At 39.4% G+C, this 144,179-nt stretch overlaps 4 protein-coding genes across 9 annotated transcripts; 2 read left to right on the forward strand and 2 right to left on the reverse strand.

The window, feature by feature from the left end:
* Nucleotides 1–4,622: 4,622 nt before the first annotated feature.
* On the reverse strand, nucleotides 4,623–14,518 carry kng1 (kininogen 1). 2 transcript variants are annotated; one of them, XM_074635075.1, is made up of 9 exons: nucleotides 14,379–14,518; nucleotides 14,192–14,291; nucleotides 12,688–12,831; nucleotides 11,064–11,180; nucleotides 10,749–10,824; nucleotides 8,008–8,177; nucleotides 7,815–7,925; nucleotides 7,618–7,716; nucleotides 4,623–5,378 (listed from the first exon to the last, which is right to left on the reverse strand). In XM_074635075.1, exons 2-9 carry the CDS (start codon nucleotides 14,255–14,257, stop codon nucleotides 5,058–5,060), a joined length of 1,104 nt encoding a protein of 367 aa, XP_074491176.1. In that variant the 5' UTR covers nucleotides 14,258–14,291; nucleotides 14,379–14,518; the 3' UTR covers nucleotides 4,623–5,057. The 2 variants fall into 2 exon arrangements, with proteins under 2 accessions (XP_074491176.1, XP_074491177.1); XM_074635076.1 differs by having other exon boundaries at nucleotides 14,192–14,288; nucleotides 14,379–14,516.
* A 2,226-nt stretch (nucleotides 14,519–16,744) lies between these two features.
* On the forward strand, nucleotides 16,745–23,629 carry lamp3 (lysosomal associated membrane protein 3). 2 transcript variants are annotated; one of them, XM_074636984.1, is made up of 7 exons: nucleotides 16,745–16,933; nucleotides 17,811–17,927; nucleotides 18,469–18,551; nucleotides 19,347–19,469; nucleotides 21,214–21,286; nucleotides 21,408–21,578; nucleotides 22,668–23,629. In XM_074636984.1, exons 1-7 carry the CDS (start codon nucleotides 16,873–16,875, stop codon nucleotides 22,805–22,807), a joined length of 768 nt encoding a protein of 255 aa, XP_074493085.1. In that variant the 5' UTR covers nucleotides 16,745–16,872; the 3' UTR covers nucleotides 22,808–23,629. The 2 variants fall into 2 exon arrangements, with proteins under 2 accessions (XP_074493085.1, XP_074493084.1); XM_074636983.1 differs by having other exon boundaries at nucleotides 16,747–16,933; nucleotides 19,344–19,469.
* Nucleotides 23,630–24,338: 709 nt separating this feature from the next.
* On the forward strand, nucleotides 24,339–36,948 carry mccc1 (methylcrotonyl-CoA carboxylase subunit). The gene is made up of 20 exons (XM_074635077.1): nucleotides 24,339–24,665; nucleotides 25,230–25,273; nucleotides 26,522–26,661; nucleotides 27,626–27,721; nucleotides 27,956–28,077; nucleotides 28,307–28,454; nucleotides 28,532–28,653; nucleotides 28,770–28,881; nucleotides 29,712–29,793; nucleotides 29,893–30,020; nucleotides 30,124–30,307; nucleotides 31,018–31,127; nucleotides 31,310–31,526; nucleotides 31,628–31,714; nucleotides 32,358–32,407; nucleotides 32,796–32,933; nucleotides 33,430–33,537; nucleotides 34,428–34,499; nucleotides 34,639–36,079; nucleotides 36,124–36,948. Exons 1-19 carry the CDS (start codon nucleotides 24,610–24,612, stop codon nucleotides 34,768–34,770), a joined length of 2,148 nt encoding a protein of 715 aa, XP_074491178.1. The 5' UTR covers nucleotides 24,339–24,609; the 3' UTR covers nucleotides 34,771–36,079; nucleotides 36,124–36,948.
* Nucleotides 36,949–40,472: 3,524 nt separating this feature from the next.
* Nucleotides 40,473–99,921, reverse strand: atp11b (ATPase phospholipid transporting 11B). Of its 4 annotated transcripts, none has more exons than XM_074635080.1 (30): nucleotides 99,603–99,921; nucleotides 89,309–89,425; nucleotides 87,318–87,407; nucleotides 85,711–85,791; nucleotides 85,226–85,333; nucleotides 83,799–83,927; nucleotides 81,924–82,027; nucleotides 80,595–80,642; nucleotides 80,173–80,237; nucleotides 79,700–79,781; nucleotides 79,459–79,609; nucleotides 77,423–77,620; nucleotides 77,059–77,217; nucleotides 75,557–75,744; nucleotides 72,672–72,740; nucleotides 72,418–72,491; nucleotides 71,453–71,556; nucleotides 70,418–70,599; nucleotides 67,622–67,825; nucleotides 66,747–66,900; nucleotides 66,552–66,654; nucleotides 66,283–66,428; nucleotides 66,001–66,060; nucleotides 65,366–65,493; nucleotides 64,840–64,978; nucleotides 62,606–62,671; nucleotides 61,863–61,966; nucleotides 60,353–60,518; nucleotides 50,835–50,992; nucleotides 40,473–45,057 (listed from the first exon to the last, which is right to left on the reverse strand). In XM_074635080.1, exons 1-30 carry the CDS (start codon nucleotides 99,627–99,629, stop codon nucleotides 44,976–44,978), a joined length of 3,486 nt encoding a protein of 1,161 aa, XP_074491181.1. In that variant the 5' UTR covers nucleotides 99,630–99,921; the 3' UTR covers nucleotides 40,473–44,975. The 4 variants fall into 4 exon arrangements, with proteins under 4 accessions (XP_074491181.1, XP_074491180.1, XP_074491183.1 ...); XM_074635079.1 differs by having other exon boundaries at nucleotides 44,927–45,057; nucleotides 50,716–50,992; XM_074635082.1 differs by lacking the exon at nucleotides 40,473–45,057 and adding an exon at nucleotides 45,127–45,217.
* Between the last annotated feature and the right edge of the window lie 44,258 nt (nucleotides 99,922–144,179).

Raw genomic sequence — 144,179 nt, forward strand, 5'->3', positions numbered from 1 at the left:
AGTCTTCCACCATCTTTGTGGTGAAGTTGCCCTCCTGAGCTGATCTGGAGTCAGTTTTCCCACCTTTAAACTCTTTGTGAAGAAATCAGCTCCACAGTCTCCCACGGCCTCCTCTATGAAAAAGCACTCCACCCAAGGGAACATTTGTTGGTGGTGCAGCTTTAAACTCTCGCATTAACTTCAGGGTGATGCTGCCTCTCCATCAAAAAATGAAAACAGCACTTAGAAATACCAGAATAATATATAGATTTATTATGACTTTTTGAATTTATTTATGTATCCAGTTTCTTTCAGTTTCAGAGGCAAAACTCAACTCTCCAGAAACACACCATTGTTTGTGTAAATATATATGGAGTATTTTTAGTTTTGCTCATATTCGTATATCAAGACTGCTGAAGTTTTTTGTTTTTTTTTCCTCTGTCACTTTAAAGTTAAACATCTCATTCGACCTCATCAGTAGCTGCCCAATTTGTGTTGTCTAGTTTGCAGCCCTACTTGGAATTTGTAAAAAAAAAAAAAATGTTTGGGGATGCAAATTAGTAAGAATGAAAGTGCCAGTCTCACATTTTATGAATAATGGGACCTATTTTTAGCCTCTGGCTGTCTGTTTAGTTGGCGAGCAGAAGCCCAGGGGAATGTCACGTCTTCCTGTTGATAAAATGCCTTGGCGTCACAGCACAACACTGCACACTGCTAAGCCCTACAAACTCTGCCTAAACAAGTTGTAGTGAGCAAACCATGACAAGACTATTAACATGGAAAGCTAGATTTGACCTTCATTGTGTATTATTTTTTATTTCTAACCATCTGAGGTTGATGGACTTTAGCATTTCTTCCATTAGAATATCTTTAAAATGTCGACTCATGGACAAAATGCATTCTAACTTGTGTTCATCACACAGCTGGGGTATATTTTTATCCAGAACACCTTTCACTGAGCCCGTAACCCTGGCAGTATTTGAGCCAGGCTCTCTGGTACCATGCACTGTAAAAGCCATGCTCTTTATGTTAGAAGCTAACATTTTACAGATTATTTTTTTCCCAGCAGAAACATCTGAGCATGTAGCTTTTTGCCGTGAAATGGCAGTTACAGCAACTTTAGTGAACCAAGTGAAACGGCGCATGTGGGTGAGATTTAGTCACCAGAGGGATTTGAACAAATCTTTGAAATTTGATAGGATCGCTCAAAGGTGGGCATGGCTTTGTGAACACAGGAGCTGGAGCTGTAGAGCACTGTTGATCTCCACCCTCACCTGTTGAGGTTGAGGGGAAAGTTAATTAATTAGACGTCAGCTACATTCTTTGTACACAAATTTTTTTTTTTTTACACATTTGTCACATAACAAGAGATAACGGAACAATTAACACGGGTGCAGGATTACAGCTTGTTAAATGAATTTGTGTTTAATTGTGTCTTTAAAGAAGACGATAGTCGCTTTGTCTTTTGAGATTGGAAATTTTCATAAAAATTATTGCTATAAAAGGTGTTTTTAACGATAAACAGAGAACCCAGAGTGACAGTAAACTTAACGGCTTTGTCAGTTGAATTAAGAAGTTCTCGTACGGTGTGCTTTGTTGAGGAGAGAATGTATTATTTTACAAGAAAAGGTGCCTCAGATCAGCCTCATGAGCCCCCGACGCCTCCGGTATGAACCTAGAAAGACATTTGGATGTTATCACTGATTATTATCTTACAATATGAAACTCAATCTGCCAGCGGGAGAGAAAGTCAGCACTTTGCCTGCTCAACCTTTGATTGTATTGAAAAGCCAAAGTGGTGGTCTGTCCTGATGTGGCGCACGTGTGTGATGTCATATCGTTGCAGCATTAATGGCTAGAATGTATTTAATTGCTAACATGGACCTTATGTGCACTCATCTTATTTATGTTTTTGCATCATTCATGTTTTTCTTTCTGAAGTCAGATGCAGTGCCACTAAACATAAACACAGTAGGTTATATCAGCAGAGAGCTCTTCTCTTCTTTTTCTTGATGTGCCAAATCAGGCATCACTGAGGCCTGTGAAAGCTAATGCTGGAATCGCATCGCGCAGTAAGGCATATCAGTTATGGACGTAAAATAAAAAGGTTGGGCTATGCACTAAAAAATTCTAGTTCTCAATGCCTTTTTGTCCAGAAGGACTCTGTTAGAAGAAAGTTAGCCTAGTATGCATGTTTCTCAAGCAGCATAATAACCAGTATGTATGATGTAGATTTTGAAGCAGCATTAAGCAGTATATATGTACAGTTACAGTCCAACCTCTTTTTCTATGGTGGTTTGTGTGCATTAATTGTCTTTCTGTACAGGTTGCAGAGCTTCATTGGCAGGCCCCAATGAAAACCCACACTGTATGTATGTACATGTCCATGTGTCTGTGTGTGATGACACTTAACTGTTGAAGTGGTGGTCGCTTTAAATGTTTTGTAAGCCTTTCCCCCCCCTCCCCCCCACTGGCTGGTCTGTGCCAGAGAAGGAAAAGCAAAAACAAAATGTGGAAGTGTTTTGCTTCGTTTGTAAAAGAGGGGGAACTTTTTTCATGCATAAGTTGTAAATGTTTTACTTGAAATGTCACAAATCAGAACCACAGATGTATTTTGTTGGTTTTAAAGTTGCAATGGGGCGTAGTGCATTGTCTATTTAGAACTGATTGTGTGTGTATTGTACTGTACGTAAGCACCGAAGGTTGAAGCATTGTGTACAGGCTATTTGCTTGATACTGGCAGTGAATGTTATTAATGTCACAGTCCTATACATCAGAGTGACGACACAAGTGCTTTTTGAACTAATGAAGGCTGTGCTTGAGTCCAAATTTCAGTTCAGGTGCAGTGAGAACTATGATGAAGTATCTTACAGGGTTTACTAGGATTTAATAATCTTAGATTTTCATCCTCAACCTCAAAATCATAAGAATTACGTCCAGCAGCTAAGTGATAGTTCTCACGTCTTCTCAGAGCATGTTTGATTGTTGGAAAATTCTCCTGGTCTCCAACTTTGGCACTGTATTGGTGCAGGAATAATAATTGTTGCACTAGTTTTTCCTCCTTTAAGTGAAGGCGTTTGATGGATGGCACCCATGATTTATCTCTTTTAACTGTCAAAAGGCTCAACAATGAAAACACAGGCTGGTATTTACACATCTGTCTGACTGGATGGATCAACAATCTGCAGGAGATTGAGTCTCACATAATGATACATAATCATACCTGCTATTTCACTAAGTAAGGAAATGATTGATCTCATCTAAGCAGATAAATACTGATGGATTTTCTGTGAAGTTTAGAAGAGAGGAGGGAAATCCTATGTGCATTCATCCGCTCTTCACTTATTGCCCCTGCTAATACAATCATGTGACCTGAGCTATGATTCCAACACGAACAGTGGACATAATAACATGAACACCCAGAAAATATAATGCAATACATCCAGTAAATACTTTTGTGAAGCCTATATTGTTCCGTTTCTTGATGGCTGAAGAGTTTTTATTCTAAGGTGTTTCTGATACAGTTCCTGTTTGTTCGCCTGAAGGACAGGTGTTCACGTTATTGTGTCCACCACCTGTATGAATGTGGGACCTAATATGTAGTGAATAAGACTGTTTTTTTTTCTTTCTATAAAGCATTTAAAACATTGTCAACCCCACAGTTACTGCTACACAGATTGTGTTGTTAGAATGTCAAAGGTTTTAAAGTGTTTGACTTCAAAGAGCAAATATGACTAATCATTAAGATTATTAAAGTGTCATCAATTCTGACTTTAAAGAGAAATATTCACTAAATGGTCTGTGGCTTCATGTTTTTTCTGTATGCATTGCTCTAAACTACATTATAGTGTGTCGCTAATATATTTCCATACCAACATATCATGCTGTGAGAACCTTAACCTATACTATGAATGAATGTACAGCGGGCCAATGTTTTGTTTTTCACAGCCTACCTGCATGACATTGGGTAAAGATTGTCGTTTTCTTTTCTTTTTTTTTGTCTGCTAAGCAGCCATACAGATGTTTATAAGTTAATGCCTTAAGTTTGCTCCGTGTATGAACAGTTACATCATCACAATAACCTGCGTTTTTTTTTTATTTATAAATGTGTTTTGTATTTAATTTTGGCTCCCTGGTCACAGAGTAAAGGTTTGTACCCTGACTGACTGGTCATTTGAGTGTTCTGTGAAGATGTACAAATAAATTTGTTAAACATTCACCCGGCTGTTTGCTCTCACACTTTCCCCTGTTGCAATTTGACTGTACAGCAGGCCTCTCAAAGTCTTACTTTATTGAATAATGTAATGAAAGATTTGTCTGCCATGTTCAATCATAACGACTTAAACTCTTGTTTCTGTCTAATCTCCAGGGTTCCCACTTTATCCAATCCTTTGGAATATCAAAGTTTAAAAGGTGGATTACTGAAAATGGGATTTCAGGAAATCTGAAGGACTGAATCTGATTGATTAAAGAACAATAACAACAATTTAAAGATCGTTTGGGTCAATGAAAGTGCTTGACTTTGTTAATGGAAGTCATGGGACACTGTGTCGGGGTAAACAGTGTGAACTCTGTATCTTGTGATGAAACAGAGCTAAATATTGATTGTCCATGTGGAAGTAGACGAGTGCAAAACCACCAAACAGAGCAAAGTTATATTTATTTTATTACAGATTTTTCCCCTTTGAGAATGACAGATTTCCAATGCACTTTTTTCCCATTTTCTCACATCTCTAATGAACTGATGCCGAGGGCACTTAATCACTCATTACTTTGATTTACTCAAAGGAAACTGACACCAGTTTTCCTCGCTTTACCAGCAATTAATATGATAACAGTCTCTGTCATCATTTCAGTGCTTTTCTCCAGTGCTTTCTGAGCTCCAAACATGGGTCGCTTTCTTCTTTTTCACCTAAACTGGATATTTTACTAACTTGACACTTTTATAGTTTTAATTCAGCATAACACCCCTGAATATGTCCCTTCAAAAAAAAAAAATCACGCAATGCAACCCAGTATAATAGAGGACTAGTCTACAAAATAAAAACAATCTGTTGGGAGAGCAAAACGTGGTAATTTCAACCCAGCAGGTCTAAATCGCTGAAGGTCCCGTCCGCTGTGGGCTGCGGGGTGCCTTCCTCTGTGGCAGCCTTTGCAGGAGCTGCAGGATGGAGCGGATTGAAAGGTTTCCAGGCCTTGGACGGGCAGTGGAAGGGGCTGTCGTTCACAGCATCTGGGGCGACGGATGGTTTGGAGGCTTTGGTGTCCTCCTCAGAAGATTCCTCTTTGGCTGAAGCCTTGCTGGGGGCCGCAGCGGGTGGAGATGAGGTGGCGGAGGGAATGTCATACAGGAGGTTCCTGAGTGGAGACCAGCCAGGAGGACGGCGCCTGGTGAACAACTGAAGGAAAGAACAGTGTATTTCAGAGTGAAAGTGTAGCGTAGCCAATCTCTTGGGATTGGGCAGTAAAATGGAAAAAAAATGTGCTAACAACCCATTTTACATTGTGGTGTTATCTTTGTCTATTTTTGGTAAATACTATTTTTGCTGTTAAAGGTTGCAAATTGCAACCAACTGAATACCCCTCAGTTTACCCCTCCCTTTCCAAGCGTGTCGGAGAACCTATACGGTGGCCTTCAGGTCACGTAAAAAAACGTGAAAGTTTCTCTCTGGAGTCAGTGTTTGGTTTGTCCGTTCTGGGCTACTGTAGAAACATGGCGGACTCCGTGAAGAGGACCCTATGTAGATATGAAGGGCTCATTCTAAGCTAACGAAAACACAACGATTCTTAGTTTCAGGTGATTATACACTAATGAAAACATAGTTATGAATATTATATTCCATTTCTGCTAATAGATCTCCCTAAATCCTACACACTGGCCCTTTAATACTGTCATACTTCTTGATACTTTACTCCACCATGTATTGTTACTAAGCATGTTGTCTTTTGTTTGGAACATCAACGGACTTTAAAGCTAAAGTAGGCGAGATTGGAGGAAATATGATTAAAAGAAATATTTTTATAAAACGGTCGCTATATCCTGACAGTAGTACATGAAACAGGTAACCTGGAAAAAAATCATGTGTCTCTGTGTCCTCCGGTGCTCAAAACATCATCTGCAAGATTTCACAGACCGGAGGAAAACAGACAGTAAGAGCTGACCTGAGATCTGCTGTCCAGCTGCCGTCTATTAGAGCCAGTTGTCAATCACTCGCGAACGCCGACCAAACGGTCAAACTAGGCAGCGCTGATCCAATATGAATCAATATTATGTTACGTTAATGCCTATTTTTCGACTCAAATGTTTTCAGAATCATCTTGTAGTGTACAGTTTAGCTCTAAAATGAGCTGTAAACGCCGCCACCATTGTGAAATCTGGTGAAGGAACGCCAACTTTCGGTCACATGACCGGAGCACAGCCAATAGGAACGCTCTCTGAAATTACCTGTGATTGGTAGATTTTTTAAAGCCTGAAAACAGAGCCATGAGGAGGTGCAGAAGTCTAGTTTTCTCTCAGAACACTTGAATTACAATATGCTGAAAGATTATTATGGAATTTTTGCCCAATGATGCCAAAAACATACTGCCTACTGCCACTTTAATGTCTACATTTCACTTTCAACATATAACTATCCAGCATTTTAGCAGATTAAAATCATTCCACTTCACTCTCTAATTGGTTGTGTCCCCCAAGCATGGAATATCACAGAGGAAGTAGTATAATTAACAATGCTTTTTTTTTTCTTAAGTCTGGTCATCATTTATATGGGTTGCAGTGGCATTAAAGTCAGACAAGGACTAACTCACAACAGTTAAGAACTAGCTGGTGACTCCACTTAATACAAAATATTTTTCTCAGGAGTTGGTGAAGACCAAAACAGGGACGAAATAAGAGTGAATATTGGAATTGGACAGACGTCCAGAAACACAACTCCAAATGATTATGCTAATGTTGCTCACAGTATGCTGCTATATATTTAAATTGGGAACTCTTTGCTTGTATGCTTTTTAGAAGTTTTTAGAAACTTAATTAAAACTAGGGTGGGTAATGACATTTTTTAATATTCTTTTTGCATCCCGACAGCAATTAATAAATCAAATGATCTGACAAAAAAAAGATTAAAGAAATCTGGTATTTGGTGGCTGTTGTATAGACTGTAATAATCCCGTCCATTCAGGCTATCTGTCTAACTACCTGCCTGTCTATCTGCACGCACTCTGCCCGTAAACTCATTGCATGTCACTGGAGACTTCCACAAAGTGCTATCTTGACAGTTGTGAGTACTAACAATAGCCATGTTCATCGTTTACGTTCATTATGATAGTTTTGGGGAAGTGGCTTTGGAGGGAGGCCTGAAGCGACGGGTTGCCAGTGTTGCTGACTTGGTGACTTTCTCTCTAGATTTTCATTAATTGGAAAAGAGTTGATGACACTAGGCTAGGTTTGTTGATTGGATCATTTCTAAATCTATCTTACTCCTGCTGTTTTCTCCAATGATGCAGACCCCAGTTTTAATTTCAAAACATTACAGTTGCACAGGCTATCCGAGTTTAGTGGCTGTCCTGCTCTTCGTTTGATTTCTTAAAGAGTCAAAATGCTATCTCATGTTTGATTATCTTGTGAAAGGTGTGTCTCACCATGGGAGGCAGTGCCCCTGCTTCACACTCTATGTTGGTCTGTGGGGACTCAAATCTCCATGGTGCTACATCCACTGTAGAGTTACAGTTAGCGTACTCCTGCACACATAAACACACACAGAGAGAGACACATTAGGTCAAATAAGCCTGGATCACATTATGTCAGCTGCAATGTGTGTTTTCGTTTTCATGTTTACCGAATCCTTATCATCAGGGACACACAGATCGTTGAGGTCTTTGTGTTCGGCCTTGGTACAGGTGGTCCTCTTCATATCAAACCTCAGCTTGAACCTGAAACCTGCGACCACCTGCAGGGATACAGACAGACAGTATAGGTAGAAAAGACACATTCTTCCCACTTCCTCTTTCTTCGTATCACCCAGTTTCTACCTGTCTGGTGGCGTGGCCGACATTGTGCAGGGTGAACAGGTGGGTAGAGTCGGACATGCTGTTGTACTTGGAGATGGAGACAGAAAGAGGAACCTTAAGGTCCTCTGAATTCTCATCAATCTCCTCAGGGCAGCCCAAACAAGAAGCTCTCTCTTTGATGATGTAATTATCTGGACGGGAGAAAGATTGTGGGAAAAGATAAAATGAGGAGACAGCAGATGGAGGACATTCACAGCATGGTCACCTCATGTAGGTGTTTAAAAAATATATATTACAGGCAATGTTAACTATGCATTTAAGAAAACATTAGCCCTCATTTCCCATCACTACTCATGATACTGTTAACTTTGCTGCTAGGATACTGATCAGCATAGATTTATAAAGTGCTCTCCAACAAGAAACAAGTAGGCCTAAAGCAAAATAAACATACATAAAGCACCCAAGATTAAAATAAACAATAATGGGAGGTTAAAACCAGCCCAATCAAATTAATTAATGCAAATTATATTTAATGGTGAGATGTGTGATGGAGAGATATGCAAGGTTACATACATATGTCTTTAAAAGTTGTTTAAAACTGATAAAAAAAACTGACTTTTCTAATATCTTGAAGTTAATTAGTTAAAGAATTTGGCTGTGCTCCGGTTTGTGGGCGGTGCTTTGTATTTCTTCAACTGATCTCAACATGACTGCTGGGTCACAAACTTTCTCATTTTACAGCTAAACAGAACACTACAATATGTTTCTGAAAACATTTGAGGTGAGAAATAGGCATTACAGTAACAGAATATTGATTAATATTTGATCAGCGCTGCCTAGTTTGACCGTTTGATCGAAGTTAGCGAGTGATTGACAGCTGCTCAGAGACGGCAGCTCGGCTCTGATTGGTTGTTTTCCTCCGGTCTGTGAAATCTTGCAGATGCCGTTATGAGCATCGGAGGACACAGAGGCACATGATTTTTTATTCAGATTACCTGTCTCATGCACTACTGTCAGGATATAGTGACTGTTTTATAAAGATAAATCATATTTGCTCCATTTCTACCAACTGCAGCTTTAAGGCCAGACAAAAACTACTTTAATACACAAATGATTTATTCAAGCGGAGCCTTGAAAAGTTACTCAACGTTTTGGAAGCTGGATAGAAAAAACATAGAATCTATTTACTGTAGGCTGACAGTGGGCTGGTTAGGCAAACAGATTAAAGTCTGAAGACTGTCACTGCCGTGTTGATATATTTCACAATCAGCTCCCCTCTGTATACCCTGCGCCCACCAGTGTACATTTTCCTTAATGACTCACTGTTTTCTTAATGAGAAATATGCTTCTCTGATAAACAGAGTCACAGTGGATGTTATCAGTATACACCAGAGATTCCTCCATTCATGATCATACAATGCTGGAAGATCTGTGGATAGTACTGGTTTCTCGTTATATAGGATGAGACTTAAAGGGCCAATTCCCCCCAGTGGAGGCATCACATGAGAGACGTAATAAGTATTAATGAGCCACTGGGCCTGCGGTTAATATCTTAAATGAGGTCCCAAGTTGAAGAAGTTTCTTAAAATAATCTCTCTTATTGAGAGCATTTTGAAAGACTCTTCACTTTAAACTCTGTTCAAGTTTCTGGCAAAAGAAAAATCACTTGTCCCTTAAGTGTCCCAGATTATTTCACACTGCAGGAAACATGAGACAAGTTAAGCAAAAAGTTTTATTTTGTTTTCAGACTTTCTGGACTTTTAGTAATATTTATAGGAATGGTTTGAGGTTTTTTGTTAATATCTTAGCAAGAGGTGGATGACAAGCTTCTCTCGCATCTCTGGGCAAATGTGAAGCTGCAGCCAGCAGCCGCTTAGCAGCCAGTAAACTTAGCTTATCATAAAGACTGGAAAAAAGAGTAGACAGCCAGCATGGCTCTGTCCAAAGGCAACAAAGGGTGCGAATTAACATGTTATATCTCTTTTGTTTAATACGTAAAAAAAGCCTAAGTGTAAAAACGGCAAATTGTGGTTTTGATGGAGATTATAAACCAGACTATGGGGTGGGAACAGTTGCCAGGCAACCAGTAGACACTTGGTGCCTTCAAATGAAACTTGTGAGCTTGTGTTTACAACACGGGAATATGTATAATGACAGATGAAAAAGATGATGCCAGTGGGAATATCAACATTTTCCTCAGACCTATTATAAAATAAAACAATATACGACTAAAATTGCAATATATTCACTTATTATGCATTGTAAAATTAACATCCTTGGCCTCCGCCATTTCTTCGACAAGATGGGGGTGTTCATGCTCTTCTCTTGAACGCGGTAAACACGACCCCATTTGAAGGCACCAAACTGCTCCAGCTCAAAACCACAACTTCATGTTTATACAATGTAGTTTTTCTTACAGATTCAACAAGATTTAATGCGTTAACTCGTGAGCTTTAGAGATGTTGGTTGGCAGCTTCTGTTACCTTTTTGACAGAGCCAGGCTAGCTGTTTACCTCTGTTTCCAGTCTTTATGCTAAGCTAAATTAATTGTCTGCTGGATGTAGCTTCATATTTAACATAAAGACATGAGTGGTATCAATCTTCTCATCTTAACTCTCTTCAAGAAAGCAATTTTCCAAAAATGCTGACCTATTTCTGTCAGTAACAAATGTATCACTGAACTTGAAGCTGATTCTGCTGGTTGAACTTGTGTCATACATGTTAATTAAAAAACAATAATCAGATGGTTTATTCTCACTCACCGAGCAGGCAAGCCACCTGTTTAGTGTCTGCTTCGGTCTCTGTCATGTAGACTGTGGCATTGCATGAAATGGGCTCCTGGAGGAATAGCAGGATAGATGATGTCAGGGTTATGATTTATGTCATTAAAGACTGTATAAGTACAGTTTTACATTAACTATTGTTAACAACGTTTAGCAATACAATCTCCTTCAATGTCTCCCAGTGTTTGAGTACACAGGACATTTGCAGCTTTGTTTAAACTTTAGATTATACGTTTTTTTCCACAGACATGAATGGAGGACAGTTGTTGCTGTATCTCATCTCATCATTATTACCTGGCGTCCATGAGGAAGATAGTTGCAGTCTGTCCAGGGTTTGCTGCTCCCAACTGGACAGTCACTCCTCCTGCTGGTGAACTGCAGTGAGTACACTGAGTCTGAGCCATTCTCTGACTGTGGACACACACACACACACACACACACACACACACACACACACACACACACACACACACACACACACACAAACACAATCAGTGTGTACCAGAGGTCAATGTGTCTAAACATGTTTTCCTAGAATTTCTTGGTAATCATCCCACAGCTTTAGTTCCTCTTACTTCATCACCGTCCAGTTTCAGCTCTGAAATGTGACGCAACAGTGAAGGAATTTAGTTTTGAGTTCAATAAACTAATTTTCATGGTAACACTTACAGTTCTGCAAATTTCATGGTGATTAGGTGATAATTAGCAAGTAACCTATTTGAAATTTCTTTGGAATTACTGCCAAATTACCCCAATATTTACCTCAAAAGTTATCGAAAATTACTTTATTTGTCTGTCTTGACTTGGGACTTTTATCATTATTATTTTATATCTGTTATAAACTTTATTTAATAATTATATTCTGCTATTTCCCAATAAGCAGTAATAAATAGCTGGTAATTTATTTATTCCCTTTCCAGGAAAAGAATACAAAGTTAATTGATATGCTTTATTTTCATATCTGCCGGTAAATAGATAATAATTAGCAAATAACTTCTTTGAAATTTCTTTAAAAATCTCCCTGAATCATTACATTAGCTACCAGGTTACATTTGTGCAGACAATAAGTCATACAATGGTGAGATTTGTGCCTGATCAGAAGTGTCTTCTATTAGTTTTCCACCTCCGATGAAGAGCAGCCGCTTCTCAAGCCTAAGGGCCCTATTTTAACCATTAGATGCTATTTTAGCATATAATTATTAAATAATGTTTATAATAAAGTAATTTTTTATACATTTTGAGGTAAATATTGGGGTAATTTGGCAGTAATTCGAAAGAAATTTCAAACAGGTAACTTGCTAATTATCACCTAGTTACCATGAAATTTACGGACCTGTAAAATTAAGTGTTAACATTTTCATTTACTAACAGAGCAACTCACTGTGCAACTCACTTTTACTTAATTTCAAATGGAAATATTGTACTTTTTACCCATATTATTATTATTATTATTATTATTATTATTAATAATAATAAGGCTTTACAGGCAAAACATAAAACAAGCCGATAAAATTGTATGAATTCTTGTAGTTAAAGGCATATTTTGTTCACACTATAAGCAGTTTTAAGCAGTCAAGCAGTTAATCAAAAAGTTTAATTTTGCACCTTAAACCGTTATTTGTGTTTGTAGTAACTATATGAGTCTCCCTTTGTTGAGAGTACTTCCATTACTATCTTCCTCATACAGTGAAAAGAAGAACCGTGTTCCTGTATATTATGTTCCCCTCTTACATGTATGACAAATGGGTGTATAGTGTAAAAGTGAATCAATGCAACACTGTAAAAAAAACTAAAACTCTCTGCACTTTTATATATAATCAGAATATCAGTTTGCAGTATTAAGGGGTCTTGACTATCCTGAGACAAAGCAGGTCAGGTGAAGATGCAGAAAGCCACATCCTTTTATCAATCACTGTACCTTGCTGGCTGATAGTATCTGATAGAGGGCCAGCTGGTGTCCGGTGCTCATCCTCTTGTTGAACGTGGTCACAGCGCTGCTGACGGCCTTCTCCACTGATGGGTCATCACAGAAGATCAGGACACCGGGCTGGACGTCCAAAGCCTTGCGGAAAAGGAGAAACAAATGTAAATGCACAAAATTAAGTCTGACTTTTCTAAGGTCTTTATATATATATATATATTTTTTTTATGAAACCATCTGAGAAGGGAAAATAAATCTTTTGGCAGCTCATCAGCATATCTACAACCTGTAACAAGCAGCGGTGGAAAGTAAACGTCAAGTAAACGTTTGTACTATTTGTACTTTACCTGAATATTTCCATCTGCTGCTATTTTTTTCTTCTACTCTGCTTCATTTGAGAGGGAAATATTGTTCTCTTTACTCCACTACATTGGTCTTTACAGCTAAAGTTATTAGTGACTTTACAGATAAAATGTTACAGATTAAACATTTGATCATCCTATGAAATATGATGCTTTATGAGGTATTTAAACTTAACTACAACATTAAAATGCTTCTTACATTTTAATGAATTAGTAATATAAATCCATTAACATATATATAATATAGCGTAGAAAGGGGTCATTTTGCAGCATAGTGACTACTTTTACTTTTGATGCTATAAGTAAATTTGTGCTGACAAACTATTTTTTACTGAAATAAGACTTTGCAGGAAAAATTTAGTATTTTCTTTGTGTGGTATCGCTACTTTTACTTGAGTAAAAGATCTGAACGCTTCTTCCACCACCGAGCAAGTTGACATTGCTTCATTTTAAAGGGTCACAGGACAAAAAGGTTGTGAATGACTGGAATAAAAGGCAAAGCAAGTGTGACACATAATGATTCAAATAGATAAATCATGCTTGTAATCCAATGGTGGAAATAAGTAACTAAGTACATTTACACAAGTACTGTTCTTAAGTACAACTTGAAATTTACTTCATTTTTTGCTACTTTATTCTCCACATTTCAGAGGAACATATTGGCCTTTTGACTCAGCTACATGTATCTGAAAGCTACAGTTACTTTTCAAATGAGCATTTTATATGCAATAAATATGATCAGTTTACAATATATGATGCATATTTGTAAAGCAGTTAGCCGGAAGCTACATCATTAAAAAGCTGCTTACATTATACATCAATAAAATCCAGTGCATATATAATATAATAACCTGACAATGGCCATATTGCATTATGAATACTTTTGATACTTAAACTACATGTTGCTGGTAATTCTGCTCTTTTGCTTGAGTAAAGTTTTGAATGCAGAACTTTTACTTGTAACGGAGTATTTTTAGAGTTGTACTACTATATTTTTACTTAAGTAAAGGGCCTGAATACTTCTTCCACTACTGCTTTAACCCTTAGCAGCCTATAGTTCATCTGTTCTCACTGTGTAATCTGGGTTTTAATGCCAGAAAACCAGTAAGAAGTTCTGATTTCTGATACTTTCTCCTTACCAGTACAAAGGCTGAGCTGTGGAGGCACAGCAGGCCGAGCAAACACAACCCCACGCCACTCCTCATCGTCTGATCCTGATGGATGTCTGGCTCTGCTCTGCTACAGTGGAAAGAAATGGTAAATATCACACCAGTTGATGAACACTTGCAGCCTAAAATGTATCAATGATGGTGATGCAGAACTTACAGTTTCTGAAGGTGGAGGCCTGCTGACGATCCTGTCGGGCTTGAAGAGGATAAAATTTGACTCCTCTCCACACAGGGATGGACGGCTTAGTGGACTTCTCCTGAAACTGTGGGTGGGAGTCCTGAGATAAAATGATGACACACTGATAGACACATACACAGGGGGCAGGAGGGCACAGAGGACACACACACACACACACACACACACACTAATTCTCAAAACGCTCAGTCGGTAAAAGGAGAGTAAATGTTTGCTCTTTTGTTTGCCCTCCTACCTGGCGAGTCAATACAACAGTCAGTATTAGAGAGTGAGACAGAGGAGAGCAAGCAAAGAGATGTACTAACTTCCTTCTTTAGTGACTATGGAAGAGCAAACACCCTCCTACATTAACACTCACAAATTAAACCACACAAGTAGAGTGTATTGTAGCAAAAAAATACCCAATTGTACGTGTTTAGGGGCCCTCGTGTGTGTTTGCTCGCTGTGTGTTTTGTGCGTTTAAACTGGTACTTTGTCCCTGTCGACCTTTAACCTTAACCGCTCTGATTTCCCCACTGCTCCTCTGTGAAATGAGGTGAAATGTGCTCAGATGTTACACTTTATATAGATCATAGAATCGATATTGTTTTTGCTTTGTCTGTGTGCAGTTACTGTAAAGGATTACTCCAAGTTCATCACGTACATCTTCCATGTGTCCCTGGCAAATCACTGGCTCTGTTGCACTTTAGGAACCGCTTAAAGCCCCATCATACAGCTCTGTAGAGATAGTTATGAAGCAAGCCTTATATTTTTGAGATTGTAAAGACAAGAAATAGTTGTGATTGGGTAAAAATCTAAAGGAGAGCAGATTTATAAGAGCATAATTCTGCCCTCTTGTGGTCACATATGTACCAAGAAATACTGAGCCATAGGAGTGACCATAGACTGTAAACAAGCCAGTCGACTTTCATGGTGTCAAAAAAACAGCCCTGTTTTCAGCTTTCTGACGATGCATTTTCCAGCTGAAACAAGAGGGTTTTTAAATAGTTTATTTATCTTATCCCCCTGAGCCGTGATCCCGACTGACTTTACTGTCTTTCATAGGCTGTAGTAGGTTCACAGACACAGATACCATATGAAACTAAAAAACCTAAGGAATCCATTGCGACCGAGGAAAAACTGGCATGGCCATTTCCTTGACCTCTGACCTCCAGATATGTGATTGGAAATGGGTTCTATGAGTACCCACGAGTCTCTCTTTTACAGACATGCCCACTTTATAATAATCACATGCAGTTTTGGAAAAAAACAATGCAGTTTTTTCATGCAGTATAAATGTGTTATTTTTGCCTCTTCTAAAATGGTGTATTTGAATATTTCCGCATACTGGGGTCCCTAATCCGTCTTGAATTACATAAATTGAGTATCACTGTAAATCTGAGACTCTTGTGGATCCAACGAGTCTAACTGTATTCATTATATTCCGCTATTTCCTAAAAGATGGTAATTTGTTTAACACATTTCCAGGAAAAGAATACAAAGGTAATTGATATGCTTTAAATTCATGTCTGCTGATAAATAGATAATAATTAGCAAATAACTTCTTTGAATTTTCTTTAAAAAGAATTCCTGAATCATTACATTAGCTACCAGGTTACATTTGTGTAGATAATAAGTCACACAATGGTGAGATTTGTGACTGATCAGAAGTGTCTTCTGTTAGTTTGGGTTTTCCACCTCCGATGAAGAGCAGCGCACAGCCGCTTCTCAAGCCTAAGGGCCCTATTTTAACCATTATATGCTATTTTAGCATATCATTATTAAATAATGTTTATAATAAAGTCTTTTTTTTCTTAATTGTTGAGGTAAATATTTAGGTAATTTGTCAGTAATTCCAAAGAAATAATAAAAAAAAAGGTTACTTGCTAATTATCACCTAAATAACATGAAATTTGCGGACCTGTAAAATGAGGTGTTACTGAAAACACTGCTGACTGTGATCCGAAAAGAAACCACTCAGCCTGTCACTTTTGGTTCCGGTGAAGTGGTTTTTAATGTTAATCTGTCTGCTGACTGCTAACTATAGGAAATATAACATGTAGCCTACATTTACTAGCATTCATCCTTTAACTTGACCCTTGCAGAGCATGGTATGAACTGTTTTTCTTCACTTTCTTTTTTTTGTGCAACTAGTGATCACTCATTAGGCACATAAAGCTAGAGTTATGTGTGGAGTAGTCTCTGATTCAGCGACAGGCTGAGAGGCTCCACAGTTTGTCTGTTTAACTGACATGAAGTCACCATCAGAGGTGTCGGTAGTTCCGTGCTGAGCGGGGCAGTGGTCTCCACCGCTTTCTGTGACACTTCATTTCCTCTGCACAGCTCATTTAGGTGTTAACTGAAGGTGTTCAGTTTCACATTTACAACCAAAACCACAGCTGCAGCACTCATACTGCAGTCATCATCTATCACTGGAGCATTATTCTACTCTATTCTATTCTTTTCTTTAGTAAATATGATGCTAAGGGGTCACACAGGTGGATGGTCTCTTTTCTTCCTGGCTGCTGTTATTCCAAGTAAGTTTGATAACATTCAAATCTCATTTCACCCACAGGTAATGGACTAAACTCTCTCAGCTGTTCTTTCAATTCAGTCTTTATGGGAGACTTTTTACAGATGAATAGTGAGGGTTTCCACACCTTTACCACCCAAACATCTTTGCGCCAAAAATGAAACTATTAAACTCAAATATAAAAGAATTTACATGATGCCATGCAGCACCGACTAATATTTTATCAAGTCTGTAATTATGTGCACACAAGGAGGTCAATAATGATGTGAGTGAACTTGTGATTGGGACATTTCTAATTATCTTTTATTAATTTTTCTTTAATAGTTTTAAATGAAATGGTGGTCATAGTATCTTCTCTTTAAAGAGTGGAATTTCCTTATACATGTATGCTATGAGTGCTGTTCTCTGTCATATATGAGACCGTTCTGGTTTCCTCTCCCACACAGCTATCATTGGTTTAGTGGTCTTCAGTGGTCCCATACTTTTTCATTCTCAGTCTGTGGTTTAAGTAAACAAATGGTATGACAATGGTGAGAGCCATTTCTCATGTAGTATCACATCACTACATCAACTAATTCATGTCCAAATATCTTGGAAATGGTGATTGTTAAAGAAGGGAATTGTTTAAAAAAGTGGAAAGCATGAGTTTTTGCATCTTTTTGCATTTTTGCATTTTGAATATTCCTGATTAAAGTTGTGTTTACTCAGATTTTAATGCAGTTATTGAGTTAGTGAGTGAGTGTGGGCAAATAACTAAATGTGTAGTCTGCTGTGTGCATTGGACCCAACTAATTTTGAAATGCTACCTTTTTATATAACAATAAAAAAAGAAGTCAGGTAATAAACAGACGTTGAGAATGACATGTCTCTTTCTCCACCAGGTGTCCACCTCCAGAGAAATGACAGCTCCATCCAGCCTGCCTCTGACTCTGAGCTGCCCTCTGAGGCTCAGATCTACCAGCCGGTGTTGCAGCCCTCTGAGGCTGTTCCTCCGATAGGTACACACCAACACAACACCACGTTTATCACAAACATATACAACAAAAGCACCAGTTCCCATAGCCCATCTATTGTAGAGGGAATCACAAAGATGTGAAAAGAATGGCATGAGTGGTGAAGGAATCAATATTATTACAACAATATACAGGTGTCTGTAGGAATTTTTAATAAACTTTTAATCAATAAGAAAAGTAAAAAAAAAAGAATTACATACAATTTAATATAGGAAACATCTCAGTAGCATAAAAACTGCAAGATACAATATAAAATATACATATTAAACTTACAAGCAGTGTGGAGCGACATCTACAACATCACATAAAGCTAGTTGTATTCCTGAGATAATACCGTAATTATCTTCACCGCAGTTAGTTCACTTGCATTTTAATGTAGACCTAACATTAACGGTTTTAAGGGAAAGTAAAAACAAATAAGTAAAGATGTTAGGTGTGGCAGATAAAATAACATATTTGGTTATTATAAATAAAGGTACTTAATTGTGTGTGTTAATGTTTCTGTGTGTGTGTGTTTTGTGCACAGGGACCTACATCCTGAAAAACGTTTCTGGGAAACCGTGCATCAAAGCCACCATGGGAGCAGAGTACATTGTCATCGACAAGAAGGTGAGTGGCTGCGTTGTGGCTCATCAGCTCTTTTAAAATAGATACAAACGTGTGTAGGCTACTCTGGCTCTGAGGTTGATGCATATTTGTATGTAAATTCATACTCTCATATGTCTCCAATATGAGTAATGAGTGTCATGGTTTGGAAACTCATCTTTAAAGAACAGAAATTAGTAGGCTGATTGGTGAGTCACAGCTTAACCCAGGGTCCCTGTACACCAGACAGTTACAGCGGATAACTGACCTCATTTTAAATGATGACTCCCACCCTTTGCACTATGACTTTCAGCTTCTTCCTTCTGCACAGATGTTTAGTGTCCAGAGGTCTAGAACAGAGCGGTATAAAAACAGCTTTGTTCCAGCAGCCATCACTCAGATGAATAAGTCGTGGAAACACTATATAGATGCTCATGCTATAGAAGCAACGCTTGCTTATTTATTTATGTATTTATTTTTGTTTATTTGTTTATTTATTTGTTTATTTATTTGCTTATTTATTTATTTATATTGAATTCATTGTATTTTAGTGGTTTTAGTGATCAGTGGAGCCTTTAGCATTTTTTATCATGTTTGTCTATTGTCTTTGTCTGTAAAATGTGTGTCACTATGGATACCATGTCTTTTTTTTTTACTGCAAACCAAATTGACCTATGTATACAAATAAAGTAATCTGAACCTCTATCAAATACAGTCACATTTTGGCAAAAAGTTAAACAACATAATGAGAAGAGACACTGACTTGTGACACTGTCTACTGATGTAAAGTAATATTTCTCTCCTGTGTGCATTCAGAAGACTTGGTATTTCAACCTGGACCCCTCCAGAGTCAGCATCAGTGGTTACTGTGGCAACGAAGCTGCTGCTCTCCATCTCTCGCTGCCAGACAACGCTGCCAGTCTGCAGTTCACCTTCAGAAAGGTACTACACATTTAACAACAAACTTCACATTTCCCTCTCTGTGCATGCACTGTACTGTACTTTACTTTACTGTACTGTATTTATCTGTACTCTTAAGTACAGATTCCAGGTAACTGTTCTTTACTTGAGTGTTTCCATTTTATGAAACTTTATTCTTCAAGGCAGTTGTTGATCTTTTTACTGACAGCTTTAGTTACTTTACAGATTACAATTGTTCATGACCTTCCTGTCCAGTGAAAATCACTTATCTCCAAATTAGGTGATTTCTTTTTTTTTTTTTTGGTAAACTGAAGCATGAAATGTTTCTTTATTGGTTAAGAAAATTGTCCTATGACTATAGATAAATGACAGTTCTGTTTTTCTGAGCTCATGAGGAGATAACTCTTTTTTCTTTTCTTTTTTTTTAAACATATATTTATTGTTTTTATACATTTAACACATTGTACATACAACACAGAACCTTCCCCCAAATTGAACAAATGGCAGCTGTATAAAATAATAATAATAATAATATAAAAATTATTATAAAAAATCTTACTTGAAAGTAAATAGCTAAACATGAAGTTAAAATGATATACAGTATATTTTCAATGAAAATATTATAAAGGAAATACATAAATAACATCAATTAGTTTGAGAATTTGGTCACAAACATAAAACAATTTACAGCACACATTCCTCACAGTAGATTAGTAATTTTTCTCTAACTTCACACTTCTGGTGCCTCTTCAGTGTCACCATTTTTTAACAAATTCCAAAAACATTTCCTAGATGTCATAAAACTCCAAACTTGATGTTATGTAGGAGGTGACTTAGATATACGTGGTTCTCAAAGGACAGCGAAGCTACAAACAGTCGATGATTTTATAGAATATGATGCATCGCTGTAGATTAAACGACTCATCAGTTAAAATGAGCACAACCATATGAACATCTACAGCAGTAAAATGTAACATACACATTAATGCACTAGTAATATTAAACATAATATATAGTAAAAACATAATATATACTGTACAGTAATACTAAAACACTGGCAGGGATCACTTTTCTGCATTTTTCTACTTTTGATACTTTAAGTAAACTTACATATTTTCACTGAAGTAAGGTTTTGAAAGCCTGACTTTTATTTGTAGTGGAGTATTTTCACAGTGTGGTATTAGTACTTTTACTTAAGTAATGTAATCTGAATACTTCTTCCACCACTGCATGCAGGTTAGGTTAACTGATAACTGTAAATACATTATAGGCGTCATTATGACTAGAATTCCTGTTCATGGTGTCCAGAGACATTTAACACTATACTGCACATATTCCTGTTATGCAAAAATAATCATTTCATGTTTTGTTTTTCCTAGTTAAAAAAACAATTTTTTTACTCATTCCAATTCTAATTTTGAGGGTACAACGAAAACACACAAATTGTTCATGAATAATAGCTCTGTCTCAGGCCAAAACTTCAGATTTACATGAATTAGTACATACGTCCAGTTTGATGCACTGGAAATGTTCAGAAATGCAGTCATTATGGAAATAATAGAGTTGACACAGAGGCTTTCTTCCACTGTGAAAAAAACCCTTTCATTAACTGTTCAGATCACAGAGCATCATGTATCTTCCAGCTTCACAGCTAGATCAAAACGTTCTCAACAAATGATGAATTGATGTTTGTTTACTTGGAAAAAGGTGTTAAGGATTCATGGATTTCTGAATCAGCTTCAATCTCTTGTATTTTTATTTCCAGGAAAATAATCTTGTCTACGTCGACCAGCTGACTGCTCATGTGTCTCCTCTGCCTGTCTGCCAAGGATGTGCCAGTAAGCCCACATAGAGAGAGACAAATTAGATATCATATAGTTGATTTCTTTCTGATTTGGAACAACAATCTGCAAACACAGAGAATGTAACTGTCCCTGTCTTACATCCTCTACGTCCCAGATAAGACTTACTCAGGTTTGGTGGCCCATGACAAGCTGTTCGTAGCACCTGATGATCAGAGCTTCATGTGCAAATCTGAGAAAGTGCTTGTGATGTCGTCGGAGCTGAGGATCAAGCTGGTTCCTCTGCAGGTGCAGGCCTTCACTCTGCCCAACGGACGGTACGGAAAAGGTGACTGAGCTGATCATTTGGGTTCAGTGATGCAGGTGTAAATGAAATCTGCTCCACAAATTTAAATGAGTGTATGTGGTTTATACTGTTCTAGTATATATTGCACCATAATCATATTCAGTCCTTTCCCTCTAATTAGGGACCGGGTACCTGCAGCTTTAATAAATATTATTGTTTTTGGAAGTTTTTGAAATTCACATCTCTGGATTAAAAGTAAATCAACACTTGACTTTTAATTATATTTATTGGACAGTTTACTCCCTACATAATAGTCTTGTCTACTTTGTTCCTGGTGTTAATACCAAATAAAAACACACGGCCAAATAGATGAATATGAGCACCAGTTTTACAAGGTTTTTTATTCATACAAATACATACATCTTCATATGTACTGTATATGGGCTTGTTTTCTACAGTTGGATCAGATCATGTTGCTTTTAAAACACTTTTTAAAACATCTACAAAAACTCACTGATAGCTTAGTTTGGAGGAATTTACCACTCTTCTCACTGGGCTTCAACACAGTCCAGTAGGGCAATCATTTTGCCATGATACATCTCAATTTCTAAAACAGGAAGCTATAAAACAACGGTTGCATTCCATGCTTTCTATCAGGTTTTATTGTCTTTATTTCTCTGAGACATCTGGGCCAGAAGCAGGGAGTTGTGCCAGATACAATAAATAAAATCTGATGGGAAAGCCCATTGTGAGGATGAGATTTAAGAGAATCAGACGGTGTGATCATGTTTGTCCCATTGGACTGTGTTTAAGACCAGTGAGAATCTGCTGCAGAACAGTAAGTGTCCTGAAACTAAACTAAAAGCTAATGGTTTAGTGCTGCTGAGCACAATCTATAAACGATGGAAGACAATAGCCTTGTTGTTCCTCAAAGCAGTGGACCTATCTCTGCACTAGTGGTTCATGTGGTTAATGAATCACATAAACAAGAATTAGATCAAAATGATTAGTGTATGTGCACAAATAGCCACAATCAGATCAGAGATTCCTCATGTTTCTGCTTAAATCAAGATCCTTATACCATTTCTTCCTCCTTCTTCCTGCATGTTGCTCTCCTGTCGTATGTTTCAGAGGTGGAGTGTTGTGCCGACTTTAACAAGCAAATTATTCCCATCATCCTTGGGGCCGTAGTGGTGGGTCTCATTCTGATTGCTGTGATGACCTCCCTGTTCATCAAAGACCGCCGCAGAGACAGATACGAACGGCTGTGAGCGCGTTGTGAAACTGGATGGAGATTTCCTCCATCTGAAAGAATATTTCATACTCACTTACTTTTACGAAAAGTTCTCAAAATTGCTTTCCTTAACATGAATGTAAGTTTTTCCTCCTGGAATTTTTCTAATAATAAAAAAAGAGGTCTCATGTCCAATATTATAACTATAACTGCAAACAATGTGTTACATTTATTTATTTGAATATTTGATTTTTTTATTATTGTTTTCTGTTTTCCATTGATAGCCTTTTGTTCACTGCTGTGTGTTGTAATACTCTGATTTGTTGCATATTCAACAGTTATTGGATAAAAAGGAAGTGGATGGAAAATGAGTTAAAGAGCCCTTAATTACACTAGTAATATTTATGAACTAGACTATTGTATAATGTGATTTATTATAACAATATAACACTTGCACCTATATGGCAGAGTACTGCAGAATGATTTGGAGCATCATTACCTATTATAAGTTCGTTTTGGCTGGCTATAGTGAGAAATAAGACGTTTTGTTTGAATGAACTATATTTTGTTTTTTACCTGTAAAGGTAATATATAACTCAAACATATTATAGTGTAGCCAGTTTAGATGTTGAATGCTTTATTTTTTCAACTAATATAGATTCAAGATTCAAGATTCAAGATGTTTATTGTCACACCGGATATACGAATACAATCGTGTGAAATACTTTTTGTTGAGAAGCTCCATTAAGAAAACAGTAAGTTAAGTAGCAAAAAATAATAAAATAGAAAATAAAAATAATAGTGTATTTACAAATAATATACATTATAATAATAAAGGAAGTACTTGGTATATGGTAACTATAGAGGCAATATATATATATATAAATATAAATATATATATAAATATATATATTTATATATATATATGTTTATATATATATAAATATATATAAATATAATTATAAATATAAATATATATAATATAATATATATAATATATATATATATATATATATATATTATATATATATGTATGTATGTATGTATGTATGTATGTATGTATAGTTACCATATACCAAGTACTTCCTTTATTATCCCATATATATATGGGAGCAGTAGAGGTTGCATACTATAAAAATATTGCACAGGCATTTTAAATTTTTTTTATATTGCACATATTGCATATATATGTTTCAGACTTTCTATATTACTTTACAAGCAATTCTTCTTGTTAAAAAAAATAAAATAAAAAGAGTTTTATATTGTTATTGTGTGATTGTTTTTTCTTTATTACTGTAATTCACCATCTGTTTGACAGAGAACTGCCCCCCTCTGCTGGTGGTTTGTGGTAACTTTGGCAAATATATGTTCTTTGGCTTCCTCTTCTTCCCCAAGGCCTATTGAAGGATGACACCATGGGGTATAACGCATGCGCAATAACACTGCAGTGTAACTACGCATGCGTATTACCCCAAGATATGACGCATTGATGACGTTTATCTATTCCTCTTTTCTACGTCCTTGTTCCTCTCCACCTCCACATCCGTCCTTCTCATTGGCTACTCAACACTACGAGTCCTTAGAAAGGTCATAAATAGTCTAACACATATTTACAAGCGTTTGGTAGTGTTTGTTAATGCAAATGTAACATATTAAGGTCCCTAATATGTATGTATGTTTGGTTTAAGTTGAGAGGTTTTCTGTAGTTCAAATACGACCAAACGGTGTATGAGCTGTTAAAAAGTAAAAAGTAAATTACCGCTTCGCCTTTTCGCTCAGCTGCTCATTTAATCAGTCAGTTAGTTAGCAGCTAGCAGCTAGCCTCAGCAGCTGGTCGCCATGGCTGCAGTTATTCTGAGTTTCCCAACTCTGCAGAGCCTGAGGATCTTTACACAGTGAGTACAGCAAAGCCTTACATGGTTGTTATGATTTTGTCCAACGTTATCTCCCACCAAACAGCCTCTTTATAACGTTAGCCTAGCAGCTTTGTTTGCTAATGTTAGCTCCTTCACAGGTGTACTGGTGCAGCTGTCTGTCATTGCCTCACATTAATTACCTGCTTAGGGTTCAGGATTGCTGGACAGGTTAATATATCACGTTATTTGCCCCTCAACAACCAAGATAAAATGTTTGTTTCCATTGTGCTGAGCTGATGAGTCAGAAAAGAGCTGAGCAAGGTTAAATAAAGGTAACAAACTGAGCTAGCGTGGCTAATGTTGCTGGGACAACATGCACACTGTTGTGTAGCTGTATATACCTGTGCGACCAGCCTGCACCTGGGTATCACATTTAGCACAGGCTGTGTTTGGCTTTATGGTTTTCTGTACGTGCTATTTCACAAAGTAGCATTTCGTCCATTTAACATCTGCCCTTCACAGTCATGTAGAGATTTGAATGGCACTGAAGTTGCTCTCCTCTCCTCTCCTCTCCTCTCCTCTCCTCTCCTCTCTTCTCCTCAGAAAACTGACATGGACCAAAAGAGGTGTGAGGCTCGTTTCAGGAGGTGAGTGAAGGAAATGCTCCTTGCAATAAACTGGGGGGAAAAAAATTCGGAAACTTGTGTTTGGTGGATTATTTCTCTGTTGTTACAATGCTAATTGGCATTGTATTTTACATGGTTGGAAAGCCTGTTTATTTACCTTCACAATGATGTCCAACTTGTAAGGATCATGCATTTGTGGGATGAGCAGCACAGCTGATTATGTGGGTAACGCCCAAGACAAATTTGCCAAAATGCTCCGCCATTGGTAAACAGTGTATTCTCCTGTTGCTGTTGACTCTTGTTTTAAGTTGTTTGGTGGATTGGATGATTGAACTCTATCAGTAACAAGTCATATTGGCTATTTTACACTTTATTCATCTAATACACTGTCAGGAGCCTCAGTAGTGGTGGAAGATCCATACGCAGCCACAACAGCCTGGCACCTCCTCCTCATGCTGGTCACCAACCTGGTCACACGTTGCTGTGGGATGGCGTTCCATTCCTCAACCAGGATTCGTTGCAGGTCAGCCAGCGTGGTTGTGTTGGTCACTCTAACACGTACAGCACGCCCAAGCTGATCCCACAAGTGTTGAATTGGGTTGAGGTCTGGACTCTTGGCAGGCCGTTCCATTCTCTCTACTCCCACATTGTGGAGGCCTGTGATAACCCTGGCTCTGTGGGGGCGAGCGTTGTCATCTTGGAGGATGAAGTTAGGTCCCAGATTGTGGAGATATGGGATCACCACTGGCTGCAGAATCTCATCCTGATATCTCACTGCATTGAGATGGCCTTCAATGATGACGAGCCTTGTTTTGCCAGTGACATCATTGAGGAAACACACAACCACGCTGATTGACCTGCAACGAATCCTGGTTGAGGAATGGAACGCCATCCCACAGCAATGTGTGACCAGGTTGGTGACCAGCATGAGGAGGAGGTGCCAAGCTGTTGTGGCTGCATATGGATCTTCCACCGCTACTGAGGCTCCTGACGCTGTATAAAATGAATAAAGTGTAAAATTGCCAATATGTCTTGTTTGTTCCTTGTTACTGATAGAGAGTTCAATCATCCAATCCACCAAACAACTCTAAACAAGAGTCAATACCAACAGGAGAATACACTGTTTACCATTGGCAGAGCATTTTGTCTGAAAGCCATTTCAAACTTTTTTATGCTTTTGATTTAATTAGTGAAATGACGACTATTGTTAAGTTCATTTTAAGAATGTGTTGGTATTTTGGGATAAAGTGTGTTCTGTGTCTTCTTCAGGGGTAGGAAGAATAGAGAAGGTGCTGATTGCCAATCGAGGAGAGATTGCGTGTCGTGTGATGCGCACGGCCAAGAAGATGGGCGTCCGCTCTGTGGCTGTGTACAGTGATGCAGACAGAGACTCCATGCATGTGGCCATGGTGAGATGCTGGATAGCTTTGTCTTGCAAAGAGCGCTGTCTTTTAGTCTTTGTAGTCATCTGCTTCTCAGTTTTTGCTTTCTGTGTTCTTCTACGCTTTCTGCAGCTGCTTTAACAAACACAATGAGGCAGCGTGTTGCTATAGTGGAGTTTTCTTGAACTGGTCATTAACCTTTTCCACTCCATCCCTCTGTTTCATAGACCCATTTTTGTCTTTTTTTAGGGGGGTACAGGGGGTCTTTAGGGTGAGATAGCAGGTCAATGCCACATAGAAGTGGTGTACATCATCTGAAAGCTGGGAACATGAAGATTAATTTGCTCAGCACTGTGTCAAGTTGTTCTATCAGAAATCAGAAATATAAAAAAATTAAAAGAAATTGTGAAAGTGTATAAGATACCATTTGTTACATAGACTTGGTGCTAAATTTAACTTTTTTTCAACCACTTGAGAATTGATAAAAATTATCAATCTCTCCAAAATGCCATATTAAGAAACCAAGACCTCGAGGAACACCATAGAAAAAGTCATGCTGAATGCCCTAGGTCTGTAGTTTGTTTCATGAGGCTGTGATTATCCTAGAGGTCACCACAGGTCATTTTATACAGTGAGGTCAAATTTCAAAAAATGGTTTCACTACAATGAAATGGCTACTATGGGGACTAACATAATCACACATGAATACACTCAATTGCTCATTGAATTCACAAGAGTCTCAGCGTTCCAGTGATACCCAATTTATGTAATTCCAAGACTTTTTAGAGACCCCAATATGCAGAAACAATTTTAGTTATGATACCGGTACCTTCACTCCAGCTCTAAAACTGAGTCTGCCACAGCCTCTGAAAAACAGCAAAGTCAGCCGAGGGTGCCAGGATCCTCAAGGAGTGGAAGAGGTTGATAGTTTACGAACTTGCATTAGTTATGTTCAGTTGAAACTATCTGTTTTTGCTTTTTTTTTTGGTAGGCAGATGAAGCCTACCACATCGGCCCTGCACCCTCCCAGCAGAGTTACCTCTCCATGGAGAAAGTCTTAGAAGTTGCTAAGATGTCAGGATCACATGTGAGTACTCCTCTACTTGTTGTGAACAGTTTTGGGAAGAGAAGTGATGCTGACCCTTTCCTTTAGTCTTGCTTAAAGGAGCTTCTTCAAAAGGAATAGTAGATCATGACGTTCAGGCCTTTTTAGCTCCTTTAACTGTCCTCCATGTTGAACACTTCTTCTTTGACATTGAACTAACAAGGGGCTTTGACATTTAAATGTGTTGTTTTAGAAAACGTGTTTGTGTGTGTGTAGGCGGTCCACCCTGGTTATGGCTTTCTGTCAGAAAACACAGAGTTTGCGGAGGCATGTAAACAGGAGGGAATCATCTTCATTGGGCCACCTTCCTCTGCCATCCGAGACATGGGCATTAAAAGGTAACCTGCATGTATATACAAAACAATATACAGTACATTTACTGTATATCCACTTTCCAATTGTCTCTAATTAACATTTAATAAAACAATTGTTTCATGGTACCTAAAAGGAGCAACAATTTATGGGATACAGCAAGTAACCATTTAATAGAAACATAAATGCATTTGAAAAAATAGCAATAATAGCAATATGTGCCATTCACTTTTATTGCTTTGTCTCATTTTTCAGCACATCCAAACACATCATGTCAGCTGCTGGGGTGCCAATCATAGGCGGCTACCATGGAGAGGACCAATCAAATGAGAGGCTGCAAGCAGAGGCTGTCCAGATAGGATACCCCGTGATGATTAAGGCAGTCCGTGGAGGAGGAGGGAAGGTGAGACGATAAAGCTTAGAAAACTTTGACCATTTAACTTCAGGAAACATGGGATAACCTTGTGTGGGTGTGTTTAGGGGATGCGTATTGCACCGTCAGACTCCGACTTCTTGGAGCAGTTGGAGTCAGCGAGACGAGAAGCCAGGAAATCTTTCAACGATGATGTCATGCTAATTGAGAAGTTTGTAGAGGATCCCAGGTAATAATAATAATTAATTTACTCACTCAGATAGTGCTAAACAAACAATTCTACCACCTTGTTATGTTTGTGTAAAGATTAATTTGTCCTTTTATTTCTCTGTCTGTGTCCTGTAGACATGTGGAGGTTCAGGTGTTCGGGGACATGCACGGTAACGCTGTCTATCTGTTTGAGAGAGACTGCAGCGTCCAAAGGAGACATCAGAAGATCATAGAGGAAGCACCAGGGGTGAGTGAGCAATAGTGGTCAGTTGAATTAATACTGACTGAGGAAGGAACTGTAAAAGCTGTTGTAAATTTGCACAAATCAGACAAAACCTACATCTATGTTTGAGTGAATTTAAATTCTGACATTTAAATCTCTTTTAAAGATAAATTTGGATTTGCCACAGCTGGCTAATGGGAGACTGACTTGAGGTTTAAGTTTAGGATATGTGTCTGGAATAATCCCCCGGGACCTTGTTTCAGTAAGCGGGATTAGTAAAAACTCTGAGTTAGATAACCCTGAAATGAGGGGACATCTTTCTTTCTTCAACAAACCCTGAGTTTCTCTCTGTCTCCTCCGTCTTACAGAGACAGACACACTGCTTTATTTCCTCACTCATTCGGTCCGTATCGAAGAATGTATCGAAGCTCATTAATTAGCGGCGGTTCGGATATTAGTTTGTTACTCAGGACTATCTAAAATTACCGCTTTTATGCGCCGTCAGTCATTTCTTGAAAAGAAGTTTTTACCCTCAAATTCCTACACAGCATCAAGTCACCCTCAGCTCAGAATAAAACTTTATAACACTGTGTCTCTGCGCACAAGACAGCTGTCAGTTTGTTAGAGCAGCTCCACTAAAATGTTTATTGCTCATAATATGTAATCTCAGTTTAAATAGTACAAAATTAGTATGAAGTTTAGACTTGTAGGATCAATGAATAATGATTTCTAATCTCTCACGTGGAGCTATATTGTGAAACTGAATATTATGGCTATGATCACTTCAATACGTTTGTGTCAACTGTTGAATGTTTTACTGTATTTTCAGTCTACTTCGTTATGTCTTTTTTCAGCCTGATATTAGTCCAGAGGTCCGGAGGAAACTTGGAGAGGCAGCAGTTAAAGCAGCTAAGGCTGTCAACTATGTCGGGGCAGGTGAGACACAAAACCAGTTCTCCTGTACACACTTCACCACGGGGCCTCAGGCCCAGAACACACAGTATATTAACATGATATTGTTGTCTTCCCGTGTAGGTACGGTTGAGTTTATAATGGACGCCCAGCATAACTTTTACTTCATGGAGATGAACACCAGGCTGCAGGTGGAGCATCCTGTCTCTGAAATGATCACTGGAACTGACCTGGTGGAGTGGCAGCTCAGGGTAAGAGAGGAGGGAGTTTTTTTAATCAACAGGAATTACATTTTGTCAACAAAACATTTTGATTTCAGCCACACTGATTCCTCTTTGTGTAAATCTCCTCCAGGTGGCAGCAGGAGAGCGCCTGCCTCTCCTCCAGGATGACATCATTTTAAGTGGACACTCTTTTGAGGCTCGTATCTACGCAGAGGACCCAAACAACGACTTCCTTCCAGGGGCGGGGCCTCTGCTGCATCTCTCCACCCCGTCACCAGATCAACACACGCGCATAGAGACTGGAGTCAGGGAAGGTAGGAGTCTCGATTTAACTCTGGTTGTGTTTACATGGATATTTTTTTCCATTATTTATGTAGCAATAATCAATATTTTATTTTAAGGAATTAAGTATCCAACACACACACAGAACAAAGAAAGAAATGAAGTAAAAACACTTTTGGGAAATTCAGTGCAGAAACCACAGCAATAAGTGTGTGTACAGTACAGACTGTACTCCATACATTTGTTAATCTCTGTTCTTTTTGAGAAATTGGGGCTGTCAAAGTTAAAGCGATAATGATGCATTTACGCAAATTCGTTTTAACGCCCATAATTTCTTTAATGCATCAACGCAATCGATTTTTCGGAGGTTGGATTTTTGGTAGGTTTTGGAAAACCTGAATCTTTATTTATGCCAGGTGTATCAGGTATACACTAGGAATTTGCTTAACAAGTGACAGTGTCTGTTAGGTGTTGATTCAATGATCAACGATCCAATATTATCAATACAAAGTGAAAATATAGATACATTGTCATCTTTAAGATATGCCTTTTATTTTGAAATTCACACTTTATATTTATGCTCTCTATTAAAAATAGATATCAAATCTAAATCCTATCGTGGCAGACTTTGTGATATCGGAAAATATTGTTTCGTTCAAAGAATCGATATATCATATTGTGATGAAACTTGTGATTTACACCCATAGTGTCTGTGTGTGTGTGTGTGTTTGTTTGTTTTCAGGGGATGAGGTGTCTGCACATTATGACCCGATGATAGCCAAGCTTGTGGTGTGGGGAGAAGACCGATCTGCTGCCTTAAAGAAGCTGCGTTACTGCTTACGACAGTACAATGTAAGACACACACACACACACACACACACACACAGTCGAATGATGTCATGCATCTAAATATTTTATTAAACCTAAAACATGTAGCATTTGATTTAAATTATACAACAAATACATGCAACAATACCTATAAATAATTCATGGTTCTGTGTTTTAACATTCTTTGCCTCCTTTTTGTTCCTCAGATTGTGGGACTGAACACTAACATTGACTTTTTGCTGAGTCTTTCGGGCCACCCGGAGTTTGAGGCTGGAAACGTGACCACCAGCTTCATCCCTCAGCACTACGCGGACCTCTTCCCCGCTCCGAGGGCTCCCTCTGGGGAAACCATCTGCCAGGCGGCCTTGGGCCTGGTGCTGCAGGAGAGGAAACACACACAGGAGTTCACACAGACCTCCACTGGTGAGGGCATAACATTTTCCTTGTTAGGACAAATGATCTATAGCACGTTTGATTTGAAAAAGTAATGGATATACTAAGTGTATATGGTGTGTGATTTTCAGACCCCTCCTCGCCATTTGGCTCCAGCAGCGGCTGGAGAAGCAACATTGAGTTTAACAGAAACATGACGCTACAGCTGGGAGACAAAAGTAAGTAACAGACATATGGTGAGCTTTTACCGCCCCCTAGTGTACAGGAAGGGAGGTAAAGGAGGAAGAAAAGATGAATATAGAACCACAATTTTGATCAACTGTATCAAAGGTGGTGGGACTACAGAGAAGCATTATTATGCCTCCGCTCCAACGATGGCCTTGACCAGAGGCGTTGTGTTTTCGGGTTGTACGTCCGTACCATTCTCGTGAACGCAACGATTATTTTTGTCTATGTTCTCATCACTTATTGAGTAACAGGATCATTGGGCCTGCCGATCAAAAACTTGGTGTTTTCATTTAATGTTTTGGATGCTTTAGAGATGTATGTATGTCTGTGTTAAATTAGTTAAAGAAATGGTTTAGTGTGTTTTAATAAGCAGATCAGTACAGTTATAACTTTGAATAATTCGGTTTAGCTGATCTGGTCTCTGGCAGTTTGTTAATGAACTTTTCATGACTCAATGTTTCTATTATAAATGTCTCTGCAAGGCCAAACATAATCAATGAGAATGATGTTCTACTAGAGCCTCTGTGTTAAGTTACTTCAGCGTCTCCTCTTGTTTGCTTGCTGCTTCCTCTCAAACCTGTTTGGCCATCTAGAATTACAAAACATTTCATCTTGTGTGTTTGTTGTCTTTAGAAGTTGATGTGGTCGTCGTGTACAACAAAGATGGCAGCTACACAATGAAGGTGAGATGGATATCTGTCCTGTATCTTTTAATTTGTTTTTGTTGTTTTTTTCTCAGAAAAGTACCCAGATCTTAAAAATAGAGCAGATCAGTTTTTGGTATTTTTAAGTACTGATTGTAGCTTACATTATTGTATGATTGTGTTTCTTTTTCCTAGAATCCAATTTTCACAGATTTGAAATGCTTAAAATAAACACCCATGAATTCCCTTTATACTTGAGCATGAAAGTTGAGCCTTGGCCTCAGGAACAGTAGTTTGACAAAATAATCTTAACTCAGATTATTGTATTTGAAAAGTAACACTGTTAGGAGTAACAGGTGAAGATGTAGGTGAATCTGTAGTAGTAGATCTGCCTCCACATTTATCATAACTACATCTCTCCTTTCAGATTGGCGAGGAGGTGTACCATGCGACTGGGGAGGTGGAGCTGGAAGGTGGAGCATCATTCCTTCACTGTTCTGTCAATGGCGTGAAGTCTCGTCCCAAACTGGTGATCCTGGACAACACAGTGCACCTGTTCTCCATGGTATGTTCATAACACTACTGTTGACAATACAAACACAGAGGTAGGGAGAGAGAGAGAGAGATAGGTAAGTAGAGAGAGGGGTAGGTAGAGAGAAAGAGCTAGGTAGGTAGAGTTGTAGAGAGGAGGGATAGAAAGGTAGAGAGAGGGAGGGATAGAAAGGTAGAGAGATAGAGGTAGAAAGGTAGAGTAGTAGAGAGATAGAGGTAGAAAGGTCGAGTGGTAAAGAGAGGGAGGTAGAGTGGTAGAGAGAGGCATAGAGGTCGAGAGATAGATATATATGTAGAGAGAGGTTACCTTTTAACAAGAACTTCACCTGTCGCTGTGAAAACTGTTTCCATTTCCTGTCTTCAGCATCTGTCATCTTTTAGGACTGGTGACTAGGGACAAACACTTGACATCTGTCATCAGGGGAAATTAAAGACTGTTCAAATCCTCTTACCTCCGCTGCCAGATAACTGTCACTTCTGATCCTGACATCTTTTCTTCTTTTCTGCAGGAGGGAAGCTCCCAGGTCTCTGTCCCAGTGCCCAAGTATCTGGCTGGCGTGAGCGGCTCTGGGGCTCAGGGTGGAGCTGTGGCCCCCATGACAGGAACCATAGAGAAGGTGAGTTTGGTTGTTTTAACTAGATTATAATTGGCAGAGAATTTAATTTGTAGCCTTTCACATCACTCTATTTCAAGATAAAACGGCAATTAGTAAAACATTATCTTAAAGCTAGGGTCGGGAATGCTGAGAAACTGAGTACACTACATTTAAAAAATTATCCAACTGAAAAACCCAGCCCAGTGTTGCCAAATCTTACTTAGTAGCGCTAGCTCCAAAACTCCCTAAATCTAGCGGGAAAGTCGCCAAATTGGCAACACTGACAGCCTCTCCGTTCAGGGACACCTCTTAGTGTATTATTGATTACCTAACATGTTCTGGCAACTAGCAGAAGTGATAAGAGCAGACAGACTGCCATATTTTGAACAACTGAAACTCTAAACGGGTAATAAAGACATACATTACTTGCATTACATGTCAATTAAATAATGTGTGGCATAGCTGTATTTTATGATTTCTGTCAGATGAGCACAACAGTGTTCATGACAAGTTATATATTTACTATTCATTTAATTCACAACGTGGCATAATGTGACGAGTGTACAGATGTCAAACATTTATTTTAGATTTAATACACATCTATCTGATGAAATGTCATTGAGATGCAGTTAGAACAGCGCCTAATGACTGTGTGTCGAGCCTCTTTTATATTTAACGGGTGGTGAAAAGACTTACGCCAAGAACGCACCGGTGTGTCCTCCCTTATAGCTCCTCCGGTAAGCCTCCTCGCTCCTCGAAATTGCATTTTTAGGAATTGGGATGTCCTTCAAGATGGAGCGCTGAGATCGATTTCCGGGTCTCAAGCTGGAGGAGATGAGGAGGCACAAAATCGAGGAAATGAGAAGAGCCCCAAGTGTCCAAACAAAAACAATCTGTTGTATTGTGTTCAGGTGATGGTGAAGGCCGGAGACACAGTGGCTGTAGGAGACCCGCTGATGGTCATGATTGCCATGAAGATGGAGGTGAGGGACTCCCGCTGGCTCTGCCTCACACACATTTTCACCTTTACTTCAGAAGTACACATACACACACACACACACACACACACACACACACACACTCTGCTGCGGTTGTAATAAAGTTATGTTTTTGTCTCTGCAGCATACGATCCGGGCGCCCAAGTCCGGTGTGATCAAGAGGGTATTCTTCACCGAGGGCTCTCAGGCCAATCGCCACGCTCCTCTGGTCGAATTCGAAGAGGAGGCGGAGGAAGAGGAGGGGAGCAGCCAGTGAACAGACTCAAAACACACAACCACACCCATGAATACACACTGACAGGTAGGAGCCGCAACTAGTTACAGCTGGAGGGAAAGTGAGTCAATCTGAACGGGGTCTGTGTCCATCACTTGATTAGTATTTCTGAAAATGCGAGTTAGGACCTGAATCATCTGTTGGGAGAGTCTGGAATGGATTAGACAAATACTTTGGCCGAAAGGTCGGAAACGGTGACCTAAAATGTTTCTGGGTTTGACTTGTGAGACAGCCAGTGAGTAAATAATCTCTTCTGTACAGTTGCCTTTTACACATCAGATTATTTTCTTTATGTTAATTGTAGAACTTTTGTGTGTTTATGTTTGAATCAGTGAAGCTATGGCAACTTGTGTTTGCAATTTTATTCCAAGTCTCCTCCCTCTGCGTCTCTGTTAGTTGTGTAGTGTTAGTTTAATTACGGTTCACTCCCGAAATGACGCGTACTCGGATAGCTGCAGACACCACATCAGACAAAAGACTTGCAGAGTTATGCCACAGGGGGCTATAGGAATAGTTACAAAAAGCTTATTTACAGAGTGAATACCATCAACTTGTAATTCTTTATAACATGTTTGTCTGGGGGAAAAAGGCCATGAAGTTATTGTCACTGTCCGGTAGAACCATGCATCTAAAATTGTGTGAATTTAAACATTTTCTGATAGTTACATGCTGCTTTATAAGTTTAGAAAACTGTCCTACCACTTGTAAATATCATTAAACCTTCCAGTATTTAAAAATGCATTGCCACTAAGCTTAAATGCGCACGGTCACACAGGCACGAATGCAGACAACTAACCATCGCTTGCTGAGGTGATTTTCGAATTGAAAGTTCACCGGGAATGCGAATTTGCTTCGCAACCGGAAGCAAATGTTTTTTCTGCCCTTCGCTCACATAGAATGAAAGTGAAAGGGAGGCGATCGTTAATTTTGCTCGTGTGACCGGGCTTTAAAGCAATACTGTTTTTCTTATTCATCAAGAAATGACACTTTGAAGCTGCATGGCTTTCACTGGACAGTGATTTTAAGAGGAAAGTTATATGTAAAATTATTTTTGGTGGGGTTTGTTGATGTTCAGTTTTTCAACATCCACACATTCTGTCCTTCCAGACTGACTCCAAACTCTCCATCGTTAACCCCTGAGGCCTGTACTACGAAGCAGGATTTAGGATTAGTGAGGCAACAGGTAACCCTGGGTTTTCTGTCCTACGACGGTGGTTCACTTCTTACCGGGGTAGATCGCCATGGTAACTTATGATGAACACATAACCTGTTCCAGATAAGAGATCAACACGTATAAAAGCACTGCCTACTGACCAATCAAAGCTCTGTGCGCAGATCGTATGATAATTTTACATAAATACGAAGAAGTTTAAGTCATAATCCAGGCTGAAATCAACACAGTTTAAACTGACAAATTCAGGAAGGACAGCTGGCGTTATGCTGTTGGTGCTTACAGCTTTGAATTATGTTTTTATATTTACTTTGTTACTTGCTTTCAAGTCCGTTTCACATCGCTGGAGTCGGGAACGCAGCTGAAAGAAGGCTGAAATATTCATGCACGCCATGACCTTGTCAAAGGGCATAATGAAGCGTTTTCTATTCATCAATTATATTCTGAAAGCTATTTATAATATCACCGCTCCATCCTAGACAGGGTTGATTTACCGAGTTGATAACCACTGTCGTAGGATCGCTTAGCGGGTTCTCGTTTGTTAGGGTTAGTTAAGCCAGATACCGAGAAGATACCCCGGGTCTGTTGAACTCGTAGTACAGGCCTCTGAAGTTTGCTTGCCCTTATAAATAAAGCAGAGGTAGCCCCTGTTGTTGTAGAGGAGATTGTAACGTGACACTGAGGAGAAATGCCTTTAGAATCAGGAGGCAGAAAAACACTCCATAATTGTCAAATGGATTTGGCTCTGATTTGAAAATAAGGATGAAATGAAATGTCGGTCACAGACGGCTTTAAACAGACAGATGGTTTGTTTCTGTGTAAATCCGTAATCACTCCAAGTGAACTTGACCTGTTTCTGCTGATCACTGTCTTCTGACTAACTGGTGTGTTATGAGGCCTTGTAGACTAGAACTGTGTAAATTTTGTAGATGTTAAAGATGATTTAAAAAGCAATATTGGTCTGGTGTAATAAAAAGATTTCAAAAGTATGGACAGCGCCATGTCATTCTTGATGTACTCAAGTGTTTTTAAGGTGGGTTGTTTAGTGTAACACTTAATTTAATTAAAAGAAAAACAACTCATTTTTGATTACTTGACATCTCCCTCATCCTCTTAATATCTTTGTCATGTATTGAGCTTGCCCCCGGGAGGCTTAATCAATCAGAATTACTGGCTGTGCAGGGCCATGTTGTGTCATATTCCAGGGTTGGAAGTAATCGGATCCTTTACTTAAGTAAGCACACTGTGAAAATACTCCATTACAAGTAAGCCATGCATTGAAAACATTACTTACAAGTACAAAAGTATTATCAGCTAAATGTACTTAGTATCATAAGTTAAAGTACCCCAGTAATGTTTTACTATAATATATTGGATTAATAATAATCCAATATATCATAGTAAAACACTCACTGACAACTCAATATATTTTATGTGCAAAATATAAATTATGAATCATGCTTTATAACTTCATCATATGTTTCGTACATAAAATCTTGGCCTGCAAAGTAACTAGTAACTAAAGCTGTGAAACAAATACAGTGGAGTAAAAAGTACAACATTTTCCTCTAAAATGTAGAGTATAAAAATAAAGTAGCAGAAAATGTAAATACTCAAGTACAAAGTAACTCAATTGTACAGTACTTTAGTGAATGTACTTGGTTAGTTTCCATACTATGGAATATTTTACTTTTTATGACTGACTTTCTTTCGACATACTGTAATATGACGTTTTTCAACATACTATCCTATGACTTATTTTTTGGACATACTATGACTTTATTTTTTTGCGATACTGTACTATCACTTTTTTTTTTTAAATACTAAACTGACTAACTAATTTTTTTGGCATACTATACTATGACTTTTTAAAAACATGTCAACGTACTATACTATGATTTTTTTTTTTTTAATTTTTCTTGACCTACTATGACTTTTTTCGATATTATTATACGGACTTTATTTTTTCGACATACTATGCTTTGACTTTCTTTTGACGAGCAATTCTTTCATTTTTTTTTTTTTATTTCGACATAGTATACTATAACTTTTTTTCGACATACTATACTATGACTTTTTCAACATACTAGACTATCACTTATTTTATTTTTTTGACTTACATATAGTATAACTTAGACATACTATACTATGACTTTTTTTCCCATGATATTTTTCGACACTATATAATGACTTTTTTTTCATGAAATGTTTCGACATACTATTCTATGCCTTTTTATTTTTTTTTAAATTCAACATACTATAAAATGACTTTTTGAATGACATTTTTCGACATACTGTATTGTGACTTTTTTCCGTGAAATTTTTCGACATTATACAATGACTTTTTTTCAAGAAATGTTTCGACATTTTATACTATGACTTTTTTTCATGACATTTTTCAACATACTATAAAATGACTTTTTGAATGACATTTTTCGATATAATATAATTTTTTTCCGTGAAATTTTTCGACATATTATACTATGACTTTTTTTTCATAAAAAATTTCGACACACTATACTATGACTTTTTTCATGAACATTTTCGACATACTATATTGTACGTTTTTGACATACTATACTATGACTTTTTTTCGTGAAATTTTTCGACATATTATACAATGACTTTTTTTCATGAGATTTTTCGACATATTATATTACGACTTTTTTTATAAAAAATTTCGACATACTATGACTTTTTTCATGAAATTTTTCGACATTTTATACTGTGACTTTTTTTCATGAAATTGTTCGACATACTATAAAATTACTTTTTGAATGACATTTTTCAACATACTATAACATTACTTTTTGAATGACATTTTTCGACATACTATAATATGATTTTTTTCCGTGAAACTTTTCGACGTATACTATGACTTTTTTTCATAAAATTTTCGACATACTATATATTATGACTTTTTTCCTAATAAATTTCGACACACTATACTGTGACTTTTTTCATAAACATTTTCGACATACTATATTGTAAATTTTTGACATACTATACTATGACTTTTTTCTGTGAAATTTTTCGACATATTATACAATGACTTTTTTTCAAGAAATTTTTCGACATTTTATACAATGACTTTTTTCATGACATTTTTCGACATTTTATACTGTGACTTTTTTTCATGAAATTTTTCGATAATTATACTATGACTTTTTTTCATAAAAAATTTCGACATACTATATTATGACTTTTTTTCATGACATTTTTCAACATACTATATGATTTTTTTCCGTGAAATTTTTCGACATATTATACTATGACTTTTTTCCTAAAAAAGTTCGATACACTATATTATGACTTTTTTTCATGACATTTTTCGACATACTATATTGTATGTTTTTGACATACTATACTATGACTTTTTTCCGTGAAATTTTTCGACATATTATACAATGACTTTGTTTCAAGAAATTTTTCGACATTTTATACTGTGACTTTTTTTCATGAAATTTTTCGACATATTATACAATGACTTTGTTTCAAGAAATTTTTCGACATTTTATACTGTGACTATTTTTCATAAAAAATTTCGACATACTAGACTATGACTTTTTTTCATGACATTTTTCAACATACTATAAAATGACTTTTTGAATGACATTTTTCGACATACTATAATATGACTTTTCTCCGTGAAATTTTTCGACATATACTATGACTTTTTTTCATAAAATATTCGACATACTATAGTATGACTTTTTTTTCATAAAGAAATTCGACACTATATTATGACTTTTTTCCTAAAAAATTTCGACACACTATATTATGACTTTTTTTCATGACATTTTTCAACATACTATATATGACTTTTTTAAAGACATACCATACTATGACTTTTTTTCATGAAAAACTTTCGACATACTATACTTTGACTTTTTGTCATGTAATTTTTCGACATATCATACCATGACTTTTTTTGATAAAAAATGTCAACATACATTTTGCTTTGTTTGTAAGCTAACTTATAATTGCTTTATCATCCTTATTAGTGATGAGTGACATTTGCTACATCATGCACACTTACAATACAATTTCTCTGAAATGCTTCATGTAACAACATGCCCTACCCATATTAGCAACCTCAGACCAATCAAAACTATTCTTGCATGTCAACTAGTGTTGTAGCAACAATGCAAGATCAGTTAGTGTGATTGGCTGTAACATTTTAAAAGGCTATATGATGCTACAACCTTATCTGGCACATTTTACCTGACCTCACCCTACTATAGGGCCTATAGTATGCCATAGAAATGTAGCCTATAGAAAGCCTATAGTTGGCTATAGGCTACTATGACTTTTTAATGACATTTTTCAAGACATACTGTGACATTTTTATCATATTTTCCATGACATACTACATACAGACTAGACTTTTTTCATGGCATATGACATTTTTTATAACATATTAAGTTTTTACTGCATACTATAGGCTACTAGGACTTTTTTTTTTACACGACTAAGAGCCTTTAAATGAACAAAATTGCACTCCACAGATGTGTTTCTTAAAAATGTATTTATTTCGTAAATAGAACCGCATCTTCATAAACATCAGCTATAAGACAGATTTACAGACAGGAGGACGAGGGAGGACAGACAGACAGCAACAGATATCAGTCAACAGAAGAGTGATGATGGTGGTTTATTAATAGTGTGGTGCAGCATGATTTACTGATGAGAGGAATAAATAAAAAATACAAATTATTATTTCAATAAACCGTTCAGCACTGATCTGCAGCCTCGTGTCGCACTGGCTGATGCTGAGTCACAGCACATTCTGCAGGAGAAAACTTATCGGTTGACATTTTAATCTAAATTCCTCTTTTTAGCTTATTTGATCAAGGAGACCATAATTTGATTCAAGTCTGCAAACTGAGTTTACCGTGAGCATCTCTGCACTGACAGCATTTTCTAAATGTTTCAATTCCAAACTTTTTTTTCCCTGCAAAATTCCCTGACATAATTTGAATTTGTTTGATCCTTCGTACAATTTATGGTAATTATGACCATAAATTCGTGGATAATTATGTTACTTGTATGTAAAAAAACTGAACAGACATATTTCCATTTTCATTTGGTCTACACACATTCAATATATGGCAGATATTTCCAGAAGCAGGAGTTCTTGGTTTAAACCACATCCGTAGACTGCATGTAACAGCTCTAAATGAGGCATCCAATTAAACTTGGATGGTGCTTCTGATGGATGTCATGATCATCATTTGTAGTCGAGGCTTAATAAAATATTAAATGACAATTCTTTGAATCATGTGGCTCAGTAATCTGCTTCTAGAAATACCCCAGATGCCTCGTATCCAAACCCTGCTGCTCTCTTGTAATGAAGCTTAGATGACGTCAGTGCTTTGATGCTTTACAGAATCAGGTCTCGTTACTAATGTCACTTCTGATCTTAAAAAAATATAGCATCTGTTTCCTGCATAAACCGTAGCAAAGATATCTCGAGTGCAACTTGGAACCCAATTACATTTCATATGTAAAAAAAAAGAAAAGAAAAATCTGTACCTGGATACACAAAATATGTAACAAATAAAAGTGAAATAATTCTACAGATTTTTAAAACTCAGCTCATTACTATTAAATGATACTTCACCCTGTTTCTTTTCAAAATAAGAGTTTTATTACAGGTCATTTTTATTTCATAAAAAAGTATCACCAGCTCTCTCCATCAATTAAGATGACTGTTGCTTATCTTGGAAAACAGACTTTTGTCTTTTGTTTGTATTTTATTATTATTATAGCTGTAATAATAATTGAATTTTGTACACTTTGGGTCTCCGTAGTTGAGCACAAGGGGGCATCAGAACTGCACTAACACTTCAGGTGTATCGGCCTTTGGCCAGGAAGGACTCGTCTTCCCTCCTCTGGAGTTTATTGCTGATTCCACAGAGGAGGGTTGTCCAACTTTTGTTTTTTGTCTAAGTCAGGATATCTCTGTCTCTACTGCATCAAATTTGACCCTTTAACGGATACTCCTGGATTTAGCACTGCACTTATATACACAAATGGTCAAAATAAATGCAGCAGAAGCCAATATAACCCGATTTTAAGGTTTTCTGTCACATTTTTGAAGTCTCAAGAACTCTTTTGTCTGAAGGGAGCTTTCTGAAGTCTGAGAAATCAGAGCCACAGAGGACATTATAAAACTATTTTCACACGCTGAGTAGCGCTCTCCATGATGATTAAACTGACCTTCATGTGTAAAACTGGTGGAGTGCCCTTTTTAAACAGCATTAACATGTATTTTTCTTAACCCCAGGTGCAGTTTACAGATATCATAGGTGTATCCAGGTAGACATTTCAAGCAGACATGAACTCAAATGTTTAAAAAGAAAAAAAAAAATCCTTCGTAAATGTGGCCTGATTATTATCTGTTGGGTCGTAAATTGGAGTGATCTAACTGGAAGTGTCCTTTTTGCTCGTTTAAATGTCCTGTAACATACTAACATCCTGTTTATTTCCGGCTGACAGCTGCACTGTCACCTTTCAGGTCAAACATTATAAAGAGCGTGGATAGAGGTTCAACCTCCTGACTTCTTGTCTAAGATCCAGTAAAACATTGTGGAAAGTTGCTGCATTCAAGTCATGTACAGCACAGGACACACGTTATATTGATATGTAAGAACACAAACACAGGAAAAAAAAAAAAAAGTACCGCAATAATAAATAGACACTTTCATTGTCAGTTGCGCCTGTGTGAACAGAAAGGATATAACAGGCCCAGGTGTGCATCAAACAATGTGTACCATATAGAAAATAAACATCAAGAATATTCAATGAATCGATTGACAAAAACATTATTGACTTTCTGATTTCTTCAAACAGTAACCGTAGCGACAGAAGCATCCCATGACTCTATGTCCCCTGTGTGAGCCGAGGCGTGTACTGGTCATTGTTGCGTGGTTATTGTTGATGTCAAGTTTAAAACGGTTGTCTTGAAACGCTTCTACATTACACTTCTGGAGTCAACTGAACTCTCCTACAAATAAGAACCTTTTACTCATTTCACTTTTTTGGGAAGAAGAAGAAGAAGAGAGGTCAAACCGAGCATCAAAGAGAAACATTTGACCTTTGACCTGCGGACAGCATGCGGCCAATGAGATCGTACAAAGAGCTTTACACCAGGGCTACGTACCGTACTTCCTTCAACCAACTTGGCTGCCATAGAAACACACACACACACACACACACAAACACACTTCATCAACAGGTGGATAGAACAACTTAACAGCAAAAACATGATTCAGGTGATTTCAATGATGACGGACGAGCAATGAAGTGAGAAACAACAAAATTGTGATTTTTGATATGTGACTTGTGCAAACGCTCTGCTTTTCTTTTCACCTCTGCAGAAGCTGAATTATATTTTATCCGATATAGCTATCTCTCTAAAGATAGAGACATTCTGCTGTCTGGGTCGACATGCATCAGCCGTGATTTGGGAAAGCATCTCGCCATTAGAGCCATTTTTGTCTCGCTGAAATAAAAAATGGTGCCATTATCTGATCTGATACTCGGGTAATATTTTTAGGCAGCTGAGAGGGGTATGGTTCTACCTATAAAACCTCATTAAGTCAGCCTTCAACACTGATCCTGTTACCTTAAAATATTCCCTGAGCATCACGCCCTCTAATGCTGAGATGCCTCCGCTAACCCGGCTGAATGAGAAAAGGCATTCAAGGGGAACAAGTTTCCAAACACAAAGTAACTTCAACAGGCTCAAACAGCTTCCATCTGCAGTACCTTCAATAATCCATCAATAATATAACCTCTTGAAAATGTATGGCTTTTTAAAACGGACCTCGTCCGGCCTCCTTCAGAGCCACGCACCAGGGAGACAGAGGCCTTAACAGTCAGGCGAGAAAGCAGCACGGACAATAATAATAGTCTTCTTAACAACGATATAAGCTTCTGTACAATGAGGCACAAAAATAAACAGTTTTTTTCCTTTAAACTCCAGTCTGAATCCTTTGGTCTTTGGTTACAGGGTAGAGATGAATCTCCTCGTACAGTATCGAAGGAGTACTGTAGGTCCTAAGGAAATAAGCCTAGACGTTAACAGAACCAGCAAGGCTCTGAAAGCTACAGGGAGTCTAGCTATTTCCCTTTCCGTCTGAATGAGAAACGAAGGTGCAGCGGGGCCGGCAGCTCAAAGAGGAACTTTATGCAGCAGTTTATGGAAGCAACATGAAGTCGGGCTGCTAGCCGGCACCTCTGAGATGTACTCATGTAGTCTGAGTTTGCGGTGCTACATGGACGATCCTGGTGGCTGGTGTCTATAAGCCACCTCAGTCCTCTGTTGAGGTTTATCAGCGTGCCCAAACCGTCTCGGTTAGGTTACAGTCCTTAGGCTACAATGCTTCGAGCAGGACTGCTGCCTGACATCAGCTAGCAAAAAGTCCAGATCGTCAGGAATCTTCATTCTGTGTATATGTAAGACTTAAAAGGTTATTTTTAATATTAGTTGCAAGACAAACTAAGTTTGGCAACTGTGCTGAAAATGAAAAAATAAATAGCTGCATGAGAGTCCATGTATCCGGGCTGATCTCAGAGGGCAGCACCTCCGAGCCGACACGTCTTAAACTTTTACAAAAAGGTCCTGAATTTAAATATGATGTTTGCGGAGACTTTTGCAGGACTTGCAGACACCCTGTACGCAGCAGCAATCTGATAAGTGTTGTTGTTCAGATGCTGACTGGATCTTCCTACAGAAGTAGCTCCACAGATGTCTGCTTCATGCCGTGCTGAGTTGCTTCACACTTGATTCACTCTGGGAAAACAAATCGGTGAAGGATAAAGCAGCCTACTGCACCGAGCCGAGTCCTTTGGTTTCACATCTGTGTTGCATCGAGCTGCGAAAGCATTGAGCTTAAATTGAAGTAGGTTTTATAAATGGTGGGTGGGTGGATGGCTGGGTGGGGGGGGTGATTATGCGGAGTAGAAGGTCTCCCCGAGCTCTGTGTGTTACAGTCAGCGGCCCTGGGAATCAGCAGTGGGTGGCCTCGATAGGCGACAGCGTCAGGATGCTGCGATCGTTGGAGTAGAAGTTCTCCGTGTCGCTCCAAGACCTGAAAACAGGCAGCAGTGACTGAGGGTTAGGTGACTGAGGGTTAGGAGACTGATGGTGTGTGTGTGTGTGTGTTTGGGTGTGGTGGTGGGGGGGAGGGGGACGGTGGGAGCTACCACACTGTTGTCCGGAGGTTTGTGATTACAATCTACACAACCAGGCTGGAAGAAGCAGAGAGGAGCGAGGGATGGAAGAGCGAAGAGTTAGTAATGGGTGTGATGTTGTTATAGTGATAGAGTATCTAAAGTCTCGCCTCATTAACTCACACTAATCCAGGTCTATCAGGGTAGGCCCAGTTTCAGAGAACTAAATCAAATTAAATTCCTATAAGAGCACACTATTATTAGACGGTTTCGGGTATTTAACATCACAGATTTCTGGATTTCTGTTTGTCCTGACCCTGCTTTATTTATTGGTTTGAAGAGGGCGGCGCTCAGTTTTTGAGTGTTATACGATAACTAGGGAAGGTGTTTTTTTCCCCAAAACAGATGACAAATCCAGTGTAGTCTTGATAGAGACATAGCAAATTTTTTTTTTTTAAGTATAGAGAAAAAGTACATCGGGAAACTTATTTTTGAGGGACAATAAGGTCCATCTGTGTTTAGCAAAGCAGGTACAAAGACTATTGGACATTGTACTGCCAATGCTGCTCTGTATTAAGTTTAAACAGCACATACAAAACATAAAGATCACAAAGGGTCACTAATTACTTCACCAAGGCCTTACATTTCGCAACTTTAGGACCTTATGATACCCTGATCTGGATCAAATAAAAGCCAGGCTGGGAAAAAAAAAACGTGTTAAAATCACTCTAATCTCTTATTTGCTTCATAAAACTCTACAGTGTGGAGTCATCCATGTCATTACAGCGATTTTAAATGCAAATGATGCAAAGGTTTTAGGCTGAGACGGTCTCAAGGTTTAGATTTGATAAAGCTGTTCAGAGACAGCTCATTGAGCTCTAAGGTACGGTCTGTCTCCGACCTCACACTTTAAAGATGATGGTTAAGGTTCTTTGCTGCAAAACGCTTGATGCTTCTTTAAACATAAATGTCTTTGCACTGTAAGTTCTTCACACGTTTGAAACCAGTTTTCCGAAACTGTCTCTGGTTTATTCTTAGAGGAGATGAGGTGAGACTTGAGCTACTTGATTCATGGATGAAAATCAACACGATCATCATAAAGAGAAATAAATCATGATCAACAAGCATCAACAACATTCTTGCTTCATATATCCACTCTCAAGATAACCAGGACTAGTATCGGATTCTCTGCAGGTAAAATATACATCCCTAAGTTCAGTTAAGTATTTAAATATCTTCCCCTTTTTGCTACAAAAATAGGTATCTATTATTACGTAAGTATGCTATCTTCCACAATATTAAACATATATGCATATAATATAAAATCTATGATTTACTGTATACTGTTATGTAGAGACACGACAGAGGCACAGTCCCTTTCTGTTATTAGCTTAGCGAGCTGGAATGTCTAACAAAGACACAACTAGTACGCAATCTCATCCATTTCTAGACCACTCAAAACAATTTCCACCTAAACTGCCAGTGATCGGGCCGGACAAGAAAAGAAAATACAACATGGATACACTATGAAAGTCACAGCTTGCCACTGCTTGAATCTTAAAGGTCACAACAAACCAACCATCACCAGCATGCTGACTCGCATCAAAGTGCAACCAGAGTCAACGATCAGAGCTTCTACCTTAAAGCACCAGCAGGGAGGAGCAGAGAGACTGTTGTTCAAACAGTGCCTCCATTCTGGCTGCTACACCTGATCTGCACATGACTGCAAGAGGAATAAAGCCTGAAACGCTGAATAGTTTTGTAGCTGAATGTGACGAGAGGAAGACTGCACCATCCACATCTTCAGATATGTTTTGATTTCTAATTGTCAGCTGAATAATTCTCATCATGACCTTTAATGTAACGCAGCTCTCTTGAGATGAAGACAACCGTTTTAAGACCTGGTAAACGGGGAAAACAGGGCCACCCTGGGACTTTAAATAGGCTGGCTGATGACTCAAATGGTGGTTTTGACTGGAGGCACACTCACGTGCTACATCACCAGCTTGGCTGTCTACCAGGGCTGGGGTCAAACGCAAACATCTCAGTGCTATAACCAGTTTTGCTCCCCGGGTTATGACAGAGCAAAGAAGACGTTAGCACTTTTGGGATAAGCCGGTGGGAACATGAACCCGAGAAAAGAACAGAACAGGCAGGTTTCTGACAAGACGAAGCTCACGGGGGACGTTAACAGCACATGAATAATTAATCTGGAAGGTCGGACAACATTATGCAGATTTCAGACACAGAAGGACGAGGACACAGACAGACACGCAGAGAGGACAGAAAAAAGACAAGTGCAAGAGGAGGAGTGTGTAAGAGGGCACAAATACATACAGGTTTACATTGTATACAAAGTACCAAAGGCAACAGCAGCCCCCATGCAACAAGACAGAGTCTGGGCATTCTTGTTTTGTAGCCCGTAGTGGACAAGACAGGTAGAGTTAAACCAGTGGAGAAGGTAATCTCCACCCACCTGGAACACCCCTGGTTATAAAACGAGCATGCCCCCAAAGTTGGCCTCCTCTCAGAAGCACATATAAGGCTTCAGGATCAAGTAGAAAAAGACTAATAGATACAGTAAGTAGCAAAAAGAAGACTCTCTGAGACTACATTTCCCAGCAGCCTCTCTGGTTTAGTCCCCTTGTTCGAGGAGAAACGGGAGGATGAGGAGTAAGGGGTGTCAAACAGCAGCTGTGTTTCCATCCAAGGATTTTTTTTAAAATTATAATGCATTAAAAGGTACAGTGTGTAGGATTTGGTGACATCTAGTGGCGTGGTTGCAGATTGCAACCAACTGAGTACCCCTCCGCTCACTCCTTCTTTTCCATTTCTGCCAATAGATCCCCCAAAATACTACACACTGTTCCTTTAAGTTAGAAAATATTCAAATCAAATTCCCAAAGGTTCAACAAACTGGTTTTAAAGCAGACTCCAAAAATTGAGTTTGTTGACGAAATCATCACGTAGGATGGTTCAAGTGGTTTTGAACATTTGGATTTTTCTGGATATATTCCTGCTTATTATATCCAAATACTACCAAGTATTTGTCTTTACTTTCAACTACCTGAATGAAAAGGTCTAAAAATTTGAAAAGTAAAATGTGTTTGACATTTGAATGAAGACGCAGCTGCCGGGATTTGACAACTTCACACAGGCATGTATCTCGTTTGTTATGAAAAAACATCTTTGACTCCTGACATCAGTGTCCGTTCATACTTTGTGGCCCCTAGCCATGATTCAGCTGTGGCAAGCAGCCAGCTACAGTTGGGCTTCCAATATATAATAGATAAATACTTTATGTATTATATAAGTTTGTAAATATGCTTACTATATGTGCCTTGTATGTTATATAGGACTGTGTGTATACATTCCCTTAATTCCCCTATGGCAGTATCCTAGCATTAAGTCACTAGTCTTTCATTCATTCTGAGTGATTTTATGCTTTATTTCCCTCAAACCCAGAAGGTAAAGAAGAAGGTGAGGAGAGAAGGAGAGAAGGAAAAAAAGAGTTGATCGTATGGGAAGGAGACGAGGGATGCAAACTTCATATTCAGCCCCAAATCTATTCGTTGATTGTGTCACTTTCTGAATTTACAGCATAAAGCTCACCTAAGCGGAGCATTTCACTTATGTTGATTGTTTATTTTTATCCTTCTCGGAGTGTAAATTGGCTGCTGTTTGCTCAGTTGGAAGAATTCAATTGGCTGCCTCGTGCCAAGGTCAGAAAACAAATCAATCATTCCGACGGGAAGAAATTCATCTAAATTGAATCATGCATTTAGTGGCAATCTGACCCCGGAGCGATTTGAATAGTTTCCTTTCTCTCAGTGAATTGACCCTGACAACAATTGAAATGGAGCATATCGCACACACCTCTGTCTGAGGAAGAATGAAGGGTACAAATATTAAAATGTAGGACAAATTTTATGCTCCCGACTGGCTGAATCAAAGTTAAAAATCCTCAGATGATGCCAAAGATGTTGATTATTTGGCAACAATACAAAGAGATGTTGTTACAGCCAGTCACAATTGTATGTCTCTACTATGAGATTGCAGCTGCATCTCCCAGGCCTGACTGACTGGATTGACACAGCCCTCTACTCAACCACAGAGAGTCTGCAGGTTGCTGTCCAGAGGGGCTGAAGGGAGGAACAGTGTTTGTTTGACCTGCATGCTGTCATTACCGTTACAAACACACACACACACAGCCATGTGAACGAACAAACATGCGTGCCTCTGTGCAACGTCGACACTGCAAAAGTCTCATACACAAAGAACAAGAATGCTACATCTTCATTACTGATGTGATCAATACTGAGAGTCCCAAGTCGTTTTGGGGAGTATCGATTACTCAGCAGAAAGGGGCCGATCAGGTCAATTAATCCATGACCCCACTGTCACTGGGATTCTGGCGAAAAGACACAATAACACTGAAACTGCAGATTGGGCAGCACAGCAAACTGTGAATTCAGCTTACTCGTCTTTAAAGCTGCACTAGGCAAAAACTTTGTATGAAAAAAAAAATCAAGTAGTTGATGTTTTATCATCCTTTATCACAAAGTGGCGCTGCAGCAGAGAGGAATATTTTATCTGCACTTACTCAGAGCTCACTTTCTGCAGTAAACTGACATCATGATTCCTTTTATCCCTCTCTGCCATTTAGGACACCAAAATGCAAAATTGCCAAATGCAGCTTGAAAGCTAAGTCGCCACGATCTGTCACTTATGAAGCACTTCCACATCTCTTCAGTCACAGGCTAATACTAGAGATGTGCACGCCCAAATGTGGCGCTCGAATCATATATCGTTCGACCAGCTAGCCATTATCGCAAATGGAGAAGCCTTCCGATGAACAACAGGAGTCAACCTAAACCTAACAACTTGACATATAGACATTGGTGTCGTCTGTTAAAGTGCATTACAGATTAGGCAGTTCTCCTTGAAAACTGGCTAATCAGGCTAATGTGGACAGCAACCTTAGATTTTAAGGGATAGAAACAGAGGAGACAGACAGATCATAGCATAGATGATAAGGACATAGACACATGGGCTAATAGACAGACCCGCCCTAATGTAGGGGCTACATAGACAAGACAGGTTACATAGTGTAATATTGGGTGCCTGTATATCGCAGCAAGTCTCCATTGTAAGGGCCTTAATAAAAATACTGTAATCGTAATTCTCCCTGGCTAGACTGCCAAACATCCACTGTAGTGCATGCTATGTAGAAGGCGAAGCTATTACAATCTATTCAGTCATTGGTCTCTATGATTTTGGTTACAAGGTGTACTGATATATTTCTGATAGAATACTACGGTGGGTATGAGGTTAAGCACAGCGTTTTGTCTGCTTAATCAAAATGTTCAGACTCCCAAAACGGACTTTGATGGAAATAAGAAACTCATAACAGTGCAGTCCATGATGGCTTGATCCACACATCTTCAGCCTCTAACTCCTCGCTGGGGTGGCGTCCACAAGTTATGCTAAACTGCACCCTAAAACCAGTCTGAAACCCTGACTCCCCCAACAACTGTAAGCTCAACCTGCAACAGATCTGAACAACAAAGACTTACAGTATAGTCGTAGCCACATTATGGGCTAAAGCAGTCAGGACTGCAGCCCAAATTTTTGCCACCAAGAGGGTGGTTCATCAGGATTCATAATCATTGTTTCTTGTGGTCGTCCTCCCCACCTGTTGCTGCGGCTCGATGCGTGGCAATGGTTGGCGCTGGCCTGGCATCGCCCGGTTATTTGCTCCAGGAGGCGGGCCAGGCGGGAACAGCCGCTCTGCCCTTGTTGGTAGCAGCACAGGGACTCCACACAGCTGAGGCTCTCGGGGGCTGATACAGACTGGGAGGAGGAAACGGGTTGAAGGGCAGAGAAGTAAAGAGAGAGAAAAAAGAGGGAGAAGTAAGTGGAGAAAGAGGAGAAAAAAGAAGAAATTAATACCAACACAGGTTCACTGTCACATTCTGACAGGATGATGGATGACTGGAGGATGACGTATTGCATGCTGTCACAGGAAGAATGATGTACAGGGAAAACATTCAAAACATGCTACACAAGGAGCTAAAATGTTGCAAATAAATACATAAATCAACCTGTAAACAAAGAAATCTTTGCAAAAAAAAGCTAAGATGTTGTATTTTAGGGTGATTGTAAAGCAGATTAACTCTGTCCTTGGCCTCTTTTGGAAATCACGTTGATTTGAGACTATATTATAAATATTTTAAAATGCCAATTTAATTGGCTGAGGTTTATACAATGTTTTGACATAAGTTCTGAAAGCCCCAGCGCTATCATATCATATGACTGTGCATGATAAGAAACAAGACAGTGTTATCATCTATCCTGACCTTTTTCCTTTTATATGTTTAAGAACAACTGTGAAACTCCAACATATCGTCTGTATCAATGTAAAAGTTGACATTCACTGCAAAGAAAGCTTTAACTGTCTAAATAAAAAGACTGAAAAAATATACTTTATGACTAATCAAACTTTTCAATGAGCCAAAGGTGCATTGGTGGAGAAAGCTGAATGAAGTTGCTGCCGAGAAACCTGCAGGGTCAGGTGGCTCGGTTCATCTGAGTCAGCACCCGAGAGAGAGACGGTGTGCGATAAAGAGAGAAAGTGAAGAGCAGCGAGACAAAGAGGAGACAGAGACGGAGTGTGATCTTACATTCATGTAGTTTGCATCCTGTACGCTCCTTTTCTACAGCATAACGGGACTACATAAGTATAGTTTAACCTCAGAATAACTTCAGTGTGGTTCTAATAAGTCCATAAATCAGCTTCAATTTTTACATTTTGATATTATCAATCACAGGCGTTTTTTTGTGGAGATGTTTCTTAAGATTAAGCAACTTTTCGACAATGTAAAGTTATACAACTTGAGTTTCTTCCAGTGTAAGGAGAGCTAAGTAGACACTAAGATGCTTGTTATGGTCCACAATGTGACCTGTGTACTCCACAGTGCTTTGGATTGTGATGTTGTCGTTGTGGCATCTCTCTGCAGCAGAAATTGGAGACACTGTTGGCATGAAACCAAACTTTTGCTTCTTGGCTGCCGACAGCAAAACACTGACAGGACAATGTGATGTATTCCAGCAAGGTCAGGTGTCGCTGGATAATGAATGTGTGGTTTTGCTCGTCCTCTATTCGAATTGTTCTCCTTTTGAAAAAAGGAAAGTAGATTTGTTCTTGTGACTGTAACACAACAGTCACCACTTGAGCAAAGAGAAAAGTTGTAGAATGTGATTTTTCCAAACGCGCTTACAGTCCAAACCACAGTTATCGCAGTGGCAGCAGCCAAGCCACAGCTGCAGCCGTGGATGGTAATGTATCCTAAACTACTGTTTATCTGTTTGTGAAGTGTCCTCGGTGAATCTATGCTGGTGAGACCACACGGGTGATAAATACTGTCAGCTTTTCATTAACTCTAAGATGACTGATTTAGCTTGCATTAATCTACCAATCGAATCAATCTGCAGCAAGCATTCATCACAGGGCTTGTACTGTAAATCAGAAGCAATGCCAGGCAGAGTTGAGATGATGCGGTTTTCAGTGGCAGTCATGTTACAGTGAAACTTGCTCTCCAATGCTGTTTACGAGAGAGATGAACAAGAAAGAAGTATGTTTCTGAGGGACTGTTTGGTGCGAGTCATTTTTTTGTTCTAGAGAAGCAGCAGCAATATGATGCCGGGAGCAAAACCAGGCCAAACCGTATGATTAATAGTTCTCTTGTAAACTGAAGTTTTCCGAGAAAACGACGCCTGACTTAAAGGTTTTGTTGTAAAACGGCCTAGACCTCAGTGACAGCTATATGGGTGACATCATTCCCTGGCGGATTTACTATAATAGCCACAGAGTTCAGCTCAAGTTCATGTGTGCGGTCCTTTCATTTAGCACAACCTCATGTTGGTTTACACAACTAAGAGGGCTGAGTATCTTTGGGCTGCATAAGAAAATGTAATAATCAAGAGTTTATAGTATGAGCTGTATGTGTAGAGGAAACAAAACACTGAAAGTCCTAAATTATACAACAAAATTGTACTTAAAAATCACTCAAAAGGGGTTATATGAGATATCAAATACTTACAAGCAGACAATGAAATATCATTCAGGCTTCAATATGGAGTATAATTATGGTGGGATTAGATGGTTGAACAAATATACAGCAAAGACAATGAAGTCCGCATGCCAACAGCATTCTCTCTCTCTCTCTAAACTCTGATCCCAGATCTGATCAACAACAGAGAGGGGTGAACTGAGACCGGAATAGGAAAGGATGGGGACAATCATGGTTGGCTAAGGGAGGGTCAGTCATATCGGTGTAGGAAAGGATGAGGTTATTCATGGAAGGGTATGTGTGGGTGAGGATGGGGCCGTTCATACAGGAAGTAAGGGCCGACAGAGAGACATAAAAGTATTTTTACATATGAAATAAAAGGGCAGTGCAGGTGCAGCTGTGACACACAGCCATGGGTGAATGACTGAAGGTGCAGGTTGTTTTAACCAAATATAAGGACATATGTGGTTGACTGCAGCTGTTAGGGGGTGCAGAGGGGTTGGTTGGTCTTCGGGTGAAGCCATAATGCTGGGGCAGTGACAGTACGAGGGGGACAATGGGAGTAAAGTATGGTACTACCTAGGGGAGCAGGGGTCTGGGCTGGGGGCAGCAGGGGGAGGATAAGCAGCTAGCAGGTGCCAATTGTCCTCCCCTGGGCTCCGCTGGGCTTTAACAGGGTCATATTCTGGGCCGACTGACCCCTCACCCTTTTCCATCTGAAGGACACAAGATGCTTACAGTGAGCCCCTCTGGCTAGTCATACAGCTCATCAGTCAGCCAGGTAGACTGTTGGTTGGTAAAACATCCACACAGCAACATAGCCAGTAAAGCAAGCCTGCTAACTAACCAATCACACTTCAAACATATCCACAGTAGTCATTTTGTCTCATATTAAGTCTCGAGTCAGCAGAGGTAACGGGATGAGATTAGGGCTGCACAATTAACTTTCTTCAGTGCATCAGGGGTCTGCGGCGATGTCGGCAACCCACCCGACCCGTCTCGTTTACCATGCTTTGTGGGTGGGACTTTTTTTGTCGTTATCACCATTCATATCTATACGACCACTGAACCACTGAAATGGTTTACAAGAGCACAAAGTACTTCATAGATCTAGCCTCTTAATTTTGCTCCCAAAGTGCACTTGATTGATGCATTTAACTTGAAAATGTAGCCTACAAATTTTAGGGTGAATATTCCTGTATTTTCTTCTCAATATACTGTATACTCCGCAGATTTTTTTTTTTGCAATGTCAGTTTTTTCCAACATCATGCAGCCCTGATTTGTACATTAGCAGGAATGTAGCCCACCATGGAAGTGAAAGCAGTTCTCTGTTTATTTAAATGTGAAAGTGCAATCAAAATATTTTGTCTAAAATTGATGAATAATCGTGATCTCAATATTGATCAAAACAATCATGATTATCATTTTGGCCAAAATCGTGAAGCCCTAGATGAGATAAATCCTTGTTTCAAATGCAGTTCCACTTTTCCATTTTAGAAAATTTCTGAAAACAAATACACGTAATGAAAATGCAATAGTATCAAAACATATTTGATGATTAATGCGGAATGTCCATATTTTTGGCAGAAAAGTGTTGGCAGGGCGCTGGAGAGCCTTTCATTCACAGTGACGACACCAACGCCTTTCTGAAAAATTCAGAGGATTTCAACTAGAATCGCTCAGAGCGGCCGCACAAAAAAAGTCGAAGCGCTCTGGAAAAAGACGTTGGGTGCGGTGCTTTTTCTCTAGGCGGCCGCATACGGTGTTCTACTTATTGGGAACAATTGAAAAAAGATGCTTGAGCTCAGAAACCCCCCCCCCCCCCCCCCCCCCCCCCCCCAAAAAAAAAACACTATATGGACACTCAGCCTTAAATTATATTTTTGAGGAGATTTTCATTTGGGAAAGAATTGAAATTATCTCTCACCATCACATTATCTTACATTTTGTTTTGTAAATCTATGGACTCAATACAAGACCAAATGACTGCAGATACAGTGGATACGTTTTTCGGTGCTGCTTAAAAACCAACCAGCAGATTATTAAGTCAGCAAACAGTCAGTCAGTCAGCGAGTCAGTCCAAGCTGCACTGTAGGGGGGGCAGTTAATTACACTTCTGACCCTCACTCTACAGTGCGCTCTGATACACATACACATAAAAAGACCAAATCAATGCTGGTCCCCTTTTTAAAGCCCTTCACAAGTGACCTCACCAACAACCTTCAACATAGCAACACATTTTTGGCTTACAAGGCAAATCAGAGCCGCTACTTCCTGCTGTTTGAATCAAGACACCAAGGTCTTATTCCCCCTGCTACAGATCTGAACCTCGTCTTAATTTGCACTGTGAGATAATCATAAATCACTGCTTGAGAAGAGGTCTTTCAGAAAATTCGAGTGGGGGTGATGAGGTCACTGGAGGAGGGCTTTAATTTCTCACAAAAGCAACTGACAACCGAACACAGAAAGAAGCTGCAGGCACGAGAAAGATGTCTCGAGGGAAACACATCCTTCTAGTGCCGATAAGAGCAAATCTATTAGTATCCAAACCAATTAACCTGCTGCTGAATCTATCAGAGCTACGGAGTAGGCAAACAATGGAAAACCCAGGAGAGCCCTCTGGCTTCTTCAGCGATTACTGTACCTCCCTCTAATCTAATTAAGAAAAAAAAAGACTGATAGATACTGGAACTCTTTCAACACAACTGAATAAATTGCATAATACAGCACATAAAAATGAATGCACGCTTTGATTTTGAAGCCAGTAAGAGTATCTTGAGTGCAACAAACAAGTTACTCAAACTGAGGAAATAGGATCTCTTTTGCATAATGTGCTTTGTGCCCTCCCTTACCATAATGCAAACAGCACTTATGATCAGCCAGTCTACAGTTTGTTTCTGCTCATTGAGTTTGTGGGATGGGACCTGCATCGCATATACTGTTAGTGACTTGGAATATACACTCAGTTGCCAAGTTTTGGGATAAATCTCGTTAAAACTACTGCAAGTAATCCTAACTTTATGAAGGTAAGAAAAGTTCAGTATTTGTTGAAACTGTTTTTGAGAGATGCTTGATTTACAGTTCACCAGCACCAACAACTACAGCCTCCAAAATGACCAATAAGTTGAATCACACCTCTCTAAAACAGTTTAAAAAAATTATGCATAAAACCTATGTGAAGGTAGGATTTATTGGAGGGCTGTTGGATTAGACTGTACTAGGCCATTATTTTTTATAAATACAGAGTAGCATTCCCCAGCAAGCGCTACAGAACCATCAGAGTTAACGTGCCGTATAACTGCAAGGATACAGATATGCATCAGTTAACATTAGCCTTGAAATTATATTAACCACACTAGGGCTGCAGATAGCTGTTATTTTCACTATCAATTAATTTGCAGATTATTTTCTAGATTAATTATTTGGTCTTTAAAATATCAGAAAATGCCCATTATAACGTCCCAGAGCCAAAGGTGGTGTGTTAAGAATCGCATTTTTTTCCCCTGACTATCAGTCTAAAAGCCTTTACACACCGTTTTTTTTTTCATGTGATTAATTTGCACGTTAATATATTATTTTGAACTGTTCTTTTTGTCATGAGTATTTTCACACAGAACACAAATATTACGCGGCGATTATTTGGCACTTTTGCAAAAATGACTGAAACGATTCATGGATTATCATAATAGCTGCTGATTCATTTTCTGTCTATCAACAAATCAATTAGTTGACTAATTGTTGCACCTATAAAACATAGACAAAATACTTACAGATACAAGAATATTAACCCGACATATTTCAACAATCAACATTTCAGTCAAGACCGAGCAGTCCGTTCACCAAAGAGGGCTCACACTATTGTTAGCATTTCCCTGTTTGCAGGATGTTTAAAGGGATATCTGCTATGACAGCACGAGATAAAACAGCCGTGACAATAACACACCAGGGTGTCATGCTTCTAACAGGACAGCATCATGCTGCTGTACAAGGCGGCCGAGACCAATCTGTCATGCAGCTGTAGTGGGGCATCAGTCTTGTGCTGTGGGTCTGCTGGAACCATGCAGGTGGTCTGGATTCTAAGGAGGGTGTCTCAAGAGGTGGACCCAGTTAGAGGGTGTCTGACACTATGTCAAGAGGACGGACCATGCTATAGATAAAAGTGGTGGTGTGATGGGCTGCACCATGCGACTGTATGATGTGTCACTTTAACAGGATTTTGGCATGCCAGATTTGAGGTTGTATGACGAGACCACTAGCTGATGGTCAGGAGGCGGGTCTGACCAGGAGCTCTGATTCAGGACTAATGCAGATGCAGGATGTCACAGTCAGAACGACTCAGATAGTCACTGTATGACAACATTGCTATCACACTATAATGAGTGCTGGGGGAGAGAAAAAAATTAAGACAACTAAGTCATTCATTCGCTCACTCATTCATCTGTTTGTTCATGCAGTGGGAGGAGTAATGACATGCTGTGACAGGCAGGAGGGGTGGACGTCTCAGAACATATTCTTTATGTTAGCCTCTCACTAAAATGCAACACATGCAGCAGCTGTAATGCTTGATGTCATATTGTTTTGCATTATGTCCTACCCCAAAAAGCACCAAAATATGTTTATCCCCCGCCCCCTCCCCCCATCCCAATCACAGAGAATGCTCGTTGGCTTGTCCAGGGCATGCAGTCACAGATATAACAGAAAAGTAACTGTTCCAACATTAACAGCACACGACTCTGCAGTCAGTGTACCGCCAGTGTTAGAAACAGGCCTCAGTGGGACTAAATCAAGTCCAGATCTGGGGAGAAACAACATTTCAATATTGTCTGAATGATCATAAACAGGAGCGCTTGTTTCATAAAGCAATGTTTCTACTTTTTCAAAGCTGTCCATCCATGTTCTGTAAATTAGATTTAAAAAAACTGATTTTGAAAAGCATCTTAAAGTCTGCATTAATAATCTACAAATACATGTTTCGGAGGGTTTAACACTTTTAAGACATTCTGCATACTATCTGACATAAAACTTTTCAAAACAAGTATATTTTTGACCATTCACAGTTAATCGTAAGTCTGAAATTTGCATATTAAGTATATGAAAAAGAACACCAATTAGTTGTTAAGGGATATCATGTAAAGTTGTGTTTGGTTTAGTAGATGCGACGAAGAAAGGTATGCAACATGCTTTTTCTGGTACCAATCATATTCTGTTATTTTAAATGTGAACATGCAATGCAAAGAAACAGACCTGTAGTATTGTCATTAAGTCACTGATTTTATACATTTTAACACAAGATGTTTGCAAAATGTTGCTCTGTGGTGGTTTGTAAAAGTGCTATAATATTTGAAATCCATATTTTCAAACAAATAGAAATGAAATGAAATTTAGGAAGAGCAGCATCTACGCAGGGAAACGGGACAAGCCAATAATGTTGGCTGACTACTCACAAACATAGATAGATGCGTCCCTAAAAATAAAAATTTAGGAAAATTGCTTTTGAATAAAGCACTCCTGGGATGCTTGTTTTATTTGAATTGATTTTTAGATGTATTTTAAGCCCAGGTCTGAATCACTCTTATCTCCTCTACCTAATTTTGCCCAGCTGGCTCTTGGCTCTGGACAGAGGCTGCAGAGCGATGAAGTCATCACCTATCGCCACACGGTTGGTATACATCTACACCCGGAGAATACACAGAGAGGATAGGAGGAAGAACACACACACAGATTAGAAATATAGATCTCATACACACAGGTTAGAAATATAGATCTCATACGCAAACACATTTAAAACTGTACCAACTTTCAGAATGACACACATACACACAAAGACAAAACGGGACAAAGGTTAGAGCAGAAACAACCAACACCACACAGGATTGGAAAAGGCAGGTCATTGTTTTCTGAGAAACAAGAGGAAAGTTTTGAAAGGAGGAAGGAATAAGATAAAACATAAACAATCTCCAGCTGGACAAATCAATACAATAACAGCGTGGCTCTGCTGAGAGGTGACCATGCACACTGTGTGTTTGTCTATCTGTGTGTATTGGATTAAAAAGAAGTCATGCGGCGTGTGTGTGTGTGCAACTCAACACCATGCTGTTCCTGTAAAGAAGTGCGTAACTCGTGACCACAGGCTGAGAAAATAAGGAATATTTTCTCTCCGTGTCTAAGAATTTGAGTTACCTTGACATTTTACTTTATTTCCTCCCTGCAGGCTCTTGTTACTTTACAGGAAATATCAATTCCATTTTTGTGATACAAGTATGAATAAGTATTAAATCTAACATTGCACAAAGAAGACAGTTTAACTACTGGAATGTGTTTGGCCTTCCCTGTGCAATTTCATTACTTTTAATAAGTTTTACTTTTTGAGCCTGCAGACCTTATAGAAAACCCCCCACAACTATAGAAATTACTTTTTAGCATTCTTCACCTAAAACAGTTGATATGATTATCTTACAACTGTGGTACTGCAGTAGCTAGTGTCCGATTGGTCCCATTGATTTAAATAAAGTAAGTGTTTTTGATTCCACTCGCCAAATGATTGATTTCTTTATAAAAAAATTGTAGAAAGTTTGTTCTACAAACCTGACCTTATATTCTCCGTCTGATTTCTTTCTCTCATCCTCTCCTTTTCAGCCTTTTTGAATCATGATTTTGACAAAAAAAGTAAAACTAAACCAATGCAAGTCTGTAAATGGATGCTAATCACACATCCAAGATTACTAAAACTAAACTGCTATTGAGAACAAAGATAGCAAAGACAACATCTGCTATTCCCCAGTAGCTACTGCAGAGTGGAAGCCCAGGAGAAATGCAGGATAGCACAAAAAGTTTCACTAAAAAAAAATATTAAAACAGCAAGTTGAGAACTGTTGTGATCAACAGTGACTACACTGCACCTTGGAGTCAGGCCAGCAGGGTGCAGGACATGTGAAACCTCTGGGAAATAAACAGATAAGATGCTGGAAGAGCCTCTTTAAATCCCAGCCAATTTGAAAAAAAAAGTAAAAATGTACAGGACTTAGTACAAAGTAAAATCAACTTTAGAGGAATGACTGGACTTCTTTACAAAGGTTCCCAGAAAACAAACAGCTTGTAAAAGTCTTCTCTGGTACTTTCTGCCCCTCCTCCCCATGTTACCTGACTCTTCTGTGTGCTGGTGGGCTGCAGATGTCGATAGAAGACCTTCTTCACCACATCAGGAAAGAGGCAAGTTATGACAATGATGATGATGGCAAACCAGGCTGAACCGCTGGACAGCAGCTGTACGAATACAAAGTACATGTCCTGGGTGTGGAGGAACGGCCTGGAGGGAGTGGAAGGGACACAATGGTTTAATACTGCAGGAGAAAGGATACAAAAATAACCATCATCGATACAAATTCTTTGCATCGAGGATTCATTTAATAATCTGTAGAATACTCGATTACTAAAATAATCGATAGCTGCTGCCTAGTTGTCTTGGCAACATCTTAAAGGTCACATAGGCCATTTAATATGATATGCTATTTATTTATTTATTTATTTGGCATATTTCCCAACGGAGATTTTCACCGTTGATAATTTCATCTGCCGGAAAACTACTGGCAAAAAGCAGGCATATGCCGGCTAATGTAAACCCTGGGTGAAATATTATAAGGATGGCTCTGACCAGTCTATGAGTTGACTGGATTGAGTAAAGTGGTTAAGGCTGACTGATCAGATCAATCAAACACATTCTCAGATAATCACAGCTGATTCTCACAAAGCCTCAGTTATTATCTGCCAAGTGACAAGATCAGCGAATCTGGTGTAAATCAGCCCGTTCAATCCAGCCTCAGCATCAGCATCGGGCTAATAAAGTATGTACACAATCTATACACCTCTCTTACTATAGGTGAATCCCTTTGAACAAGAATTTTAAGGAAGGAAAAATAATAATATTATTTAAAGTAAATAATGACTTAAATATATTTCAGTGAGCAACTTGTGTTTGATGATTTTTTTCAAAGCAGCTACTCTTAATGTGATTTTACTGACATCTAAATGAACACTACCATAACTTATATAAATAGTCTAAGTACTGTGAGCAAAAAAGTGAGCTGCAAATCCCTCGACCGCAGTCTGCTGAAAGTAGCTTTTCAGAGACCCAGACAAAATTATGAGAATATAATATATACAATATAATATACAGAATATGAGATTCTCGTCTACTCATCTTTAGATGTAAAAAAAGATTTGTGTGTCTTCTTCATTTAGGCATTTTAAGTCATATGGCACCCCATGCTGACTAAGTATGAGCTCAGAGGAATTTAGAGGGTAGACTTACTGTAAGACCCATTATGTACTCTACTGTCCACTTACTTGCATTTCCCATCATTAACTATAACATGAAAGGATGTTGAACAATGCAAATGTGATGACTTAACACTTTGAATTTTGCTTTGTTTTTCTTTTGCAAGACAGCCATAGTGTTTAGCCGCTGCACTTTATTCTGCAGTATGCGTTTTCCTAATGTAGGGATAATGTAAGAGGTGTCATGAAAGGCCTACATGGTAGATTGAGCAGAGAGACCATGTTACACCATGGCAAAGCATTTTCTTTGAGTGTGAAAGCAGTGTCTTGTACAAAATAGAATAAAAAAATGAACTTTGTAAGAATCTCTTCTTACCAGATAATGCCTCCATAGAAGAGAGAGAAGATGAAGTAGAAGGCAATCGAACCCCACGTCACAAAATGGTTCATCCACGTCCAGAAATGAGTCTCTAAAGCGAGCTGTTAATACACGCATACACAAACACACATACATAGGAGGGGGAAGAAAAAGAGAGCTAGGTGTAAAACACTGAGACAGAGACAATTAGCACATCAATAAACCACAGCAATCTGCTCCTGTGCCGTGAAAAAGACCTGGACCCCAATCTGTGACAAATAATTTCATGTTTAATGCCACTGACATCATCGATATACTTCACAACATGCAGTATTTCATATTGGGACTGTGTGTCAATGAGGACCCAGACATGTTACACACCGATCTCAGCTGATGCACACAGCATCCAGAGTATAATGTCGGAGTCTCTAGCATGCTACACGCCTGACTTTATATTTTACCAACTATTCATTCTTCAACTGATTTGGATTTCTGCTGTTTTGTGCTGGGCAGGTAGCATACATTCAGCTACATAAACCAAACACACAGAGAAATATCATGCATATTTACAGCTGAATATAACAGAAGTATAGTAGTTGCTATAGCAACATAAGATATAAAAGAAAGTAAAGTTTAAGGTAAAAGGTACATGATATATATTTCATGATATGAAATACAGTAGCGGATGTGTGGAATAAAAAATATGTTAAAATCTTAAAATATGAGTTAATACCATTCTGAAAACGTTGGGTGTAACTTACCTTTAATGTAACTGTGATGACCATGACAGTAAAGACCAGCGTTCCAAATGTCCAGTTCCCAAACATCTATGAAACAGACATAAAACTGTTAATAAAACTGTCAACATTATTACACTATGACAAAAAAACACAGCTATGTTTACATGCATGGACCCAGTTACTAGCAATATAACAATATGGTAAGGTCATTGTATGGTCAACCTGTTAATATGCAACTATGATACTTTGCATATCTACTTCCTGTTGTCAAGAATGAACTAATAAACATAATATTTCTCCTCTCTGACTGCAGCACTATTAGGTTAGTACTAGGTTGCAAATCATTGAAATATAAATCTATGACATTTTGTTGGCATTTCACTACAATGAATAATGGATACCGAAGAACACCAGTCACAGTTGCTGTATTTGATATTTTCTGATTATGTCGCTGGGATACTATAATTTGTTCACGTCAAAACACAAATCTGGGTAAATGTTGGGAGTCAAGGCAGAATAGACAAGATGAGCAGGGTTGTGCTTCAGTTGTACAATGGAGAGAAAACGTCTATAAGGCATCGGCCTCAGTTAACAAGCTGAGTGATGTTACGGTGCCTATAATGAGGCCTTGCCCTCCGACTGTGCGACTACCATCAGTAGCTCAACCACTTCTTATGAGAATCACTCTACTTGTAGGTTGAGAGCTGTGGGGGGCATTGCTTTGTTGCCAGCCAATTCAAGACCCTGCTGGAGTCTGAACCCTCAAAAACTAACAGTGAGAGGACTAAGATGTATCCACAGAAACACTCAGGGGAGCAGACAACCAAGTTCAAGTTCTAGTTAATTTATATCTAAATCAAACTAGAATTACCGCCGTGTGGTTGTCTGCCTACACCAACCAGTCAAGTTGCAGTTTACATCCATGTTGGTCCAAAATGTCATCACCTCACACTTTCATATTATTAGACGTTTGTGTGAAATTATAATGATCATAATTAGCATATGAATTCTTGAGTTATAGCCAAAAATGTGTTTTGTGAAGTCACAGTGACGGCAGAGTGAGAAATAAATGGTTTCTTCATCTGTTAACTGTATCTGTATAACTGGATGAGATGAGTATACGTTTGAAGCCTGTGTGCTGTATGTTTATATGTTTCCATGCCTTTTTATAGTCTGTAAATGTGTTTTAAAAAATTGGAATTAATGCGTTTTTCAACAGAGGGTTACTAATACTGTATTTGAGCAGGATGCATGGCACTGAGAACTGAACGCACAATTAAATTAAGAAAAAATTGAGAAATCAAAACTGATTGCAATACATCAGAATCATCAGGGTTCAATGAGCCACTGCATGTTTTATAACTGCCATCATACTGCTCATTTCAATGTTTAAAACAAAATCTGTCAACATGTAAATATACTGTAGAGCATAGGTATAGGTATGAAAAATCATCTTTTTTTTTTTTTTTTAAATCATCATTAGCAAGACAACAATATGTTTAGGAATCATCCTGATAGTCCTCTCATTAACCCCCCAAGGAGACGTGCATTCAACTGTAGAGCAGACTCTTACCAGCTGCCTGTTAGCTCGCAAGATCTGAAGACATGCACAGCGTGAAGGCAGAAGGAAAAAAGAGAAATCAAAAAAAGATGGAAGAAAAAGACAAGCGAGTGAGAGAGCAAAAAGGAGTGAGTGCTTTCTGTTATACCAAACTTCAAAGAGAGAGACAGCAAAGGCAAAGATATGCAGCAGGAAAGATAACGGAAGGAGATTTGGTGAAGAGACACAGAAGATGTGATAGGAAGAAAAGGTAAAATTACATTATCAACAAGTGAATGACAGTAATAGAGACAAACAGACTGTATACAAGGCTGTTAAACAAAAAGACAGAATGAGGAAGAGACAGATAAGAAAAGAGTGAGATTAAGGGAAGGAGTGACTCAAGAAAACCAGCAGGCAACCAGTCCCATCATTAACAATAACTCATCATAACATGCACACACACACATTTCTTTCTAACCTACCATTCATTTCCTAAAGCAACATTTTCCTAACATTGTTTGAAAAATCCTCTCAGCAGGACAGGGTCTGTAAATTAGCTATGGCTACAAATCCTATATACATTGCATCGGTTGCACTTTAATTAAGTGTAACAATGCCTATGTATTGTCCCTGTCAAATAAGGCAATTTCTTTTCTAGTGATTCTATTATAAACATACAGTACATCACACACACACACAGCCAAGTACACACCTGTCCATTCCCCATAAGTGTGGTGTCCTCTCCCATCAGTATGTAGGATCCAAAGAAGAAGACGAAGGCGTGACAGAAGCCCAACAGAGTCCAGTACAGGAACGTCCGGAAAGACAGCAGAGAGTTCTTACTGATGTCCCTGTCGGATACAAACATTTTTTCTTTTAAATTTCTTAGAGGTTATACTGTATCACTGTCATGTTTCACTGTGATGAATATGCTAATTATGGTAATTTACAGAGCGACTCAAGAAAAATGTTCACTGAATTATAGACCAAATAGGACGCAGATGTCAACAAACTCAAACTATTTTTGCTTGATCTTACTTAAAATGTTACAGAAATTTCCTATTAGCCATCTTTGGTAAACAGCAGAAAAATGCATGTGCATGTAAATGGTGTTTATAGCATAAAACTAATTTTGTTTATGAATTTATGGTAGATGTACAGATTTTTCTGAATATATGAAAGCTTCCCACAAACAGTTAATATTTGAGTGTGCATCTACAGATCACATGTAACCTTACCTGTACAGGCCGGGTTTATTCTGCAGTACGTGTGGATGGACCAGCTGTTCAAACAGACTGTACACCAGGATGGGCAGCGAGGTGAAGCAGATGTTGTACAGTGTCAGATAAACACTGTCATACAGAGTCTAGGATGGAAAGAGACAGCGTTTCACTCAACACCAACCCATTAGCTGAGGCTGACACACAGTATGCAAAACAACTAATATAATTTTTGCCTAGGACCAAAGTAATAACCTTAATAACAGACTAAAGCTTTAGCAACAGACTTATTGCCAATAATAGTTTGAGAAATCATCTAACTTAAGTTCTAAAGCTATGCTGCATAAATAGGGTTTAAATACATGCAAATGTGAGATTCACTGTTTAAATGTTGCAGCGACTTTTAATAGCTCCAAGTCATGACTGAATCTCAACAAAGCTCTGGCTTGTTGAGCATTTTGAAACTTATTAAAAATGTTAATCAAACTGGATATCGAACTGCCTCGTTCCGAGATGAGTTTGGAAAAAAACACTTCGGTATAGTTAAGAATGCATTCTATGAAGTCAATGACAGACTGTGCAACATTAAAATCACAAACACATCTACAATGACATATGAGAGAATGGAGGGATGCAGAGATAAAGAGACTTACTTGTTGTGAAAACAGACAGAAGAACTGGTATAAAAACTGGGGCGTGATAAAACACACATTCTAGAAAAGACAAGAGTGAAGGAACGAAACATTAAAAACATTGCAGAGGAAGGAGACATGGCCAAACAGTCTTGTTGAGCTCCTAAAGACTTACTCTTCTCAAGGAATGCAATCCAATGTTTTGAAAAGTGCTATATACCATTATTTAAATAGCATTTTTCAAAACACTGGATTATCATAACTTTTCATAAAAGCATGTGCAGATAAAGTTCAGTTATTTACCTTGTAGAAAAAGTACTGTACAAGGGTAGCTATTCGAATGTAGTAGAAGTGACCGTGGACCAGCAGAAGTTTAGCCAGGAACTTAAACCTGGCAATTGCATAGTCACTGTTTCTCACGGCTTGACGACCCTCTTTCCCCATGATACCTGGAGACACATGCACACACACATATATTGGAGGACACACTGCAGAATACAGTTCAAGACTTGGAGACCATATTGTGTGTGTGCGTGTGTGTGTGTGTGTGTGTGTGTGTGGTGAGTGTTTACCTATGCCCACATGAGCTTCCTGTATCATACTGACATCATTGGCTCCATCCCCAATAGCTAGAGTGATGGGTTTCTCTGGGGAGGTTTTTAAAAGGCGCACCACCTGGACAGAACAAAGTAACATTGACATCTGGACATGAGGGTAATGTATTTGTGTGTGTGTGTGTGTGTGTGTTTATGGCAGAGGACTGGTACCTTAGCTTTCTGCAGCGGGGCCATGCGGCAGCACAGCACAGCTGAACAGTTTTTACACACTTCCATAAAGAGCTTCTCGTGTTCCCTCAACGCTAACGACAGACTGGCCCCGTCCACGACTAACCCGTGCTGTATGACGTGGTCCTCCTTTATCCTGGAAAGAAATGGAGAAAGAGAGAGTCACAAGAGAACAGCATATGAGAGGAGGAGATGGATAAGGAGAGGAACGGAGAGAACCACTAGCAACTACTACAAACTAATACCATATTAGATTTTATTGTAGGTTCACTGACCAACACACTATCTTGTTACATTGATGTTTTGTTTAATATGCAAAGTTGTTGATGCAAAGTAAGTATGTTGTAGGACCCAAAGATGGAATTTAAATATTTAGGTTCAGTTTCAGAGCGAGACTATATTGGAAACCAGAATACAATCAAGCACCACTTAAATCACTATAGCAATGGCTGCTCCATCCTGTCCGAGGACTTTTTCAAAGTATCCGAAGCAAATCAGCGTGTTCGGATTTGTATGCTGCTTTTTATGAAACTACAGTATTTTCAGCCTGCCTTGATCTTAATTTTCTCACAGAAACTTTTCCATTTCCACAAACTGGCCTTTAGAAAACTGGACAGTATCCCTACGTTTTTTGTAAATCATAAAAACATGAGAACAAGTTGAGATCCAGACAGTTTTACACTGATGCAGACAGCAACAACGGGATATCAATCAAATAAATGGCATCCAATTGAGACCAAACTCTTAATCTAATAGTGAAAGAGCTCCATTGTTATCAGAATACAAGGCTTCAAGATGTATTTTAAGATACGTTGTGTATATTCAAAAGTCAAAAGTGTAATCACAAACACACTCACCTCCTGTCCAGCCTGCGGAGCTGCTCAGCACACTCGTTATCAGATCGTTGTTGCAGAAGCTCCAGGATGTTCATGGTTCTGTGGAAGTGGCCACAGGACAGGCTGACGCTGATCGCCGTCTCGTGTTTATCCCCCGTCAGCACCCATACTTTGATCCCTGCCAGCCGCAGAGCCTCAATGGTCTCCTGGACTTTGTCTTGGAGTCTGAGGGACACAAGAGGGAAGGAATATAAACCTTGTACCGTGCTGTATATGCAAAGCTTCCATGTGATCCATATATATATATATATAATTAAATTAAGTCAACCCCCAGGTAACATATACCTAAAGAAAATCTTGTTTTAGACTTTGTCGTGGGTGAGGTGATGAGGGTAGCTGTCATTTAAACCTGGTGTTTTGTAGCTGTGGTTGAAATGTGGTCAAGTCACGGAGGCTTGCTAGTAAACTACAGTATCCATAATTCAATACAACTATTCGGAGATTGGCAAGAACTCTACATTTCTTAAGGCTCCTTTTATCAGACAGGTAAAGTCTGAAAGTATGGACAAACCTACTTCAAAAGAAATCTCATGCATTATGGTTAGATAAATAGGTAGTCATAGTTTGAACAGACTTCAACACATGACACTAAAGGCTCCCTGGTTGCATGTTATCCATGTCTGATGAGAGGAGGAGGGTGAAAACTGACTCTGAAATTGGGCAGCACTGATTTTTTTTAAAGAATAGACTCAAAACAGAGAGAAATTTAGGTCTCATCTGCCATAATACAGGATATGCTTTGATTGTGACCATGTGTGCCTGAGGAGGGATTCATTCCAGATATAGAAACAGAGCAGTAGAAAGAAGAGAGAGAGAGAGATAAACGGAGAGGGAGATGCTTATGTGAGGAGCAGATGGTGAGCGGATGCAAAAGCATATCAACATTCATTTCCAGAGAAGCTCAGTGAGGTGAGGTGACGTCTCTTTCTCCCCGCTGACTATACATCGTTCGTTTGCTGAAGATTCTCCCGCGCACTGTGTTAATAAGTCTGGTTCCGGCCATGCGTTTCTTATTGTTTTATAATACCCTAGTTTTTCTCTGATGTCAAAATATTTTTAATTCAAATAATTTTACCGGTTATTTCCTGTATTATAATAATCTCCAGTTTGGTTATCTATTATTTTTCTCCTCTAGCTCCCAGCAACTCCCATCTTTATAGAGTGCTGCAGGAATGAGTCCTAAAACTGGGAAATGAGTTAGCATTTTAGCACTTCCGGTTCCCTCGTCTGGAAGTCAGTGTTTTTTTTTAATGGGTTTTAGTTAGATGCCTGAAGAGGTCTGTGGTCAACACAAGCTTAAGAGATTTTAACGTTTTGTTCTACGATATAAAATACGTCAATAAATACCCTACTTGTGAACTTTGAAGCCTGTATGTGTCTTCAAAAAGGTTGTTGCTAACAAGTGGCTGAATGAGACTACTAACCGCCATCACGCCGAACACTAGTCCGCCTTTAGCTTAGTGGTGGTGACATGAAGTCATGTGACCGTGGTGTAGTTCGTTTATAGCCTATAACGTTAGCTTTTTACTTCTGGCGATTGCATTCACACTTCAAAAATCACAAAAGTGGTGTTCATTTGTGGAGATTATCTTGCTGAACAAAACGTACAAGTATCATAAACGTTTGTTTGCCACAGAGTTTATTTACTGCAATAATCCAAAATCATATGGAAAAAATCCCATTGGCTTTTTGTTGAGGGAACCCGTGGCGATTCCAACTTCTGGGTTGGCCAACAAAAATACGTCATCCCGGCACCACTATATTGAGTGCATGGTCAAAAAGCAGATTTTCTAGTAACAGAACCATTCACAAGACTAAGAGTCTACAGCCATACTGGTGGCTCTGTGAGGCTTCACCTACAGTACAGTAGGCACAGCGGTGCTTTAAACTAAATACTAACATCAGAATGAAAACATGCCGTTTAGCAGTTATGTTTCCCCCAGTTTAGCATGTTAGCATGCTAACTTTTGCTAATTAGCCCTAAACACAAAGTGTAGCTGAGGCCAATGAGAATGTAATTGTTTTACGTTTTTGAACTGAAAATGGCACTGGATGAATAGTTGGGAGCTCACCAACGTCAATTAGGCCTCTGGGGACCATGAATGTCTACCAAATTCATGACTATCCAGCCAATAGTTGTTGAGGTATTTCAGTCTGGACGAAAGTGGAGGACTGACCAACCGTCCGACCGACATTGCCATCCATACAGCCATGCTGCTAGCGTGGCTTTAAATGCACAGGAGGAACTAAAACGTCACTCTAGAGCCGCATTACATAAGATTGTTGTTAAAGCTAACCAAGCGGAAATAAAACATATGTTTAATCCAAACAGTAACTATATGTTATTTACTCACTGCCAGCGGCAACACATGATTAAACATGCGCTTATGTTGACATTATGATACTGTATGTTGGATATCATTGTAATTGGGCAGTTGAAGTGACTTCAGATGATGGTTAATCACTTTTACCATTCAGTGGCTTTAATTTAAAGCCAGTCGCCATAATTACTCAAAAGCCTGCAACTCTTGATTCAGAGTCAACTACTTCAAGTGTATCCAAACTATCCATCACTTAATATACAGTATATACGCAACTATATTAGAGGCGAGCAAAGAGAGTAACCTAAACACATCCAAAACTACATTGTGCTACTGCTTTCTTGACGTGAAAGATGTCATATGCGTAAGGGGATGAAAACTGTTTTTCAGGAGGGACAACACCAACATATTCAAATTAATTTGTTAGTCTCCATACTTGTCCTCAACCCCCGTTGCTCCCAGCACATTCAGGTCTCTCTCGATGAAGCTGAAGGCCTCCTGCAGTCTCTCCTCCCTCTGCTGCAGCGCGGTGCGGGCGGCGTTCAGATGCCTGTCCACCTCAATGTATTCCTCTGGGCTGAAGTGGCGACACGCTACAACCAAGGTCCGCAATCCTTTCTGCAGTGGGAGGAGGAGGGTAGGTAATGGGTAGAGAAAAAAACAGGACACACGAGTTAGAATAAAGAAAAATAAATGAAAAGTGAAAGGACAAGTTTGTGTAGAGAGGAAAACGTGAGTAAGTTCAAGAAGATGAGGTTAGGAGAAGAAGAGAAGGAAAGCGAGACGAACAGAAGCACAGCGAGAAAGAACAGAAAAACAAATTATCAAAGCTCGGCTTTAAATCACAGGACCAGCCTGAGGGGTAGACGACCACAAATCAACCCAGTCCAGAGCACCGACTCCTGGGTACTGACGTCCAATGACATGATGTGGGGGCCGGATATGTGTGTGTGTTTGTGTATGTGGCTGTTGTGATGAAGAATTTACAGTCTAATGGGAACACAGAGCAACAGAGCCAAAAGTAATCACTTCAAAGCCGGGTTGGGAAATGCCAGGCCTACGCACACAGAGACACGCAATTCTGAACATATGCATCAAGAGGCATTTCAGAGTTAGATATTTGAAGGTTTCATTATAAGACCGTGGATTTTTTCTGTGAAGAAATTCTTTGACGTGGCAAATGTGGTATATTAAGTTTATTCAAGGTGTCTCAAAGTTCTGCTCGTCTACCTTCCTTTGTATGGGGAAAAGATCGATATTGATAGTCATATTAACTCAACAGACTCTCACAGATAGTTTGTGACTCACCCAAAATAAACATGTTTAATCTAAAAGAAATAGGGAACATATCAGCATAACTCTAGCCACTGAATGGATGTGTAATATAGCAGTAATAGTGCAAGATGCTGGAGAACATATTGAGACAATCTACACAATTCAAACATTTTGTAGAAAAAAAAAAAATTCTCACCAAGGCAAACTCGTCAACGTGCAGTCTCGTCTTTTCTATCTCGCCACTGGTAGTGAAAGGCAAAATTGCCGACTCTGCACCCTTGGTGAACAGCACTTGGCCTCCTTGAAAGCCAAGACAGCAAGAAGAAAGCATATTAAGTAAATATACACATATACACCTTGTGAAAATACTATGAATACAATGAAAAACTGTACATTTGTGCATAATATCGACTCATGAAACACCTTAACATATTCATTTCCCTTCTCTCAAACCATTTGAATGCATTTTCAACTTGCATTTACTTCTTGTTTTATTAGCTTTTATAATTAGCCGTTCACATTTTTGGATCTCCAGTCTTCTGTTTAAATATGATCAAGCTTTCATTGTTAGTTGCTGATGTATTGATGGGAATAACCACAATATGATAATATACGACACTTAAGTCATGATATGATGTTTATGCGATTTTAAACATTTTGCGATATGCCGAGTATTGCGATAAGATATATTGCGATATATTGCAATTTATTACCTTTTTTTCAGATACAATTTTCACTCTGTTTAGTGTGAAAGTTTTCATTCACATACCCTGAGGTCAGAGGTCAAGGGGCCCCTTTGAAAGGGCCATGCCAGTTTTCCTTGACAAAATTTTGCATAACTTTGGAGTGTTATTTAGCGTTCTTCCCGACAAGCTAACATGGCATTGGTACCAATGGATTCCTTAGGTTCTATAGTTTCAACTTTAAGACTGAGCCCACTACAAAGTCTGAATGACAGCCGAGCCCGCCGTCGGATTGTTAAGAGGTTACAAGTTTATATCATAAAAGATCGAAACTTGACGTCCATGTATTGATACAATACTGTCACGCAAAATATCGCGATACTATGCTGTATCGATTTTTTTCACCCACCCCTATGCTGCAGGCAATATTTTGTCAATAATGCCAAAAAAAATACAGTGTAGTTTGAGGTGTAGTTACCTGAAGGAGTCTGCAATATGACGCTCATCCTCCTGCGGTTGGCATCAAACTCTAACACATGGAGCAGTTTGTATCTGAGAGAGGAAAGAGAGGCACTCGTGTTAATCTCACTATGAACTCACAAAACATACGTAAAAAAGGAATTTTTCACAGGTAGCTTTCACAATTATTTATTTTTCCTTTTTGCAGTCTAGACGCCATGTTTTTATTGCATGGGTATTTGTCGTTTAAGAGATTCACAGGGTTAGACGTACTTCTCTGACTTGCCAAATGTTTTGATCACCATGGTATCTCCGTGGCAGCGAGTGAAGGCCACTCCGATCCTGAGGAAAAAAAAAACAGAGGGCAGTTAAAGCTAGAATTCTTTGCAGAATGGACATTTTGACCTTTAATTATCTGCTACTACTTTAAAAGATAAAAATGTAACTCTTAGCCATAGCACTCCCCTTAGCTTATTCAGGGCCCTATTCTAACCACAAGTGCAAAGTGGGCACACGGACTGTGCGGCCGTCTCCAAGCGCCCCTGCTATTTTGGTTCATGCATGTGCAGCAGCGCAAGGTGCAAAAGGTCTGGGTCAGAGGGTACACTCAACCAGCCACATGACTAGTCTCATCGCTCTGAAACAGCTGAGCCAATCACAGTGAAGCATGACAAAAAAACAACAGCCCGACAACTGGAAAGATGCTGTCTGGATGGTGCCGAGTAACACGACGTGAGCACACAGAACCACGAATCTGCCGCCAAAGGCTGATGGTATGGGCTTTTATTTAATTTTTACAATGATGATAAAAACATGTAATAAAAAAATGTTGATGAAGCCATTTATATGATCGCATTAGTCCAACGCTATTTCAGTTTTAATTCTACTGTATTTCACGTTGTAAATGGTTACATCATACATCGTTATTTGACCAGTATAAATCTGCTGTGGACAACAGATACTGTGGAAATTACTCATATTATTTCACAGAAATGCAGACTGCTATACCTGTATTCCTGCTTTAATTACATTAAACATAATTTTTGGTGCTGATTTAAACACATCTACTAGTTGGAGAGTGATCAGTTAAAATGGTTTTCTTATATTTAAGCATTGTTATATAATTGCTGCGTATTTGCTCCAAGCATTTACTTTGCGTCTGTTGATAGATTGGTGGTGAAGTGAAACCCATGTGTTTCTGAGATGCCCATTATCAGCGCTCTCTAAGACCCAGTTTCCACCAAAATACCATCAACTCGCTTTACACTGCCTCACTTTTTTCTGTTTGCACCTCTCCTCCCACCTGTACAAGTAAAAAACGACTTTCAAGGTCAGGGAAATACCAAACGATGGGAACACAGCTTGTGCTGGCTGAAAATAGGGCCATCAATCATTCATTCATCTAGTTATTAATCTTTCTCGGGGTCATTTAGGGATGGTGCTTACAGTTTATGGCACGTGTTTATACTGAGGGAAAAGGGTGGGACGTCCTAAAGAAATGCAGGCGGACAAATAGATGACCAAGACTCCAAACAAGGTGATAAAATAGAGAACATTGTTGTTGTGAAGTGACTAAATACTTGAGCCACTTTATCAAACCGAGCTAATCACACCAGAATACAGTGCCAAGATGTGTGATCCCTATATGTTTTGTGTAATCTGACCAATGGTGTCACATTTCAGATAAGTTTTGTTGTAACATTAACTGAGTGTTTTATTTACGAGGGATTATTGAGGTTATGCTTCCAACTGTGTCTCCTTTCGGTTTAAATTAACACAGATAGACTGTCTGTCTGGCTCAATGGAGCATGAAAGCACCGGGTCATGGGTGCAGCCCCTCACTGCCCGACATAATTCAATTTGATGGTATAAAACTACTGCACATCAGGATCACTGACTCCATGCATCATGAATCCTGAAAGATTTGAAAAACAATATAGTCTAACAATTTAAATGGCTGCTACACAGCCACATGTCCTAATCATAAATTTCTTCTTTGTTTTCTTGTAGAACTGGACGAGTGTTGTAGCGTACCCCTTTATCAAACTGGTATAGACCATTTCACAGTTGTAAACATAAACATTACAAATGTGTCCCAGTTTATTTCCTGCTGCGAACATGGACCCAAGCTGTTACCTAGTAATGCAATTTCCGTTGAAACGGTCTATAGTACAACCTGGTCACTTTCTGTTAATGCTTTTTCCCCTTTTGAGCCATTTTCCACGCTTGAGGGGTTTCTACCACTCCCTGGACATTAAATTGTTGCCTGCTCTATATTTCTGTGACAATAAAATGAACAAGGGAGTAACTGCCACTTTCTATTTGGCCTTCAGTCCAACCTCCATGTCCTCCAAGGGTTTCAATGTCCCTTAGCAGCTGAGCTGACACAGTCAGAACAGGTAATACAGTAAGTATAATCTAACATCATGTCAACAGCCAGGATTCATATCAGTGCAATGGTCAATAAACGGCGTATATATTATGAGCAGTGCTTTTTGGCTTAACTAAAGCCCAAACTCTACCCTTGAACCTGAACAGACTCTAGTTTTGTTTCATTGCATCATTGGAAACACAATGAAGTAAAGACTGGAACTGGAACTAATAATCACACACCCATTCAATCTGGTGAAACCACAAGTTCCTCTGGAAGTACTGTATATTGCCACATGACGATGGGGGCAAAACACTACTTTCCATATTTCCTTCTCTAACCCTCAACACTCACTGACTACTGTATTTCTAAGTTCAATTCAGATTCCAGCTGTTGACTTCGTCAAGCTACAGGTTGTGTGCCCAACTTTGCTTTCAGTCATAGAAATAACAGGAACTGTCACTGCTCAGGTCCCTAAATCTCCCACATGTCAAAACAATCTGTGCCACCCCTACAAAGTAGTGCACTCACAATCCAGGTTTGACAATCAGCTGTGGCTAAACTACAGTACACAATGCCAACCAAAGGATAAAGCTCCTGCTAAATTTCTGTGTTTTTAATTTGTCATAGAGCACAACTGCAAGCGTCAAATGGGTTTTATTGATGGTTGGTGGAAAACAGTAGGGAAAAAGGCTGAAGCACAAATCAGCTCGTTTAGCTGGTTTCTCAACCTATGCAGTAAATTTACAGAAGATAATCTCTTTAAGCAGCTCTAATGTAACCTTACCTTTTTGTTGCCTCTACTAAAGCTTTCTCGTCCGGTGAAGAGGCGTAGTATTCCATTCCATTGGTAGAGAAACCGTTTACATGGGAAAACGGGTCTCCTCCCCCAACCAGGCAGTCTGGCTGGTCGTAGCTGATCTGAACCGTGTGACACAACGACACCGCCTTGAGAAATAACAATTCCTCACCAGTCTGGATGGAGAGAAAACAGGGAGGGATGAGAGAGGAAGAAACACCACCAATTCTTATTCTATACAGTGACACACAGTATGTCATTGTAAACATAAGTGAGGTGTGATTCAGGGTCAGAAGATTCATCCAAAATCGAATACTATGCACTACATACCCAATATACGGTATGTACTATCGTTCAACATACTTTCATGTGAATAAACAGTAGTATGTATCTTTTGGGACGCACTGAGCAGTAATTTACGTCGTCACTTCCTGAGACCCCTCCTTGGCGGTTGGAGATGTGTAACCATGGTAACCCATGCCAACCTCATGTGACCAAAAATGACCTTTGTGTTGCATACTGTAATATTTCACCAGAAATAGTATGCAATTCACATAATGTTGGTTACATTCTAAGGTTTCAGACATACTAAAAAATCACACATACTGTTTTAGTGTACTAAATAGCATGTTAGTATGGAATTTTGGACGCAACAACAGAGTCAGGCTTGACTTAAACATTGCTTTACTAACTTTGTAAAACAAAATGTCACAAATAAATTCATAGATATAAATTTGCTTAATTGTTATTTGTTATAAAAAATAATAAATTGTACACCAACAACTTGGTAAAAAAATCTTAAATTTAACAGGAATTATAATTCAAGAGTAAGCCTATTTAATGAAGCAACAAATTGGTCAAAACTTAAAGAGAAATTCAAATTCCAGTATGAAATATATATAGAATATGACCATAGAACTAAATTGAATAGATCGGCCCCATTGTCACCGATAGCCGATCCAGCTATTTGAGTCAGTATCGGCCCGATATCCGATCTGATATCGGTGCATCCCTAGTAACAAACCCGTTCTCATCCATTCAATACGGCCGCTTTGTATCTGACAAAGCTAAGGGGGAACTTGTGCCTCAGTATCAGATGCTGAGGGGTTTGCCAAAACGGCTTTAGTTGATGACCTGAATGGGCTGCAAACCCTGCGGGCTGTTATTGGATGGGAGTTGGATGGGGCCACTTTGCAGATGCCCAGAAGAGTCCCGAGCACAGCAAAATAAGAAGAAAAGAGAAAATACAGGCAGAGGGTAGGGTCTCTGCAGATACAGACACCACCACACACTTCAAGTGGGTCATAAGTGACGATTGAGAGGGATTATTTTTGTATCAGTCTATACATTGTTTTATAGGAAATTCTTGCATATTATACCTTTACATCATATGCTATGGTTGTGCTTGTTGGATGGCAGAAGTGAGAACAGTGTATATGTACAGTACGTGTATGTGTCTTCCAAAATAAAATGAATGTAATGTGATCTACCAGTTGAGGCGTAGAACCATCTGGTGAATCGTCAGTCATTCCCTCTGGTACCAGTTTGCCGTTAACTTCCCGGTACTTGGTTCCATTAATTGAACACTCACGGAACTCCATCTCGTTTTCCGTTAGCGTGCCCGTCTTATCTGTAAACACATACTCCACCTGCGAAACAGAAACACAAACACTTGAATTATGAATGAATTATGTCTGTTTTAAGGTTCTTACCATATCAAAATACACTGCAATAAAATGTACATTATATTAAACATACTACGTAATATCTGACTTGCAATGTGTATGTGAGTGTATGTATATGTATCTTTATTCCCATGCTATGTGTATGTGTTCCTGCACTTCTATTCGTTACCTGTCCCAGCTCCTCATTGAGGTCAGAGGTGTTGACCTGAGCTTTCTGGTCGGTCTCCTCGTGGTAAAGGTCTAAATCCCAGCCAATGAAAAAAGAGCCCAGGAACTTCTGCATCTCCACGGTAACGTAGAGCGAGATGGGGATGATGAAGTTATAGAGGACCAGAAATGCCAGGAAGTCTGAGATGAACTTCAAGATCTAAAGAAGGATGAGGGTACATTTTATTAGAATGACACACAAGAAGAGGGCAATGCAATGAGGATAAAAGTGAGCAGTGAAACAAGGTAGGAAGATAAATCAATGTCAACTCAACTTTAGGGTAACAAATGTAAACAGTTTGAATTGTTGTTGGGAGGATGATGGGTGATGGACCGTGCTAACCGCATCAGTGAGCAGAAGGCTAAACTATTAGCAACATTTTCTCTCCATCTCTGAAACACTTCACCGATATTGTCAGACTCTTTTTGATTAGTCATTCTTCCTTTTTCGGGTTGATTTGCAGTCTAAGCAGCTGTTGCCAATGTTATAATAGCACCTTTCTAGCAAGATATTCCGCCGTTGAATCAGGCTTTCAACGAAGAGACGCGCATTTGTATTTCTAGAACAGCCAATAGGAACGCTCTCTTTCTGAAAATACCTGTGATTCGTCAAAGTCTCTCGTCATGGGCTACATTTTCTAAAGCCTGAAAACAGAGCCATGAGGAGGTGCAGAAGTCTAGTTTTCTCTCAGAACACTTGAATTGCAATATGCTGAAAGGTTGATATGGAATTTCTGACCAATGACACCAAAAATATACTGCCTTTAACAAATCTAAGCCACACAATAATGGTCTGATCAGTGATCCTTCTAAATCAAAGCAGGCAGGGTAATTCATTCCCATTACGGAGTTAATTACTTAAATGTGACAGGAAAGGAGAGTGAGAGGACCACAGTGAGACAGTATCAGCAGCTATAGAAAAGCCAGGTTTATGACATGTTAGACCAGGAATTCAGCTCTGCCTAACCTACTAAACAAAATTAGAGACCATCTTGCTAACACCAGCTGCAATGCCAAATTGAACAAGGGATTTATAGTGGCGCCCTTGCTCTGACCACACCCATTTTCAACCTCGACTTTCATTTTGATCTCAACTACAAACCTGTATGGTTTTTTGCGACTGCATCCTGCACGGTTGTGACGCTATCGTGTTGACAAAATCTGTCCACAGACATATAAACACCTGGCAAAGTACCACCTTTATGGCAGTTCCGGCTACAGTAGGTGTCTCCACACGCTGCTGTGGCTGCTAATAAAGAAATCAAACTAACAAAATTTGCATGTTTCTGATGTCTAGGAGCCGGCAGGACACACAACAAAAAATACTGTAGCTGTGATGGAATAATGTTAAGGTTTTTTTGGGGGTTGTTATCCTTTTTGGTTTTGGTTATTGAAATCTTTAGGCCTGAGACTGTTCAAGGGACCAATAGATTCCCTGGTGAGAGGAGATAGCTGAAGCACCTGTTATACTAACTGTGAAAACACAGCAGGGAATTTGTTGCTGGTATTCTTCTCTCCGTCTCCAGGGGGAAGGGAAGTGAGTGTACTGGACTGTGATTTTTTTCCCCTCTCTGTCTCAATAGAGGCTGATGTTCTCTGACTGATTAGTGTTGGCAGGTTGGCTGATAGGCCGACAGACTGGCCCCATGAAAAGCACTTCCTCTCTTAAGCCTTGTCACAAAATCTAGAGACACTAAAACTGCCCTACCAGCACCCTTTTAGGGCTGTGTGTGTGTATGTGTGCTCATGTGGATTCAAGCATGGGCTAATCTTTATACCTTCACCAACTCTCTCTATTAACTTATATTGGCAATAGAGAGAAAAAGCCCATTAGTATTTGGCGTAGAGATTAAAGTGGAGAAAAAAGAAAGAGACAGAAGTGGAATTTCGACTGAAATCTCACTTCATCTTATCTCTGGGCCTGATAGCCTGTGCTGCTTACAAAAGGAAAATCAATAAGAATGCATTCTTCTGATGCTTAATGCGAAGAAGACTTACCGGACTGCTGTTTCTCTCCTGTTCAGTCTTTTGGTTGTAGAAAGGCTCGTCCCATTTGTTTTCAGCCTGCCAGGCATACTTCAAGATGGTGCTGAGGACGGCCTCAAACAGCAAGATGCCCAGGTAGATGAGTAGGAAGGTATTCATGGACCTGACACGGGAAGATAGTTTAATGTTGAATTAACCACATCCTAAAACAGCTATATTTTGCTTACTCTGGGAGACAACAGAAAGTACTCACTTCTCTACTGCAGAGCGTTTCTGGGACTTGCACTTATAGTTGAGGGCCATCTTGGACTCCATCCCTGTGTAAACGGCCACACCTGCAACAGCACAGTTGGTTATAGTGTTATACCTTATTACAATGGGATATTAGACCATTAGACTACTGAGCGACTTGTGCACAAAGTCATGAGAACATAAGACACCAAAATTATCCATGTGTCCATGATAGATCATTGTTCTCCATGGCAAACTATGCCCTACCCATAATGTCAACTGAGGTTGGTTTGTTTGTGTAACAGCTGGGTCGTGGCTGCGTCGTGCTTTCAATATCTACTGGAGGCATTTCAGCCTGTTCTCGAGCAGCTACATTTTGTCCTTCTCTCTCTCAATTCAGCTGGAAACTTCCCACTGAACGAAATAATTTATCCCCCTAGCTGCTTCCCTCTCAGGTGGAGGTTTTTCCTTTTGATTCTTACTGTATTGACTCACCAAAAATCTCTTTGGTATTTTTCAACCTGGCTCCTCGCAGCAGCAAACTCTCTGGACCCAGCGGTCTGACATAAAAGCAAACAAAAACAACATAAATACAGGGAAAGATGGATGTGGCTATATGATTTTGGCAAAAACAAGAAACAGTAGGACCTTGATATAAACTCAAAATACTCAACAACAGTCTATGAGGCCCCTAAATCTTATGTGTATGCAATTAATCATTTTCATTTTGCACACATTTATCAGCCCACTGCTGATTACATACCTGAGACAGCTTTGTCTCTTTAGACCAGTGGTTAGTAACTTTGCATTACATTTTGTAACCCTCTGCTAAAAAAACTCTTATTGGATGCCCATCTTATTGGTGATGGCTGTTTAGCAGTCTTTAGCTTGTCTTGCACACATAAATATGGTCTCACCTGACTATCTCCTCTTCCAGCTGAGTCACAGTAATGCGGCCGACAAACCTGGAAAACACCAACGGCATTTTAGTTGAGTGGTGTGAGAGAGACAGTAAAGTTCACATGCACACTGGAAACCAGGCTAGTGGACGAAATCATGGAAATGCAGGAAATCTGAGAAAGGCTTTTACATGCACATCAATAACGTGATTACTGTAAAAGCTATGTTTGTATGCAGCTGGTCAATAATCCTATTTCTCCCCAATCCTCTGACATATTTCAAATGTATTAGATTGATGCCTCTGCAGTCTGTACAGGTTTTCTTTAGAGCACTTGGACTAACAGAGCACTTAGAGAATAGGCTCTAGTGTGAAGAGCTTCTCTTTAACTGTGAGAATGTGTCTAAATGTTAACCAAAAACCTACTGTTCAGCAGGGGGAACTGATATATATACAGTAGACCTGTCAATTTCAGCTTCAGTTGGAAGCATTATAACAAGTACAGATCTTCCCTTTCATCCTGCTGCACTGCCACCACAGCGATACTTTCCCTATCTGAAGTGTTTGTTACGCACATGCACACAACTAGAAACTCCATAAGAAACCTAGTAAAGTGTATACAATCAGGTTCCTCCAGCAGCATACTAATGAGGTTTATCTTAATCCCTCAACCTGATTAAGGAAACCATTAATATGAGGTTGAAGAAATGAGATTACAGCATAAAGCTGACAATAGTTGGGTTAGTTGAGCGCATTTAAACGCAGCGAGTGTTAAGAGAGAGAGAGACAGTGACCAAGAGAGGGGGGAAGGGAGAAAACTGCCACCGAAACAAGCTGCCTGATCTAAAAATAAACTGATCGATCCAAAAGTAGCCAGCTGAGACAGACAAGAGGAAGAGGGGTTGTTGAAGAGGTGATGAAGCCATCTCACCCCATCATCCATTTAATAACACATCTCCAACAGAGCATTTCTATTACGTATTAATCATATGGCTATTAAAGTGGGATCTGGGGAGTTCCAGGGGTCTTCAGGGAAGAATCATCTATACTTACAGTGTTACAGTTATACAATTAAAAAGAAAAAGGTTGACTAAAATAATAAATGATAAACATGAAATGAAGATTTGAAAAGCAGAATCTTTCATTTCATATTCATTTCTAATGTTCCAATATGTGTTTAACAGGGACTTCACGCTTTTTGCGTCCCCATCCCGAAGGTGTGTTTACACTAGAGCTGGACCCAAATATTCAACTATTAGGATATTTGTTCATTGATTACTACTGAAGCTCTGGAGCCCAAGACAAGGATATTCAGGACAGCCCTAGTGTACACACAGGTGCAGATTACCTGTACAGGTCAGCTTCCGGTTGTTGACACTCCACCACAGCCTGCAGAGCCTCCAGCTGGGACACCGACTGACACACTGCTGTCTCCGCCACAGAGAAGTGAGTCTACAAACATACACAACACACAAATATAGTTAAATACTGATGAAGAGGAGCATTGTTTAAAATTGGACAAAGGTTTTCAAACAAAAGACGGTGTGAACAAATAGACCTAAAGTTAGAACAAAAAGCTTTGTATTTATAAAACAACTGGTTCGGTCAGTTCCAGCTGCAACTGCCACTGCAGGGAAGGAGGCTGCACCTTAACTGTTATCCTGGTGACCATACAAAGGAGGGAGAAAGTCAGACTACGGTGAATGTGAGATAAAAATGTTCACCTGTTTAAGCAAATCCACAAGTGGAAAAATCACTGAATGTTTAAGTAACACATAGAAGAGCCACAGTGCAGTGATGAGATGCATCAAACCCATCGGGTTTCATCAAGATATGATCGGCAGCCTTGACAAGGGGTCACTGTTACCTTCACTACTATCAAGTAGGGGTGTACGGTAAACTTCATGGTTCAGTATGTACCTCAGTTTTGGGGTCACGGTTCAGTACGTTTTTGGTACAATAGGGAAAACAAAGAAATTGTAGAAAATAACTTCCCCCTGGGATCAATAAAGTATTCCTGATTCTGAAATGCTCCATGATCAGACTCTGACCTGATCTGTAGCTTGTGCTCGTTCATACAGGGCAGGTACAACGGACTGACTGAAATACTCACTGAAGGCACATTGTAGCGGGGCTCAAAACACTTTGATCATATGCTTGAATTCGGTATTGTCTACGGCCGACTGTGGTCACATATGCAGCGATAAACACTATCATTAGTTACTTTGGCACAGTCTGAATCTGCAGTGGGAGGCTGTCTGAACGCTGTGGGGGAACGGACTCGCCGTCCAGTCTTTTTTTGGTTTCACTCCATAAATCGACACATTCAGGCGATGTCGTCGTAATTAAATGTTGTGAAGTGTATCCACAGACATACTCGACTTCAGTTTAACAGTGTTAGCATACAGTTTGACACAAATCGTCGTCCATAGAGCTTGATTAACCCTGCTAACCAGGCTAAACAGCGCTGCTACAGCTGATAGACAACGACTGGTGCGCTGCCAAAACTTCCCCGGTAAAACCTTCGCTCAAGAATTTCTGTTCCGTGCATGCGAATAGTCAGTTGTTTGGGTCAGAGGGCATACCTTGTACCTTGTACATACATCATCAATACAATTACACGTATCGTTACACCCCTACTATCAAGGAAAACATCCATGAATGCCTTTTCATTGTTGACTCAATTTGGGATCACTGTTATCTTTCTAACCCTCTGACCTTCTTTAACACACAACATATTCTGACTCTGCCGAAAACAGTTGAGCTCTTTTTCCAAACTTGTTGGTCAGATTAACCTGATTTATTAATAAGGTAGATACAGTTTTGGCCAGCTGTGTTTAAGCACTCCTCAATGAGAAAAAAGAGAAATGATATGGTTGTGCTACTGCAGTATCACTGTACTATACAGTACAGCATACAAACAGCAGCAGCCCACAGCAATCTATAAAGATATCAAAAGGTGCAAAGATTGTACAAACACATTTCTAGGTCAACAGTAAAAACTCACCATGCTGTATATATAAACTGTCATAGAAGCAGCAGCATCTCGTTAGAGAGGCAATTAAGCAACATAGCCTCTGGCAGGAGAGGAGAGAGGAGAGGAAGAGGAAGAGGAAGAGGAAGAGGAAGAGGAAGAGGAGAGGAGAGGAGAGGAGAGGAGAGGAGAGGAGACACAGATATTCTCACATATACTCCCAAAGCCAACACACTCACACAAACAGACCTTAAGGTTGGTCTCTCCATCCAGGCTGGCTGTGGTGATGTGACAGGTGCCATCTGCACGATCTGACGACAGCAACGCCAGGTCAGCTGGGAACGTCTCATCTTTAGCCACACGAACAATGTCCCCCACCTGGACAGACAGGTGGAAAAACAAGGTGACGAGGGTGTTGAATTCAATTCTTAGTCTGAATTTTAGTTTTACTTTTTGCGTTAATTCAACCCATTTCTGTACAAGACCAAAGTGGAAACACAGTTTGTCAACTTTTTCTCAAAGAAGACCAAGTGTTTTACAGTGTAGACATGTATGCTGTAGCAGACCAAAGAAAAGCAATTTTAGTTGGACTTAGAATAAAATAACTCACTCCTGGCTGTGACTGGATAAACAAAATAAAGTATGCCTGACAAGCTTGAAAGGTTCATTTACTGATTACTGACTAAAGAACACGCGTCATTTAGATAGTGTTGCGTTGGCTCCAGACACTTGTCTGAGTTAGAGGCATATCCAGGCAGCAGACATCTCATTGCTGACAGGAGAGGTAACAGCAAGACTTGTTCATGATAATTGTGGGCTGTAAGTATGCAAAGAGCTCAATAATTGGGTACTATGGTACGTCAGTGGTCTTCAGAAAAATGACGGGCTGCTAAGACAAATAATAGCAACCAGTCCAATACAGACACAAAATAAACAGTGGCATTTTTAGAGACTTGTGTTATTGCAGCAAATGCATCATTCACAGAACATTCTCATTGCATTTGTGTTGAACATTATGAATGCCCAAGTTTCTTTCAATCCTAATGTATAAAACAGTTCCCTTTACATTGACAACATCATGTTATATTATCTTTCTATACAGACTAGCTCTACAGAAACACCACTAGCAGCAGGAATTTAACATCCAAGCTTGAGGTAGTTATGGCTGTTGGCTATGAGGTGCGAAAAAGCCATTTGTAGGTACCTTTAGGGTGCTTTCACAAGCCAACATTTAGTTTGTTTTAATCAAACTCTGGTGCAGTTCGTTTGGGCGGTTGTGGACGCAGTAATCGTGCGCTGGTGCGGACCAAAACAACTGGTCCGAGACCACCTCTCGTAAGCGGTATTGGACCGGTTGTTTTGGTTCCAAGCGAATGTGTTGGCATTTGTTGAGATGGACACAGGTAAACGACAGGTTAACATGAGTGGGAGAAGACTGACCTGGACAGAAGTCCGATGTTTGCTTGACATCTGGGCCTATCAATTTCACTCTGATTTGGTCTAGCCAAACAGACTATGATTTGTGAAAGCACCATTAAGCACAAGTTTTTCCCAATAACAAGCACAATGCTTCGCTATGGTAGAGTAATGGCCTGTTCTCAAACAAAGAGTAAAGTTTTGAATTTGAATAACTGCTATAATAAAGTTCCTTTAGGGTGTCATTTTTGCCATCTTACCCTGATGTTCTTGGATTTCGTCTGGACCAGACTTCCACTGCGAACCACAAACACTGGAGCTCCATTCACCTCGTTGTCTGCCTTGTGTCTCAGCCAGTCCTCGTAGCCCTAATGAAGAAATTCGATCAATAACCCATCACGTACAGCCAGTGACGGGAATATAGTGACCAATAGCTGTTTAGGTTATTCAAAACACATCTTTTTATATCAAAGCCAAGTTCATTATTGGTTAGTAAATGAAGCATCCTGAATAAACTACAGCCTTTTCACATTTTCATATATTTAACATGGTGACTGATGAAATTTACACAGATGGTTCAAGTTTTCTTAATCAATTTGAATCCAACTGAATATTAAACCAAGTTGACACAAGTTGAATATCTCAAGTCAACTACAATTACTGTGACTTCAATAATACTGCATGTATGTTAGTTCCCCATTTTCAGCCCTACAAAGAGGAAGCCATCATGTGCTTGTGTTCTCACCTGTTTTATGGCAGTTACTGTGATCACAAAGAAAAGAGGCAGGCCGCTGGTGACTGGGGAAGTTGGGGTGTCTATCATTAACTGGAAACACAAATACAGAGGCAGGTTTTGCAGAGATTCAATAAGTTAGAAGTGAAACAGAAAAAAAAACAAAAAACACCAGAGACTTAAACTGGGTTGTGCCCTGTTAGAGATAAAACAAGCGAACTAGAAAAACAGAGAGAAGTGGCTGATGTGTCAAACAGGAAACCCCTTTGACTTCCCTCACAGGTTAACTGGCAGTTCAAAACCACACACAGACACACACAGACACACACAATATAAAAGGGATATTGAAAGCTTCAAATGCAACATATCCTGGAGCAGGATAACCTCACGTAAATCAGTGAAGAGCCATTTCATTAGAAAGTTTCACACTCAGAGGTTTACACATATTTCCCCAATACTCCAGTGATCTAAAAAATGAAAGCAAAAGCATCCTTCTTTGCAAATGTTTCAACAACAAATGTCTACCTTTAAATACTTTTTTACTGTTTATTCATTCACAAACATATTTTCAGTGATTATTTTTAGGCATTTTGTTTTGCCTTTATTGGACAGTTGATGTAGTATAGAAAGACAGGAAATGACAGAGGGGCGGATATATACTCGAACTGGGGACTTTGTGGTTCTATGTTATGTGGTTATATGGGGCCACTCGGTCACCAGAGAGACCTATATAAAACATGTTTTGCAGAAAAGCTTGGCATAGTTTAGAGAAGCACAGTGATATGTCCTCTTAGTGTTAGTGTGTCATTACTTACTGGATTACATTTTAACCTTCTGTTGCTTAACATTGCAACAAGAGTGTAGTTACTGGCTAGAACTGCATCTACTTCCTTGTAGTTGACAGAGGCTATGAGCCAAAATGTATTTATTAATTCACATTCAATCTCTTCTGGAAACCTGGCAAAGTTTAAAAAATCACTTGTATTAACATTATATGCAACAAACATTAAACTCTAAGAAACTCTAAGAATTTACATAAACTATAATGAGTCCAAGACAGTTCACAACAGGTATCTAGGAATCCATCGAAAGCCATCTAAAAACGGTCAAATTGACCATTTAAGAAAACATCATGTTCACAATGTCAGGATGAAAAGAGGCCCTCCACTCAGTGATTTGAGACTAAGCTGACTTCAGCTTCACTGACAAGTTGAGTGGGTGAAAAGAGAGCCTTTTTAGACAGAGTCAGGTCGATTGCTCTGGCTTCACTACACAGACCCAAATAAATCAGGAGAAGGCTGAAAATTTGAAAGCCAAATCCTACTTCAGCACATGCTGACTGATGCATAGTGAAGGCCTAACGCCTTCATGCCTAGGGATGGCTGTAAAGACACACACATTACTTAATGGGTAAGTGTAATGTTTTAATACAGAGGCAGACCTGTCTCTCGCTACTGGTCCCTAGAAGTCGATGAGTCACTCACTTTCTCACACAGACACATACATTTGTATTTATGGCAGGAGAACTGGGGTCGCACTTGACTCGTCACCATCTGAGAAGCGAACATGCACCTGCAAGAAAGAATTGTGTGTGTTGTTGCATTTGTGAGTGTTATTACCTGTACAAGGAAGATAATGAGAAAATAGAAGTTGGCTATCCTTCTGAACTGCTCAAACAGATTCTTGGGGACAAAATTCCAAACTGTGTACTGAAAGAGAAAGAAAAAAGCAACATTAGAATAAAGACTAAGAAAAGGCTATTTAAGCAGGGTATCTGTGGGTTTCAAAAGGACATATTTGAGACTCTTTTAAACCCTCATGAATGCTAAACGGGAAATAGATACAAATATACAAGGCAGGTAATTAGTTGTTGAGGGATATTAAGTTTAGTAAATCAGACATAAAAACCATGCTTGTCATATTGTCGTACTAATCCTGTCACTGCATGGCTGACAAAAATATTGACGACAAATAACTTAAGTACTGAAGAAATCATTTTAGGTCTTCTCTTCAGACAATGTATTTTCACATTTTTTCATACTTGCTGCCTTTGTCAACACTGCACATTGGTAGCTCCAAATAAAACAAGTATGTAACATGGCATCGGTAAATTGTGATTCTGATCTAGAAGTCTTCTGGTAAGCGGAAAGGAGTACACCCAATACCACGTTCTCCAGACGACTGCTGTTTAAGAGACTGTTGTTGTTTTAATTCATCACTTCCTGTGCATGTTCTAGATAGAACAGCTGATGGAAGAAAGGATTTTTTTTTCTTTCTGCATATCTTTTTAACGACCTGCTTTCATCTTACTAAGGTGAAGTTCATCACATTGGTGCACAGCTCCACCAAGAATAACCTCGTTCTTATTTGAGCTGTTTCTGTCTCTTAAAAATGCACAACTTAAAATCAATTTTAATTCTGATCCAGGTGATTTAATCCTACTGTCAATCATTTAATCAACTGCCGGATCAATGACAGTCAGCCTCTTTGGATTATTATCCTTTTGTCCAGTCAATCCTCCAACTAACCTACTAATCCCCTCACCAACACAAAGGCTTTTTGTCTGAGTTGATCCTGTTATCAACAAATCGTGCTTCAGCCGTTATCTCTCTCCCACCACGCCAGAGCTCCAAATATTTTTTTTAACGCTGGCCAAGCTGCCAAAAATCAGTTTATTTGTTTAGAACACTTTTTCCTTCAGCCATGGTTGCTGCCACTGCTCAGGCTCATGCAAAAGGGCATGGTTCATATCTTTAAAAAAAAAAAAAATGCCTTCGTAAAGAAATAGTCAGTGCTTCCATCACTCATCTGTTTTGCACTTCTGGCTAAAGATGCAAAGTCCCAACATGGTACTTTTGTGGTGATGACACAGAATTTGAGAACCTGATTGTGGCAGTTAGGGCTAGGGCTGTCAAAGTTAACACGATAATAACACGTTAATGCAAATTAGTTTAATGCATTAACGCAACTTGCAATTTTTAGGTTGTAGCGGGCTCAGTTTTGGCGAGTAAAAACTGTCATGGCCATTTTCAAAGGGGTTCTTGACCTCTGACCTCACGATATGTGAATGAAAATGGGTTCTATGGGTACCCACGAGTCTCCCCTTTACAGACATGCCCACTTTATGATAATCACATGCAGTTTGGGGCAAGTTATAGTCAAGTCAGCACACTGACAGCTGTTGTTGCCTGTTGGGCTTGAGTTTGCCATGTTATGATTTGAGCATATTTTTTATGCTAAATGCAGTACCTGTGAGGGTTTCTGGACAATATTTGTCATTGTTAATTTATTTCCAATAATAAATAGATACATACATTTGCATAAAGCAATCATATTTGCCCACTCCCAAACCCAAATCTCCCTTTAGTGTACATTTTGAAAAGCTTAAAAAATGTGCGATTAATTGTGATTAATTATGGACAATCAACTGACTTAAAAAAAATTTCAAGAACAGAATTTTTACCTTGTTTCATTGTGTAGATAATTAAGCAAACCATATCAAGTGCAGTAATGAATGACATATTGCCTCATTTTGACTGACTAGCATGAACTCCTGTAGTGATAATACCATGGGGAAATTTCCAATACTGGCTTAAACAACATGTGGTACCTTGGAGGAGATGATTCTGTTGTCAGCAAAGCGTTGCGGTACGTAGTGGCCATGCTCGGGGAAACGGTTTGCTACATAAACCGTCCTGGTGTCACTCTGATGAGGGGGGTCAAAGCCCTGAGGGAAGGGAGGATATATGAGAAGAGAGAGGGGAGAGGGGGGGGCAGGGAAAAGGGACAAATGGAAAATGTGGGAAAAGGAGGGAAAACAGGTTACTTACATAACAACTCTCTTAGTACATTCATTGTAGGCATCTCACTTTATTTTTCTTTGCAGATTTAGACAACTCCAGTTTATATCAAAGTTATTTTAAGAAGTAGTTCAAAGCTACTGCATTTTCGGACAAAGAAATGTTGACCTCCTTTCATGTACACTAGTGTAGAGCTGAAACAATTAGATTAATCGATTGGCAGAAACAACTATTTTGATTATCAATTAATAGTTTGAATCACTTTTCAGGCAAAAAATGCTAAAGATTTACTGGTACCAGCTTCTTGAAATGGAATATGTTGATGTTTTTTTTCAGTTTTATATAATTGTAAAGTGAATATTTTTTGGACTGTTGTTGTTTGACAAAACAACAGTGGTGCAGTGGTTAGCACCTCACAGCAAGAGGTTCAAACCCGGCTTGTGGCCCTTCTGTGTGGAGTTTGCATGTTCTTTTCGTGTTAGCGTGGGTTTTCTCCGAGTTGTCTGGGTTCTCTGGTTTCCTCCCACAGTCCAAAGACATGCAGGTTTGGTTAAATGTTGACTCTAAATTGCCAGTAGGTGTGAATGTGAGTGTGAATGATTGTCTGTCTCTGTGTGTCAGCCCTGTGATAGTCTGGCCCCCCCCGCAACCCTGAATAGGATAAGCGGTTACAGACAATGGATGGATGGACGGACGAGTTTGACAAAAAAAGCAGGTTGAATATCTTAACTTGAGCTTTGGGAAATTATTTTTATTCTGCTTTACACAAGTTCAAGGCAAAATGATAAATAAAAAAAAAAAAAGTCTATCAAAATGTTGTCAAAAACATAAAACACAAATAAATGTTATGAAAATGCACTTATTAGATTATTTACATTTGAAATAAATCTGAATTATAGGCAATTGACTGAAATGAAGTGTTGGCTAGTGGTTATATTTTTGGCATTAAGCGGAAGCAATTAACCCCTGAAAGTCTACACCTCACTAAAATCCACCTAGGGCAACATTTTATAGGCTCATCTCTTCAATATGGTTTCAGTTCCTGTATAGTTTCTGTGGGCCATTATTTTGTCTGGTGCAGCGGAGGTTAGTTTAGGACTTGAAGGATCCTATAATGAGAAACAGTCAGAGAAGCAATACCAGATATTACATTGTTACATCACACAAATACAGATGGTGGCATATACTTGTGAGAACACGGTAAACATGTCTTCCTGTACTGTTTTATGTTTCTGTAGGTTTCCTATTAAATGTACATTTCTGAGTAGCCAGCCGGACCAGCTTTGTTTGACCAGCAAGATTATTTTCTGGGAATTTTAACAAATTAGTAGACAAAGCTTAAAGGTGCTAAATACGGGATTGAGAGCATTTCTATTGCCTCTCAGCGGCTCTCAACATGGTGACGGCGTGCCGCGGCATGCAGCAGCTAAACAGTGCAAACAACGCAAAAGTGTTGACAGAGCTAACAGTGTTAACCTGAGGGGGAACCAGAGGGTGGGTGCAACACTTCTGCAACAACGCCGTCAAAAGGGATGGTGTTATCAGCTGTAACCGCTGTATGAGAGCAGTGCAGAGTGGCGGCTGTGAGCTAGCCAGTGGGGCACGCTCACATGCAACATGCATTAAAAGCACGCGCGGCCGGCCCGGCGATGCCAACAAATTGAGGAGACGCTCTGATTACCCCACCCCACCCACACCACACACACACACACACACACACACACACACACACACACACACACACACACACACACACACACACACACACACACACACACACACACACACACATTACTCCTCTATATCTTTACATAGCAAATAGTTTGCTGCTATATTAATACTCTGGATATTGAATTTAGCAACTTTTTAGGCCCATCACTGAATTCAAACCAGAACAAAGAAGAAGCCCTGCTCTAAAACATTTAATATGTGTACATTAAAAAGAGTAAAAGTATACCAAACTACACAAAAAGGGCACAAATCAGCACAATGTTCATCACAGTTTAGTCACCAGCCTTGTCACACTGTCTTACCCATAACCACAGAAATGAAGCCACATTTGGGTGATGAGCTGTGGTTGTTTAGCTGGAAGGTGGCACTAAGAGGAACAACTCTTACTGTGAATTTAATGCAAACACTTGATATATCTTTAAAATTTAAATCAGATGTGGTTGTATCAGCATAGTTAAGGAACATTTCTGACTGTCAAAAATGCTAAAAAAATTTAATATCTTAAGCACTAGTTAATATCAGAGAGGTTATTAATATTATAATGTTGGTAATTTTTCATCCAGTCGTCTGCAGACTAAAAAAAAAGATGCATTTTTCACTTCACCGTCTTACTTAGCTCTCACATAACTTTCCGGTACTGTCCTTCTGTGTCACACTCGACCCGACTGCTATTCTAAGAAGGTTAAAGCAAGCAAGTGCTTACAATCATTTGCAAATGTTCTATGACGTAAGTGCAACACACACACACACGCACACACGGTGGAATGTATCCGGGCCACGTCACTCACTCCCACACAGATTCACCTCTGTTCAGTCAGGGACACATGTTAACTATTACTGCCTTTCTGTTTCACTCTCTTAGGCTCTCCATCTGCTGCTGCTTTTGTATTGTTCATTAAATAAATGCACCACACCTAACACTAACACTGGGGTCAAAGAAGTATTTATCAAAATAGCAATAGCAAGAAAGTCTCGTCTCTTCCTCTTACTGATATTGTAGCTGTTAGCTTCATTAGCGGTGCTATTCTTCAATAAAAACAGGTCTAACGAAAACAGATATTGACAGATTCTGCTGTATTTGGTTGAACAGTAGCCTAAAAAATCCTAAACATCTAATCAAAAGTTATGGGGAGCTACAAGTAACCTAAATATTTGTGAAAAAAGTTTTATCAGCTTGAAGTATGACTTTACTTCTATTTTTATCAGTCTTTGAACACAACTCTTGAATATTTTAGGGGGAAGGTCAACTGAGCATGTACGCTTAACCATGAAAAAAACCAAAAACGTTTAAAGCAACATCCTGCATCACAATCTTACTGTATAGCTGCACATATACAGTACTGTATTCATAGTAGAGCTGTCACAGTTAATGCAATTATAAACCCCTTAATGCAAATTTGTTTTAACGCCACTAACTTCTTTAATGCATTAACGCAATTGATCTTTCGGAGGTTGTAGCGGGCTCACTTTTAAAGCTACGTAGAGTGAAGATATTGGTATCATATTAAACTGGAAAATCTAAGGAATCCATTTGTACTGACCATGTCATACTAGCTTGTTGCGAAGGAGCTTAAATAACGCTCCGAACTTGCACTAAATTTTGGTGAGGAAAAACTGGCATGGCCATTTTCAAAGGGGTCCCTTGACCTCTGACCTCAAGATATGTGAATGAAAATGGGTTCTATGGGTACCCACGAGTCTCCCCTTTACAGATATGTCCACTTTATGATAATCACATGCAGTTTGGGGCAAGTCATAGTGAAGTCAGCACACTGCTATTAATTTGCCATTAATCCTGATTAATCATGGACAATCAAGAGATTAATCGTGATTAAATATTTTAATCGACTGACAGCCCTAATTCATAGTTTAGCTCTCTACAACCAGAGTTTACTGCTGTAGGAATCAGAAACCTGTGCAATATTACCACTGTTTGTTAACACTGCTTACATTTAAACAGACATTAAGTAACACAGGATTTTAAAGAAACCTATGAAACCAGTAATTGCAGACGCTGACAGGCCAGGAAGCGAGTTTTGTAAGCCAGACATTGTCCCCGCATCTAACAAAGTAATTGTTGAGTCACTGACGTTGATCAACAAGCTATTTCATCCCCACAGATGGAGGGTAAACATATTACTTAAACACATTTACATGGTTATTACTGTAAGAACCCTGATGGTGGTTGTTGGAGGGGAACATTTCTCATTCCTTTTCTCCACCCAGTTTTTCAGACAGTCTGAGGAGTAGGAGACTCTAGCTCAACACCACATCAATCAGATATCAATGAAGTTGCTTAATCATTAATATCCTTGCACACAGTAGCTTAAGTTAGATCAAGTGCTAGTTGAGAACAAACGAAACTGCAGTGTGTATCTGTAACAAAGATGTGGCCTTGTGAAATTAAGAGAAGCACCTTACCCAATGGTACTGAACGCACCTCAGTGCAGCTTTAATGTAGTAACTGTTGTCCATGCTTATAATGGGACTTCACACTGAAAAGATCCAACTCTTTAAAGAGTTTCTGGTTCATCTTGTTGAACTAGAAAGTGGACATACTGAAGACTGTTTACATCCAGGGTCATTCAAAGTGTATTATACATCTACAGAACAAGACCAAGACCAGAGTTGGCTGATATGACAAAATGTTTCTATTGGCTAGTGTCACCTCTGCTACGTTGTCTCTGGTCTCTATCATCATGAGCAAAGATATGCGTAGTTAAAGTGATCCAACTGGCTCATGTCTGATGCAGATATGATTTTCAAATGCAAGCTGAAGAATCCACACAAAGAGATCTGCAAGTAGTCAAATAGGAGTCACATTTGCCATAACTTTAAAGAAAATAACAAGCCTCATTCTCATTTTTTTTCTGGCAGTATAGCAACTATTTCAACGTGGCTTTCTTGTAAAAATTCTGCGCAGCTGAAACCAGACTTTTTATTTCATTCCCTGACTCTCTTGCCCCCATCAATGTGTAGGCCAACAGGTAATTACTCCCTGCATACAGCCTACAAGTCCCACAGTGCCTTGGGGGAAATCAGTGCCCTGAACAATTGCCGGGGCAACAGACTAATGCATCACAACCAAGCCAACGCACTGAGTCGTATCACAGACTAATCAGAAATGGAAAGAGGGAGAGAGGAAGACACATAAAGCAGAGGTTCTTAATTTGTTTTCAGCCAAAGACCCCTTACAATATAGAGACTATTATATATCAAGAACAAGTGGTAAAGAGAGGAAGAGCTGCAACACAAAGAGGAAGAGAGAGAGAGCATTAGACTGTGTGTAGTCAGATGCGGTAGGTGCTGCCTTTGACTGTATTACTGATGACAACAGCGGACAACATGACTACAGGCATGCCAAAAAGATATCTAACGACATGAGGCACGAAATGAGTAGCCTGAAGCAGAGCTACAGATGATACGGAACTTAACAATTCTATCAAGGGTGGCATGGGCTAGTTAACTATCAAATGTTTTTTTCTGCTTTATTATTAGGGTTGCTTGCTGCAGCAATGTCTGAAAATGATCCTGAATGAGACTGTAAAAGTGTTCTGTTGGATGCATAGAATATGTAATGTTATAAATACCAACTGACATTTATCCAATTACACTTCTTACATCATCACACGGCTATAGTTTCTTTTCACTTTGGCATAGAAAACTTGCAGAGACTGAAACCTGATTAAGGAAAGGAAGTGATCATTTTATAACCTTTAGTTTTTTTTCAAAATTACAATCATGAAGATAGCCACTGCTTTACCAAGCAATGACAATACTGAAGAACTCTTCTCTCCTTAGTGCATTAAAGCAATATCCAAAATCCTATATCCGTATCACGCCTTGCTGCACAGAAGCTTTACATTAGTGAAGTATGCCTTTGGGAAATCAAACTCAAAACACAACCCACAACACTAATAATGTATCACTAAAGTTATGAAAAGGATGATTCTTGCATTAAAATACACATCTCAGATGTCCTGAACATGTGAGATGCCTTTTATACCATGTGGGCATGGACCAAGATTTGCTGCCTGGGAGATCAATGTAAAATCTTATATGCTTTGGGAAATGGTCAGCAATAATAAATATATATATATATATTTCTGGGGGTCACTCTACCTCTGAGCTCCCGAAGGCTGTGCCATCGGTGTAAGTGTATTTAGATTAGATCCTGATGGGCAGGTTGGTACCTTGCATGGCAGCCTCTGCCATCAGTTTATTAATGTAGGGATGCACCCAGCCAACTCTTTTTCTGTTTCCCTATAGGGATACCTGGGATTTGGGTATCGGCCGATACAGAGTACCGATCCGATACCAGTGTTTTTAAGCTGTGTGGAAATGACTGGGATCATTCTTGAACACGGTATACATTTACTGAATTGTTATCTATTATTAAAATAATAAATTGTGCACCAACTTGGTAAAAAATCTTCAAAATTAACAGGAATTACAATTGAAATGTAAACCGTTTTTAATGCAGCAACAAATTGGTCAAAACTTAAACAGCAATTAAAATTCCAGTATAAAATGTATCTAGTAAATAAACATAGAATTTAATTGAATAGATTGGCTCCATCGTCACCGATACCCGATCCAGCTATTCGAGTCAATATCGGCCCGACATCCGTTCCGGTATTGGTGCATCCCTCAATGTGTGTGTGAATGGGTGAATGCTGACATGTAGTGTAAAGCGCTTTGAGTGGTCGGAAGACTAGAAAGGCGCTATATAAATGCAAGTCCATTTACCGTTTACCATAGGAAATACTAGAGAGCAATCTTGCAGAACAGGATGTCAATGGGTTTTCCCAGTTGCCACAGTTGCTTGAACTGTAATTATAGAAGGCCTGGGTCTTTTATGATGTAAATTCCATTACTAGCATGATGTCAGCGCTGCTGGCGGAAGAAGACTGACGCTAAAAGCCTGTCACACTGCCGATTTGGACTCTCCCACGTTCTCCTCCTCCGTTCAGGCTAAGGAACAGTGAAGGAACTGATAAGGAATATGTGAGGGAATAAACATCACTGCAGTACCTTCCAGTTGATTTAAAAGGTCAGACAAATGCCCCCCCCGACAAACTTTTTCATTAGGCCGGTTGCATTTTAATTACACTTTTAATTAACTGGTCAGTTATATGGGATGGGTCAAATGAACGAAGCTATTTCAAATTAGGAGGAGGCTACCATCTTTGGAGTCTAACTCTCTGTGGTGCTCTTTCAAAGAAAGGCCAAAATTAACCTCTAAAAGCGGAAGGAAAACTTTTTGTACAGATTGACAACCCTGCAGCTGAGCAAAACTCATTCCCAACTCAGGGAGTAGGACATGGGAGCTAAGAAACACCTTAACATTGATTAAACTCACTGGCTGTGGTGACATCAACTATTTGACCAATGTGTGACTAATCTCAAAACATACACTCATCCATTGACATGGGCATGCCCCCCTCACGTGCTCACACACCCTTAACTACCAGTCACACGACATTCATTTACACTGTATGTCAATGCAGGTTCTTATTCATACTTTGGCATATATGCGCCATTGCAGCATGATTGAAACACAAATCATTCATTCCTCCAGCATAACTCCAAACTTAGTATATGTACGATGTCTGAACAATTAGTTTGTTGTTCACAACAGATTTGAATCTCTCATTCATTCAATCAAATTGCACGTGTTTTGGCACACATGCAAAACAGTAAGTACAATTGTCTACAGTTTGCACAATAACCACCTGCACGTCTTGCTGATCAAAACTAATGAGTTGATTCTCAGTGAAACTGTCATAATCTTCACAACTTCTTAACATTCTTTCATCGTTTGAGCCATCACACACAAAATGATCAATTCAATTATCAAAATCTGTCATACAGCTATGTTCCATATATATCTATGACACTGTGTTATGTACTGTGAGGAGATACAATTAGTTGATTTTTACTGAAACCACAGGTTGTTTTGTTGGTGCAAGGTTTGCTTTTTTAGCATGGATTTCATTTTGTGGCAAATCGTCTGTTCACTGTATATGACTTTACATGAAAGCTCAAAGGTGAATTTTCTATTTATAATACATGGCTCACATTGCCACACAAATACATTTACTGTATACACCTGTACATATCCAGTTCCTGTGTACTACAGTATTGTACAGTATTGACTTTTCCCAGCAAACTTTGACCTACTGTTGAAATGGGAATCTAAAAAGCTCCATGCGATTAGGGCTGCACAATTAATCGACTATTAATCGTGATCACAATTTTGGCTTCCCACAATTAAATGAACTTGATCGCCTGCGATATTGACGTTTAAAATGCAGATTCTGCTCATAGAACACGCTGCAACATATCAAATCAAGCGTTTCCTAAACTAACAGCTAGCCACCAGTCAGTGATCGAGATGTTTTGGCTTCACTTTTGGGTATAGAAATGATCTATACAACCAATGTGTTTATGATTAAATTAAGAGCATAAAATTGTTTATCTAGCTCTTGATGTTGCTATGTTTGCCCTCGAAGTGCACCAGATTGAAGCATTTAACTTTAAAATGTAGCTAGCAAAGGGGTAGGGTGAATATTCCTGTATTTTTCATATTGCAATACATATATAGGAGAAACAAATATTGCAATGTCACTTTTTTTCCAACATCGTGCAGCCCTAATTTGTACATTAACAGAGATGCAGCACAGCATGGAAGTGAAAACAGTGTTTATTTTGATGTGAAAGTGCAATAAAATATGTTGTCGCTAAAAATCAATGAATAATCACGATATCAATATTGATCAAAATAATCGTGATTATCATTTTGGCCATAATCGTGCAGCCCTACATGCGATACACAATATCATTCAGCTAGACAAAACTGACATTCCGGTATATTAAAGTAAGTAGTCAGTGTCAATAAAAGAATAAAACAGATTAGTATATAAGAAACATTTCCAGGGTTAACTGAAAACATCAACATTTTGACCAGTACGACTCACACGATGACAAAACCACTTTTCATTTTGGTGGCCAATTTACTGACACAATAACTAGGTTTTGAAGCATGAATTAAATCTTTTGGGTGAGTTACTATACCTTTTGCAAACATGCAATAAGAGTTGTGATGTCTCATGAAACAGTTGTGACAATTGCATATAAGGGACTGTTAAGACTGTTTTTTGTATGTATTTCATTGTTTTTATTGGATTGTTTTCCACTGTTTGGTTAGTTTTTCTGCACAGTTAGTGTACTTCTTGCTGTTGTTTAACTTTTGTTGTATTTTTAAAAATTATGTTAGTTTAGATCTTTCTTCCTTTTTTGTTATTGTTGTGGGTCCTTTGTATAAGCCTGTGGCTTCTTGACTTCTCCTGACACATTTCTTGGTTTTGCTTTTTTTCATTGACTGGATTTTGTGCAGTTTTATATATGTACAAAATAAATAAATAAATAAATAAAAAAAATGACAAAACAACTTGACACAATAACTAGGTTTTAAAGCATGAATTAAATGTTTTGGGTGAGTTACTACCTTTTGCAAACATGCAATAGAGTTGTGATGTCTCATGAAACAGTTGTGACAATTGCATTTAGAGACTGTTAAAAACTGTTTCAGAAAATGACCCAAAGTGATTGAGAAAAACTGACAGGACTCATTTGCCTGACATTGACCAGTATTGTCGTTCAACTGCTCTACTTGTTTACTACCTTTGCCTATTCAAGGCGTCACCTCACAGCCATGTTTGTAGGCAAACAACAGGTGATTACAGCAAATACAGCATGATCTCTAAGCACATCTAATCATTCAGAGAGTTTAACTTTAGCCAGTGCATACAGATTTATACTAAGAAATTAACTATAAAAACATGTTAAAACAAGAGAGGCTTAACATACTGTAAGTTATTAATGCTGGTGTGTTTGAAACTAATATCTAACCAGCTGTTAAAGTGAGTTTGTTGTCTCTCAAACACAAATAAACAAGTCACCATGAGTTAAGAGAGGTGTGTGGTAGCAGAAGTTAAGAGTTAAAGGTTGATGAAGTGGAGTTAGCCAACTTTACCAGAGTTTACAGTTAGCCACCTAGCTGGTGATGTTTTTATAACATTAAAAAAAGAGACATATGTGGTTAAAAAAGAAAGCAAACTTCAAATGAACTCACAACTCCAGTTTAAACTCAACCTAAGTGTGTTTGTTTATTAGATTTTAACTATCTTACTAGCCCACAGTGAGCTAATGTTACCTAGCTACACCTCCACCTGACTGCGATACACAAACAACTATGTTTCAGCTAATTGGCTAACGTTAGGTTTCACAATGTTATCAAAAATAAAAGTTTATACATCTTTCTGTGTCTTGCTGTGAGCTAATGAGAAAGGTAGGAGAGTTAATGTTTACCAGCTGTTGTCGTATCCAGCGTAGCATCCTTAACAAAATAGCCAGCACTAGCCCAGCAGCTAGCAACTAGCCAATTACTCCAACACAACCGTCCCGAAAACATAAAGATCTCCCCCCAGAAAGGCAGCTCTTCTCGGCCGCATTACGCGACACGTTCGTGCAGTGTGGAGCTGTGCGAAGAAAGAAATCCGGTCCTTCCCATATTCCGCAGGTAAATGTCGGATAAAATGATCCTCTGGTAAAAAGTGACAGACGGCTGTGCCACAACGGAGGAGTCCCAGAGAGCTACTCTCTCTACATCTCTGCTCTCTCTGTGCCACGATCAGTTTCCTCTCAGCCAGCCAGAAACACACACAGCTCTGAGTGAGCAGCAGACACTGGCTGCTCTCTAGCGGCCTCTCAACGCCCCCTCTGCCTGTCTGCACTCACTGATGGATGGATGGATGGATATAGATATTTAAATCAATATCCTCCTCACAAACACTAACTATACACACACACACTTATCTTTTTGATATATTTACTGTATTGTTATTGTTGTTATTATATATATCTTGTCCTAATTGTTTTGTTATCACTATTATGTAGTCATATTATTTCTTTATATTCATTTTGTCTCTAGGTGGAGGCTTCAGATAAGCACAGTGGGTTTTTTGCCTTTTCCTGCTCTGTATATTATTAATTTTTTTGTTTTGTTATGTTGTATAGTCTTAAATTGTGCAAAACAAATAAACAAATAATGGATGGGTGGATGGTTGGGTGGGTGGATGAATGGATTGATGGGTGGATGGATGGATGGGTGGGTGGATGGATGGGTGGGTGGCTAAATGGATGGGTGGGTGGATGGATGAATGGATGGATGGGTGGATGGGTGGGTGGATGGATGGATAGGTGGGTGGGTGGATGGATGGATGGATGGATGGGTGGAAGGGTGGATGGATGAATGGATGGATGGATAGATGAGTGGGTGGATGGATGGGTGGATGAGTCGGTGGGTGGGTGGGTGGATGGATGGATGGATGGATGGGTGGGTGGATGGGTGGATGGGTGGATGGATGGGTGGATGGGTGGGTGGATGGATGGATGGGTGGATGGGTGGGTGTGTCGGTGGGTGGGTGGATAGATCGGTGGATGGGTGGATGGATGGATGGATGGATGGGTGGATGGCTGGGTGGTTGGATGGATGGATAGATGGATGGGTGGGTGGGTGGGTGGATGGATGGGTGGTTGGGTGGGTGGATGGGTGGAAGGGTGGATGGATAGATGGATGGATGGATGGATGGATGATGGATAGATAGATAGATAGATATTCAAACTTTATTGCAGACTCAATGTTCAGATAAGAAAAAAGAAAAAAACAACAACAATACATTACATATAATACATTACAATACAGGGAGCACTATAAAAAGTCATGATTAAAAGATATTAAAAATATAAATATTAAAAATATATATATACATACATCAATACCTTACATGTAAAGAACTATACCAGCTGTAATTGGTACTGTGTTGTGCTAAATCTGATGTTAGACAACCGCAAAATTATGTCATTCTCAGAGTGATTAAGCGGGCATATAAATTTGTACATGAGATTTTTTAATACAGTTTGAAAAGTATTTATGCCTGCAGACACAAACATTTCACTTGCACTGGAACATCTTGGTCTTTTTAGTAATATTTTCATTGCATCATTTGTCCTCCTTCATTCGACAGATCAAGACTACACTACACACAGATAGATAGATAGATAGATAGATAGATAGATAGATAGATAGATAGATAGATAGATAGATAGATAGATAGATCTGCTATGTACAATAAAGGCGTGTAAACTAAGAACTAGGCTGAATTACTAAATGGTGCACTGTTTAGCAATTGGTTTGTGGTAATTTAATTGCAATTTTGTTTTGTAATATGGAAATCTGTACTACTAAATCACAAGTGACATGAATAGGATGTGACATTTTGACATTTCATTTTCATTATTGCGATACTCAATATTTTCTTACACCCCTAAAAAACTTACAATCAGTTAAAAAAAAAAATTAAGATGAGTAATAATTGTGGAGTACATGAGACATGAGTTCAAGTGTTGTTGTTGTCTTCTTCATACTGTGCTAAATGGCCCTCAGCATACACCACATATACTGTAAATGTACTGTATATATTGTAGTGTCGCTATTGAATTGCAGTGTTTATTGCATTGCAAATTGTTACTGCTGTGGCCTATACACCAAATAGTGATAATGCAGGGCTCTGAGTCATATCTAGATTGCTTACTAGGCACTTTTATACTCTTTGACATAAAGCCAACAGAGTGGAGAGACTGAAAGTGGATTTGCTTACTCCAAATGTGTTTTAGATATCTTAATCCAGAGGGGAATTTGTTTCTCATCTCCTGCAGCAAGTCCTAAGCTGAAAAACTCGGCCTTTTCACATTAACTCATGCCCCCTTGCACATTCAAGTCCTCTCATTTTTCCTTGATCGTGTGACTCCTTTTCAGAATGAAAAATTATCAACATAACCACATAGAACTAGAGGCAGGCCCTTAGATAGAACCCACAAGGCAAAAGAAGGAGAGGGCGGCCCAAGAACACTTGGCGCAGGGACCTTGACACGGACATCAAACAGAGAGGGCTGACATGGAAACAACTGGAGAGGAAAGCCAAGGACAAAAGACTTTGGCGGACTGTGGTCAACGGCCTTTGCTCCATAAAGGAGCGATAGGCTTTGAATGAATGAAACATAGAACTAGAAATAAAATGGAACTTCTACAAAGGAAGTCTTTTAGTGGCTAAAGTATGCATTTGCCTTTTATAACTTTCTTCTAAACCTCTCAGCGATGCCATCCAGTCCCCATGTTGTCCCAGGATTTCTCTTGTAAAGCATCTCATGTAAAGTGAGGTCATCCTTGCATTAGTGTCTCTCTTAGTGTCTCTCTCCCAGTGATGAATCCATCCTTGTCCCTTCCCTCCTCGGAGGCTGCAGTACATCCCAATCAGTCAATAACGTATAGACAATAAATGATGCCACACAGGGAGGATGGGAAATGCTTAGACTTTTAAATATCTAAATCAATATATGGAAGGTTTGGCTATACAGTGCGCTTTCTAAATTGATTCAATGTGCTGTATTTGAGTGAAACAGTAAAGTGCTTCTCTCTCTTTCTGGCCTCCAGAATGACGAAGTGAAACATACAAATGTATTTGCATGTTTTTTTATCGTTTACCAACACTCACGTTTGTTCCTTAAGGTACTTGTGTGACTCAACTCGCCACCACACGAAACACCTTCCTACTGGCCTCTCCATCGTGAAAGAAGTTTTTAAAGAAAAAAGGGCAAAAGCAGTGAAGCTAAACCACCAACACACATTTATCTCCAGGATTAGGAGCTCTTTAGGCCACTCTGTGAGTCAGCAGAGCGAGGCACTGAGTGTGCCACAACATCCTGGGTTCAAGTCCCACTCATCTATCACATACAATAGGCCAGTGTCACGTGCCTTTTTGTGTTTTTCTGCTGTATATCCAGCAAAAGCAGAAATGTCATCTTAAAAAGACAGCTTTACTCTGCAAATCCTGTGGGTAATCCGCTATCTGTCTGTTTATATGTGAGCCCAGCGGTCCTACCCATGTGACTGTCGGGGTAATCTCTAGGTTTCACTGTTTTACATAACGTCACTGCAGCAGCAGCAACATCTGGGAGCTCCTACCTAACAGCTGGATTGGATACAGTATGCTAGTCTTTGATGTGAGAGGTTGGCGGGGACGTGCATATTGTTTAGAGATGAAAGCCTCACATCTCTAAATGTTAACTTCTTCGGGGACTGATAACCCTGCTAACTCAGAAGTAATTTCCAAGAATTACAAGGTTACAAGGCAACTAAAAGTAGTGATGTTTTGTTTGAACCAGACCAAGACATTCTCTTGTCAGAAAGAAACATCAACTTAATCCCTCTGTTTGGAGTTTAAAGGTGCAGTGTGTAGGATCTGGCGGCATCTAGCAGTGCGATTGCAGATTGGAACCAACTTAAACTTCTTCCATATGCCAAGCGTGTAGGAGAACTATGGTGGCCAATGCAAAAACATGAAAACGCAAATGGCCCTATTTAGAGCTAGTGTTTGGTTTGTCTGTTCTGGGCTACGGTAGAAACATGGCAGCCAGCTCCGTGAAAAGGACCCGCTCCATTTGTATATATAACGGGCTCATTCTAAGGTAACAAAAACACAACAATTAACTATTTTCAGGTGATTATACACTAAAGAAAAATACATTTATTAATATTATATTTCATTTCTGCCAATAGATCCCTCTAAATGTTACACGCTGTTCCTTTAATGTAAAATACTCAAATATTCAACATCCCGTGAGCCATACTCTTGTTTGTCCCTATTGTTTATGTCTTACAATCATAATTTAGTTATAGGCTTCATCACAAAGCATAAGTCAGATCATGTATTGTGGTCCTGCTCAGTCGCTGCTGAATGAAATGCTGCATGCTTAATGCTTAACATCTCTGTGCCTCAGACAGTAGACTGTTGGCCAGTGATCCATAATGCCCTTGATGTCTGTCATGGAGATGGATGGCGAGGTACCAGATAATGTCTGGCGGCCTTCCCAGCTCTGTATTGAATTTAATTTCCGTTATACGGCAATCCTACAAGTGCTTTTCATATTAAACACCGTAGCCCAACAGGTTGATATTATTCACCATGCTGCACAGATAAGGGTGGAAATCCTGCATCCGTGGCCTGTGTGCTAGGTTTGTATGTGTCATGTCACATTGGGCGAAGGTGGGGTACACCCTGGACAGGTCGCCAGACTATCACAGGGCTGACACATAGAGACAGACAACCATTCACACTCACATTCACACCAACGGGCAATTTAGAGTCAGCAATTAACCAAACCTGCATGTCTTTGGACTGTGGGAGGAAACCCACGCTAACACGAGGAGAACATGCAAATTCCACACAGAGGGCCCAAGCCGGATTCTAACCTGCGACCCTCTTGCTGTGAGGCGACTGTGCTAACCACTGCACCGTTTCAGTGGCAGTTTATGAAATGGGCTGTTTTTTTCCTTGGTTTTAACATTGTAAGACTCAAATTTACATCCAGGAGCATATGATAGTGTGTCCTCTTTTGTTTTCTTCGGTCCTGTGTCTCCTCAGTCTCCATATTTCATGGTCTCTACCGTTGTATCTGTGGTACTCAGCCGTAACTCTGCATCCGTTGAATGAACAGCCAATAGGAACGCTTTCTCTCTCTCTCTGAAATGACCTGTGATTGGTCAAAGTCTCCCGGCAAGGGCTAGATTTTTAAAGCCTGAAAACAGAGCCATGAGGAGGAGCAGAAGTCTAGTTTTCTCTCAGAACACTTGAATTACAATATGCTGAAAGGTTATTATGGTATTTTTGCCCAATGATGCCAAAAACATTTTGCCAACTGCAGGTTTAACATGAAGGATTAACATGTAAGCAACACTTTGATATATGATAATTTCCCCCTGAAATGTAGTGGAGTTGATGTATAAAGTAGCACGAAATGAAAAGTCTTAAGTAAAGTAGAAGTACCACAATTTTGTATTTAGGTGCAGCACTTGAGTAAATCTACTTAGTTGCTTTCCCCCACTGCTTGTGGATATGATGACCAAACAGGTAGATGCATTCATTATTAATTCAATTCATCTATAGAAATCAAATATGTTCAGAAATCTGTGTGATTTAATTCCAACGCAGCCTGTAAAACCTGCAATACAGCAAGTTATGCTGCAGATATCAGGATATTACCAATATTCCAGATAATATCTAGGCTCATACATTCATATTATATTGATGTATAACTTTTTACTAATAAAACGGTTGTTTAGCATCAACTTACACCTCTAAGCAAAATCCCTGCATCTTTACCATTTAGCATCCAAACTTGTAAAAACCTATGCTGTATACATTTTGATGCAAGATGACTGATGGCTGACAAGATATTATTACTGATGATTTATTAAATGCACAGTTGTACAGGAAGGAGAAACTCCAGTACTCTGATTTAAAATATGACCGTCAATTCTACGTCTCAGTATTGGACTTAGTATTGGAGTTAATCCAGGCCTGTTTAACCATGCTGTGGCTGATCCTCTTGGTAAATACACCAGCACTAAGTGGCTTTCAATCATTACCACCAAGTACCTCTAATAGTACTAATAGGCTTAGCACAAGTTCTCTGTCTCTGCTCCTACTGTATGTAACGGTTGCTTGCTCAGGCTTCGGCTACCACTGCATACTGTATGTGTGTATATTAGTGTCTGTCTTGTTGCATTAGCATGAACATCTGTCTCTCTGTGGGGACCGGGGAGCCAGGCTGAAATGGTCGCCCTGCCTCTTAGGGAAATAGAAAATAAAATGGATTGGCTTTTAAACCGGAAAGCTGAATCAATATCAATTGACCATTAGACTAGAATACATAAATAAATAAATAAATAAATAAATAAAAAGCTGCTTTAAAATCAGGACAAGCATTTAAGGCACGCAAAATGAAGTAGTTTAGTGTAGTTTTCTAGATGTTGAACAATGGACTTCAAGAAAAGCAGAAATAGGGATTCTGGAAATTATCAATGGGAATTATTGACATTGTATTAATAACAATAATTGTAAATTCATTGGTCCAAAGTGAAAGCTGTTATGGTTGGAGATCTGAAATGTGGTGTGAGTCTCCCTCTTAAGGACAAACTGAGGTGTTACAACTCTAAGACGCAATTTACAGTAATGCAATTTGTAAAATGCAACACGAGACATTGAGAAAATAACATTACATTTGCAAAACTCAAATATTTCATTTAGATATATGTGTGCCAATGTGTGTGTATGTCTACCGTATGTGTGTGATTGTATGACTCCAGCTTACATACGATTCCTGAAGGCAGTTGGTCACAACTGGGTGAATCACTGCAGCTCTACTGTCTAGGTATGTTTGTGTAAGCGTGCGTGTGTTTGTGTGTGTGTGTGTGTGTGTGTGGCCAGGTGGGTGGTATTGGGTTTCCTAAGGAGCTACTAATTCCTCACCTAACACCCTGACCTCCTTAGTCTGTGACCCGGAGAGGCAGGAGGAAGGCAGCTCTTCATCCACTTCACTGGACCTGGTCATGGATGACAAATTGTGTGCCTGTGTGAATGTCAAACGGATCACCGTTGAACGAACCTGAATCTTTATGAATAATCCACGTACAGTGCAGGGAGGTTTCTCCTTTCACTGAGAAGAGGCAGAAGAAAGGCAGTGCAAAGTTTTTCCTCTCCAAACCAAAATGCAGCAAGAAAAACATGTGGTCTTTCCTTAAGTTAAGAGAGGGGAGGCAAATAAGAGGGGAGGAGAAAAGGAGAAGTGATTGATTAGAGAGACAGTTTTTCTTTTAAACCAACAACAAAAGTACATTTTTAAAACGAGTGATGTTGGTGGAATATGGCCTGAAAAACCTATGGGAAGTTTCGTCTCTATAGAGTGCTCCAGGGATGACGTATTTTTGTAGGCCAACCAGGAAGTTAAAAATAGCCCCGGTTCCCTTGACAAAAAGCCAATGAACACAAGCTGGCGTGACAAAGTTTTGTAGTCTCATTTAGTCACTTGTTAACAACCGCCCTTTTTAAGACATATAAAGGATTCAAAATTCATGAGTGCGATATTCATGGACGTATTTTATGTCGTAAAACAAAACGTTAAAATCTCTTCAGCTTGTGTTAACCACAGACTTTATTTCAGGCATCTAACTAAAAACCCATTGACTTCCAGACGAGGGAACCAGTAGTGCTTAACGTCATCTTCTTCCCTACAAATTTTATAATACCTAGAGGTTATGTAATGTGAGATGATTAAACTGCCCACTCTTCGTCCAGCTATCTCTGGATGCAGTACTTACTTGTAGCTGTTGAGAAGACTTTTGCTGTTGACTTTAGATTCTTCACTCCCTGTGGATGAGACATCCTGTCAGTGATATCAGTGATAACACAGACCTGTGAAATTCTTTTCGTCAAATAGGAAGATCATTATAACTTGGGATTTTGCAAGCCACCCATATTCACTAGTTTATATCTGACAAGATTGGTGTAATTTTACAGCAGCTTTTTTTCTCAGCTCTTAATCTCAGGTTCATTGCGACACATTTCTCAATGATGCAATTTATTGTTCACCTCACAGATACTGAATCTCAGAGATGACTCATTCAGTCTCCAGATACTACGCCATGCAGCAGATGCCTGCTGCAGTGCAGCCACCCACTGAGCACGTAAACTGCTCTGTATCTCATGTCACAAGGTTCCTTCCTGAGTATGATGGTGAAGGTATGTGTGTGTGTGTGTGGGAAGGGGCTGTCGGTGCTATTCTGCTTTTCCGATCTGCTTCATTTCTGCCAGGACAAGCAGCTGCTTGAAAATGCAAACGCTCCTCGCCCCTCCATCATTCTGACACACACAAACACACATTTGCTGAGAAGTTTGGTTCAGGTAGACGAAATCCTGTCTTTGATGGGGTTAGTTGTAATGACAGAAACGTAACGCACAATCTTCAGACATTTTATATGTTTGCATGGGACACATTCATATGTTCAGAGCTTGATTTTTGCTTAAAAAACTAATAAGAACTCGCTTGTAACTGCACGTATAAACACTTAAAAGCACCCTTTTTATTGTGATATTTTGTGTTACAGAGAAAAAATAGATTTTTGGGATTGAGGCAAATATTCTAACTTTTACTCCCAGTAAAAAATGGGAGGACACTTCCTCTGTTGGGCCTTTAACTTCATAACTTGATCATCTCTTTCTTTCCCATTCAAACATATACTGACTAAGAAGGACTTATAAGAGCACACAAATGGTGAGAGGAGAGACACTGATGGCTTAAGGAGAACCTGCGTACATAGAGGTGTCTAATTAACTGTGATAAAGCCTCCAAAGTCGACCACACAATCATTCTCCTCTTGACGAGGTATGTGTGTTTTCTATGAAGTTACTGTGGTAACACTTAAGCTCACAACATGCATCTGCCTGTGTGAACGCATGTGTGTGTTTGACGTTGCCGTGGTAACGTTGGCCCCTGCTGACCTTGGCCTTTCCGGGCCCCTATCCTCTCTTGGCTCCCCAGCTTGTGGCTGACTGAGCGGCAGCTGGTTTGGACTGGTGTGTCTATATGAGTTCAGACATGCTCAGTGGCATCTGGTTTGTTTTAGCAGACAGCTAGCTTAGCGCTAAGTTGTTTCTACTTAGCCAGTGATGGAAGAACTCAACTGTGTTGGGAAAAGGCGCTTAAAGGAACAGTGTGTAACATTTCGGGGGATCTATTATCAGAAATGGAATATAATATTCATTACTATGTTTTCTTTAGTATATAATCACCCAAAATAAATAATCGTTGTGTTTTCGTTAGCTTAGGATGAGTCCTTTGTATCTACATAAGGAGCGGGTCCTCTTCAGGGAGTCCGCCATGTTGCTCCGCCATGTTTCTACAGTATCCCAGAACGGACAAACCAAACACTGGCTCTAGAGAGAGCCTTTCACGTTTTTACGTTACCTGAAGGCCACTACAGTTCTACGACGCGTTTGTGAAACTGCAGTAATGTGAGCCGCAGAGTGCATTCCGTGGTGCCGACGTCTGACTTCTGTTGCTCCCAAAGTGTTATTATGGTAAGGATGGCCTCTGAGCAAAGCAAACGACATTACCATGGTTTTGCATTCGGCAGCTCACGTTACCGCAGTCTTGGAAAGGGAGGCCCGAGTACGATTGCTCCCCCCCCTCTCCGTTCAGCTTGTGCCATCATCCATGTGTATTTTTGTTTATGTTGAGACCAGATGTACGTAGCGGAGCATCGTAAAACACTTCACTCAAACTGGACAGAAACAAAATAAAACTCACCTAAACCATTGTCGTTACTCTTTCCAACAATTACCAAGTGTGCTTTGGTCGAACTCAACCGTAATTTCACAGAGTTTAATGTGAAAAAACGCTGAATCTACAGTTGCGCCGACTCTCTGAATGTTTGCAGAAGTGCTGGAACAGTTTTGGAACAATTTGTTACGAGAGAGTAAAACCTGTGTGTGTCTGTGTGTGTGTGTGACGCAACGGCCAGCAAGGTCACAGGTGTGCATGTGCAACTGTACGAATGTTTCAATGTTATCAGGAAAACCTCTGGTTGAACTCTCGATGGATTGCGCAGATCCAAACTAAGACAGTGTACAAGTGCATGTGTGTGTAAAGGACTTAGCCAACATCAGAGTCATCAATCAGACCTGTTGAGCGAGAATTGCCGCATTTTCTGTCCCTACCTTCATCACAGTGTGGTGGCTTTTATGATTGAGTAGCGATAAAAAAATAAACAAAATACTTGTTTTTCACGTTGTGTAAAATCCATGGTACAGTATTAGAGACTCGTACTATATATATCTCCTCTCTACCTTAGAGGCCTCTGCAGCCTCCATGCTGCCTGAGGCAGTAAACCTGTCTGTCCATCAGCGATTATAAGCCCTCTAATAGTTCGCTCTGTTTAAATGACAGGCCTTTCATCTGTCTGTCTGCCCTCTCCAGCTACACGACTTTAATGGCCCTGACATCATGTAAGCCGGAGCAGCTGGCTGTGTGTGTGCATGAGTGTGTGCAGATGAACGGGGAGTTGTTGGTACCTGCATGATGGTGTGGCTCTAATCCATGTTTGTTCTGCTCCAGCACCAGGAGAGAATGTCCCACACACACACACACACACATACAGCACACCTGCAGCCTCACACACACTGAAGAAAGGGTTGTTCCTCTACATTTATGGTGCATAAAAAGTATAGTTAGTACATCCTGTTTGTGCAGAAGTAGATATTTTATCACCAGAAGAACTGATTGTGATCTTCAAGGGACTTGCTTGGATGTGGGTTGGAGGCAACATACTGAGTTTTGTAATGAAGTATTACCATATAGCATAAAAAAATAGCCAATATATTTTCTAAAAGTAATAGAGTATGCTAATTTGTGTGTAACTAAAACTACCAAAAGAAAATTGTGCAGTTTTTTTAAGTCAAAAATATGTTTTAACCCATTCGTGACCGCAACTGAAATTTTTTATTTCCTTTGGTAGAAAATAAAAAATCGGTCAAATCTTTCTCATCATACTATATCTAGTCTTTGGGCACATAGGACTACTGTTTTTGCAATAGACATTATATTTCAGTAAACAGTAGTCCCATGTTATACTAGATATAGTATAATACGAAAATGGCTGTAGGAGCACAATCAAGTATTTGGTATCAATGAACTCATAACAAGTTGAATATCAAAGATATGCACACAGTCTAAAAAATATTGCATATGGAAAACATTTAATGAAGACAAAGTTGGCATTTTTTCAAAAATCCTCACATAGCATTTTTCCTTATCATACTAAATATAGTCTTTAGGCACAAATGGGTTGTCATTAAACCTGCAGTAGACAGAATGTTCTTGCATCGTTGGGCAAAAATTCCATAATAACTTTTCAGCATATTGTAATTCAAGTGTTCTGAGAGAAAACTAGACTTCTGCACCTCCTCATGCCTCTGTTTTCGGGCTTTAAGAAATCTAGGCCTTGACGGGAGACTTTAACCAATCACAGCTCATTTCAGAGAGAGAGCGTTCTTATTGGCTGTTCATTCAACGGAGGTAGCTGTCAATCACTCGCAAACTCCGATCAAACGTTCAAACTAGGCAGTGCTGATCAAATATGAATCAATATTCTGTTACTGTAATGCCTATTTCTCACCTCAGATGTTTTCAGAAACATCTTGTAGTGTACTGTTTAGCTGTAAAATGAGAAAGTGTGCTCCGGCTGATGGGTGGTGCTTGGTATTTCCTCAACTTAACTCAACATGGCTGCCGGGTCACAAACTTTCTAGTTTGACCGTTTGATCGGAGTTTGTGATTGAGTTAGTGATTGACAGCTGCTCAGAGACGGCGGGCTCCAGCTCGGCTCTGATTGGTTGTTTTCCTCCGGTCTGTGAAATCTTGCGAATGACATTAGGAGCACCGGAGGACACAGAGGTGTGATGAATTAAGTATTACATACATGCAATATAAATCATTTAATTAAACTTGTTGGAACATAAAAAATGAAACGCCTCAAATGAATTGAATCAATTAATTCAGATGTGTGTTTTTTTTAACTGGAAGCAGGTGTTTGTGACTAATATCACTAAAAAGAGAGAACATAAAAAAATCACATTTGGCAGAAAAGTGTTACCTCTGTGTTGCTGCTTTACTCTGTGTAGTTTGGCCAAACTTACAGCGACTCAGTGCTGCTAAAGTCTGACTAATGTCTGGGAATTGAGACGTACATACCAGTCAGTCAGTAGGCTAATCTAAGAGAGAGGCAGACAAGAGGGGGGAGAGACCACCAACATAGTTACCAAGTCTATCTAAAACTGAGTGTGTGTGTGTGTGTGTGACAGAGAGCCGTTATCGCTCCACAGCTTTGATATGAGACTGGGTTTGAGCTGAAGTGGAAAGATTTGCACAGTTCGTTTCACAACTTCTCTTATCTGCGCTGACTGAAGTCATGCCTGATACTACCATTACTACCGCTACTGTGTGTGTGCAAGCACAATCGGTGTGAGTGCACCCATGAAACCTATGTATGTGAATGAAGGAGCACATCATGTAATACTGCAACTGCTGGTTAGTGCAGTATTTTATATGGATGTTAATTAAAGCTAAAAAATAATAAAACAAGATCTCACAGCTTTGTGAGGTCACACATTCCTGATTCTGTGTGTTTGCAGATTGCGGGGATATAGATAACCTTTTTTTGGCCAACATGGCTCAAAAACACACACTGAACTCCAGGTGTTGGGGTCAGATTTGTTTCACAGTGATGTCTGGGCAGATTACCACGGTAGGGACGTAACCTGACCATATTTGGAAGGCAGGGTCAAACCGAATGACACTTCCAGGTCAATTCCACTTGTGGTGTTTGCATTCAGGGGATGTTTTGTGCTCGCTCAGTAATCTAGCAATTTAACAACTTCCAGGAGCTGGTTGCACCAGCCTTTCCTGAATCCAAACTTAGCCTAATTACAATGTTAGTAATGAAGGTTGATGTATCCCTAAATTAAAGCGGGTTGCACAACACAAATTACTTCTTATGTAGAGTAACTTGTAACTTACAAAATACCTGACACAAACACCAGTCTCCTGGTTGAAAGTCCTGTGTTTGTTGGACCCATCCACCTCCTCTCCCGACCGCCATAACTTTATATTCTATGTCATTAGCTCTGAGCGTAGTGCATTTACCCGTATGCATTTATAGTGCAGTCAGTACATACTACATGACGTACAAATGACATGCCGAAAGCAAGAATGGCGTTCTTATTACACGCCTTTTTGCCTTGCGCATTATCGCGTCATTTACACGCCTTTTCGTGTGACCGGGCTGAAGTGTTATGCCAATAATATTAGCTTTAATGACCTACTAAAATCAACAGTTAGGTTAGTGTTATTAGGTAAATGGAAGTTATGTTACAGCTATCTTGTGATACTAAGGTGACTTTCTGTTTTCAAAGTCAATTGCTTTTGATTGGACGATGCAACAGATGAATTCCTATTTACACATGACTAAAGTCTTTACTAGCTGAGTTGTTCCTAAACTTTTAACAGTGCAGCCTGGTTTAGTAAATCACTAGTCACTAAGAACTTAGGAAGGACTTTTTGGACAACTTTGGTATTAGTTTTAATGAATAGTTGGTGCAGCCCAATTCAGGTTATTTGAATGGAAAGAGAGGTAAAAGGATAAATGGAGTCTCTGCTACATACGGAGTCAGGTGTGTGTTTGGAAGCAGGCGGACCAGCATGTTTATCTGAAGCCTCCATCAAGCACAGACCAAACATTTGCCTTACCAGCTTCTCCCTCTTTTTCTCTCTGTCCCTCTCTCTACCCCCATATCTTTTCTTCTGAAGAGGCAGCATGCCGCTAAACACCCACAACTATCAAAGAAAAATCAGGAAAGCCAGGGGGACAGGGGTTTTTCAAAAGTCTCTGTATATACATGGGTGTGTGTGAGGCCCGAGTCTCTCACTTCTTTATGTAAATATCGTATTATCTTCAAGCTGTTAGCAGTGATTACTTGACTGTGTGTGTTTAAACTGGATGTGTTGGCTGGAAGTTTCCTGTTGCTGTGAAAATGCATCACGTTATTGTGTCAGTATGGCTCTCTGTATTCTCTACATTTTTCTATATTACTACATTTTATGTATCTTAGTTGTACTGGTTCTTTTTCTTAACTAAGGACACAATTTTTTATTTTTGTGGTATGTATATAACGGCTTATTGTTTATCTTTAGTTAAAAATACAACTGACATCATATAATTCAACATTTTAAAGGTCTTATTGATAACATTTTTATGTAGACAGATGTTTTTGTTTTTTTAAAATAATACATCCACAGAGCCTTTAGAAAGGTGCCAAACAAAAATATAGCTTTTCCTGAAAAAAATATTATGATTGTGAATTAATCATTTAAAAAACTTTGGCGGGTTCATAATGAATGTTTTGTTTATCACTGTGGAAGATATCTGACGTTTAGTTCCCTCTTCTAACAAGGCTTATGAACCAATAGTAAAACGACGTTGGCATCACGTGGTATCTCTGGGTCGTCAGTTAGTGTGGAAAAAAATGATAAATGGCTGATATTGATGGTGAGTGCCTGGCAACAACTTGTTGTGAAGTAAATGCAATGGAACGGGGGAGGGAGACATCTATAGTGGCTGAATGTTATCAATGTTATCAATAGTACCTTTAATGTAATATAAACTTGTTAAGCAATTTTCATGTCATAAATATCTGTGTAATGATATGTAACAACAATTGTATTATATTATATTGTATCATGATAAGTAACATATTTCTAATTCATTCAGGAATCAAAATAGTGGTTATGATTATATATTATAACTGAAGTAACAATATGTTGCGTGTCTTATCTATAAAAAAAACAATGCAACAAATCACACCGTATCTTAACATAATAACAGTTTATGTTAAGATACAGTGTGATTTGTTGCATTATATTTGTTGTTGTTGTTATTTTTACACTTTTCCTCCTTTTTATTAGGCGTTATACCCTCATCCAACAGTTAGGACATTATATGCTTCAAACATAAAAACTAAACACTAAAAAACTAAAAAGAAGAACTTTGTTTTCAATAGTTATATTAGCTGTAGAGCTAACCTTTTCAAAGCATTTAGTACCTTAATCTGACGTGGCAGCCACAAAACAAACAGACCTGAGGTTGCATTGAGCATGTTTTTTTAACAGCAGTCTGGGAACCGGTCAAACACTGTTTCTTTTGTTTAGATCCAACCTTTAAGTTTCCCTTATACTGTATAGAGGTAGATGTATTTTTCCATTGTACCATCTTGGAGCTCCACAAGTTCTCCTTCTAACCACTAGATGGTGATACATCCTCACCAATAAGCACTGAGCAGAACAGCTTCATGACAAGAACTGTATTGGCATTTACCTCACTGTTCGGAGAATATCTGATAATATCTTTAAAAACTGTAAAAGCCTGAAGGAGTTTTTAGTCAATAAGAAGCAAATAGATTAAAATGTTTGCCATGCATGTCTCCTTTTTATCACCTGACACACTTAGTTTTATTGGCTCTGATACAGATAAAAACTAGATGCTTCCAGATAAGGCTGCAACTAACTATTCTTTTAAACTATTTTCATTGTTGGTTAATCTATAGAGTATTTTCTCAATTAATCGATTAGTTGTTTGGTCTATAAAATATCAGAAAATGGTGAATGTCGATCAGTGTTTCCCAAAGCCCAATATGATGTCCTCAAATGTCTTGTTTTGTTCACAACTCAAAGATATTCAGTTTACTGTCATAGAGGAGTAAAGAAACCGGAAAATATTCACAATTAAGAAACTGGAATCAGAGAATTTTGACTATTCATCAATTATCAAAATAGTTGGCGATTAATTTAATACTTGACAACTAATCAATAAATTGTTGCAGCTCTAATTATAGACACATTTATTTGTGTTGTGTCCAAGTCTATGGGTTGTGTACATGGATGATGGAGTGTGTGCGTGCCAGTGTTCCTGACTTAGGCTACCTATGGGGACACATTTCAGACTAAAGACCAATTATTTGGGGACAGCTTGTGCAATTGGGGACAAAAGCAGTGTCCCCAATTTGGAAAAACATAATTTTGGGGGCAGTGGTTAAGGGTTAGGGTAAGTCTTCGGGAAAAGTCTAAATAAGTAATGTCCCCAAATGTGACCTAAGTAACGTGTGTGAGTGTGTGTGTGTGTGTTTCCCCAGGAGTTACATAACTCCTCAATATGCCAATTGTTAGTGTACACCTGTAGGTCACTGCTCTCTTTACATTGGCCTGACATGCACACATACACGCAAACTCACTGGAAATTCTCTCCGTGTTTACCTGCTGTTTGTCTGAAGCAGCTGCTGTCTCTTTGTAATGACGTTAATCCCAACTCAAAATGGAAACACACACACCAATACAGTATACACACACCTACACACACACACACACAGCACCTGAATCCATGAGACCTTCCTGCCTCGTCTTTTTCAAAACTGAGTAAATATTGGCTTCTAAATGCTTCAAAGATGGTCGCTGCATTTCTGTTTCATCTATTGTGACTTAAAACCGCTCGTGCAGAAGAACAGGTTTACTTTAATGTTTTACAGGGACAAAGAGAGGGAGGAAAAGAGAGCAGGAGCTGGTAAAAGGCTGGTCATTGTCCTGTTTTAGACATGATGATAAATGTAAGAGTTTTACTTTCACACTCGTTCTCCCATCAAATCCCAGCCAGGTGTGTCTAGCTTTTTGGTTGACACAGGGTTTAAAGGTATTCACAGATTTTACTTTTTTGAAGGTGGGAGGAATTAGTTTTTGGTCAACAGACACCACAATCTACAATAACACTTTACTGTGCTGCTGAATAGATAGTGAGACATTGACGATAGAGCAATCTGATTTCTTTGACAGTGTCCAACAGCTTTGTGTCTCTTTGTTTTATCAGAACCAGACATATACTGTATATGTAATGAACTGAGATGTACATTAGCAGGAACATTTTCTGCATCTGTATCCCCTATTATAGCACATAAAAACGTCCTGATATCTGGGTTAGATTCCGTCTCTGAAAATCCACCTGTTTTAAAAACGACTTTAGCTGAAGTGACTGGTAAACTGATCTTCTTTGTTTCGTGGCAAATACATGGCAACTGCAAAAACAGGTGGGACTGCAGTGGAAACAGGTGGATTAATTTCACTCCACTGGCAAAAACCGGCAAAACTTGTTTGTGTGACATTCTTCTGTTCTCATAAACCCTGTTGCTTCATTGCATAAAGAGGATATTGCTACCGTACAGTATGTGTCCCTTCTCCATGTCACTTGTATAAGAAGTCACAAGAGGGATCAATAAAAGCCCTTTGAAATCTGTCAGTATTCAGATCAGGTAACCTGAAGCTGAAAGCCAGAAATACAGTAGGGCAAGTAGAATACAGCCGGGCGTAAGTTGTTAATTGTTTGTGAAAATAATTGTAGTGAATGATTTCTGTATTGTATTGTGAAAGCAAACTCCTTTTGTGCTGCGTATCTAACAATTGCCAGCTTACATTAAATGCAATATAGAGGTCAACTCGAAAATGGTTTGTTTGTTTATACTGATTTCATAATTGTTGATTGAATTAAGTATATTAAACCTGCATTGATTGATTTTGGCCACTTGGGGGCAGCAGAAAGAAACTTTAAACACAACATTGCAATGTATCCTCATACAACGGGAGTTACAAAAAGTTACACCTAATTTTTTCTGCATTTTCCTACGAATGTCCATCAACACGTGACACACATGTCAATTTCCGCTCCAGTCTTCTCAAAATAAACTTCCGTCTTCACAGGAAACAACTTTGTTATGCTTAGGCAACAAAATGACTAAGTTCGGTTTAGGAAAACATCACTGTTTGGGTTAAAATAACTACGGAAGTGGCGTAACTTAAATACGGAAGTTACATGACAAACAAATCAACATTCTAGTCTCTTAGGCAAAAGTCAGGCGTTTTTAGACCCATCCATCCACCCCAACCTACTCCCGATGTGGCGTTTTATGCTTCCTGGTTAACAATTACGTGGGATATATGCGAATTACAGTTAGTTACTTTTTGTAGGTATAGCTACGAAAGCTGTATGACAATAGCCTGAATATTGACATATTATCACAATATAAAGTTGATATAGCTAATGTATTAGCAAACAGTTACGAATTTACACATCCATCAGACACAGAGCAACATTAGCATTAATTTGGAGTCATGTTTCTGTCTAAATGACGCATGAAAGTCTAATATCCACTCCCTTTTTAGCTCTGTTTTTGGTCACCACCTCCTGGAGGATATATCTGTCTCTTTAGCTGCTAAATGCTCCACTATGTTCACCAGCTACCACTAACTTTGTCTGATGTTTAGTGCGGGGCAGGTAGCATACAGTGGGTTTAGCAAAGCTTTATTGCTGAGGCTGGAAAGGAGGTTAATGAGAGTGGTGAGATTGAACAGTGGTGAGATTGAACAGTAAAGATATGGGTTGTAAAACCAAAACAATGAGCTGAAAGAGACTAAAATGCTCCATAGAGCGGACGGAAACGGCAGAGTTGGGTGATAGATCGCTACGAGCGTTCCATTTATAGCAGCTTTAACGTCTTACAGTCATTGTTGAATAATTGAGGTTGAATTCCAATATTTTCCGCGGCAAGAGCATGACGAACACATATAAACTAGACTATTTCCTCTAAAGCGCTGCTCATGTATCAGTCCAGAGTGGTTTACTTCTTCAAAACTTAAATTCACTTTCCAAAATGCTAATAGCATGGACGGGGAGTTGGATCTGGAGCCTGTGACAGCCAACAGGAGGGGAAATTAGAAGTGGTGATTAAAGATGATGGTTGTTAAGGAGAGAGAAATGTCTCCCACCCTCTCACTCTGCCTGTCTCTCTCTCTCTCTCTCTCTCTCTCTGCCTGTCTTACCGCCGTCTTGCTCTGGCTCTACTATCAATGGGAGCTTTCACTTTGCTTTGCATGATAAATATGATGGTTGTGTGTGTGCGTGAGTGTGTGTGTGTGTGGGTCCGACAGAGTCCAACAGTCCACTCCAATGCATGAGTGGCTTGGAGCGTTGCCAGCATGTAAAACCTAGCAACAAGATTTGACTTGGCCCACTGAGGGAGAGAGAGAGAGAAGGAGAGAGAGAGAGAGAGAGAGAGAGAGAGAGAGAGAGAGAGAGAGAGAGAGAGAGAGAGAGAGTGCTGGCATATGCACAGCATGGGCATATGGATCTTTGTTTGTCCGTTTTGGACCATTTAGTCATTCTGTCACTCCAACTGGACTACTTAGCGAATTGGTGCTACTTCTGGTTCTGAATTACACACACACACATTCACGGAGACGCACGCGAGCGAGCCAAGACTTGACTCTGCTGCTTTACAGTCTGTTACTGTTCACATGGCCTGAATGAAATGAAGAACCTTTTCCAATTAATCCTTTTAACCAACATGTGTGATCCCTGGCTCGCGCTGATGTGGCCTTCAAGCTAACCGGGTCCACGCCAAGTCAAGTCAGTTTACAGCCTCTGGGGCTTTATCTGACCATCAACACTGAATCAGCTATGACGGTAGGCAGCTCCAGCACTGATTTCCATCCACTTCTCTGAGTCCAATATATTACATACAGAGTTGATTTAAAGACTGATCTGTTTTGTCCTCTGTTGTCTCCTCCAATGTCATTATTGTCTCACTTTGGTAGGGAGTCTGACAATTTTTAGATGTACTTTGCCAGCCTTGTGCCAAAGTCTGCAATACGGATGCAATGAAAAAAAAGATGCATTCTGGGATTGGTTACTGAACTGTGGTTCAACCTCAAGGTAAAACCAAGCAGCAACCTCCAGTGCTGAGAAATGAAGCCAACACAAAACTGCCAAAAAACATCATTGAATGGCCACTTGAGGCTGGCTCCAACAGCGAGTCAATCCCCATAGACCCCCATGTTACAATGCCCAACTTTACAGCAGAAATAAACCTGTTTACACCCTGGTACAAAAAACGTTTTTTGTCTATATAACCAATTTCCCTGTTCATGATGACTGTACGGGGGAAGAATTTTTCTATAACTTACTCTCATATTTAAATGATATTAAGGCTTAAAGTTAGTCATAATTGAAGGCGTGGCCGGTTTGAGAGACAGGTGGGTGCTGTACCAGGTCGCTAGCTGCTAGCTGTCTACTCTCCTGAGTCACCCGGACCGCCTCATCTCCACCCACAATCCACCTCTTTGCCCATTTGCCCTCGGCCGGAGCCACAACGGCTCTTCAGAAACCAGCATACCCCAGCCTTAAACCTTCTAAATGGCGGACTTGGTTGCAAGATTCAGCTCAAACTCCTTCCAGCCTGGTAACCAGGGTCTGAAATTACTAACTTTTTTCACTGCCTGCCACTGTGGCAGGCAAGTTTTTTTTGTCTGCCACTCAGAAATTTGATCTGCCACTTTTGAAATCAATGAGCTAAGTGAAGGAATAACATTTTAGATCTGATGTCATTCAATCTTTGATATATTCTACATAAAAAACATTGTATGCATGGTATTATAAGCTGCTTAGAGCTAGCGTTAGGAAGTTAGAAAGGTCTTAATTAGCTCTCTATTATCTATTTTATAGTGCTGTAAAAACTTCTCCTTCAAACAGCTGGATTTATTCCAGTTTCTCGCCAAAATTAAATTTTACGAGATTACATTTGAACACATCATGATAACGTTGTAATTTACCTTTGCCCAATACTCACTACTCACTGTTTCACTAAACAGAGCATGAACACACCATAATGTAACTCAATGGAACCTCCGTTAACATTTGTAGCTTCGTTTTTTAGCTAAGCAGGACTGTGCAGGTACGTTACTAACTCTCCTCCTGCCGATTTCAACACAGATTTGTAGTTCTCAGTGTATCACTATCAGGGAAAAAATATGGTGCACCCCCCAGGTTTACTATGGGCAGCGGCATACTTTTGAGCGCTTTTTTTCTCTCTACCATGGCTCCAGTCCCAAATGAACTCGAACATGATACAGCGTACGTATGCTGTTGCATAACTGTCGGAAAGCATCAATACAGAGGAATCGATAGTCATGGAAGCAGGAGATGCCAAGGAATCGGACAACTAGGAACCCGCTCTCAACGGGAACTGATTCTCTATTCCTATCCCTAGCGTTTTCCCTGTCTGCTAACTGACAATTTCCCTGGAGGATGGCCTGACAATTTTACCCGCCACTATCTGATCTGTTTCTTATCCTTCGGTATCAGCATTACAGACTGATCAGGATTATAACCAAACATGTGTTGAATGCAGTTCTCTGTTTGTGAGTGTCAACTACGAGAGCTAAAACAGCTTTAAACACAAAGTTTTGCTTCTGAGTAAGCATCCTTCCTGTCAAAGTGGACAATCCATCACGCCCTCCCTACCATTTGAAAAGCCTTCATACTTTCTAAAAGCCTTGTGTAGTGCTTTGTACTGTTATCAGCATTCATGGTTCCCCTGTAGCAGACTGTCTCAGGGCAGGGTTGTTGGTTGGTTTAGAAACAGACCTTTTGAATATAGAGGCTTATCTAAAACAACCTGGCCGTCCTGCCATCCCCTCTACTGGACTGAACCCGACCTAAAAGAAGTTGAGAGAACTTCTTGGTGTCATTTAGTCAACATGGCAGCGCGTCAAACAATCCCCCGGGGTTCGTAGACCAGCTTCAAACCTCCGCAAGAATTAAACCATTTTTTAAATTAGCCCCGTTCAGAAATACTCTAAATCTGTCATGCTCTAACGTGGTGTCACATTCCCTCAGATTACCATCATTACAGTAATTAATGCTTTAATTTCTGGGTATGTTTTGAAATGAAACCCAAAGTGCCTGTGATTTTAATGTAATATGGGACTAATGTGGTGTGGAACATTTGGTAATCTGGCTCCCACATGCCTTGGATCTGCCGAATGGGTTTTTATCTGCTGTAATACGGTTCAAACACTGAGCTACAGCCGGTTAGGAGGAAAATAGGCTGTAGAAATAGACTTTGTGTACAAGCATTGAAGCATTTTTAAGGAATATATTTTCAGCAGTTCTGTTTTTCTTCAGTGCAGAGCGAGAGGAAAGTAGAAAAGATTGCATGACACTAACATGATGATTATGAGAAGCTTTTACAACAGATGGAAAGTACACTAATTTGGAGCTTTATTTCAGCTTCAACCGGCTTCTATTCTGTCCAGGATGTATGTTTGTGATTAATTTAACACCACAAGAGGAAAATGGAAGAGAAATAATGGAATAAAAGAATATGCAGATTTCATAACCCCTGATTTCTCTTTTTTTCCCAAAATGAACTGGCCAACCTTTGAGTGAATAAAATGAATACGCTTTTTTCCCCCGCCACCAACAGATGAATCGCTAACTAGGTTACAGTTTCACATAAATGACTTAATGGGCTGCGCGTCGTGTGAGCTCCACCTGGCCTTTCTTTGGCCTCACACAGAGTGTCTAATATATCCAGTTCATTCAAACGCTGTTAGTCATAATGAATATTGCCAGTCGTGAGGCTACTTTTGAAATATACTATTAATAATCCCGAACAGATGAATAACTCTCTGTCTCATCCCCTCGTGTGAATGTAATCTTTTGTCTGAGGTGGTTTGTATCTTCTTGTGAGGCTTTGTTAGGCTCTGATCTCGTCCTCTGGCTGTTGTTGTGCACGTTAACCACTTAGCACTTCTCCTACTGGCTCCACGTCTGTCTTATCCTCGACCTGATTAGACACTTTGGATGTGAAAGCCTTAATTCATGCCTGAGATGGCACAGGTCATCTTTGGGAGACTTTGATTGATCATTGATTTCTTTCCTTTGAATCATATTAAAGTTATAGCATTGGTTAAAGGAACAACAACTATTCCTCCTCTCCTGACTTTCTGTGCTTCATAAACAATAATAAATAGGATACATCAACAAATTATTGAATACATTGTGAAACATGTCCACATGGGCATGGAAATAAATCATCATCTCATAAACTCATTAAATTAGATAAAATAATCTGTTAAAAATAAATGAAGGCTGCTGTTTAGGTCTGTTTTGTGCAGAGAAAACATTTCTTAGATTTTTTAGCAAATAAACATTTGCCCTGTGAGATATAGAGCTCAACAGTGAGCACCCACTTTTTGAACGGCTCCGGTTCCAGAAGTGAATTTCCCATTAATTTATTCCATTGACGTTTCAGAAAATCCGTAACCTAAAGAGTTTTAAGCATGGAATCAAGCTTACCTGCTATGAAATGAATTATGACCATAAAACATTTGATTCTGAGAAAAAACAACAACATTGGAAAACAGAAAAAAGGCAAAGGTACAAGACTGTGTACATCATTATTTTAAGAGTGAAGGAACTACTCATCCCATAAGCCATTGCAAATGATGACTCGTCGCCCCTGGAAATTCCCTAAAAACTTTTAAACTAAACTTTGTCGATCTAAAATTAAGACAGATTCATCAACTGCATGCCTTATTTCTCATCTCAAATGTTTTCAGAAACACATTTTGGTAAACTGGTTTTGTAATTTAAGAGAACGTTTCCAAACGAGCCGCCATGTTGGCCCGGTTTGAAATCCAGGAGCAGACCAGAGAGTGGCACGTATGAGCGCATACGAGCACTTACTTCACTAGCCATTCACAGATGCGGTACACATTTCCATGATAACAGCGAGCTCCACCAATCAGAGACGTTGCTGTTACACTTCGGATTATGGGCAGTGTAGTACTTCTCCATGACATCCAGAATAACACATGTTTTTCTTAAAACAAGGTTGATATCATACAGACTTGTGGCTTCTACAGGAGCATATACCATCTTTTCACAATGTCGTAGCTTCTGGTAAGTTTGCCTTGGATGGTTACGACATTATGGCTAATAATCAAATCCACGATTCAGGATATGGATGGATGGAGCATGACGTCTATGATGACCATCTAAGAGTCCCACCTACGTGGGTATGGGGTACTATCTGTAATGGAAAATTAAAGGGAGAAAGGCACCTAAAGGTATCAAAAGTGAGTTCAGTAGAGTTGAGATTGAGCTGAACCATGCAGTGAAAAAGAGGCATTACACAATAGATCTACAGTATGTATTGTAGTTTAACAGATTGACAGATTTCACTGAACAGTTGAGGAATCCAGTAAAAACACTAAAACACTGTGTGTGGTCACATTAGTCCCATAAAGCAGAGGTGTGAAGTAATAACTGAAGCTGTTAACAAGGTGACAACACATGCAGGGAGCAGTAGTTGTCTGTAAAGCATCCTTTATAGAGTATACGGTATGTGTGTGCGTGTGTGTGTGTATTGTTTATGTGAGTGCACACATGCTGCGAGTCAATGCATGTGTGGCTTTATGTGTGCTGGTGTGTGTGTGTGTGTGCGTGTGCATGCCTGTGTGTGTGAATTAGCAGTGAGTCTAATAAACAACTGTTGACACCCATCAGGAATTGGGTTGGTCAGGGGTCATCAAACACAGTGTGTGTGTGTGTGTGTGTGGGTGTGTGTGTGTGTGTGTGTGTGTGTGTGTGTGTGTGTCTAGTATAAAAGATGGTGGTGGGGGGTTCCAGTCTAGTAGCTGTGTACTCTGAAAACAACAACCTTTGTATTAATAGCAGCTCATAGCTGAACAGGACCAGCTCTGTTCTGGTAGTTTGTGTGTTTAACTGTGTGTGTATTCAAATATTTTTCTCACATATATTTGTGCACATGGTAGCATGTAGAAATTGAGAAACTGTGTGTGAGAGAGAAAAAATAAATAAATAAATAAATGGAAAGAGAGACAGAAAGTATATTCTTATTCAATGTCTTGCCATGTGTTCATTCAATTGGCCTTGAATGAGAATAGCCTCAATATCCCCATGTTGTTGTTGTTGTTGTTGTCGTTGTTGTTGTTGTTGTTGTGCATGTGTGTCATTTTCTTTCTGTTTCATCTTTCTTCAAGGCCATTATAGTAATTAGATGAGAATGTGAAACTGTACATGTATGGCTATGTTTTTCTATCTTGAGTTGTCTAAGTGCCATATAAACTATTTCAGTGGCGATGAAATGGATGATAAAGATGATGATTAGGATGATGATGCTGTTCGCTCAGTGCCAGTCAAACATTAGTGACTAACATATACAGATCACTGTAGGATTTAACGATGGTTATACTCTACATTTTTCTCAAATACCAGGAAAAGACTAAACCAACAATGACTGGATGGATACACTAACAAGTATTATCTGTGTAGCCAATGCCTGATTTTGCTTATTCCTCTGTGCCACAGAGCTCCATTGTTGTCCAAAAACTATTAAAAACACATAAATGAGCCACATCGATGCACTGGTTGAAATGGTCCTTTATCAAGATGAACACGAGTACAGTTTAATTTGACCCGATCTCACTTAGACCGTCCTGCTGTTGTAAATACTCACATTTGTGAATTAATCTGCAGCTGAATATAGTCCCCAACATATTAGCCAAATTTGTAACCCATTTTTATGTCGATGGTAGGAACCAATGGGTTTTGAGGCTGAGAGCCACAGACAGGATAGGAAAGTCAGACAGACTGTTGGTTTTAGTTTTTAATCATAGGATTTGTTCAAATAAATCAAATTTAATCTTTTAACACAATTGTTCATGTTTTTCATACAACAAACAGGATAAGTAATTGCTATTTAATTTTCACTTTCACAATTGCTCTTGGAAATCAACAAAAATACCATTACCAAAAATAAAATGTTATAACTGTTGGTTTTTTGTGATGAAAACTTAAATTACCCAGTTACTGTCTCTCACATTAAGCTTAGCTGAAAAATGGCAACAAACTTAAATGAGGATGTTTTACTACAAGGTTTACAATCATGCAATCATTGGATGCCAACGGTGTTTAGTTTTCCATTTCAGTGACATGGCAACCCTGTCTCCTACAAAATTAAATTCCCATTCAAATAAATTGCACTCTTATGTTTCGAGGGAAACATATTTTGGTCGCAGTTTTAAGCAAGTGGTTAATGCTGTAAATTAAAAAAAAAAAAAAAAAAACCCGCAACAAAAGTACTTGGTTGGGTATAGTAAAAAAACATCATGGTTTGGCATCATGTTGACTTTTGGTTCACACAGGACACGAACAGCGGTCTCCTGGGTTAAAGTCCTGTGTTTGTTGGACCTATCCACCACCCTGACCTCCTCCCTATGCGGACTATGATTAGAAACTTATTTATGATACGTCAAAAACAACGTAATCCACAACAAAATATGTTTACCTCAAAACATAATTCACAATGAAGTTTCGTTGTATGGGAACGTCAGTTTTAGGAGACAGGGCTGAACATGGAGGGAAATGACTCATCCTTATTTCTAAGAATGCTATCGCCAATCCTGGAGATGCAAAGGAAAAAATGCACCCGACAAGTACTAAGTTCAATAATCAACATCAACTGTGTGTTAAATATGCAGTGAAAGACGTTTACAGTAGCGTTATCTCTGAGCTGATTCTGATATTATTTCCTGCTTCAATGAATTCCAATTAGATGATTCAGATCATTGAAATCTTTTCGTTGTTTTTACTCACTGTTTTCTCTTTTCTTTTATTGTTTTGGACTGAGTGAGAGGGGCAAGGGAGGGCTGCCTCTGCAAACACTGGAGGAATGTGGAGGAACCATCCCCCTCCTTAGAGCCCTTGGATGACACAGCTCACTGATGCATCTCGCTCATTATCATCATCACACACACAAACTAACGGCTACTGTGTGTTAATCTGTCGGTCATGAGAAACGCTCAGGAAAGAGGCTCTGTGTGCAGCAATTTCTTCAACCCCACAGACAAGCTGGCAGTCAATAGAAACTCATAAAACAATACAACACAATATAAAAGATTTTGGCTTCAAAAATAACTATGATATCGTTACCACACTAATGCGAGAATGCCTTTTCAATTATCATACTTTTTTTGTATTTGATTCAGCTCTTTAGCCAGTTAGTTGCTGAAACCTCATTATAGTTGATATCCGCACCTAAAATTGAATACTCACATGTTAAACATTTGGCGGTTTTACTGTTTGTTACAAGAAAATAATGGACACCTGGCAGCCAATCAGAATCAAGAAATCTCAGTCAACATGCTATAAAGTACAAGACTCCTAACCTTAAAGTCCCAGTGAAACGGAAGTTAGAGCGTCTTTAGCTTCTGTACTGAGAGTATTCCCCAGCAGGCTGTTCTCATACACCGTTTTTAGCTATACCTACGAAAAGTAATGCACTGTAATTCACGTAAAATCCACAAAATAAATTTGCATGTAATCCATGTAATGGTGAACCAGAAATTAGTTAGGGTATATGGGTGGGTCAAAAAACACCAGACTTCCGCCCAGGAGACCGGTGTTCGTACCCCGTGTGAAACCAGAAGGCAACATTGATTTATTTGTCACGTAACTTCCATACTTAAGTTGCGCCACTTCCATAGTTATTTTAACCCAAACCACGATCTTTTCCTAAACCTAACCAAGTTGTTTCTGTGAAGATGGAAGCATATTTTGAAAAGACTGTATGCATGTAACAAGCGGAAATGGACACGAGCGTCATGTGTTGTTGGACATTCACAGGAAAATGCAAAAAAATTAGGAATAACTTTTCGTAAAATATCGTACAGTTAAAAGAAGGATTTAAATGAAATCTTTCACATTTGATTGGACTGCTAAAAAGTGGGCGGGCTTAGAATGTAGCGCGATATAGAGCTACAGAGGACTGTGGCTCCACACACACCACCCTTGTCGATAAAAGTTGCTGATTGATTGATGGATAGATTTGCTTACATAAGCACACAACATTATTTTGTTTTACAAGAAAGATGATTTGATTTTGATATTAATATACAAAGAATTTTTTTTGTATTTTTATTTTAATTTGTGCATATATTGCTATATATAATAATATATAATAGGTGCACAATATGACGGGGGATGTAACCTAAGGGGTTAAAAAAGCAAATTAAAAAGCAAGTTTCCCTAAACCTAAGTAATTTTTGTGCCTCAACCTAACCAAATCTTAAGAAGATGAAGAAGAGAAGAAGAAAGTGTAAATAATCTGTGCAAAAAATGATAAAGAAAGAGAAGGAAATATTATTTTCTTTGTGAAAACGATTTGAAACAGTTATTGTTGAAGAACCCACTATCCGTCTTTTAAAAAACTGCCTCTTTTTTTCTGTTCTGTCTGGTTCTCACACATGCCCACATGCATAAATACACACACACACACACACACACACACACACACACACACACACACACACACACACACACACACACACACACACACACACACACACACACACACACAGACCTGATTAACGGTACCTAATTAGCAATGGTAATGACCAGGTGTCTGAGAACCAGCCAGCTTCTTCCAGCGCGAGGGGCCGAGGGGGGAAGCAGTGTGTGTTTGTGTGTATGTGTGTGCTAAATGTAGTGTGGTGTTCATGGGGGCTCCCAGTTCCCAGAAAATCTATTCCCACTGACTGTCACTCCCTCTCCCCCTGTCTCACTCTCCCTCTGTCCAGAAAACACACACGCACGCACATACACACACACGCACGCGCACACACACACACAAAACTAAAGGCCAAGATCAATTAAGGTTTTGGGCAACTAGGATGGGAACTGTGTTGGATGGTGCTGATGGTGGTGGTGGTGGTGGGGGCTGACTGGAAGCTGTTGTTGGTAGTGTTTATGTAGTGTACGTGGTATGTGTTTTTGTGTGTGTTTGTGTGTGTGGGGGATGTACGGTAGGAGCATTATCATGGAAGGAAGTTGTGGTGGGGGAAAAACTTCACTATTGATTATTTCAACATGTATAAATCATTATAGCAAGTAATTAAGTGTAGAAATGACAAACTTGGTGAAAATGGAAGCAACCAGGCAGATCCAAATCACAAGGTAATCCAAATATTTTAAAAGTATATGTTGAACTGGGGTCTGTTTTGCTCATACACTACTACAGGTAAATGATGGATTTAACATGTTTGTGCATCGACTTATCGTTGCAGCTGGGCGGCGTGTTAGACACTAAAAACCATAGCACCGCTGCATGCAACGCACTAATCTTGTCAGTTAAAGGCTCATAATTGGTTAATGAGGGTCGGTTATCAGTTAGGAAAAAAAAATCTAAACTAGCATCCCTTATCACAAATTTGCCTCAAGGGGCTTTACAATAAATCAATTACATCACCCTCTGTCCTTAGACCCTTGCAACATTACTAAGAGTCTGCAGTCACACCACACGTTGGCACAGAGGGACTTTGAGCTAAATGACAAGCAGGTTTGGTCATTAACCAAAGTATTGGACAACATAGGAAAGGTGCTTCATTTGAAGCATACTGACACCTGAATCATTCCTCCTGTCCATACTGACTGTGTAGTTATCGCATTCTAGCTTAGCTGAAGCTTATGAGGCTTCAGCAGTTTAATAGATCAAGTTTCATTCCGTCATTAATAATTTATATATATATATATATATATATATATATATTTAACACAATCTACATTTCGATACACATGTCAAACCGTATGTAGCTGGTAGGATATATCCTGTCCTATTTTAATGGTGAAATACAGAAGCAATGTTGTAAATTCTTTGGTATTTCTTTGTTTAACCGTGATTCATATTTCTTTTTCGTGGTTGCGAAACCAAGATCTCACACTTTCTGTTCATTCAGGTTATTCAAACACTCAGATGTACCAATGAACACACACACACACACACGTACACAAACCCACCATCAGCCCACACAAATGTGCAGACAGACACACCTACACACACAGACCTCCTGCTGTGTCGGATTTGGTGATAACCAGTGTTAGGTAGGCAGGTGAGAGGGTCATATGGCAGCAGTGGGAAAAGCTGTTATCAACCTACCCTGTTCCCACACACATACACACACACTCTCTCTCTCTCTCAGACACACACACACACACACTCACACAGGTTTATCACCCTCTCCCGTTCCCACACACTCACCTTACATCATTACCTGGCTGCAAGAGCCAATCAGCCAATCACACCCTGAGGCCGCGGTCAGGTGACCCGATCAGGAAACTTTAGCAGAGGGATGAGGTTACACACAGCCCTGCTCTGATAACAGCTCTGTGTCTACCCCTCTCTCCCTCTCTCTCTCCCTCTTTCCTTTTCCCTGCTCTGCAATTTACAGATTCAGTTTCACCTTTGCTTTCATGCTAAGCTGTTGGATCCCAAAGCCTGATGAATCTGTGTGTTCGCTTGCTGTTCTCAGGTTAAACACTTTGACATGTTGGAACAACCAACAACAGAAATTTGTCCCTCGTTTACCTGAATATCCCAAAAAACCTGACATGTCTAATTATTACGGTACTGTTCGTGTGTTTGTGTCGGTTAATTAATCTCCTGCAGGTCAGCAGAGGTTGAGAAGCTTTTTGGGAATACATAAAGCAGCAAAATGCAGCATTACCTCATTGAACAATATGAGATTAAGCAGATGAGTAAAGGTTAATATGTAGTCAAATCAAACCTTCAAAGAATGAGGAGGTGTTAACAAGCGTGAAATAAGTTCAAGGGTAAGATTTGTTTGCCCAAAAGTGTAGTATAAAAACAAAGCAGTATAAAGGACAAAGCAGTCAAATGTATCTTTTGTCCCTTAACATGTAATTCTTCTCTACCATCCTCTATCTGAGTGTCGGTGTTCATAACTTTGTTAAAAATAGCAATGATCCTGTTTCAAGAGACACTGTGAGCATTTGGTAAATCTAATGTCTGGTTATAAATCACTTTTGGTAGCAGTATCTATTAAAAAGTTACAATGTGTTGACATAATTCAAGAATGTAAAAGTGGGGATTCAAAAATATATAATTTTTCAAGTTGAAGTGAGAATGTTTAAAGGTTCCCAGCAGTCAGGGGCCGGTTAGCACTAGAGGGAGACAGAGAAAGAGATTAAGAACAGGCAAGCTTTAACCCTTGTGAAATATATGCAGATGTAGATATTATTTTGATATTATGTTAGTGGTGTTATATGGAGATTTAGAGAGAGTGGGGATAGAAATTGTCAACATAACAGATTCAGAATGAGCTATAGAATCAGACAGCAGATTACATAAGGTGAAGTGAGACAGACATGACATAGTGATCCATAACCTCAAACATGATATATGTCATAACACCCATAAAAACACTATGCCTTAATATGACCAGACATTTTGTACCACAGAATAAAACAACAGACCTGACATGACATGATGTCACGTGACACAACGTGGTGTTGTAAAACCTACAACGTGACGCTGGCAAGAAATTGCATGATGATGTTTGTTGACACTCAATGGCCACTTTAATAGGTACGCCTGCACAATCTATTGTAATTCAATACAGAAGCACCGCAATAAATTAGACCTTTACAAAGTTCATAATGTTCAGTTTTTGTTGACACTATCAGAAATTCAATTATGTAAGGGATAATGTACAGCGAGCCGGTCATTGTCATGAAATGGTCTTGCATCACCCCGAAGGCTAGCTGTACATTATCCCGCTTATTACACGACTACTTACTTAAGAAATCAATAATTTGACTCAAAAATGGTCCACCAGAGTCCGAGATCAGAACTGCTTCCATAGCAACGGTCTGTTATACATAGCAAATGTCTGCTATGAAGAAATAACATACCGTAGAACGCTGTGATTGACCAATCAGAATTGAGTATTTAACAAAGCTGTGTAATAAATATTCATAATTGAGGTCATAATTAAAGGGTAGTGTTGTACTGGACTAACCTGACCCATCAGATGGTTTGCTACACAGAACCATCTCAAAAGCCGTCATTGGAAACTGATGGAAAAGGGCAGGACTACTAAAAAAAGTCTGTGTCCCTAGCTTTGTTTAGATAGAGATTCATTGCAAAACTTTGCTGCAAAAATTAACTCAACCAAGAAATGTGGATAAAACTGAAGTTTGATTTAAAGTCCCTGTCATCATCTCAAGGTCAGTAACTTAATATTGATCCATATTCGTGTTTCCTGGTCTGACTCTGGTCCTCGGAGATGTGGGCTGCCGTGCTGAGAGATTTGTCAGAGGGGTGAAGGTTATGGTTCAGTGCTGTGATCTGTTGACGGAGAGTGACAAGACCCTTCTCCTGTCTCCTTATGTGTAACAGGACCCCCGTACCTGAGTGTAGCTCTGACCCTGTGACCTCTGACCCTCCCTGCCAGGTCATTCTCATGCCACCCTGACCTGCCATGAAACCAGAGAGCACCATGGGAGAGAGGAAGCACGCCAGCATCAAATGATTAAAAGCTATGTATTATTAAAAACAAAAATCATTTCACAACCGAAAATTAGAGATATAGTCAAAGACCTCTACTCAAAAGACACCCCAACATCAAAGTATACTGAAGAACATTGCATAAATTAAGTTTCGTGGAATGTAAAGTGGTAAATCATATTTTTCTATCCCAATGTAATTTGCAATGTACTGTAATATTTCTGTAATATCTTGCCAAAAGTTGATGCCAAGCATACACCCATTAATTTTTATTTACTTATACTGTTCAGGGTCGTAGGGGAGACAGTTCCAACATGCACTGGGTGAAAGAGTAGATGGATGCCACTCATTTTGGAAGCCAAAATTAATAAGTTTATGAATATGTACATATTTCTGAAGCTTATAGAGTTTCTACTATTTACTGTAATAAGAAATACCTAAGATAATTAAAATGATAAAATATGTGTAAAATGCCTTTTTCTTCTGGAGGAAATGTGGCAAATGTGAAGTATTACCTGCCTTTAATGTAAAAAAACAAAAGGTTTTACATTTTGTGAACATGTAATTTTGAAGGTGCTAAATGCGAGATTGGGCCTCCGCACGGCTCTCAACACGGTGACAGCTGAGCTGGCGGCTCGTAGTTAATGGTGCTAACAGCGCTAGCAGTGAAAACAAAGGCAACACAACTGAGAGAGCTAACAGTGTGAACTTGGGGGGGAACCGGAGGGTGGGTGCTACGCTTCCGTGACGGTGCCGCAGGGACGGCGTAATCAGCTGTAACTTCCGTATGAGAGCAGTGCAGAGCGGCGGCTGTGAGCTGGCCAGTGGGGCACGCTCACACGCACTAACATGCACTAAAAGGCATGCGTGGCCTGCCCGGCGATGTCAACAAAGCACGGAGAAGCTCGGATTACAACACACAAAGAGAGAGTGACTTCATTCTCTGCTCAGGTAGACATTACTCCTCTATATCTTTACATAGCAGACAGTTGTTTGATGCCATATTAATGTTCTGTATATCGTATAGAGAACCTTTAATGAAATATCCTACGAGGATTTTTGTACATTTTTAACTTAGGTGATAAAAAGTAGCAAATGGAGGTAAAATATTTTCCTTTCATTACATCTTCCAGTCTATTTCCAATGGGGATCAAGAGGTGGTTGGAGCTTATCCCAGCATGCACTGGGTGGATGACAGGGACAGACCACTTGTCTCAAACTGGGAAAACATGCATTGATAGGGAAACACATTCAGACTCCCATTGACATACAAGGCCATTTTTAGGATCTTAAATTCACCTGAGCTGCATGTTGTTGCACTGACAGAGAAAAATAGTACACCTGCAGGAAAACACACTCAGAGGGCGATGGCAGAGGTTCATACTGAGAACCTTCCTGTTGTGAGGCGCTTCAACATTGACCCCCTATACACCCCACAACTGCAACACAACAATATCTCCAAATTTAGCAATCCTGGCCAAGATTAATAGAAGAACAGTTGTGCACTACACACTCCAACTTCTGCCAGCTTCACATCCTTATGCCGATGAAAACAGCTTGATGCTGATCCAGGACAAGGTGAGGACAAACAGATGATGCACAATGGTAATCATTTTCCTTTTGCTTTTAAAGTCACAACACTTGATTAAATTGACTAAACACAACCTCCATGTTTCAGCTTCAGTCCCCAAGATAGACAAACATGCCAGGCGATCAAGGTCACCTTTCCTCGGTGTTTATCAAAGCAGTTGGATGGCACTGAATGTACCCGTCACCTTGACGCTAACCGAAGTTGCAGAGCAAGGTCTGCATCTTGGAATCACCGGCGGCCCAAGGTTAGCCGTTTGAGTGGCAGACTGAAGCCTTGATAGACTGCTGCTCTCTCTCACACCCATACAAATAAGGTGCAGCTCTGATCCTTGTTGGGAAAGTGTTCCTGGAGTTTAATTAAAGCTCAGACACCTGCACAGGAAAGTTTTTTTTTGTCATTTGTTAGCATTTTATATTGACTTCATAATTCTCTGGAGGCTTTTCCCAATCCTCATCCGTACAGCTAAACGCCTAAACCCAAACCGTAACTCTAAAACTCTTATAACCCTAAACTAAATGGTTAATCTAAGTACCAGATTTCTGTGCCCATGTGGGAGGCAAATCTTGACAATGTGACTATATAAACAGGTTGTCCCTCTTGGGATCTGGTCCCATCAGGATCATAAAATGGGACAGGAACAAGACTATCACTTATATCAAAACATTTTTTATTTCACCGCCATCTTCTGGCAGAGATGAAGAGCAGGAAGAGAATGAGCCGTTATTGTTTATTCTTGTGTCCTTCCACTGGTCAGCCCTGTTCCCATTTCACTCCCCTGGGGTTGGGTGGAGGAACTCTCCTCTCCTATCCTTAATAATTTATAATATTAATTTAAAATTTGTCACTGCATGAACAGTAAACTACCAAAGAAGAAAGACAAGACCTCTAAATTTCGGCATTCTTGGAGGCAAGGGGACGTTATAAATTCATGATTATAGAAAAAATGTACTTTGGGTATTGGATATGCTGTGTCATACTGTGTCATGTATGGTAACTGGCATAAAATAATATAAAAGTTTGAATTATTACGTGTAAAGTCTATGTTGGTGAGTGTCTGGATGGTTAAGGGAGTTGGTGAAGCAGTTCAGGATCATGTAAGATAATCCTTGCTTCCTTTTCATCTGTTAGTTGTGTTTCAGTGGAGAAACAAATGTATTTTAGTCTGTGCATGAATGAAGAAGAACAGGATGACTGAAAATGATAAGTTCTGAAAAAACAATTAACAAAGATTTACAAATCAATAGCATTCATTTAGGCTATACGGTGTGCAAACACAGCGATAATAAGTCAGACGGCCGCTGGCGGTACCACGGTTTTGCACTCTGCGGTTCACGTTACTGCAGTTTCACAAGCACGTCGGAGTACTGTGGTGGCATTCAGGTAACGCGTGTTTGGTTTGTCCATCCTGGGCTACAGTAGAAACATGACGGAGCAACATGTTGGACTCTGAAGAGGACCCGCTCTCTGTGTAGATATGAAGGCTCATTCTAAGTTAACGAAAACACAACAATTCTTAGTTTCAGGGTATTGTACACTAATGAAAACATAGTAATGAATATTATATTCCATTTCTGATAATAAATCCCCCGAAATATTACAAACTGTTAATGTTGACTTTTGGTTTCACACCGCACAGGAACAGCGGTCTCCCGGGTGGAAGTCCTGTGTTTGTTTGACCCACGTATTCACCCCGACCTCCTCCCTACACAGAGTTCCGCGGACTATGATTAGAAAGGTATTTGTGATACGTCAAATACAAACGTAATCCGGGAAAAAATGTTTCCCTCGAAACGTAATTGACAAAGCAGTTTCATTGTATTGGAACGTCATTTTTAGGCGACCAGGCTGCAACTGTAAGTGTTCCCAGCTCTCTTGGTGAATACGATGTTATTATGACTAATGGGAATAATGGCAAAAAATGCAAAAATAAGGCCGTAGTTGTAATAAGCTGAATTAACCCTTTAAAGTGTCATCCAAATGTGATACTTCCCTTTCGTCCCTGTGTTTTTGGGAAGGTACAGCAGATTAAGCTGTCACAAGAACTTCCCGTTGGGCAATGTCTTTTGTCATTGTGTGTGTGCCACAAGGGGTTCCTGTCCCACTGACCTCAATGGAAAAATAAACTTGATATTAACATGACTACTTCCACTCTCTCTCTCTTCTCTCAGTCTTTCCCTCCTTCCCTCTCTCTCTGGCTGTACCTGGTTTCCGCTGGTTCGATCCTACCTTTGTCTCTCTGTAACTAATATGACACATAAAAGGCCTCTGACAATAGAAAAGGTGCTAACTCTGAATCAGGCTTCACCTGATACCGAGGCTTTACCCATGAGCCTCAGGGCGTGTACGCAGGGAGTGGGAGGAAGGAGGAAGGAGGAAGGAGGAGGGAGGAAGGAGGAGGCAACCACAGCTTATTTATCTTTTTCATGTGGCTTTCTCTCTTTTTAAGAAGCTATCAGGCTCCCACTTTAGTAGTTGTGTGATTGTTATTCTCTTCAGGTGGATCTTTTGTGCGTCAGGAGGAAGAGTTTAATACTCAGACCCCTGGGGTTAATAGTAGGTTTGACCTCACAGATAAACCTGTGTGTGTATAAAAGTGTTTGTGCATGTCTGTGTGCGCCGCCTCCTCTCCTCTTTAAGTTGATGCGTCTGCGTAATAAGTTGTTTTATAGATAATAACAATTGTCTTTCACTGTAGCAGCTCTGCGATAAGCTGCCAAACACTCTGTGGCTGCTTGACTCTAATTGTTCCGCTTGACTCGTCTTCGTACATATTCGTATTATCATTAAGGTTGGATATTGTTAAGTGGGCACCCCTGTAGGCGCAGGGTAAAACAGATAGTGCTTTCTGCTCGTCAAATAAGTGGCTACAATAATCCTCATGTTCAAGATAACAGTTAACAGATAGGTGCTGTGTTGAAGACATGCTGAAAACACTGGCCTGTCATACCAAAGGAAGGAAAAAAGGTGGAAGTGAGGGAAAGTAAGAGGGACAATCAACAAAAGACTTGCAGTCTTAAAAGAAAAGAGATTTCTTTGCTGTGACAGAGGAAAGGGTAAACGTTTTGACATGACAAATTAAATCAACACAACATTAACACGGATATGTGTTTGCTTGGAATACTGGGACACGGCACTACATTAACTCATAGACTGTGTATAAGAAGTGGATGTCGTCACTGTGACGTCACCTACCCGCCTCGAGTTCGACATTTTGGCCTTCACCATCTTCGTTTTTGGCTGTCGCCATGTTGTTTTTTTTGCAACCAGAAGTGACACGAGAGGGTGGAGCGAAGTACAACCGAACACTGAATAAGACATTTTTAGGCGACCAAAACAGTTATAATTAACTTTCATGAATTGAAAGCACACTGTGAAAGGGTTAAAGTTGTGATGAAAACACGGACAACTCCCAGACCGGACACCGCCGTTGTAGTGACCTTTCAATCACAAGGTAGCTACACCCTAAAGCATCCCCTGCTCTATGGTCTATTTGACTCTAAATGGGATCATAATTTACTAAATGAACATCATGCTGTATTGAAGAAGGCTCAAAACTAGCGATTGAGTCCATAAACTCATGTTTACAATGTTTACTGAGGTAATAAATCAAGTGATAAGTTAGAAAGAATGCAAGTTTAAGGCACTTTCACATTGGCTTCACTTCTCAGACCCGGAGGTTCCCCACCGCATTAACTGCAGTCTGGGGATATTCTCTATTTTTCTTCTTTTCAACAAATCCTATGAGAAGACCACAACCAACAATGAATTGTTCATACGAACAAGCAGTCCGTGTATACTAGCTACACGGTGTTCGCCGCTATATATTTTCTGGTTCACGATTACGTGGATTACACATGAATTGATTTTGTGGGGATATACACAAATTACACTGCGTTACTTTTTGTAGGTATAGCTAACAACGAAAAGTGCATGAGACCAGTCTGCACAATAACGTGTAGAACAAGGCAAAAGTGAGCATGGCTCACATGCCCTCGCTCACACCTTGACCATTACTAAAGTAGGGTCAAAGGTTTTGCCCTTTTGGAGCTAATGGAACAAGTTCTACTCCGAAAACGAAATTGAAGTCGAAAAAAAATCACTGTTTTTGGCCAAAATCGCAAAAATGTTGGGCACCCTGGACTTCAAACCCTCAAAAGGCACAACTAGACCGCAATGTCAATCATCATACCAAATTTGAAGTTCCTAGGTTAAATAGTTTCCGGGTTCAGTTCCGGAAATGAAAGTGTGACACTGCACCTGGACTGTTTGGTTCCTGCTCATGACTTATGTAACTGAAGGCAGTTGTTTGCAGAAATTAATCTCAGATAAGCTGATTACACTACTTATGTGCCTAGCAGGAAATGGCACACAACCAAAGTAAACGAGTGGTTGGTGGAGAGGTACCGGTGATTCAGATATTTTTGTTGGTGGAAACCAAAAAAAAGAAATAAGGGTGACAATTGGATTTACATTTGTAAGATGAGCAGGAACAAAATCTAATGAAATGCTCATGTTGCTCTGTGTCTGCTAGATGTGTACGTGTAGGGATTAGTTTGTTAAAATCTGAATATCATGTTATTTGAGCTCATTGATAAGAGAGATTGCTTTAGACTCATAAAAATGCAGATCTCATGAATACAAATCAAAAAGGATCTCAGTTTGTTCCAAAGTAAAAACTCAAATGTGCCCCGTACGTATTTCGGAACTAAGCAGTTTGCTTTCCCCAAGCTTCTAGCTTTGTTGCTCAGTAGTGATCATAATGTAGGTAGTAAAAAAATACCTGCTGTATAAATTCCATAAATTCCCAGATTGTTACCTCCTTAAGGCCTTAACATAGTGGGGGCGTGACGAATAAATAACGCAAAAATGCAAAATACTCGCCTGCGAATATTATATGTCTAGGAGCCTCCATGTTGTTGTTTCATAAGTATAGGTGCAACTCAACCTATTCCGCACAATGTGATTGGTTGATGCCTTTATTCACGGTGCGAAAGCTCAGAAAATCGTCCTCTTTCAGAAAAAAAGTAAATCGCTTTTTCGCCTCAAAATATTCACGTTCTGTGTGAAAAAATTCATGACAAAAACAAGAGTTATAAAAAATATATTGGCGTGCAAATTCATTGCACAAAAATAAATGCCGCCTTTATTCTCTAACTTCCCATGTTGTTCCCTTGTTCCTACATGTATCTGTAATCTAAAGTATTACCTCAAATTATTGTTTGGCAAGAGAACAGTTGAAAGAAAAACAGGTGGTGAGGACATTTCAGAAGAAGCATCCAGTATCAGAAAAAAAGAGAACAGCTGATAGAAAACGCCAAAGCGCTCCTGATTATACAGCAGATAAAGCAACATATACTGTATATATATATTTATAATTAAATATAAATTCCAATAATTCCAGTCCAGTCCACATTGTTAACTCAGTTGTGTGCTTATTTTTTGTCTTCTTGTTTCAGAGAAGTGAAGTACAAAAAAGCCCCATGACATCCCAAACTGCACTCATGGCTGTGTTGGAAGTCAACCCTGCTTTTGAGGCAGAAAGATCACAACTCAGTCATGGTTCTAGAAATATTTGGGCATTCACTTTCCTAGCGCTTATACACACACAGGCATGTCTGACAAGTAACCAAATAAAGTTTGTTGGTGTGTGTCATGACTTTAACTTCCAGGGAAACATTAATGAGGTGCCAAGAAATAAGACATGGTGTTTTAAGTGTGTGTGCATGCTTGTGTGTTAAGTTGACACTGAGGTGGAGCGCTGAATCCTGTCCAACAGTGATAAGGCTTTTGATGACAGGGCTGCATTAACCTACCTGACACCCCCGCACACACAAACACACACATGCAGAGTGGTTAGGGAGGGACAGGGGTGTGTGAGAACACGCTTTTAAGAAGCCTTGGCTCTCTGTGTGTGACACTAAATCCCATTCATGGCAACAAACACACTCACAGAGCGGCAGGAGTGGGATGGAGGCGCAGAGAGAAGGTTTATTACACACCAACATGACATACAGGAGGAGGAGGAGGGAGGAGCTGTGAATCTTTCAAGACACACACTTGGCTGTCATCTTTGTACCAAGAAGACGAAGAGATGAGGGGAAAGCTTGTAGCAAATGATGCTGTGATGCCTGCTGGGATGTGTCCAAATGTAATCTAAATATTCCCCCAAATGGGCCAAAAACAGTAAAACCTGGTCATCAAAGACTATATTGAAGAAAAAAAAAGATCAAATATCACTTTTTGAATTTGGAGCGCAAAATGAAGAGCAGCACATAATCCTACAAGGCAGCATCGTTAAAGTCCCTCAGAGGAATGAGTGTCTCTAACTTCAATCTGTGGTGCAGTTCATTCCAGTAGTGAGTGCATCAGAAGCAGACTGTAACCTGGAGAAAGCCGGGTTTGCAGTGCTGCAGATGGCATACATGATGGTATTGTCAACATACTGGAGAAATGTACATTACAGTGCTGAGTTGGAAAATGAATATTACTTATGTACGGAGTAAATATCTGGGGTCCCATTATTGATCCTTGAGGGACACCTTTATAAACCCTTTCGGGACTTGATTTGAACTTCTGTAACTTCCGTACTTGAATTACGCCACATCCAGAGTTATTTAAACCCAAACCACAGTCTTTTCCTAAACCTAAGTAGTTTTGTTGCCTAAACCTAACAAAGACTATATTTTCCTTAACTTACCTAAGTAGTTTTGTTGCATAATCCTAACTAAGTAGCTTTGTTGCCTATACCTAACCAGGACAATCTTTTCCTAAGCCTAACTTAGTAGTTTTGTTGGCTTAACCTTACCAATTTGATCTTTTCCCTAAACCTAACTAAGTCGTTTTGTTGCCTAAACCTAACCATGTCAATCTTTCCCTAAATCTAACTAAGTCGTTTTTTTTGCTTAAACCTAACCAAGTCGATCTTTTCCTAAACTTACCTTAGTAGTTTTGTTGCCTTATCCGACCTAAATAGTTTTGTTGCCTAAACCTAACCAAGTGATCTTTTCCTAAACCTAACTAAGTAGTTTTGTTGCCCAAACCTAACCAAGTTGTGAAGACAGAACATTATTTTGAAAAGATTGGAGCGGAAATTGGCATGTCTGTCAGGTGTTGGTGGACATTCGTAGGAAAACACACGAAAAATTAGGAATATTTTTTTCTTTACATATCATACAAATCGTTGTATGAGGGTACATTGCTATAAAGAGTGCAGCACAGTGTTGCTTTTTATCAAGCGAGTTAACAAGGCCATCCACAACAGCAGCTGTAGTAGTTATTGTACTGTGTTTAGCGCTAAATCCTGACTGCTGTGGCAGACGGACATTATGTTCCACAAAGAAGAGTTACATAAATGTGGGAATCGAGGGATTGGACAAAATGAACTTTTCCAACATTCTTCTCTACATTAAAACAGCTAATAATCTGCAGAGCGTCTTAATGGAGAAGATGAGAACATATGGTTATTATTATTTTCCTTTACCTGATGACGAAAGATGGGATTGATATTTAACATTACACAATTTATGTATGACAAAACAAACACACTTTTAAAAACATCTCAATATTAAAATGTGATGTAATCACTACAGCAAATCATGACTCTAAGAAGTCATTGTACTATCAAAGGTCACACAAATACGGCAGAGATACCTATTGGTCGCGTTGTAAAGCTGTCTGGGAGAACAAGAGAAAGGACTGATGTGGGAGACAGAGATTAGCGATAAAAAGAGGAAGGGTGGAGTGAAAAGAGATTATATGAGATACGCCTGATTCTGACTTAAACTATCATTCTCCATATGGTGCAGTAATTACAACCCTCCATCCACTCAGCAACATGCCTCAGGGTGTCTGCCCCCTGTGTGTCTTTATGTGTGTGTGGACGACCTGTTACCTATCTCATTTACCTCCTCACAGCTTGCGAGTGTGACATAGCTTAAGGCCCAAAACAATTGACAATTGACTTTTCTTTCACATTTTTTTCCTTATTCTACTAAAAATTACTCAGAAATTGTAAATTAAACTGTTTTTTGTCAATTTTTGTGTGCAAACCCATATGCACGTTTTTAAAAATAAATAATCATAATATATTGTAAGAGACTGTAGACAACATCCCCCCCAAAAATACATTTCTAAAAATTCGCACACTTAAAGGACCAGTGTGTAAGATTTAGGGGGCTTTATTGGCGGAAAATGGAATATAATATTCAGAACTATGTTTTCATTTTATAATCACCTGAAACTGAGAATCATTGTGTTTTTCCATTAGCTTAGAATGAGCCCTTGATATTTACATTGGGAGCGGGTCCTCTTCATGGAGTCCGCCATGTTGCTCCGCCATGTTTCTCCAGTAGCCCAGAACGGACAAACCAAACACTGGCTCCAGAGAGAGCCCTTCACGTTTTTACGTTACCTGAAGGCCACCGTAGTTCTCCAACATGCTTGGAAAGGGAGGGGTGATCGGAGGGGTATTCAGTTGGTTGCAATCTGCAACTTCACCACTAGATGCCACTAAATCCTACACACTGCTCCTTTAATGCAAAAAAAAAAAACATTTACACAGATGCATAGTTTTTAATGGCCAAAACCAGCACCCTCTATAAAAATGGTGGGATTACTATTGTACTAAGAACTTACTTTGGATTGCAGTAAAATAAAGTATTTTTTTCAGTAGGCTAAATTAAGTAAATTCAGGCTTTCCTATTGCTCACTTTACTACATTATTGGTTAAATGCCCTTTTATAATAAAATCTGAACCTACAGCTGGCAGAAGGGATATAAAGATCTTTTTTTGTAGTTGATATCTAGAAAGCAATGATATTACTGTGTTTTTGCCAAACGGTAACTCTATGTCCTCTCATAGTTTATGCATGTAATAAGTGTTTAGTCTTATGCATGACTGTCTTCATCTATCTATATGATCAGAGACAGCCAGGCAGCCAGCCAGACAGACAGCTGTGAGAGGGGACAGTTGTCAGGCCAGCAGCAGAGAAACTCCCTTCTGCATTATTCAGCTGTTAACGGTCTGCCCTGTCATCAGGAACATCAACATCCAGGTATCACGTCATTAGTCAGCTATAACTGTCTGTAATATTATCACTTGATCAGCCATCTGCTGTGAACAAACATATGTTTAAATGATCTGTTTATGAAATAGGCATGTTAAACTTTATGAGGCTTTTGATCAGTTGATCTGATTCTGAAGGAATGCAACATGTTTTTTGCTGGCAGGCTTGTTGGTCAACCTGTTTGATACCCAAGAGTAACTATAGTAAATACATGTGAACCTTACACTAAGGCTCTAGTTTAAAGAAATGTATTTGCAAGGCAAAGCTTGAACATCTATTGCAGCAATGTGTCTTTAAAATATACACTTTGTCTTCTTATTTAATATCTAAATTCAGCTAGTCACAACCAGGGCATGACAGTATTTCATAGTAGTGTAGAGGTTGTGTTTCACTGAAAAGAAACTCCTTTATGCGATCAACTTTTCAAGCTGGCTGGCTTTCCAATCACAAATTGGTACATGCCGATGCACTGACTTTTTCCAGCTGATTAGACTGTTGTCAGGCTATTAAATAGACGTTACCAGTAACTATAGGCACCATAGATATGGGTCAATAGGGGCCTACTACACCTACTAGTAGGTTTATCATTTATTCACACCTAAAGTAGGTTAAAAAGGAACACAACAGCGACCTCTAGTGTCCGTAGCAATTATGACAGGAGCAGAAGCGTAAGTCATGCGCTGTAGTATAGACAGCGTGAAAGTCTATAGAGGTGGAGGTCGGGGACGATGGATGGGGCACAAAACAGCTTTTTCACCCTATAGACCGGAGTTCGCATCCCATGTGAAACCAACAACGTGTAGTTGTCTTTGTGTTCACAAGCGTTACGTTTCACTTTCACTTTTGAAACATAGTTATTTTTAGCCAAAACACAATGTTTTCCCCTAAACTTAACTAAGTGGTTTTATTGCCTAAACCTAAAGAAGTTGAAGTTTTGTTGCCGAAACCTAAAGAAACCTTTTTGTTAGTGTTCAAAACGTAACGTTTCATTCAGTTTTACAACATGTTGCTTGTAAGTTTTGCTTTCTCTTTTACAAAGTAATATGTGTAGTAGGCCCCTACTAAATCCACATGTGTGGTGCTTAAAGCGACTGATGACGCCTATTTAATGGTCTGATAACAGTCGAATCAGGTGCTTTTCCAGTAAAATTCAAAAACTTTCAAAAAGTGTTGTACAGATTAATATTCTCTTAACCAACAAAAAGAATGCTGTGGGAACCCTTTAAAAACATATTTAAAAAACCACAGGAATATTTCAGAGTAATGGTTTTGTAACCTGAAGGCAAAGTTCTGGGAACCAACATTTCCTAGCAGACAAACAGTTTTAGATGCCAAACCATCTCGCCTGGAGGGTGTTGGGGCCTAATCACACTGGTATCTAATGCAGATAAGAACAAGCAGGATACACTCTGTTTCAAAATTAGAACAAAAATATGAATGGAAGTGTATTAAATTGTATCTGTAAACGTAAAACGACAACAACATAGGGCCTCAGTGGGCAAAAATCACTCTT

Source organism: Sebastes fasciatus, chromosome 5 (genome assembly GCF_043250625.1).
Source record: "Sebastes fasciatus isolate fSebFas1 chromosome 5, fSebFas1.pri, whole genome shotgun sequence".
NCBI lineage: Eukaryota > Metazoa > Chordata > Actinopteri > Perciformes > Sebastidae > Sebastes > Sebastes fasciatus.

Coding starts and splice junctions, on each gene's coding strand:
- mccc1 (XM_074635077.1), top strand. CDS start 24,610: ATGGCTGCAGTTATTCTGAGTTTCCCAACTCTGCAGAGCCTGAGGATC. Junction 24,666..25,229: donor AGCCTGAGGATCTTTACACA/GTGAGTACAGCA, acceptor TCTTCTCCTCAG/AAAACTGACATGGACCAAAA. Junction 31,128..31,309: donor ACTGCTTACGACAGTACAAT/GTAAGACACACA, acceptor TTTGTTCCTCAG/ATTGTGGGACTGAACACTAA.
- lamp3 (XM_074636983.1), top strand. CDS start 16,873: ATGATGCTAAGGGGTCACACAGGTGGATGGTCTCTTTTCTTCCTGGCT. Junction 17,928..18,468: donor TGAGGCTGTTCCTCCGATAG/GTACACACCAAC, acceptor TTTTGTGCACAG/GGACCTACATCCTGAAAAAC. Junction 21,579..22,667: donor CAACGGACGGTACGGAAAAG/GTGACTGAGCTG, acceptor CGTATGTTTCAG/AGGTGGAGTGTTGTGCCGAC.
- atp11b (XM_074635079.1), bottom strand. CDS start 99,629: ATGCTACGCTGGATACGACAACAGCTG. Junction 85,334..85,710: donor CAGTAACTGCCATAAAACAG/GTGAGAACACAA, acceptor TTTCTTCATTAG/GGCTACGAGGACTGGCTGAG. Junction 61,967..62,605: donor TCATCACAGTTACATTAAAG/GTAAGTTACACC, acceptor GTGTATTAACAG/CTCGCTTTAGAGACTCATTT.
- kng1 (XM_074635075.1), bottom strand. CDS start 14,257: ATGAGGAGTGGCGTGGGGTTGTGTTTGCTCGGCCTGCTGTGCCTCCAC. Junction 11,181..12,687: donor AGATACTATCAGCCAGCAAG/GTACAGTGATTG, acceptor GTGTGTCCACAG/TCAGAGAATGGCTCAGACTC. Junction 8,178..10,748: donor ACAGGTGGCTTGCCTGCTCG/GTGAGTGAGAAT, acceptor TCTCCCGTCCAG/ATAATTACATCATCAAAGAG.